We start from the raw sequence: 144,179 nt of genomic DNA on the forward strand, positions 1-144,179 counted from the left end.
CCTCTGATTGTGTCTCATGCAATGTTGAGAAGTCACTTTGAGTCTTCATGGTAAGGGTAAAAGAGGAAATGTTATAAGGCATGTTATTTTTGGAGATGACATTGCTATTGACCCTTAGAAGGTAACTATGGTTCTGCAAGCCGAGATCCTCGCCTCACCTTTTGTTGTGTTAAGGTTTCTTGGTTAGGTTCATTGGCATGGGAGGCATTTGCATCATTTGGCCCATGTGGCCATTTTGGTCATATCTTTTGGCCCATGTGGCCATATTCTTTGGGATAGGAAGAACTACCCATAACCAGGTCCACCAGATAGGGGTTAGTTACTATTATTTTCACTAGCACACAGGTGAGCATGACAGTTGAATCATTGTTGTTGATAGATAGCTAGTAGGGCTACATCATAGAGGAGCTTTAGCTTCAAGGGGATCTCCTTAGATAGAGCATTGGTACTCAGTTTAGCAAGACAGCCATTAAGCGCCACAAGATACAAACACAGAGGCACCACAATCACACAAAGCTGCATTTCCACCTAAGATACTTCATCAAGGACAATAGCCTTTTTATCTTTTTGTTCTTCTCTTTTTAAGTAGTATCATTTACATCTATGACACTGGCATATTCTTACATAGAACATTGCCTAACGTCTAGTTTCATAGGCATGTATTTTACCTTTTTGATGAGAGATACACTTCATTGTATGTATGGGTATGGTGTCATAGGTCACATTAGCCTTTCTGAGACATTAATATACTTTTTTTATTATTATTATTCTCCTTCTCCTCCTCCTCCTCCCTCTTCACACACACACACACACACACACACACACACACACACACACAAACACATCAAGTTTTGTAAGTGGTGATGTGCATCATGGATCCCTTTCCATTTTAACTTATTTACTAATGGAGCCTTTAAAGAAGTTTTGGAATATTTTTCTATGGTCATTATCTTGACTTATGTTCATGGCATGGTAACATGCACTAGAAATTTCAACAAACATTTAAAGTTGTGGTTAACATACTCCACAATGATATATCATCTCATCCAAAAGTATATTGATTTGCACTACCATCAATAACGACTTGAAACATATGTTAACCCTCAAACGAACGAGGTGGAAAATCCAGAAAAGCTAAAGCAGAAGACAAAGACAAAGGCCAAGGCAAAGAGAAACAGAAGACAAAGACGCATAAGGAGAAGAGTCCTAAATAAGGGAGAAAGGCACACAAGGAAAAGCGCAAGTCAAAACTTTTGTAAAAGAGCGCAAGCGCATCATGGTTTAATTCAAGGAGTGTCGGGCTCTCACCCGTGCAATTTGTAAATGTAGACGAGCAGTGGAAAGGAAGCTAGGAAGATAGAAGGACAATGGAAAAAAGGGGCCTAGGCTATGGCCAGCCATGTAAAAAAGAGAAAAAGGGGATGACCGCCCAAAAGGGATTTAGGGTTTTGTATATAAAGTTGAAAAGTGAATGAGAAGCTCATTCTTGTGTATGGCCAAAAGTAGCTCTCCTCTTCTTCTTATTGTTCTTGCTTGCTTGAGCTTGTGCTTGAGAGAGGGAGTGTGAGAGTGTGAGGGAGTGAGTGTGTGAGGGTGAGGGACCGAGGAGGAGAAGCTCTCCATCTTCTCCTCTCTTCTTCTCTTCTCTTCTCCTCTCTTGTCTTGCTCGCGGCAATGGAGCTTGGAGCGTGGAGCTTGAGGATGGAGCTTGCTTGGAGCTTGCACTTGGATCGTGGAACTACCAGAGTGCGCGAGAGAGGAGGTAACTCGAACAGCACGGAGGTAAGCTCACTACACCCGTAGATATGTATGGCGCGTCGACTATGTGAGAGGTAGCCATTAGTGCTCGGCTTGGAACGCTTGAAGCAATAAGTGGTCCGAGGGTCTTGGCGGTTGAGCGAAAGCTCCCACATTTTGGTTCCGTTGCCGGGACCAACGGATTCAAGCCTTGAGCGCTTGCGCGCTTCGAATCGAGCTTTGAAGTAGGGTTTTCCCCGAACCGGTGCTTGAGATAGGTAGGAAGTGAGGGGGTTGAAGATGGTATTCGATCCCCTTGGCAAGTAGGTTTCTTGCTTTTTGAGGTTTATGTTGTGAAATGGAGTAGTGTAGGTATTTACCTTGTGATTTGGATGCATTAGAGTAGGAGAAAACAAAGAAAAACAAAGAAAACAAGACCAGGGTTTACTGTTGCAAAACAGGGCAAAACAGGGTAAAAATCATGCAAAATTTGATAAAACGCTCGCTAGTGATGCCTAAGATTGGCATGTGAGTGATTGGGGGCACCAACACCATACCCGAGAAGGGGTATAAGGGCCAAGAGGCCAAGGGAGAGCTCATTTGTGACCATTTCAGTTTGAGAGAGAGAGAGAGAGAGAGAGAGAGGGAGCCATTGCACGATCTGCTCCGATCTAGCCATTGACGAGCCTACCGCGCTAATCAGGTACATAAATTCCTTCCCCTATCACCCTAGATAGGATCAAGAGGTTTATGCTTGGAATGGTTGGGTAAATCACAAGAATCGAGCAAGATCAACATCGTGCTGTTTTCGTCGCGCCGCGTTCGGCCCGTCCGAGCGGTCGCTTCTGGGCCAAGTCCCAGAATCGACCCTTGGCCCCTGACCATTCGGCCACTCGGCCCAAAACCCTAGTCGACCCTTGGACTGTCCGAGTCAAACCATCCGAGTCAACCCACTCGGACCGTCCGAGCCAAAACTTTTTGCCACGTCGCACATTCGGCCACGGCCCGTCCGAATGACCCGTTCGAGTCTCAAATTCGGCCCTCGGCCAAGTGCCATTCGGCCCGTCCAAATCACCTTGTCCGAGTTCGCCACTCGGCCCATCTGAATCGAAACCGTCCGAGTCTATCCCCGAAATTCAACCCTCGGCCCTGTGCCATTCGGCCTGTCCGAGTAACCTACTCGGACCCTGCAATTCGAACTAGCTGGGCCGAGTGTAGATTCTTATCAAACTTTTAGAAATTTGAATCGACCCGGTTAAAACGCAGCAACGCGAACTGTCAAAATCCTTCGGGTGCTCAGAACTTGATTCTGGCACACGTAATAGGAAAAAACCACAGCGACAACCGCTTAGCAGCCACAGGTAGGCAATTGCAAGACATAGAGACTTAGACACAAACAGCTGAGTTGTAAAACCTGATTGGCCAAAAACAAACGCTGCAACATATTAGGAAGCCGCTGAACCCGCCAAGACGACCAGAAAATTGACCAACAAGCCTATCAGGCCCAAAACAATGCAAGAGTACGTAAGACGCTTAGAAATTGGTTGCTGCACTCACCCTGAATTTTCGCACTTGAAGTACACTTAAGGAAACTGAAAGCCTGATTGAGCACAAGTACACAAGAAAAGATACACACATTGAGTGGCCATAAATTGAGGATTGTATTCAGTAAAGAAACTCACTCAGATAAACCACTCAAGGACCCCACCAGTAGGAGAGGATCCCCGCAGAGCGGGCTTTGCCCCCTCCGCACCTCCCCCAAGTAGGTTGGAGAGAAAACGCGCGCCGTGACAAGTCCTCCAAATTGGACCCTAGTATAGCAATGGCTCTACACGAGCATGGATTCTCCCTTGCAAAAGAGAAACCAAAAGCCCGTGCCTGAATAGAGACAAACGGAGACCCTAGAACCTCAATGGGCCCATCTAGCCAACAAGGGCAAAAAAGCCACACTGCAAAAACACATATGTGTTGCATTCGGACTGCATCTAGTCAAAGCGGAAAGCAACAATATCAAGCTACAATAGCGAGAATGACTAGATATGACAGTCCTGACGATAGATGCTCCTTGAATAGCACTACACTGATGATCTAAGGCACCAGTGGAGGATCCACATTTGGTCGTGCAGTTGGGGACCCAAGGGCATTTGTCAGAAGGCTTGAATTTACAAGCCAAGACCCAGATGATGAAGACATAGTACCACCTGCTTATCTTAGGGTCAAACTCACCGCAAAAAGGAGAGCATACTATTGATGCTCTGATTGATGAAGGAGCAGATTTTAATGTCTTGACCTATGAGGCCTGGACCCTACTAGGCCAACCAGAGCTGACACCGACTAATGCAACTCTTAGCCCTTATGGGGGACCTCCACAAGCACTCATAGGGAAGTGCAATATCCTTGCAACAATTGAAACAGAGAGCTTGCCTATCCTATTTCATATTTCGCCAAATGAGGCTAAATATGGTAAGGAAACCCTCCTGGGAAGACCCTTCAAAAGGGTGACCAAATGTGAGGCTGACTGCGTAGCTCAGAGGATTCACCTGACACTACCGAGTGTGAGGATAGTCACGACCTTTAGCAAGGGCGACCTCATCAAACCTCAAGGGCAAGGAAGGTGCTGACGTAATAGTCAAGCCTAGTAATGAGAGCAAGGACTTGTTGGAAAAACTGATACAAGCACAGGTCGAACAACGAGAACCAATGAGTGAGACCAAGCCTGAAAAAAGAAGGTCAAGAGACAATGCCAAGGACGGTCTTTGGACTTACAAATATCATAGAAGACCCCAAAAGAAGCCCAAGCCTTATAGAGGCAAGCATCGATGGAGAGTCAATGCAACGCCGCAATGGATATCCAAAGCGTTGCTACGTGCTCAAGGGTATTATGCAGGTAACCAATGGATTTGGGTGCCAAAACCCCCTGTTAAACCTCCTTTGTCGACTGAGGGCAGATCGTATCAAGAGCAAAGAAGCGTAAGAGGAGATCTAAACGAAAAACAAAGGCTCAAGTCAAAAACAGTGGAGTGACCGAGCCCCTCATGGTCGAAATCAAGAAACCCAACGGGACCAATTGGAGGGTAGATCCTCAGCCTAGCGTGCTTGACAAGTAGATATCAGGTGTAATCGTTGAGGATATGCAAAAGTCACTAGTGCCCAAGGAGCCTTTGATTCCCCAAGAGGATAACAGGCATCATAGGCACAACATTGCTCATGACAAGGGTAAATGCTCAACAGAGCAAATAGCAAAATCATCTAACAGCCACGAGCAAATCATTCAGCCAGTGCCAAGTCCACCCAAGAGTCCTAGATCTCCTACATCCTCTTTTTCCAAACGGACACAGGAAGCACAACAACGGTCGTCAATGGCGGCTGCTCACTCCCAATCTCTATCTCCATCGAGGCTTCCAAATATCCAAGAGGGGGGACATGACACTAGCCACAGCCCTCGGCCCAAGGATATACATGTGCAACCCAATGTGACCAGATCAACTCATGCTCGATCTATACAGATGAATGCTCAAAGGGCAACAAGAGATGCGACCACTTCTGATCGCCCTAGGGACTTGACACCGCAATCCACCAAGGGTAGCCAGCCTACTAAATTAGCTATTACTACTTCCAATCAGGGAACACAGCAGTCACAACCCTTGGCCATGACAATGCCCCTTACGGAACGTGTCCTTAGTAGTTTACCTGTGAAGGAGGTGTCGCAACCAACTTCATTAATAACTCTGGCACTTCCAAAGAGCCTAAAGCCTGGACTGGAAGAGTTAAACACATGGGAAACGGCCGAAGAGCTAGACTCCCCCAAAAGGGAGACAGTTGTACCTACGCAACCTAGCAAGGCTATTCCGCAGGCCACGACTAGGTCCCATGAGGACCCTCTAGAGAAGGGAAATACTAAGGCGCGACCAAGCACATCAACCATCGATATAGCCCAGGGTCGTGAGACGTTAGATGCACCTGCGCTGACCAAGAAAAAGAGGAGAAAACAACGAAAACAACAACAGTTGCAGGTGGTTGTGGACCCCAAGAACATTGGGACGAAGAGCGCTGGAGAGCTAATGAATAAAGCATCGAGTCCATCCACCAATGGACCCATTAATGCCTCTCTTAATAGCGGTGAAACCTCAGACACATCTGTATACTCTGAAAAAGCAAAGCAGTCGCTACCATCAGTGGCTGCTTGCAACACTCTATCCACTTACAATAGAACTCACATTGACCAATCAAGAGTGGATACAACGATGTCACAACAGGGTAACAAGGTCATACCAGTCACACCCAAGAAAAACCATGATGCAATAACGAAGCCTCAAGAGAAACAAGGAAACCCCAAGAGCATGAGCAATCCTAACGTTAACCAATCTTGCTCATACATGCCTAAACCCCCAGCTATGCTAGAGCCTAGGCAAACTCCTAGAACCTTGCATGAGATAGCAACCAAGCAAGCCCTCGTTGAACATAGAAGTGTCGCAGAATGCTTAACTGAGTTGGATGCTAAGCTCCAAGTGTTCTCACGTGTCTATGTCCTTACGGACATGGGCGCATTCCCTAAGGAGCAGCTCGAAGAATACTTGCCATTCCCCTTATCTTGGGAAGAGCAAGAACATCTTGACGAGCACTATAACAAGCTGTTACATGAACGTATGCGACTCATCTCTGACGAGTAGGCTGACGAACTGCGCTTAACTGTCACGTTCAATGAAGTGCTCTGCCGACCGAATCTCGTAGACATAGAGCAACTAAAGCGACTGTCAGCAGGCCAAAGTCAATTTTAGCAGCGTTGGTGTGAACGCCGCGTTGTAATGGCCGAACTAGGAGCCCAGATCATGACAGTCTCAGAGGAGCGATTGGCCAAATGGCCAAATGGCGGTCTCAAAGAGACCCAACCTATGTGGCACCAACTTCCCTTTGAGTGCTAACTGACATTCATGGTATGGACTTAGCTGGAACTAGCCTAGAGAGCCCTTTGATTGATAAGGTTCTCACTGAGGAGGAGCTACATGTTGCCAGTAGACTCGGACAAGGTCCATGCTGCTTGATGTGGCAAAATATCTATCGGTACTAAGTAAGCTACCACGAGTGTTGGATGCGTATGCCACACTCCAGTACAACCCCGAGTTCTACAATTGGTTCTTATCCTCATGAAGTGACATGGATTCACAAATATGTATATAAATAAACACTGAATTGTGTGTCACCGTGTATAAATAATATCAACACACACAAGCAATGATAGTCAAGCGCAGGGAGAAGAGTTGGGTCTGACAAGCTAAGCTCCTCAAGTCCTCCTCTCACATGGCCATTTCCACCTCCGGGCGAAGGGCATGCACCCCACATTGCCACCGTGGAAAGCCCTGACCAACATCTTTGATGATGTGAGCAGGGTGTAGTCCTTTTGTATACACCTTCTTCCCTTCACGATCTATCTTTCCAAGGCTGAGCCCTGCCTAAATTCACGACTGCCAACAGACGTAACTCAGCATGAGCCAAGATCTACTAATGGCAGGAGGCTAAGTATGCATCACGGGGGCCATCCCTCTACAACAAGCACTGCATGCCCTACCCCTCCCCTTCTCGTCCTATGCGCTTGATAACCCACACTATAATCCCTTACATATGAATGATCTTATCATGTAACAAATCCTAATCCTTGATTCGCATCTTACAAGTCCCCCTGCAAGGAAAGCATGGAGAACCAAGGGTAGCTAGCTTTCAAGGATGCTCTTCGTAGCCGACGAGAACATGCAGCACACGCCCCTCCGCCAGTGCGCTACGTGCCCACTCTTAAAAGGTACGCCAAGAAACGCAGCCCCAAGCGACACCGCCCCCGATGAAGGCCGAAGAATCCGTGGGCCAGGGGAGCGGATGCTCAAGGAGGCACACACAATGTGGCAACACCAGTGGCACAAACCCCCAACGTACACTCGGGCACCAGATGCTCAAGGGCAGAAAGGGCAGCTCGAGATAGGGAAGAATTCAATGAACTACTTAAAGGCATTTTGGAAACGGTAGCGGACCGGGACTACACCATTCATGTCCGGCTGACATGTTCCCTGCCCAACCCCACGGGAGCCCCGCACTAGCAGAGCCCCAGTCACCCGACCACCCAGACTCGCCCCACCTTGTACAAATGGAGTAGGCCCATGTTGAATAAAGGCTTATCAAATGCTACCTGGCCAGGACTTTTTGGCTTTAAATGGTTCAGTGTTGACATGTTCCCCAATTGTACGAACTTTTCATATCTGCGTTTAATTGTATTTCACATCTTTAGCAAAAGAAAAAGCTAATCAAGCGCAGGTGATAAATATCTAAGTCAACACCATAGAATTCAGATAAGTGGTGTCTCCTTGCGTTGCACTGGTTTATTATAGTTCCGGCATATACCATGCATGTACTCTCATGAAGTGACAAGTGGATGCAGGATGATACAGGTCTTTGTGCGAAAGTGTTCAATGCCCGATCACCGCAAGACCATCGACCCCACAAAGAGCCGCGGCAAAGCCACACTGCCGAAAGCAAAAATCACCCTTGCCGACCGCCCACATCGCATGGCCCAAAGCATATTCATGGGCTACACTCTCTTTCTGGGTCAAGCTCTATAGTTGGCTCACGGCAGTCGTTACCTCAATTGTACCAACATCGTGTGTGTCGCAAGGAGGTTTGCAATATCTCAAGTGTATCTCCCCATCTCAACAACTGCTTCTCTAACAACGAGGCTAGGGCACAATCGTCACTGTAATATCCATTTCTTGAGCCTTCGAAGCTTGCAATTTTCCAACCCACTGAAAGGCTGATAGCCTCAACATATTGCAATGGTTGTACTCAGGCAAGTCAAAAAAAAAAGAGAAAGAAAGAAAGTAAGCAAGAAAAAATCACAAGAAAAAGAAACAAAAAAGAAAACAAAAAAAGGGGAAAAAAGAGAAAAGAGAGAGAGAAAAAAAAGAAAAAACAAAGAAAAGAAATGAACGAAAAGAAGCACCCACAATCACAGCACAACACCTAGAGGTCCTCAAATTAGGTACGTCCAGTGACCTTGATCGACTGGCTCCGTCCCTAGTCCCCTAGCCCTTTAGCATCACCCACAATTGTTCAGGGTACATCAAGGGTAGGACATACCTAGGGAGCTTGTCTCACCTATGGTTAGACCTGTCACCGTGACCCACTTGCACAATTCCCTCTTGCACTCTGCCTTAATACCATTGCAATCAATTGTGGTAAGCACCGCAAGATTGGCCATGAAATGTACACCGTCCTCATCAAGCAAGTCCAATAGCTTCCAACTACCGAAAGTACCTTGTCCCTGTATTCAATTATGCTACGTCGTGCAGTCATAATGCAAAGGATGTCTCATATACCTTCATGTGTACTTCTTCTCAACATGGACAACTTTGCTTCATCAACACATTGTTACGAGAAACTAGCCCGCGGTCTTCTAACTACGTAATATCTAAGTATGCACGAGCACTCACATAATATCTGCACCGAAGTATATACACAGTTTGGGTCCTCAAATGCAGGACAATACTCTCAGCCGACCTGTCTCCCAAACTAATCAAAATATGTCTTGTGCACAATAAAAAGACTAGCACTACCCCTTAGGGAGAGACCACATGAGAGGTTTTCAATTGCAGGTATTGAAGACTCTAACGAAGGTGTCGTTTGCTCTTCATCAACACTCAACTCTGAATTCCTATCCTTATCACCCTGTAAGCCTGCCAAGAATCAGCATGTACAGAATCCCCAACAAACCGCCACTTGTACTCCATTAGTGCAACCCCCCCAAAGAACAGCCCTACCACCAACTCCCATTGCCCTACCACCTACCACTCAACCCACCAATGTGCCCCCAATGACCTTCCTCCCCACCACTACCAACACTCCGCCATGGCAACCACAGACGTCCTTGCCACCCACGTCTTTGGTGCATGCTAAACACTTGCTACCTACGACGATGAGTGCTATGGGACTGGCACTCGTCTAGGAGGGGGGTAATGTTAACCCTCAAACGAACGAAGGTGGAAAATCCAGAAAAGCTAAAGCTGAAGACAAAGACAAAGGTCAAGGCAAAGAGAAACGGAAGACAGAGACGCACAAGGAGAAGAGTCCTAAATAAGGGAGAAAGGCGCACAAGGAAAAGCGCAAGTCAAAACTTTTATAAAAGAGCGCAAGTGCATCATGGTTTAATTCAAGGAGCGCCGTGCAATTTGTAAATGTAGACGGGCGGTGGAAAGAAAGCTAGGAAGATAGAAGGACAATGGGAAAAAGGGGCCTAGGCTATGGCCAGCCATGTAAAAAAGAGGAAAAGGGGATGACCGCCCAAAAGGGATTTAGGGTTTTGTATATAAAGTTGAAAAGTGAATGAGAAGCTCATTCTTGTGTGTGGCCAAAAGTAGCTCTCCTCTTCTCCTTCTTCTTCTTCTTCTTCTTCTTGCTTGCTTGAGCTTGTGCTTGAGAGAGGGAGTGTGAGAGTGTGAGGGAGTGAGTGAGGGTGAGGGACCGAGGAGGAGAAGCTCTCCATCTTCTCCTCTCTTCTTCTCTTCTCTTCTCTTCTCTTGTCTTGCTCGCGGCAATGGAGCTTGGAGTGTGGAGCTTGAGGATGGAGCTTGCTTGGAGCTTGCACTTGGATCGTGGAGCTACGGAGTGCGCGGGAGAGGAGGTAACTCGAACGGCACAGAGGTAAGCTCATTACACCCGTAGATATGGATGGCGCGTCAGCTATGTGAGAGGTAGCCATTAGTGCTCGGCTTGGAACGCTTGAAACAATAAGTGGTCCGAGGGTATTGACGGTTGAGTGAAAGCTCCCACAACATAGGATGCATGATTATTCGCACATAACAAACTTTTTTTTCTTTTCTTTTTTTGGCAAACACCTTCCTTTAGATAGTTCCATGCATGAAGCATGACAAATAGAATATTAGTTTTAGAATCTTTCTCTCAAAGAAACCAATTGAATTTTTTTTAACTTATTGTGAAATAACATCCTTTGCTTTCAAAGGTATTAGGAGGGACTAGTGTCCCTTCAGCTACATTGCTAAGTCAAACAATCATGAGTATAACTAAATAAATCATATCAATTAAATGATTAATCCTTCTCAAAGTCCTAAGTACTTTTCCCCCTCCATTGGCACTTGAAAAGGCTCTATTTCGGGCATATGAACATGCTTTGATGCTTGGTTTTGATGGTTGATGTGTTGGCATAGTATTTGGACTTATTTAACATTGTTTTGGGATTGTCATAACAATCCACAGGCAGTTTATGATAGTGTTGCACTGACATTTGATGCTACAGCTTGTTTGGCATTGTCATTTGATGCCCGGTTGGTCCCGTTTGATGCTCGGATGTTAGGGGAATGTATGCCTATTATTTGGCAACCATTTGGAGCTGATTTTGGTGCTGAAATTCTCAGTTTTGAACAGTAAATCACTACTATACACAATTGGGCTGAAGTCATTTTACTCATGTATACTTATGCCTATGCTTTTCGGGCTATGTTTCAGGCATATATGGTGATGTATTAACACTTGAGGCTCGACATAGAGCTTGGTTTTGATTCGGGATCGTTGGTTGAGCTTGAGCTCGCTTTGCAAAGCATTTGGATGCTCTTTCTTGGATGTACTTATGGCATGTATATTTCTTATGTCTGACCGGTCTTGACATGCTTAGCCTATGCCATTACTACATGCTAGTTACATTGTTTGGAGCCTATTGCTACTGGAGCTCGGTCTTGGCTTGACCTTGGATTCTCGAAGCTTACTTGAGCTATTTATTGGCTTGCCAGAGTTGTATCTTGGGACGTACTTGATGTCATACATGCTTATGGATGCTACATACAGATGCTCTACCACCTACATGTTTGGGATGTACTATTGATGTATTGTCTTGGACTTATGTCATTGGCATTATGTCTTGCCTTGGCTTGAGCTCTTGAGCTTGTACATATGGCTTTTGTGCTAGTGGGAGCATTCTCAAATGCTTATCAGACATTGAGCAGGTGGTACTTTTATGCATTGAGCCATTACATGCTATTGAGCAGTTACAGACACTTGAGACTTTGGGACTTCTTACCTTTTGGGATGATACATCATATGTCTTGTTTTATTGTATGCTTATGAGCTAAGTATCAGTTTTGGATCCGTATCTTTGCGAACTGACACCTACTTGTGTCAAGTTTTGGTAGTGGCAGGAACACGTTGCCCCGTTGCCTAGGGGTGTGCCTACTCACTGGCAGATGTTTGTATGACATACTTGGGTGTTGGATTCATGCTTATCGACCGTCATATGCTTATGCTATACCCTCATGATGCCGGCTTTGGTTTTGGCAGTATCCGATTGCCTTGGGATCCGATTTTGGCACTGTTAACTCTCTTTTACTGAAATCTGAAATTTATTACAGCAAGCATATATGTATGGACTGACATGGATTTTTCATGCTGAAACACTCTAAAATAATGTACTTTCACTAGTACTTGGTGGACAACAGCTTTGGTTCCACTTTCTTAGCCATTTTTCCTCGATTTTGGTGATTTTTTGGTCATTTTCTACAGTAAACAGCAAGCAGTTTTGAACTGTCTACAGTCTTCCAGCCTGCATTATGGCGAGTTCGTCCACTGATCATGCTATTTTCAACATCACTAAACTTGATGGTACAAATTACTCTTATTGGAAGAGCCAGATTTGGTAGGTGTTGGTGCAGAAATCACAGATCAAACCTTTGAGGTTAAGCGAGCATTCGCCTGCAACTATGCCAGATGAGGAATGGCTTGAGCTTGATGAGTATGCAAGTCCACTATTCTATTGTCTCTCACAGAACAGGTTCACTATAATGTCTTTGAGGAAGAACAGAATGCATGGCAATTGTGGGAAAAGATCAAAAATTTCTATGACAAGAAAAGTCCAGCGAGTCAGATGTATTGGCTGAAGTAGCTTATGGATCTGCGCATGAAGAAGAATGTGACTATGTTTTCTCACTTGAGCCAGTTCCATGCTATACTCAAGAACTTGACTTCGCAGGACATCACTTTTGCAAAGGATGTCACTCCTCTTTTCTTGCTTGGTACTCTTAATGAGTCATGGGATGTATTCCGCACTACATTATGTACCTCTATTGCTACCTTGAAATTATCTGATGTTGACAGTGCTCTTCTGCACGAAGAGGTTAACCGTAAGAATTTGGATGCCTCTCCTGTGTCTCATGCTATGACAGTTAGAGGCAGGAATGATGGATATGGAAAGCATGCCAATGGTAGTGGCCATGGACAGGATTCTCAGAAATCTCGATCCAAGTCTCATGGAAAATCACATAGCAAATCCCGTGGCAGGAATGCAGATGTTACTTGTCACCATTTTGGGAAAAAGGACCATATCAGGCCACAATGCCATGAATTGTGCAATGAAAGGCGCAAAGATAAGGGGAAAGACAAAGTGTAGGATAAGGCTTCTGATCGCAGCATAGTACCTGCAAAATCCAGTGTTAAAATTGAAGAGATCAATGTTATGCAGCCTGAGAAAGTTGATAATGATGATTATATCCTAGCAGCTTCTTCTAGTGCTTCGTAGATGATAGAGATACACTCTATGTATGCACAGTGTTGGCTCTTGGACTCAGGTGTATCCTTTCATATGACACCTTGCCGAGAGTGGTTTCATTCATACCGTATTGTTTCAGGTTCTGTGCACTTGGGTGATGATAGTTCTCTTGATATTGTGGGCATTGGTGATGTTAGGCTACAGTTTCCTTCTGGCACCAATTTTGTTATGCAGGATGTACGTCATGTACCTGCTTTGACACGCAGTCTCCTGTCAGCTGGACAGCTTGATGATGCAGGTTATCATGTATGTTTTGGAGACTCTGCATGGAAGATCGCTCGTGGCAGACTTGTGATTGCGAGAGGTGCCAAGGCTGGCAGGCTCTATCCCTTGATTGTATCCGCTTCTTCCCTTGATCATGTTTTGTCTATGGATTCTATCCCACATGTATCTCTTTGGCATGCCCATTTGGGCCATATGTCTTTGAAGGGAATGAAAATGCTTTCTGGTTTGCAATACTTATCGCCCCTTGATTATGCATTGTTTTGATTCATGTGAGCATTGTCTTTATGGCAGGCAGACTAGGTCTACGCATAAGAAGTCTGGTAGGCCACGCATGAGTGAGCCCTTGGCATTGGTACATTCGGATGTCTGTGGGCCCATGCCTTGTCAGTCTATGGGTGGTGTAAAGTATTTTATTATGTTCATAGATGATTTTTCACGAAAAGTTTGGGCTTATCCCATTAAGCCGAAATCCGATATCTTGGCTGTGTTTCAGAGATGGCTTACAATGGTTGAGAACCAGTCTGGGTATAGGCTAAAATGCCTAAGGACAAATAATGGGGGTGAGTATGTCTCACATGCTTTTGAGCAGTTATGTGATGAGAGGGGTATTAAGCGTCAGTTGACCGACCCCTACACCCCCCCAAAATGGTTTGGCTGAGCGGATGAATAGAACCATCTAGGAGCGTGTACGCAGTATACTTAGCCATGCAGGCCTACCACAGAGCTATTGGGCTGAGGCAGTTAGTACACCTATGCATGTCATAAAGAGATCACCCTCTAGTGGTTTGGATTTCCAGGTTGCAGAGGAGGTATGGACTGGAAAACCTCCCTCTTATGCGCATCTCCATGTCTTTGGATGTGAGGAATTTTGCCATGTGCCCAGGGATAAGAAAAGTAAGCTGGATTCCAAGAGTGTCAAATGCATTTTCCTTGGTTATGGGGATACAAGTGAGATGAGTTACCATCTCTGGGATCCGCAGGCACGGAAAGTTATCCGTAGTCATGATGTAGTCTTCCATGAAGACAAAATACATAGGCAGCCTGAGAGAGTTATTGAGATCTGCAGGGTCATATTTCAGGAGGAGCCGAGAGCTCCCGCACAGCCAGTTGGACAGCCTACAGCTGCAGCAGATGCTCATGGTCAGGGTGTTGGACATGTAGCTGGGCAGGCAACAGAGCCTGCCATGAGACGGTCTACTAGAGACAAACGTCCACTTGATAGATTTCAGCCCTCGATGCATTATGTCTTGGTTACAGATGTAGGAGAGCCTTTCACCTATGATGAGGCTATGCGAGGGGTAACAGTCACTCTTGGGAGAGGGCTATACAGTCTGAGATTGACTCCCTGCATAAGAATGACATTTGGGATTTGGTTTCCTTACATATGGGCAAGAAGGCTTTGCCATGCAAGTGGGTGTACAAGCTAAAAAGTACCCCTGGACACCCCAAGCTGGCATACAAGGCTAGATTGGTAGCAAAGGGTTTTAAGCAGGAGCATGGTGTGGACTTTGATGAGGTCTTTTCTCTTGTGGTTAAGATGACCACCCTGCGCTTAGTGTTGGCTTTGGTTGCTCAGCTTGACTTGGATTTATACCAGATGGATATCAAGACGGCTTTCTTACATGGGGACTTGCATGATAGGATTTATATGGAGCAGCCTAAGAGCTTTGCAGAACATGGCAGGCAGCATCTAGTATGCAAATTGAAGAAAAGAATTTATGGCTTGAAATAGGCACCTAGGCAGTGGTATCATAAGTTTGATGCCTTTATGTAGTCACAGGCTACAGTCGGAGTGCTATGGATCCGTGTTTTTACACGAAGAAAGCCCGTGATAGTTCTTTATTGATTTTGGTACTCTATGTGGATGATATGTTGATAGTAGGGAAAGCTCATGATGAGCTAGATGCTCTTAAGGCTTAGCTCAAGAAGAGCTTTGAGATGAAAGATTTGGGATAGGCCGCTCACATACTTGGTATACGCATTAGATGCGACAGGCATCAGGGACTCCTCTACTTGTCACAGAGGGAGTGCATTCATAAAGTCCTTGAGCGCTTCCGCATGCAGGACGTAAAGCTTATTGGCTGTCCATTGCCTTCTTATGTGAAGGTATCACAGACTGATTGTCCGCAGACAGATGAGCAGAGGGCCGAGATGGCCAAGATTCCCTATGCATCCGCAGTGGGCAGTCTTATGTATGCCATGATAGCCACTCGTCCAGATAGTGCCTTTGCAGTTGGTGTTGTGGCACGCTATATGGCTATACCTGGCAAGAAGCATTGGGATGCCGTGAAGGGTATCATGAGGTACCTGAAGGGCACTGCAAATATGTGCATATGCTATGGCAGCCAGGATACAGGAGTCGTGGGGTACACTGACTCTGATTATGTAGGACATGCAAATAGTAGGAAGTCCACTTCTGGCTATGTATTCACCTATGCTGGAGGTGCTATTTCTTGGATGTCCAGGGTGCAGAAATGCACGGCCCTTTCTACTACAGAGGCCAAGTATGTTGCAGCCCCACTGAGGCTTGCAAGGAGGCCATTTGGTTGGGTCGTTTAGTTGCTGGCCTTGGCATTGATGCTATCCCTACACTGCATTTGGATTCTATGAGTTCTATTCAGTTAGCCAAGAATCTGGTCTTCCATGCAAAGACGAAACACATTGAGGTGAGGTATCACTTCATACGTGGGGTCGTTGAGGACAAGTCTGTTGATCTTGTCAAGATCTTGACTGACCAGAATCCTGCAGATCTGCTCACGAAAAGCCTCTCTATAGAGCGCTTTGCCTCACTCAAGAGGTTGATGGGCGTGGGATGAGATGACATCTTTCCTCATCCTGTTGTACATGTGTACATGTTGTACTGTCTTTTTTCTTTTTCTTTTCACTCCTCACTGGGGCAGATTCGCCTTTAAGTGGGAGGTTGTTGGGGGTAAAGGCGCCTCTGTCTAGCCGCCCGTGTATTACTACACTGACAGTCACCGCCACTGCACACTGCAGGTGGCAGGTGCCCGTCACCGTTAGTTTATTCTTTATTCTTTTAGTGACAGTTTGAATAAAGGAAGGCCCGGTCACACATTGTGACTGTTGGAGTTCCCATTTCTAGTCTCTCCCTTTCTTGCTCTTGCTCTCCTGCTATAGCTCTCGAGTCAACCTTCGATCGGTCGCTCCCTTTGTTGGAGGTAAAGGCGCCTCTGCCTAGTTGCCTGTGTATTACTACACTGACAATCACCGCCACTGCACACTGCAGGTGGCGGGCGCCCGTCATCGTCACTTTATTCTTTATTCTTTTAGTGACAGTTTGAATAAAGGAAGGCCCGGTCACACATTGTGACTGTTGGAGTTCCCATTTCTAGTCTCTCCCTTTCTTGCTCTTGCTCTCCCGCCATAGCTCTCGAGTCCAACCTTCGATCCGTCACTCCCTTTCAATATTAAAGATTGCACTTCAACAAATTATAAAGTACAAATTTTAATCAATAGAATAGGAAGTGTAGCTACAAAAAAGTTCTGATGCTTAGAAGGAAGTTTCACTCTCACAAGTCCAACATCTTCTTCAACTCCTATCAACAAGCTAAGAAGAACCATTTGTGATGGAGGGATCAAATTGCTACCTACAAACTAACCATAACAATGTGTTGGTAAGAACCAGTGCACCACTATGGGTTGTGGGCATCAAAGATTCAACACCAATTGTTATCCCATCATATCACAATGCATGTTTTCTTTCTGAATGAATTGGTAGTTGCAATAACAAGAAAAGATTGAAGAGAGTGGGTAGGATGCAAAGAGAAGATATATGTCCATTATATAGAAGCCCAAACTATATGACATTATTCAAATTAACTCTTTGTAGTAGTGATAATGTCCAATTGATACATCATTTATACTATCCTACTCCGTGAAGAGAGTTTTCTATGGCGCTCATGGTAGATCTGAATTCTTCAATGGTTATATACTTTAGATTGGGTTCCAAAGAATCATATTTCCATCCACCTATGCCATTAGGTATTCTTTTATTACTCCTACATAATATCATGTTGTCCTTAGGTCTAATTAGGTTATTCTAGTTAAGAAATTATTGATTATATATGACTTTGCAACTCTAATAGCAAAATCCATGGGGGTAGGGTGGATACAATCAGATTTATTCATCGAAAAGTCATTTCAATGGATATAGCTTATCACAGAGAATAACAAACACAATTTGAATGCCAATTTTTTTAAAATCGAAATTGCATCATCTACAAAAATTGGACATCTCATTTTAAGTACATTTTGTGTGTGTGTGTGTGTGTGTGTGTGTGTGTGTGTGTGTGTGTGTGTGTGTGTGTGAAGGCAAGTCAACATTTGCAGTAGAATTTATGGGGTTGCAGTCTGATTTATGAAAGGTAAGAAGGATCGAAGCTTGCACTCGAGAGCTATGGCGGGAGAGCAAGAGCAAGAAAGAGAGAGACAAGAAATGAAACTGCAACAGTCACAATATGTAACCGGGCCTTCCTTTATTCAAACTATCACTAAAAGAATAAAGAATAAAGTGACGGTGACGGGCACCCGCCACTTGCAGTGTGCAGTGGCGGTGACTGTCAGTGTAGTAATACACGGGCGGCTAGGCGGAGGCGCCTTTGCCCCCAACAACCTCCCACTTAAAGGCGAATCTGCCCTAGTGAGGAGTGAAAAGGGAAAAAAAAGGAAAAAAGACAATACAACATGTACAACAAGATGAGGAAAGACATCATCTCATCCCACGCCCATCAACTTCCTGAGGAAGGCAAAGCGCTTTGTAGAGAGGCTTTTCATGAGCAAATCTGCAAGATTTTGGTCAGTCAAGATCTTGACAAGCTCAACAGATTTGTCCTCAACGACCCCACGTATGAAGTGATACCTCACCTCAATGTGTTTCGTCTTCGCATGGAAGACCAGATTCTTGGCTAACTGAATAGAACTCATAGAATTCGAATGCACTGTAGGGATAGCATCAATACCAAGGTCAACAACCAAACGACCCAATCAAATGGCCTCCTTACAAGCCTCAGTGGCTACAACATACTTGGCCTCTATAGTAGAAAGGGCTGTGCATTTCTGCACCTTGGACATCCAAGAAACAGCACCTCCAGCATAGGTGAATACATACCCGGAAGTGGACTTCCTACTATGTGCATGTCCTACATAATCAGAGTCAGTGTACCCCACGACTCCTGTATCCTGGCTGCCATAGTATATGCATATATCTACAGTGCCCTTCAGGTACCTCATGATACCTCCCAATGCTTCTTGCCAGGTGTAACCATATAGCGTGCCACAACACCAACTGCAAAGGCAATATCTGGACGAGTGGCAATCATGGCATACATAAGATTGCCCACTACGGATACATAGGGAATCTTGGCCATCTCGGCCCTCTACTCATTTGTCTGCGGACAATCAGCCTATGATACCTTCACATAAGAAGGCAATGGACAGCCAATAGGCTTTACGTTCTGCATGCGAAAGCGCTCAAGGACTTTATGAATGTACTCCCTCTGTGACAAGTAGAGGAGTCCTTAATGCCTATCGCGTCTAATATGCATACCAAGTATGTGAGAGGCCTGTCCCAGATCTTTCATCTCAAAGCTCTTCTTGAGCTGAGCCTTAAGAGCATCTAGCTCATCATGACCTTTCCCTGCTATCAACATATCATCCACATAGAGTACCAAATCAATAAAGAACCATCATGGGCTTTCTTCATGTAAAGACACGGATCCATAGCACTCATGTTGTAGCCCAGTGACTGCATAAAGGCATCAAACTTATGATACCACTCCCTAGGTGCCTGCTTCAAGCCATAAAAACTTTTCTTCAATTTGCACACTAGGTACTCCTTGCCAGGTTCTGCAAAGCCCTTAGGCTGCTCCATATAAATCTCATTGAGCAACCAAAGCCAAGACTAAGCGCAGGGTGGTCATCTTAACCACAAGAGAAAAGACCTCATCAAAGTCCACACCATGCTCCTGCTTAAAACCCTTTGCTACCAGTCTAGCCTTGTATGCCCGCTCGGGGTGTCCAAGGGTACTTTTCAACTTGTATACCCACTTGCATAGCAAAGCCTTCTTGCCCTCAGACAAGGAAACCAAATCCCAAGTCTCATTCTTATGCAAGGAGTCTATCTCAGACTGCATAGCCCTCTCCCAGGAGTGATTGTCACCCGTGCGCATAGCCTCATCATAAGTGAAAGGCTCTCTTGCATCTGTAACCAAGACATAATGCATCGAGGGCTGAAATCTATCAGGTGGACGTTTGTCTCTAGGAGACTGTCTCACGGCAAGCTCTGCGGCCTGCCTAGCTACCTGTCCAACACCTTGACCATGAGCATCTGCTATAGCTGTAGGCTGTCCAACTGGCTATGCGGGAGCTCTCGGCTCCTCCTGAAATATGACCCTGCGGATCTCAACAACTCTCTCAGGCTGCCGATGTATCTTGTCTTCATGGAAGACTACATCATGACTGCGGATGACTTTCCACGCCTGTAGATGCCCGAGACGGTAACCCATTTCGCCTGCATTCCCATAACCAAGGAAAATGCATTTGACACTCTTAGGATCCAGCTTACTTCTCTTGTCCCTGGGCACATGGCAAAATGCCTCACATCCAAAGACACGGAGATGTGCATAAGAGGAAGGTTTTCTAGTCCATACCTCCTATGCAACTTGGAAATCCAAACCACTAGAAGGTGATCTGTTTATGACATGCATAGTTGTACTAACTGCCTCAGCCCAAAAGCTCTGTGGTAGGCCTACATGGCTAAGCATACTGCGTACACGCTTCTGGATGGTTCGATTCATCCGCTCAGCCAAACCATTTTTTGGGGGGGGGGGGGGGTGTAGGGTCGGTCAACTGATGCTTAATACCCCTCTCATCACATAACTACTCAAAAGCATGTGAGACATACTCACCCCCATTATCTGTCCTTAGGCATTTTAGCCGATACTCAGATGGGTTCTCAACCAATGCAAGCCATCTCTAAAACACAGCCAAGACATCGGATTTCAGCTTAATGGGATAAGCCCAAACTTTTCGTGAAAAATCATCTATGAAAGTAACAAAATACTTTGCACCACCCATAGACTGACAAGGCATGGGCCCACAGACATCTGAATGTACCAATGCCAAGGGCTCACTCATGCGTGGCCTACCGGACTTCTTATGTGTAGACCTAGTCTGCCTGCCATAAAGACAATGCTCACATGAATCAAAACATGCATAATCAAGGGGCGGTAAGTACTGCAAACGAGCAAGCATTTTCATTCCCTTCAAAGACATATGGCCCAAACGGGCATGCCAAAGAGATACATGTGGGATAGAACCCACAAACAAAACATGATCAAGGGAAGAAGCGGATACAATCAAGGGATAGAGGCTGCCAGCCTTGGCACCTCTCGCAATCACAAGTCTGCCACAAGTGATCTTCCTTGCATAGTCTCCAAAAGATACATGATAACCTGCGTCATCAAGCTATCCAGCTGACAGGAGACTGCGTGTCAAAGCAGGTACATGATGTACATCCTGCATAATAAAACTGCAGCCAAAAGGAAACTGCATCCTAACATCACCAATGCCCACAATATCAAGAGAGCTGTCATCACCTAAGCGCACAGAACCCAAAACAATATGGTATGAATGAAACCACTCTCGGCAAGGTGTCACATGAAAGGACGCACCTGAGTCCAAGAGCGAACACTGTGCATACATAGAGTGCATCTCTATCATCTACGAAGCACTAGAAGAAGCTACTAGGATATAATCATCATCATCAACATTCTCAGGCTACATAACATTGATCTATTCAATTTTAACACTAGACTTTGCAGGTACTATGCTGCGATCAGAAGACTTATCCTGCACTTTGTCTTTCCCCTTATCTTTGCGCCTTTCATTGCGCAATTCATGGCATTGTGGCCCTTTTTCCCACAATGGTGACAAGTAACATCTGCATTCCTGCCCACGGGATTTGCTACGTGACTTCCCACGAGACTTGGACCGAGATTTCAGAGAATCCCATCCACGGCCACTGCCACTGCCATGCTTTCCATATCCATCATTCGTGCCTCTAATTGTCATAGCATGAGACACACGAGAGGCATCCAAATTCTTACGGTTAACCTCTTCGTGCAGAAGAGCACTCTCAACATCAGATAATTTCAAGGTAGCAGTAGAGGTACATAATGCAGTGCGAAATACATCCCATGATTCATTAAGAGTACCAAGCAAGAAAAGAGGAGTGACATAATCTGCAAAAGTGATGTCCTGAGAAGTTAAGTTCTTGAGTATAGCATGGAACTAGCTCAAGTGAGCAGACATGGTCACATTCTCCTTCATGTGCAAATCCATAAGCTGCTTCAGCCAATACATTTGACTCACTGGACTTTTCTTGTCATAGAGATTCTTGATTTTATCCCACAACTGCCATGCACTCTATTCTTCCTTGCATAACTCATCAAGCTCAAACCATTCCTCATCTGGCATAGTTACAAGCGGCTGCCCGCTGAACCTCAATGGTTTGAAATGCGATTCTGCACCAACACCTGCCAAATCTGGCTCTTCCAATAATAGTAATTCATACCATCAAGCTTAGTGATGTTGAAAATAGCATGATCAGTGGACGAACTCACCATAATGCAGGCTGGAAGATTGCAGACAGTTCAAAACAGCTTGTTGTTTACTGTAGAAAATGACAAAAAAATCACCAAAATTGAGAGAAAATGGCGAGAAAAGTGTAACCAAAGCTGCTTGCTGCCCACCAAGTACTAGTGGAAGTACATCATTTTAGAATATTTCAGCATGAAAAATCCATGTTAGTACGGAGTTATATGCTTGATGTAATAAATGACAACAGGGTACTGTGAGAGTCAATTGCTAACCAAATCACTGCACCAAGTCAATAAATGACAACCAAGACATGACCAGCCATAAACGTGCATAAATCAGCACCAAATAGTCATCAAGACCCTAAGCAAACACCCAAACATGTCACCAAAGCATCCGTCAGTGATGAGTAGGCATACCCCCTGTGGACAATAGAGCAAAGTATACATAACACTAGCAAGACCTGACACCAGTAGGTGTATGCTCACAAGAGTGCAAAGCCTAAGCTCATGTCAGCAACTCCAAGATATCAGTGCATGAACCATGCAACATTTAAGTGTAAGAGATCCCAAAGTCTCAAGTATCTGCAAAATGCTCAAAATAGCATAAACCTCCTACTCAATGTCGGTCAAGCATACAAGATGCTCCCACTGGCTCAAAAGGTGGATAAACGAGCTCAACAGCTGAAGCAAACCAAGTCAAAGTACCAAAGACAGGTAACCAAGACAATGCCTTAATAGCATCCAAGGTCGTAATGGAAAAAGCCAAGTCGTAACGGAAAAATCCAAGTCAATGTCCAACTGCTCAAGGGAATACTCAAATGAATATCGAGACGAGCTCAAATAATTGCCATCCACAGCCAAAGCATAAAGCATTCACCAAGACATCATAACCCGTACCGGGTAGCCTAGGCATAAACCATGTCATAGATGAAATGCCAGCTGCAAAGAAGTGACAATCAAACCCAAATCAAGCTCTAATCTCAGCTTAAAAGCATTCCGGAGCATAAACAAGACATGTGGCATAGTCCAAATACATCATGACATCATACCGAGTAGCTGAGAGCACCCCCTGACCAATAGGCATAACCCAACTGTAGCATGAATAGCTTCAGCCCTGAAGTTTCCAGTAGCACATAACCTATGTAAACTGATCAAATCAGTGCTCAATCCAAGCTCAAATCCATAGGCAAACCATAGATATACATTCACGTACGTATAGGCACCAACCAAGCATAATCAGGCATCAAATGCCAAGAATTGTAAGCATAAAATTGAAGTAACAGGTGGCTTCCGTGTTTTGGATAGATCTCGGATTGTTCATAATAGTCAATGACTGAGCTAAATCAGCTCCAAATGTGTCTCACATAAGAGGCATAACATCCACAAGTGATTCGGTATCAATAGATATTAGTAGAAGCATCACATAATCCATAGGCATATAAATACATGTTGTCTCAGACCTGAAATCTGTTGCAAAATATTCTGTCATCAGAATTTGGCAAATCTGACATCACCATTACATCTGGAGCGTGCCAAAATCCCAACTTAGACTCTTACCTTGCCTGAATCGAGTTCCGAATGCCCAAGATATGACAAAAAGAGTGATTTTTGGGCCAGATTTTGAAACAGACGCAAATAAAACGTGAGTTGGCTGGGGGGTTCTGCTGTCCCACGTGTCAACAATGGGGCCCAAAGGGAGCACAAATAGGGACCAAAGAAGGCCTACACCAAGCCTCAGCAAGCCTTGATAGGCTGGAAGCAAGATCGAGGTGAAGGAAGCTCTAAGAGGTGTGAGCTATGGCTGCCACAACCTGTGAAAACCCTATTTACCTAGACCTATGGATTGAGGTAAATCTCTGAAATAATAAAGCAATACCTCAATGTCAATGCCCTGATGGTGCCTCAATAGGCCGGGAAGAAGCTCGGGAAGCCGAGGAGTGACGGGAGCTCAAGAGAATGAGCTATGGCTGCCGGGAAGGAGACCCAATGCAAGTGGGGAGTCGGTGGGAAGCTGAGAATGCCATGAGCCAAGCTCAAGAGTCGGAAGCCGTGCTTTGATACCAGTTGAAAGGTGAGAAGGATCGAAGCTGAGCAAGAAAGAGAGAGACAAGAAATGGAACTCCAACAGTCACAATGTGTGACCGGGCCTTCCTTTATTCAAATAGTCACTAAAAGAATAAAGAATAAAGTGATGGTGATGGGCGCTCGCCACCTGCAGTGTGCAGTGGTGGTGACTGTTAGTGTAGTAATACACGGGCGGCTAGGCGGAGGCGCCTTTACCCCCAACAATTTATTCACCAAAAAGTTTTGTCAATGGATATAACTTATTAGAAAGAATAACAAACACAATTTGAAAGCTACAATTTTGAATGAAATTGCATCATCTACAAAAACTAGACATCTCATTTTAAGTACGTTTGGAAAAAAACTTTACAACATTTCATGAATTGATAGATTGAATCCAAATATTTTCATAATGTTACTATATCTAAGTAGATTTACTTCTCATGTTCTTAATATCTTTGAGTATACAAGGTACGACATGTTGTATGCACTTAATTATACAAACCTTTACACACATTCATATGCAATCCTTGCTTATACAAATTGCTAGATGCAATTATGGATATATATAAGGTTAAGGTTGTGTTACTTGCCATGCTTTTGAGAAATTTCTTGATTTCATAAAATATCCACTCATTCACACATATCCACATTGCTCCCTTATCGATACTCACACATATCGGCCCTTTCAATTTTGTGGTATCCCATTCTATATAAACTTGTTCCAAAAAGGCCCACTTAGTAAGCTCCACGACAACACATTCTAGGGTAGCATATTGCCATGGTGTGATGGCTAGGTCATACTCTTAAGGGTTACCATGTTAGCTAAGGTGTGATACTAGGAATTGAGGTGGTCCATGGCTCTCTTATCTACTTATAGAAGAGGCAAAATGAGAATTGGGAAGTGCATTTTCCATCAAGAGGGACTCAACATTTAGAATTTAGATAGAGTCAGCATGGAGGAGGGGGGAGGGAGAGAGGAAGGGGCTAGGATTCCTACCACCAACAAAGAAGGAGGGAGAAAATGTATATTGGTGCTTCACCTTGCTACTTGTTGACACATAATGGTTAGACCAGTAGTCGAGACAAACACTTGAAGCTTTGCTTATTTGCTCACAACTTCTTCTCGAGATTGGATTTCTTCTACTTTGGATACCATAGCTTGATGCTAAAGGTTATGTTGAGAATTTAGGCAATCACACCTAGTGTAGCCTCTTTGTATGGAGCAATTAGGCTAAGGATATGCAGGTTTGATGAATCCCATAAGCACAATGGTGGAAAGTGCTACCTACCTAGAAGACGATAAAGCATTGTACTTGCCTATCATTTGAATGCAATGTCATAGTACTTTTGTCCTTTTAGTCAAGTGTTATTGTCCACTTACACAAGATTGTGTTTATGAGTCCAAGCTTTAATCTTGGAACCTAATTCACTTGTGTAACAATTAGTTGTCATATCTATGTCTTCATGAGTCTTGTCTTGATCTTCTATCCTCCATAGCCATGCTCCAGATCCATGCTTCTTAACAGGTTATGCGGCCACAAACACAAATCTCCCAAATATGAGATTGTGGTCAACATGTTTTGTTGTTGGCTATGTGGTTGGTTTTGATGATTAGATAGAGGCTTCAAATGACGACAAAGACTCCTTTACTTTAATGGTGGACAATATGTGGATGCATTTGTGCTTGATCATGTAGCTCTAAAGGCTTTGTTCAATCAACATAAATTACATTTCTGAGTAGCATGCTTAAAGTACTTGAGGAAACACATAAAATATATGTATAAGAGTGTGGCAATCACTAGCCCATGCAATGAGGGTGAGAATAGAATGTTATAAGGGAGAAATTTAATAGCTTTTGAAGCTCTTTTTGAGGAGTAAGATTGGAGAGAAGCTCAAACATGTACAATCTACCATCAAGAGCTTGAGAATTGCTTACCCAAATGAAATCGATAATGAGGTATCATATGAGTTAGCTTGCAATGATAGGGTTCAAATGGTCAATTATGTGGGAAAGGGTTTGCATTCTGTTGATAATGTTGTTCTCCACTAGATGAAGACCAAGACATGCAGCACCATTAGCATGCATGACAAGAGGTTCATGCTAAGTGATTAAAAGTTAACATGTGTTTAGACCATGCCAGTTAAATTCAGGTGGAAAATTACACCCGTTTAAACACTCGGTATAAGCAAGAGACACTCTGCTGGGAGTCTTCTCCTCGTCGTAACCAGCCATGGCTAGCACAGAAGAGAAAGGGTCACGTCGAGGTACTCGCTTGCTTCCAAAGCTGGCCTCTCTCGCAGTCCGCCACGCAAACTTGCTCGTGTAAGGTTTCTGCTGACAGACGTTTATCGTTAGTTACTAGCCCCACCGGTGGATCAGGCTCTCATTTCTGCTTTGCTGCATTTCTGTTTTGGTAGCAGTCTTACAAGCTGCATAGCTGGATTGATCGCGTTCCTCCTCCTTCCAGCCCTAGCGAAGAGTACTTATATCTCCGAAAATGCTCTCATCCCAGGTTCAATCTCAAAATACTCATTGGTAAAGGCTAAAACTAGACATTGTTAACGGATCAATTCTAGTGTCTTAAATCATTTATCGTTAGGCTCGACTTAACAGATGAGGATCTGTAGCATGTTGCGTACAACAGTAGCAAAGCACACCTTAGTTGTCTGCTGGCAGAGAATGGCTGCATCCCAAGTCCTACATTAGAAGTGTCTCTTCCTTAACAATATTGTGCAGTTCAAATGAGCACCATGCTAAGGGCACACTTATTACATTCCTAAACGATGTAAGTAATCCACGTTTATAACTTTGCATTAATTCAAGCCATGGGTCAAAATGGCTTAGCTGGACATATCTGGCCACTCAAGTTCTCTTGGGTGGTCTACTGGTTACTATGGCCTAGGATCATGCATGCTGTACTTTCCTTTAGGCAGGTGATTTCTCATTGTAACTTCTCTACAGTCTGAACTGCTTTTCATAACCCCATGTGTGACTAACAAAGTAGTGCATTAACAAAATTCAGTATTCTGGCATAGGTATTTGAGGAATCAACATGTATACTACCAAGTAGAAGGCTGAGAATCAAAATTCTGGCTTTTTGTATGTTGACATAGTATTCATACATATTCTATGTGCAGGACTGAATGATAAGTACAATTGTGGGGTGATTGTAATTTTGATGATAGCTTCTTCTATGCATTAGAGATTCCTCCTACTTGCTGGTCCAATGTTTGCTACCATGTCACCAATTGCATCTACTTGGCAAGCGATATAGAGTTGATGTTGTTACTCCATTAAGCTATGAAACATCAAATCAAAATCAACTCCTCAAATGTTGTCACAACTCTATAGAAACAGAATTTGTATCCTTTTTCATTAATTTGTCTATATAATGATTTATTAAATTTATTTCCTTTGCACTAATTAGATATAAAGAAAAGTGCATTGGAGTTGGCCACTGATGAGTGGTCACAGGTTATGGTGGACCCACGCGGTGGGTTAGAGAAAAGATAGTTCACACTTCCACCTATATGGCCCGATTGGGCGCCTGTGACTAGAACTCATGCACATCAGGGTTAGACTCGCACACAGAAAGGATTGATGCCTTGAAGTGTGGGCTAGATCCACCAGAACAAACAGTTACAATTAACAAGATGGCATGATCATGAAATGCTTGTATAATGTGTATGTGTGGGTTGAAAGCTTGAAATGCACATTTCCATATTGGGAGGGTCCCTAAATTTTAGGAGATCCCTAAATTTTAGGAGATCCCTAAATTTTAGGAGCCTCGAATTAGCCTAAAAATGCTAGTCCTAAAAAATAGGGATGTCATTCTAAAAATAGTAAGTTCTGTACTCTGATTGTGCTTACTAAATTTGGTTGTTTCTATTCTTGACAGTATTCAACCCAAAAAGGAAGGCCATAGAGAAGAGACAAGTGTCAAGACACTTGTCACACAAGTTTTCAAGTGTCCCACCACTTGTCACATCTCATGACATGTGGCTGGACACTTGTCTTGTGCTACTCCACTTTTCCCTTTTGCACTAGCTCTCCCCTCTCCTATAAATAAGAGCTCGTTTTTCTTCATTCAACATCATTTTTCTTTGCTGTAAACTCATGTACAACACCCACAGATAGCCAGAAACTGGCCCCATCCATCCCCATCATCATCCCCCACTTCTCCATTATCAAATTCCTCCATATTCCCTCTTCTATCACTGCTGTTTTACAGGACAGCAAGCCTGTAAATTCATTACAGCACCTCCTTCTCGAGCTATTTCTTCCATTTTAGCAACAAGAAGCAAGCCCTATCCATGTACTGCTGATCAACGATGGAGAAAGGCTGATTTCCCCTTTTTCTTCTCTCATACTGTAAAGAAATCAGTTCTTATCATCGCATAATAGATAATGCATGTGTGTTTGTACATCTTTGCATGATCTTGTGAGAGTGAGAATTACTTCTTCTCACTCTCAGGTTGATTGTAACTGAGCTCTTCCCTAAGGGACTTGGGTTGAGCAGAAATACATTCCTTCGGGGGGGGGGGGGGTTGCCCATCTTCAACCCTCAATCTTGTCTCCATTACTTTTACATTTTCATGGCTGTAATTTTGTGAGTAATTTTTATTTTCAGCTTTAAGTGTTCATTCTCTTTTATATTAAATCTCGAAAACAAGCGAATATCATAATTGTTAAGCATACTACGTTGTTCGGGGCGTTTACAGTGGTATCAGATCTTTGGCTCGGTTCTCACCCCCAACACTGGTAGTGCTTACAATTATAAGTTTGTTTGTTTTCAGCCCTTGCATTGAGTGCTTGAGCATATTTTTTTTTTCTTAAGAGTCTCAATGGATCAGTCGAGTGCTATCCTTCAAGCCATTCAAAGTCTTAGAGAGGAGAATCAGCAAATTCGTGAGCAACTTCTCAAACTAGAAAAAGTTGAGAATCCCAAAGAATTCAAGGAAAGAAGCCCATCTACTTCAAGGAGACAAAGCCATACTAATGAAATGAGCCGATCAAGAAGTCCAACTACTTCTAAGAGGCAGTCCCATTCTACTTCAAGACAAAGAAAGAGATCGCATCGAAGCTCATCCTCTTCTTCAAAGTCATTTGGCGCCTATTCTGATGGATCCTCTTCTAGTAACGAAGAGTCACACCCTTCTCGTGGAAGACCTCATCATCGTCAAAGGCGTCGACATTCTTCACCCTCGTCTCTATCTTCATTCCCATCAAGCACTTCATCATCTTCAACCTCAAGATCCGAGCATGGACGAAGGCATAAGAAGAAGAAGAAGACTAAGTCACTATCTCAACTTGAAAAGAAGATCAAGTTCAGTATGTATGATGGTTCTCGAAATCCTGATCTTCTTCTGAAGTTTATTCGTCAATTTCAAATTTTGTATGGTCGTGACAAGTATAAAGAAAAAGAAAAGATTAAGTTTGCAGCTTTACATTTAACCGACTTAGCCCATACTTGGTGGACGGGGTTGGAATATGATCATGCTGCCCCAAAATCATGGCGGTCCTTTGTTCGCATGATACAAAGCCAATTTCTTCCTGTTCATTTCAAAAGAGATGTAAAAATGGAATGGGATCTTTGGCAAAGGAAAAATGAGTCACTTGGTGACTATACCAAGAGATTTTGGGAGCTACTTTTGAAGGTCCAACATTTCAAGAAGATCAGTAGTTCGGAAAAGCTTAGGAAGTTTCAAGGAGGTTTGCATTTTAAACTTCGTACTGCTCTTAATCATTATCATTGTTCTAGTCTCAGGGAACTCATTGACCATGCTGAGACATGGGAAATGGAGCACAATGGCAACAAATCATTCCAAAAGAATGATAACAAGAGAGTAGCTAACGATGAGGAGTATTCAGTCCCAAATGAAGGACAAAAACAGCGGCAAAAGCAGCCATCAAATCAAAAGAAAATGAAGCCCTATGCACCTCCTAATGCTCCTCAATTTCACTCCAATCTATACCCAAGCAAAGCAACTTTCCGAAGAAGAAAAGCAACGCTTCATGAAAGAAGGGAAGTGCTTTAAATGTGGACAAACAGGCCACATAGCGAAGCAATGTCCAAACAAGGGACAAAGCAAGGTTTCTGACAAGCAGCCTAAGTCGCCAGTGAAAATCAATGCTATCAGTGATGTAGTTGCAAACACAACTCACACTCCAGAGACGCGCAAATTATTAAAAGCTTGGGGACAGTTGCAAGGTAAGCAAGCACTATTCTTGATAGATCTTGGGGCAAATGAAAATATCATTTCCTTGCAATTAGCTAAAGAGCTTGGATTAAAGAATGAAGAGATGGACACTTCGGCAGAAGTTCGCCAAGCTTTAAATGCTGATGAAGGTGACACAGTGAAGACTGTGATACCCTACATTGGCAAGCTTAAGTTTCAAATTCAAGGCTACAGTGACGAAGATACCTTCTGTATCGGAGACCTTGATGGTTGTGATGTGATTCTTGGTATGCCCTGGAATCATAGAGTAGATTCAACCATCTTCTCTCAGAAAAAGAAGGTAGAACTCACCAACAAAGGCAAGAAGTACGAGATCCAAGCTGGAGTTTCTGGAGACACCATACCTATGGTAAGCCATATGCAAGTCTCTAGAGCAATTAAGGATTGTATTCAATGTTGTCTGCTTTATGTCACTGATGTAAAAGATAATATGAATGCTGAAAACCAAGAGCAACTTCAGCTCTTGGAAAAGTATAAAGATTGTTTTTCGGAAGATCTTCCTTATCAGCTTCCCCCAGAAAGGCCAGAAGACCATCATATTGATATTATCCCGGGCAGTTCTCCTCCTAATATAGCACCATACCGTGTGAGCCGTCCTCAACAAGAAGAAATCAGAAAGCAAGTCGAAGACCTACTCAACCGTGGGCTAATTAGGCCAAGTAGCCTTACCATTTTGTCCACCGGTTCTTCTTGTTCAAAAGAAAGATGGCACATTCAGGACGTGCATTGATTATCGAGCCCTCAACAAAATCACTGTGAAGAATCGGTTTCCTATTCCCAGAATTGACGACATTTTGGATCGTCTAGGAGGCTCAAAGGTTTTCAGCCGCATTGATCTAAAGAGTGGTTATCATCAAATTAGGGTAATACCACAAGATGTTCACAAAACTGCTTTCCGCACTTCATACGGTCTTTATGAATTCTTGGTGGTTTCTTTCGGATTAACCAATGCACCAGCCACCTTTAATCGAATGATGGAGCGCATCTTTAGAGAGCATCGACAATATGTCGGTACTTTCTTTGATGATATTCTTGTCTTTAGCAAGAATGAAGAGGAGCATCATCAACACTTGGAAATTGTTCTACAATTACTACAACAAAATCAACTCTTGGTAAATGGTAAAAAGAGTAAATTTTTCATGCATAAAATAAATTACCTTGGGCATGTCATCTCTTCTGAAGGGATTCAGATGGATCCTGAAAAGATCAGGATAATCCAAGAATGGCCTCATCTTCATGATGTACATGAGGTGCGATCGTTTCTTGGCTTATGTTCTTATTACCGCCGCTTCATCAAGCATTTTGCACATATGGCTTCTTCACTTCATGACCTTACAAAGAAGAAGATCTCTTTCCAATGGAAGGAAAAAGAGAAGGCAACCTTCACAAGGCTGAAAACAGCTCTTACTTCTGGACCTGTTCTTATCATTCCAGCTCTGGTAAAACCATTTGTGGTGGAAGCAGATGCTTGCGGTGATTGTATTGGTGCAGTGCTAAATCAAGAAGGCCATGCCGTAGCCTTTGAAAGCCGCCGTCTAAATGATGTGGAGAAAAGGTATGACATTTATGAAAAGGAGCTCTTAGCAGTGGTTGATGCTTTAAAGATATGGAAACATTATCTTTTAGGCAATGAATTTCTTATTAAAACTGATCATCAAAGCTTGAAGTATTTCAAGACTCAAAAGCATTTGCAGGAGAAACATGCAAGATGGGAAAATTTCTTGTCTATGTTTCATTTTCAAATTATGTACACTCCAGGGAAACAAAATGTAGTTGCTGATGCACTTTCTAGAGTGCCTCGCATTGCAACTATTACAGTGGCTCATCATGAAGATTTTCAAACGATGAAGAATACTTATGATGAAGATACTGATTTTGCAGCAATTTGGTCAAATTTACAGCAAGGAGGTTCTCATCCAGATTATTCCATCAAAGACGGTTACCTTCTCATGAACAATCGCCTTTGTGTCACTCTTCCTGTTCGACAAAAGGTGCTTAAAGAAAGTCATGAACCCCCTTATGCAGGGCATAGAGGGAGGGCAGCCACTCTAAGTGCAATTGAGCGCTACTTTTATTGGCCAACATTACGAAGAGATACACATAGCTTCATTGAGGCTTGTCTGGTATGCCAAAAATCCAAATATGATAGGCAGAAGATTCCAGGATTGTTGCAACCTCTTCCAGTGCCCAAAGATCCATGGGAATCTATCACAATGGATTTCATCTCAGGTATTCCAAGAACACCTCAAGGTCATGATATGATTTGGGTCATAATTGATAGATTCAGCAAACAATCACATTTTATTCCATGTCATAAAACATTGAAATCCGCACAAGCTGCAAGACTTTTCATTCAACATATCTTCAGATTACATGGTATGCCTTTTGAGATCATTTCTCCAAATTCACAAGTAACTTTTGGCGTGCTTTATTTGAGAATTTGGGAACCACTTTAAAGTTCTCCTCAGCTTTTCATCCTCAAATTGACGGCCAAACAGAGATGATGAATCTCACTCTTTTGGATATGTTGAAAGCTTATGTTAGTGAACATAAGTCACAATGGGAGAAATATCTTCCATTATTGGAGTTTGCTTAGAACAATACAGTGCACTCATCCACAGGGAAAGCTCCAAATGAAATAGTACAGGGTAAAGTGATCCCTCCTCCAATTATTCGCACTAAAGATAAGATTTTTGCTGCTGATGAGTTTGCTTCAGATTTAAAAACCACAATGGATCAAGTTCGAGCCACTATCAAAGTTGCCCAAGACCGACAAAAGAAGCAAGCAGATAAACGAAGAAGACCTTTGGCTTTTGAAAAAGGTCAATATGTCTTGCTAAAGTTTGATAAAAGCAGGCTCAAACAAGGTTCTAGTCAAAATTCAAATTTTCCAAAGCTCTCCAGTAGATACTTTGGACCCTTCAAAGTGATTGAGAAAATAAATGAAGTTTCTTATCGACTTGAGCTTCCTGCTCATTGGAAAATACACAACGCTTTTCATGTAAGTTTGTTAAAACCTTACATAGGACCAGAACCAAAGGAATCCATTACCGAAGATCCCCCAGAAGTTGAAGAAACAGAGCAACTCTTGGAACCTGAAAAGATTTTGTTTCTCAAGGATCGAACCACAAGAAGTGGCCTTGTGATACGAAAATTCTTACTAAAATTCAAGAATCTACCCACAACAGATGCACAGTGGGTAGATGAAAAATTCATGAAGGATTACCCAAATATTCTACAGCAATATCAAGAAGCTTTTCAGCTAAGGACAGCTGAATAAAAGCCAGAGGGCTGTCACAACTCTATAGAAACAGAATTTGTATCATTTTTCATTAATTTGTCTATATAATGATTTATTAAATTTATTTCCTTTGCACTAATTAGATATAAAGAAAAGTGCATTGGAGTTGGCCACTGATGAGTGGTCACAGGTTATGGTGGACCCACGCGGTGGGTTAGAGAAAAGATAGTTCACACTTCCACCTATATGGTCCGATTGGGCGCCTGTGACTAGAACTTACGCATATCAGGGTTAGACTCGCACACAGAAAGGATTGATGCCTTGAAGTGTGGGCTAGATCCACCAGAACAAACAGTTACAATCAACAAGATGGCATGATCATGAAATGCTTGTATAATGTGCATGTGTGGGCTGAAAGCTTGAAATGCACATTTCTTTGCATAGAAAAGTCACACACCCATATTGGGGGGGTCCCTAAATTTTAGGAGATCCCTAAATTTTAGGAGGTCCCTAAATTTTAGGAGCCTCGAATTAGCCTAAAAATGCTAGTCCTAAAAAATAGGATGTCATTCTAAAAATAGTAAGTTCTGTACTCTGACTGTGCTTACTAAATTTGGTTGTTTCTATTCTTGACAGTATTCAACCCAAAAAGGAAGGCCATAGAGAAGAGACAAGTGTCAAGACACTTGTCACACAAGTTTCCAAGTGTCCCACCACTTGTCACATCTCATGACATGTGGCTGGACACTTGTCTTGTGCTACTAGCTCGTTTTTCTTCATTCAACATCATTTTTCTTTGCTGTAAACTCATGTACAGTACCCACAGATAGCCAGAAACTAGCCCCATCCATCCCCATCATCATCCCCCACTTCTCCATTATCAAATTCCTCCATATTCCCTCTTCTATCACTGCTGTTTTACAGGACAGCAAGCCTGTAAATTCATTACAGCACCTCCTTCTCGAGCTATTTCTTCCATTTTAGCAACAAGAAGCAAGCCCTATCCATGTACTGCTGATCAACGATGGAGAAAGGCTGATTTCCCCTTTTTCTTCTCTCATACTGTAAAGAAATCAGTTCTTATCATTGCATAATAGATAATGCATGTGTGTTTGTACATCTTTTCATGATCTTGTGAGAGTGAGAATTACTTCTTCTTACTCTCAGGTTGATTGTAACTGAGCTCTTCCCTAAGGGACTTGGGTTGAGCAGAAATACATTCCTTGGGGGGGGGGGGGGGTTGCCCATCTTCAACCCTCAATCTTGTCTCCATTACTTTTACATTTTCATGGCTGTAATTTTGTGAGTAATTTTTATTTTCAGCTTTAAGTGTTCATTCTCTTTTATATTAAATCTCGAAAACAAGCGAATATCATAATTGTTAAGCATACTACGTTGTTCGGGGCGTTTACAAATGTTGGCCAATTTATTTGGCTCTCATACATCCCCCAAAAGAAATTTTTGAATATTGAATTTAAAAATTGGAACTTGAGAAGTTTTGGTAGGACAAGTGGCTCAAAAAGCTCTATAAAAGGGACCCATGAGCTTGGTGATTCTGCATGACTCTTTTGCCAAACTTACATTGCCAAATTGCTCCAACTTCCATTGTTACCATCCTAGTGTCATCGGCCGTGAGATTTAAGGGAGGCAATGCCCTGTTGCCCTTGATGACCTGATTGCTGCCCTGGCGAATGCCTTAATGCTCCAACATTGCTGCTGCTCCTCCCTTCCCCAAACATAGTTTTCCAGCCCATCAATTGCTCACAACGGTCCTGTTAGAGCTGGACATTCTTTGGACAGGCAGGAGCAGCAGGTACAGCAGGTACAGCCAGGCGACAGGTGCAGCAGGAGTGCCACGTGGCAGCTGATGTGTCAGGCACCAGCAGTTTTCAGGTCGGACAGGCTGGTTGGCCAGATTACTGACCAGTCGGCTGTATTTAATGCAGTCGACTTGGTATTTTTTGGCATTTTCTGTTGGCCTATTTATTGGCCCTAGTTTTTGCAGTCTCTCAATTGTGCTCCCAGTTTTCAGCCTGCAGACCATGGAGACTGCCCTTGGGGCTGATGGAGACTGAGATCTTCGAGGTGGAGACATATGCAGACATTTTCTTTGTACCTGTGTATATTTCTGCATCCTTATACAGCATTCTTCATTGCAGATTTTCTGCGTCTCTGTCTCTTTCTCTCTCTCTCTCTCTCTCTCTCTCTCTCTTCTCTTTTTGTTCACTTTTTGTTTTGGTCATTCACTTCCACATTGCTTCTTTGACATGGTATGAGAGCATTGAAGGACTGACCTAGGGTGGACCCATCTGAAGAGGAGATTTCAGCGCTACACAAGGGTGCGTTTTCAGTGTTCAAGGATGAGTAGAAGGGCTGCACATTAGAACAAGGTTGAGGCAAGCGTGGAATTTGATGTGGATTCTTTTTGGATTCTTGGTCGTGGATCGAGATAGGTTCTTTCTTTAGGTTATGAGGAGAATGGAGTCTACAAGTTGTGGTTTTCTTTTGCCTTGACTTCTCTTCTTCTTAACTCACAAACTCAGTCCGAGCTTTGGCATGCTTTGGCCACCTCAATTATGATTACCTTCATAAGGCATCAAAGGGCCAACTTGTTCGAGGTTTGCCGGATATCGTGGTGAGCTAGTAGTAGCCTTGTGTATCTTGCATTCGTGGGAAGCAGACTCATGATGCTGTTCCTAGGAAGGCTTCGAGATGGTCATCCGTACCCTTGGAGCTTGTTTCTACCAATCTTTGTAGATTGATGAGGACAGAGTCCCTTAGAGGGAGCTTGTATTTTATGCTAATTGTGGATGATTACAACAGGATGACATGGGCTTGTTTTCTAAAGCTGAAGTCAACGGCTTTCTCCAACTTTAAGGATTTGTTGCTCTTTGAGAAGAACCAATCGGGCTGGAAGTTGAAGACCTTATGATCGGATAAGGGCGGAGAATTTGTTTCTAATGAGCTTGCTCGTTTTTGTACAGATTGTGGTATTCACCAGGAGTTTGTCAATACAAACACCCCTCAGGAGAATGGCTTATTGGAGCGGAAGAATTGTAGTGTGTGAGAGAGAGTGTAATTCGAAGCTCAGCTGAGAGTGCGGTAGACAGTATGGAGAGTGAAGTACGACACCAATGCAATAGACTGAAAGAGTGTAATCTGAAAGTACAAATTTACAACCCTTAAACCTTAGGGTTGTAGGGGGGTATTCACATCCGAACACAATAAGTGCTAGTAAGTGTGTGAAATAAGCGCATACGAAAGAAGATAATAAGTTTGGGGAAAAAACCTCTTGTACCGAGAGTAAAAAGTGCCCAAGTGTTCTTTTGATCACCGACACTCCTTTGTGAGTGTAGGCGTGAGTGAAAATCCAACAAACCTCCTTGGAGTGAAGAGTGATCAAAAGTACAAGGATCATTTGCCACCAAAGGAGATCAAATTTAAAGCATTGCGAAATGCTTCAAATTTGTCACAAGAAAGAGCTTTGGCGAAGATGTCTTGCAATGGCATTCTGATTGTCAGTGAACAAAGGAGTAGGCTCCGTAACAAATACATCTAGATCAGCTAGCAAGCGTCTAATCCATACGCATTCAACTGTGGTAGTGAAAGTTGCCTTATATTCAGCTTCACATGACGATGTGGCAACAATGGATTGTTTCTTACTAAGCCAAGATATACAAGATGAGCCAAGAAAGAAACAATTGCCATTAGTAGAGTGACGTGAATCGTAATCACCAGTCCAATCAGAATCACTGTAAGCATGTAACTGAAAACCCAACAAACCTCCTTGGAGTGAAGAGTGATCAAAAGTACAAGGATTATTTGCCACCAAAGGAGATCAAATTTAAAGCATTGCGAAATGCTTCAAATTTGTCACAAGGAAGAGCTTTGGCGAAGATGTCTTGCAATGGCACTCTGATTGTCAGTGAACAAAGGAGTAGGCTGCGTAACAAATACATCTAGATCAGCTAGCAAGCGTCTAATCCATACGCATTCAACTGTGGTAGTGAAAGTTGCCTTATATTCAGCTCCACATGACAATGTGGCAACAATGGATTGTTTCTTACTAAGCCAAGCTATACAAGATGAGCCAAGAAAGAAACAATTGCCATTAGTAGAGTGACGTGAATCATAATCACCAGTCCAATCAGAATCACTGTAAGCATGTAACTGTAGTGGTCCCCCCTTGGCATAAAGCAATCCAAGAGATCTAGTACCGTGCAAGTAACGAAAGACACGCTTAACAGCTTGCCAATGTGACATGCGTGGCTAATGCATATATGTGCTTAGGGCTGAAACTGCAAACTATATGTTTGGCCTAGTGTTGCATAGGTAAATAGGACATCCAATTGCTAGAGCATATGTGTGTATATCAAACAAATCACTGTCATCATGTAATGACAGCGTTAGTCTAGGTTCCATTGGTGTACAGACTGGCTTGCAATCCTGTAAGCCAAACTTCTCAAGAAGTTTACCAATGTATCTTGATTGTGATAAACCAATACCTCTAGCATCATGTATGAACTGAATGCCCAAGTAACAATGCAAAGATCTCAAGTTTGACATTTCAAAAGTTTGCTACAAATTTTGTTTGAATGCGGAAATCTGATCAGCATGTGTCCTTGTAAGCAAAAGATCATCAACATATAGACAAATGATCAGCATGAATCCCCCCTCTTTATATACATAAAGGGTAGACTTAGATGAGCTGTTTATAAACCCTTGGCTGAGCAAAAAGGCATCTATCTTTACATACCAAGCTCTAGGAGCTTGTTTCAAACCATGTAAAGCCTTTCTCATCTTGTAAACCAAGTGTTCGGATCCCTCAATTGCAAAACCAATGGGCTACTATACATATACTTCCTCATGAAGTTCCCCATGTAAAAATGCAGTTTTAATATCTAACTGATGCACATTCCATCCATAATGGGCAGCCAAAGCAACCATAGACCTAATGGTCATCATTCGGGAGGTAGGAGCAAATGTCTCCTCATAGTCAATGCCTTTCTTCCGTGCATAGCCTTTAGCTACAAGCCTTGCCTTATATTTGTCAATGGATCCATCTGTGAGAGTGCGCAACGGAAGAAGAACACGAACACGGAGGAGAGGAGAGAGAAAGCAGAGAATGAAGGAAGAAAATCTGCACTGACTGAAATGAATGCTGAATACACTGAAATGGACTGATCAGTCCCTGCACGCAGCCCAAAGCGTCAGTGAGGGCACCAGATCAGGCTGATGACGACGGCAGCACCGAAGACGGAGGAAGATGACGGAGTCGGAGTGTGCACCTGCCAAAGAAGGAGGGAAGTTGATAATACAACCGACTGGCAAGTGGGAAATGGCTATAAATAGCCAAAAAACCCACAAACTGGCCGACCTGAAATTTGAGGCCATAAATATGTCCGACCAGCATTTAATGCTGATCTGACCAGCATTTAATGCTGGTAAAAATGCCAGGAATGCTCAGAAAAATCCCGGAAAGGGTGGACAATGTCCGGCAGGTGAGGCAAGCTGATGAATGCAGAAACTGCCCCGGGAAATGCACATCTGAGTGCTCTAGAATGAGCTACCTCCTCCCTCAAAACAAGTGATAGACAAGTCAGAGCTCCTAATGTCCCCGTCTGACTCAGACTGAGGCTCACAGGCAGGAGATGACAAGGCATGACAAACATGACTGCTAACACCCCCTCTCAGATCCTGGATGTGGCTGAAGGCCGAAGAAGAAATGGATCCGGGGATGGCAAGAGGAATGCCAATGTTGATGAAGTCCGTCGAAGTAGACTGCCGCTGAAGGAGCTCCTCACGATCCTGGAAAGCCCCCTCTAAAACACTAGGGGCCAGGGAATCCACAGCCGCATCACTGAGATCGTCCCCCTCTAAAAGGGATGGGGGGTACGAGGGAACCACCAGAGGAGAAGGTGGGGGATGGGAAGAAACCTGTGGAATAGAAGGTGAACAAGCGGGAACGGGTGTAGCAATAGACTGCCTCGGAGGACCCTGCATCAAAGAAGGGGAATGGAGCCTGTAAAGCCCACTCTCCTGCCAACCTGTAGATAAGACAGCTCCTGTAAAAGAATCCTCAATAACAACGGCATGCTCGGTGAAGATCACTCGTGTGCCAAGCCTCGTAAGGCCATAAACTGAGAGGAGGGGAAGGCCCAAATCCGGAACATGTAGGGCCTGTGAAAAGGAGCGGACGGAGATCCTGTAACAAATCACCTCGGGGAGTCATATGACTCGAAGCACCACTGTCCACTAACCAAGGCTGCGCAGAAGACACTGCAGCCACGGAAGAAGGATCCTCCTCCAAAGCATGGATATGAAGGAACACTGACTCATGGGTAACAGCTGGTGGAGAGGTAGAAGAAGGCTCCGATGTAGATCCACCCTTCGCTCCCGGACGAAGGTGAGGGTACTGCTTCCAGCACTTCTCCTCGGGATGTGTCCCTTTTCCACAGTGTGGGCACTTCGGTCTCTCTGAATCTGAGTCAGAGCCTGAAGAACTGTCCTTCTTCTTAGCCTTTGACTGCTTCTTCTTCTTCTGTCCTCCCGAACCTGCAACAAAGGCTCTAGTGGAGTCGGATCCACTAGCACTGACCTCTCTGAGTTGCTCGTCATGCTCCAAGACAAGCGGGGATAGCTCCTCCCATAGAAGCTTCTCACGGGTCCTCGATGTAAGAAGGCTGGTGTAGAAGACATCAAACCGAGGCGATGGCAGTTGAGTCAAAAGAATCATAGCCATGTCTTCAGAAGATATCGTCCGACCGAGGGATGCAAGCTCATCCCTCATATCCTGTAATCTGTTGATGTGGTCCTTCATGGAAGGACTATCATCAATAGCGAGCATCCGCAACGTCTTTTCAAGAGATATCCGGTGGGCAAACGTCTTCTGTTGATAGAGAGACGCGAGCTTTCTCCACACGTCCGCTGCAGTCTTCAACCTGTGAACATGAACAAGGACAGAATCCTGCAAACTCAGAAAGAGGAAAGATCGGGCTCTAGAATTGAGCCGATCCCATAAGGCTGCACGATCCATAGATGTCCCATCTGCGGGATCCACCTGAGGCCGGGGAATAGGAACAGAAACAAGCTCCCAAAGATCGAAGGAGTCCAAGATACACTCCACCTTGCAGGACCATAGAGAAAAGTTGGAGCCATCCAACCGGTCCTCTTTGGGCAGCTGAGGAAGTACGGGTACCTGTACAGGGGGTACCAAAGGCTGCATCTTCGGTCCACTGGAAGGGGATCGCCGAGATACATGAATAGAAGGGGGACGGGAAAGAGGAATAGACTCCGGACGACGGTCCTCGTGATAGAAATCACGCCTCCGTTCAGATGAGTGCCGAGACAAAAGCTCGTCATCTGAGTCATCAAAGCCTGTAAACTGATGAGAAGACATCTTCGATATCTGCAAACACCAAAACACAACAAGGGAAGGTTGCCGGTGCCGAAACACAAACACCAGAAGCTCCTGAGCTGGCCGCCTTGCACAGAACACAAGGATGATGTCAAACGCAAATGCTGACGATGCAATCACCACAGAAAAACAGCCGCTTGCCTGAAAACGCAGCCTGGGAATAAGTCGCCAGCAGGAAAAGAGCCGCCGGACGATGGAACAACAGCCAAAACAGCAAGGCGCAGGCTGGAAGGGTGTCGCCCAGCTGGAGGAGGGCCGCCCAGGCTGAAAACGCAGGTAGCAGGAGCTGGTTGATGATGTGGCAGCCTCTGGAAGGGGCTGATGCAGCAAACGCAAATGTATAGACCACCTGGAGGGGCCGCCTGGCTGTTGGAGAGAAGGGGGGCAGCAACAGATGATAGGTGTGGTGTCTCTCCAGTCGATGAAGACCTCCGTGCTCTCAGTTTGGCGATGATACCATGTGAGAGTGCGCAACGGAAGAAGAACACGAACACGGAGGAGAGGAGAGAGAAAGCAGAGAATGAAGGAAGAAAATCTGCACTGACTGAAATGAATGCTGAATACACTGAAATGGACTGATCAGTCCCTGGACGCAGCCCAAAGCGTCAGTGAGGGCACCAGATCAAGCTGATGACGATGGCAGCACCGAAGACGGAGGAAGATGACGGAGTCGGAGTGTGCACCTGCCAAAGAAGGAGGGAAGTTGATAATACAACCGACTGGCAAGTGGGAAATGGCTATAAATAGCCAAAAAACCCACAAACTGGCCGACCTGAAATTTGAGGCCATAAATATGTCCGACCAGCATTTAATGCTGATCTGACCAGCATTTAATGCTGGTAAAAATGCCAGGAATGCTCAGAAAAATCCCGGAAAGGGTGGACAATGTCCGGCAGGTGAGGCAAGCTGATGAATGCAGAAACTGCCCCGAGAAATGCACATCTGAGTGCTCTAGAATGAGCTACCTCCTCCGTCAAAACAAGTGATAGACAAGTCAGAGCTCCTAATGTCCCCGTCTGACTCAGACTGAGGCTCACAGGCAGGAGATGACAAGGCATGACAAACATGACTGCTAACACCATCTGCATTCCGTTTCAGCTTGTAGACCCATTTTGTTCCAATGGCTTTCTTCCTAAAGGGCAAAGACACTAAATCCCATGTTTGATTCTTAGTGATAGAACCCAATTCAGCTTGCATTGCTGCCATCCAATGCACACTTTGTTATGCATCCTCAAAACACTCAGGCTCCTTATCATCAATTGTGCTTGTTGCCGTAACAAACTCCATGGTATGTGCAGTATCATGCATACGAGCTTGCCTTATAGTACGAGCAGGCATGGGTGCATTCAGATGACTATCTTTCATAGTTTGTAAATACCATCTAGGCATTTGCCTTGCCTCTTGACTGTGTATAAGCTCTTGCTGAATTTCAGTTCAACACTTTGCTGAATATTCAGATTAGCCAATGGCTGATTTTCTGCATTTCCTAATGGAGTAGTTGGCTGATCATTAAGTTCACTTGCTGAAACTGGAGCTGCATCACCAAATGAAATGGGCAGCAGCCCTTCAAATACATCACGGGCAGCCTAATATGTGTCTAAACTAGCAAGGGTTAATTTTGATTTCTCATCAAAGAGTACATCCCTGCTGACAAACACCTTTTTAGAGATTGGATCAGAGTCTGTAGCCTTTGCTCTCACTACTATATCCTACAAAAATGCATTTGACAGCCTTGTTATCCAACTTTTTTTTGAGTACCTAGGGAATGTGTGCACATACAAGACACCCAAAGGTATGAAAGTGTCCAACAGAAGGTTTCCGGTTGTTCCAAGCCTCAAAAGGTGTAATTTTCTTTAATGCTTTGGTGGGCCATCTATTTAAAACATGGCAAGCACACATTACGGCTTTCATCCAAAAAGTGTGTCAAGCTCTTTGCTTTCAACATACATTTGGCCATCTCCATGAGTGACCGATTCTTTCTCTTTGCAACCCCATTCTGTTGTGTAGTATAAGCAACAATGAATTGATGAACAATGCCCTTCTGCTTCAAAAAAGAATTCAGCATAGAGGACATATATTCCCTCCCTCGGTCAGAATGGAGAGTCTTTATTTTACAGCCAGATTGATTCTCAACAAGTGCTACAAAAGCCAAGAATGCATCATACATTTCTGACTTTTTCACCAAATAATAGACCTAGCAGAATCGAGTAAAGTCATCAATAAAAGTCACAAAATAGTAACATCCTCCCAATGACTTTGTTTGCATAGACCCACATACATCTGAATGCACTAGCTGTAACCTGGCTGTGGCTCTAAAAGCAACATCACGGGGAAACGAAAACCAATCATTTTTCCCAAAATACATCCTTAGCATAAGTGCTTAGGAGGTCTCTCCAGAAGAGGTAATCCATCTAGCATCTGTGCACGCTGTAATAGCATCAAACTACCAAAGTTCACATGCCCCATCCGAGCATGCCACAACTCTGCCTATATCATAGCAGGAGTAAGAGTGGATACCAAGTACACTGACTGATCAACTGAAAGAGCATCCAACTCATATAACCCATGACATAAAGTGCCACTCAAGACCAAAGTCATGTGTTCCATGTCTCTCACCATGCATCGGTCATCATCAAAGGTGGCTTGCAACAATCTTCCCAATACCTCTACAGGGTATAATGCATTGTTGGCACATTGTACAGACTTGCCAACTGGAGCTGCACCAACAGAAGCAAATAAATCTTTGCGAGATGTGATGTGCCTAGAAGCACCACTGTAAAAAAACCAAGTGCTTGCATCTTCAGTAGAGCTAAATGCTTGATCATCCCAAGAAGTGTCATAACTGCATGTGTAAAAGCAATAGTCCTTGTCTGCAACAAAGGATGCAGACTCAGTAGCAGTGGAAGGAGCATAAAAAACAGACATTCCTGTCTTCTTTTTCTTCTCTTTGGCGATGCACTTTCTACACTCAGTGATGTAGTGGCCCAACTTCTTGTAATAATGGCATTTTTCCTTTTTGGCTTGCATTGAAGAAAGGAAATAGGTTGTGGGGCAATCCTCATTGTGAGATTTAGGGTAGGATGAAAAGCAAAGTACGAAGGAGGTAATGAGTTGAATGTAGTAGATATCAACTGTGCATGTGAATAGTACTTGTTGACATTCATAAGTTGCTCATGCAAGTCCTGAACTTTATTCAAGTGATCCTGCCTAGAATCACCCTCATCCATCTTCAATGCCTCAAGCTCTTTCTTTAAGAAAGAGATGCGGGTCTCATTCTTACCAACAAACATTTGCTCCAAAGTTAGCCAAGCTTCTTGTGAAGAAGCTGTAGAACGAATGTGAGGGATGATGGACCATTGAACTGCCAATGCAATCAACGACAAAGCTTGTGCATCCCGTCTATCCCATGCTTTTTGAGCTGTTGATCTTTTGGAAAGTGGCTGAAGTGGAGCATGCTAAACAAGCTGAGGTGCCAATTGTCCATGTCCTCTTGGAGGAGTAGTAGAAGGCACAACTCTGGGCCTAATTTCTTCTCCATTGACGAAGTCCCAAAGATTTTTCGCAATAAGTATATTCTTCATCATGAAGGACCAAAGTGAGTAATTGTTACCATTTAATGTGTCCTCTTTGGATACACAGGTAAATACATCTCTTCCCTGATTTGCCATGATAATCAATGCCAAAAGAAGGCAAAAGTGCAATGTCCAAACTGGAATAACCCGGAAATCTCCAAAATTTTCAGATATTACAGTAAATAGCTTGCTGCAATTAGTACATTGAGGTACACTCTATCAAAACTGTCTGTAATGCACGCAATCCAAGGTGCATTCAATGTTCAACAATACTATATGAGAAAAAAAAACCCCAAAATTGTCCAAAGCAATCTATCTCTGATTGAGACTGCAGTAAATGTATCAGACACGCACTCAGAATTCTGTGCCAGTTCGGGCAGAAGCCTCCTTTTCCAAAGATGAATTTGGAATAAAAAAGTAATTTAAAAAAAACCTCAAAAACCAATCGAGCTGGTGGCAGTAAGTTCAGTGAAGACCACAAGGCGTGGCGTTGCAGGTACAGGCTTAGGCGGCGCTGCATAGGTGTAGGAAGCTACAGGGGCAGCGCTGGAGGTGAGTGTGGCATAGGGTAGCAAGTGGCAGGGGCAGCGATGGCGAGTGTTGCCACAGGCGGGCGGCAGAGTCCAAGCGGGTGAGCGCAGACAGGGCTGGGGCGTTGGTGGTGTAGAACGACCTTCTGTTGCGCGGTGGCGACTGCTACAGGAAGTGGACGTAGGCAGCGTGGGCAGGTGGAGCTGGCGTTGGTGGAGCTGGCGCACTGTGGCAGACCTGCTGGGCAGTGGCGGCAGGGGGAATTGTTGATGAGCTACTGCAGGAGACGGGCAGCACTGGCGGTCTTCCACTAGACAGAGCTGGACTGAGCGGGAACTCCTGGATGCTGAGCAGAGTTGAACTGAGCAGAGTCTCAACTCTGATACCAAATGTGTGAGAGAGTGAATCAAAGCTCAGCTGAGAGCGCAGTAGACAATGTGGAGAGTGAAGCACGACACCCAATGCAATAGACTGAAAGAGTGTAATCTGAAAGTACAAAGTACAATCCTTAAACCTTAGGGTTGTAGGGGTTGTTTACACCCAAACACGGTAAGTGTTCGTAAGTGTGTGAAATAAGCACATACGAAAGAAGACGATAAGTCTTGTGTAAAAACCTCTCGTACCGAGAGTAAAAAGTGCCCCAGTGTCCTATTGATCACCGACACTCCTCTATGAGCGTAGGCGTGAGTGAAAACCCAACAGTGTGATCAAGATGGCCCATACCATGATGGAGCATCATTAAACACCTCAGTGTCTATGGGTTGAGATTGTGGCTACTGCAGTTCACATGCTTAATTGTTTCCCTACTTCCGCTATTGTTGGTATGACTCCGTATAAGGCATACTTTGGGTCTAAGCCAGATGTTTCATATTTCAGGGTTTTTGGGTGTGATGCCTATGTTCACATCTCAAAGACATAGTGTGACGAATTTGAAGTGGCTTTCAAAAGATAGGTGTTTGTGGGCTATAGCTCGTAATCTTAAGGCTACCGATTGTATGATCCTGTTAAGTGGGATGTCTACACAAGCCATGATGTTTGGTTCGTGGAAGTTTTAGCCTCAGAGCGGGGTGAGGAACATCTTGTTCTTGGAGATCCTGGTGATAGCTGGGCACCTGCGACTGTTCCTCTGGAGCCTGTGCCTCTTGAGGGCTCTTCTTTGGACAGGGAGCTTAGCTCTTAGTCACCACTAGATTCACTGATTCCTCCTGAGCCATTGGTGGACCTCCCAGAAACTTCAGTAGATGGAGAGCAACGAGGCGAGACCTAGGTGTTAGCCAGTCATTTCCTGGATAGTATGGACGTCAGTGCCATATTAGCAGGTGCCACGTCAGCACTTGCAGTCCGACAATATTTACTGGAGTCGGCTGCATTTAATGCAGCCGATCTGCTGCAATTATTTCCTATTTTTCAGCTATTTATAAGTGGTTTTTTGGCACACTTCTGTATTCATTATTTAGATTCTAATCTTGAAGATCTGTTGGCTGAGAAAGACTGTGCTCGGGCTGACAGAGATCGAGGTCATCAAGTCGGAGACATACGCAGATATTTCCTTTGCCCCCTTGTGTATTTCTGCACTCTTATACAGCATATTACACGGCAGATTTTCTGCGTTTACACTCTTTTCTCTCTCTCTCTCTCTCTTCTCTTTGTGTTCACTCTCTCTCAATCTTTGTCCTACACTTCCGCATTGCTGCACTTTGACATGGTATCAGAGCGGTGAATATGGATTGATTGAGGGTTGAACCTATCTAAAGAGGAGATTTCATCACGACAAAAGGCTGCGTGAATAAGTCTTCTTCGCTTCGGGAACACATCAACAAGCTTCAGCAGCTTCAGACGCAGGTTCAAAATGCGGGGAAGCCTATTTCCTCCGAAGACATGGCGATCACTTTACTATTCCAGTTGCCGCCACGATTCGGTACTTTTTATTCTGCTCTTATTGCTTCAGGGTAGGAGTCGACTCTTCGGTGGGAAGAGTTGGTTCCTATGGTCTTGGACTAGGAGGAACAATTGGAGGGACAGAATGCTTCCAAATCGGAGGCATTGGTTGGTTAAGCCTCTCAGAAGAAGGGGAAGGACCAAAAGAAAAAGAAGGAGGACAACAAATCCAAGGACAAGGAGAAGAAATCAACTTGCCATATTTGTGGCAAGACCAGTCATTGGAGAAGGATTGGCCCGACAAAGACAAGAAGGATACCAAGAAGGACACAAAGGACTTTGAAGCGGTGGCTGCATCCTTATCAGCTACTTTTCTACACTTAGCAATCATTGAGAACTCTACACCGACAACTTCTGATGCTGTGATGATAGCTCCCTAGGGACAAGAGTGGATTGTGGACAGCGGTGCCTCACGGCACGACTCCTTCTTCCGTTGGTGTTGCCCATTTGCGACCTTTGCGTGGGCAGATTCTCATTGGAGACAGCTCTTTTGTGTCTATTGCCGCGCGGGGTGAGATGCAGCTTATTCCAGATGGACGTGGTGGTACCCACATCTCTGAGGTGTTGCATGTGCCAGGATTGGGGTATCATTTACTTTCGGTTCATAAGATTTGTGCTCTTGGCCTCTTGGTGGAGTTTGACAGTGATACTGTTTGAGTCCTTGAGCGTGGATCGAGGAAGGTTCTCTCTGCAGGGTATGAGGAGAATGGAGTCTACAAATTGAAGTCTTCTTCAGCTCTTACTTCTCTTATTCTCACTTCTCAGATACAGTCCGAGCATGGCATGCTCGGTTTGGTCACCTGAACTACGAGTATCTTCAGAAGGCGTCGCGAGGGTCCTTTGTCTAAGGCTTGCCGAACATAGTGGTGAGCCATCGGCCATGTGTCTCCTGCATTCGTGGGAAACTGCATCGAGATGCGATTCCCAACAAAGCTTCTAGGCGGTCTACTTCACCCATGGAGCTTGTATCTACGGATCTTTGTGGCCCGATGAGGACCGAGTCCTTGAAGGGGAGCTTGTACTTCATGTTGATCGTAGATGACTATAGGAGAATGACTTGGGCCTATTTTTTGACTTTGAAGTCGGAGGCTTTCTCTCATTTCAAGGATTGGCTTTTTTTTGAGGAGAACCGTTTTGATCGGCGACTGAAGACCTTGGAGATCCAGGGGAGAGTTGGGCTCTTGAGATAGTTTCTTTGGAGCCAGAGCCTCTTGATGGAGATTCTTCTTCGGATTTAGAGTCTTCTCTTCCACCGGCCACCCCCAAGGAGCTTCCGCCGATGGATATTCCTGAGTCTTCAGGAGATGGAGAGCGACGGGGAGAGGTTCGTCCTCCTCCTTGTTGGGCTCGTGACACCCTCCGAGATTCAGGGATCGAGGGGGTACCTGAGGAGTGGGAACCGTAAGATGGACCGTGGAGGTCACAGAGGAACTAGGCACATTCTTCGGAGCTTGTTTGCTCCAACTATTGTTTGCTGACGTGTGTTATGTAGGATCGAGAGCCCACTTCAATGAAGGAGGCTTTGTTGTCTGATCATTGGCGGAAGGCCATGGAAGCCGAGTTGGAGGCTATTGAGAGGAATGACACTTGGTCTCTTGTGCCTCGTCCCTCTCACAAGAAGGTGATTGGTGTCAAGTGGGTCTTCAAGACCAAGTACCTTAGCGATGGTTCTTTGGACAAGCACAAGGCTCGCCTTGTTGCTAAAAGTTTTGCTCAGCGCCCAGGCATTGATTTCCATGATACTTTTGCCCTCATTGCTCGTATGGCGACTATTCGAGCTGTTCTTGCCTTGGTTGGCCATACGAAATGGCCTGTTTATTAGTTGGATGTGAAGTCGGCCTTCCTAAATGGTGACTTGCAGGAGGAGATCTATGTTGAGCAGCCTCCTGGCTTTGGATCCTCGGATGGGAAAGTTTACAGGTTGAAGAAGGCCTTGTATGGCCTCAAGCAAGCTTTGCGTGCATGGGACGAGAAGATTGACTCGTTTCTTTAGTTGAAGTTGGGATATCGGTGCTCTAAGGCCGATCCGCAGCTTTATGTGCACACTTTCGAGGTTGGTCGTGTGTTGTTTGTGTTGTATGTTGATGATTTGATTTTGACAGGGGATCATGCACAGAAGGTCTGAGAGACCAAGACAGCTTTACATTAGGCATTCGAGATGACGGATTTGGGGCTTCATTTCTTCTTGGGTCACGAGATTTATCAGTCTCAGCGGGGGATTTTCATCTCTCAGCAGAGGTACATTCAGGAGCTCTTGGTGACTTTCGAGATGGAGACTTGTCGGCCCATTACTACTCCTATGGATCTGAATTGGAAGGCCACTTCACACTCAGATTCTCCCTGATGGATGCTTCTCGCTACCGTCAGTTGATTGGATTCTTGATTTGGCTTCTCAACACTCGTATTGATCTTTGTTTTGCTGTGGGTCTTTTGGCAGGGTTCATGACGGAAGCCAAACAGGTGCATTGGCAGGCTGCCTTGCGGATTCTTCGGTATTTGAGGGGGATCTTTGACTTAGGGATTTTTTATCCCTTAGGTACAAATGCTACAGATCTGGTTCTTATAGGTTGGAGTGACTCGGATTGGGTTGGTGATGTGGACCACTGACGGTCTACTACAGGCTACTGTTTTATCTTGGGTACGGGTGTTATCTCTTGAAGTAGCAAGAAGCAGCCCACAGTAGTCCTTTCTTCTACTGAGGCAGAGTATCGGGCTGCGTCTTCCACCACATGTGAGGTTGTGTGGCTTCGGAGATTGTTGGAGGAGCTTGGCTGCCCCCAGACTCGTCCTACTCTTCTGCGGTGCGACAATGAGAGTTGCATTGCCTTGGTACGGAATCCAGTATTCCATGCCCGGACGAAGCACATTGAGATCCAGTATCACTTTATTCGGAAGAAGCTTCTGGATGGGACCATTGATGTGGAGTACTGCAAGACCGAGGATAATCTTGCAGATTTGTTCACGAAGGCGCTTCCCCAGGCTCTTCTTCGGCAGCATTCTAGATTTCTCAGTCTTTTGACCCGTCCAGGATCTGAGAGAGGGTGTTAGCCAGTCATTTCTTGGACAGTATGGACGTCAGTGCCACGTCAGCAGGTGCCATATCGACACCTGCAGTCGGACAGGTTGCTGTAGTTGGACAATATTTACTGCTGTCGGCTGCATTTAATGCAGCCAACCTGCTGCAATTATTTCCTATTTTTCGGCTATTTATAGCCGGTTTTTTGGCACACTTCTATATTCATTATTCAGATTCTGATCTTGAAGATCTGTTGGCTGAGACAGACTGTGCTCGGGCTAACGGAGATCGAGGTCATCAAGTCGGAGAGATACGCAGATATTTCCTCTGCCCCCTTGTGTATTTCTGCACTCTTATACAGCATATTACACCGCAGATTTTCTGCGTTTACATTGTCTCTTTTCTCTCTCTCTCTCTTCTCTCTGTGTTCACTCTTAGTCTTTGTCCTACGCTTCCGCATCGCTGCACTCTGACACTAGCCTCCTCCTTGTTGGGCTCGTGATACTCGTGATGCAGGGATTGAGGGGGTCCTTGAGGAGTGGTTACTGCATGATGGCTCGTGGCATTCTCGGCGGAACCAAGCACACCACACTGAGCTTGTTTACACTAATTACTGTTTGATGACTCGTAAGAAGATCATTGGAGTCAAATGGGTCTTCAAGACCAAGTACCGCAGTGATGGCACGTTGGACAAGCGCAAGGCTTGCCTTGTTGCTAAAGGTTTTGCACTACGCCCAGGCATTGATTTCCATGATTCTTTTGCCCCTACAGCTCGGTTGGCTACTATGCGCGTAGTTCTTGCCTTGGCTAACCATAGGAGATGGCCGGTCTATCAGTTGGATCTGAAGTTTGCCTTCTTGAATGGGGAGTTGAAGGAGGAGATCTATGTTGTGCAGCCTCCAGGCTTCGGTTCTTCTGATGGTAGGGTGTACATGTTGAGGAAGGCTCTCTATGGCCTTACGCAGGCTCCTCGTGCTTGGAATGAGAAGTTGACTTGTTCCTCTAGGAGAAATTGGGGTATCGGTGTTCCAAAGCCGACCCCTAGCTTTATGTTCACACCTCAGGTGGAGGTCATGTGTTGTTTGTCCTTTATGTGGATGACTTGATTGTGACATGTGAACATACTCGGATGGTCGAGCAGACGAAGGCAACACTTCATGCAAAGTTTGAGATGACAAATATGGACTTCTTTACTTCTTTCTAGGTCATGAGATCTATCAGACTCCGAGGGGGATCTTTATTTCCCAGCAGCTGCCAATGAGCAGCAGATCTACGTGGTCTTGTTGCCCAGAAAATTTGGCAAAAGGCAAGGCCATGTGTGATGACAGGTGTGCGGCATGGGGTGTCTAGGGACAGGCAACATGTGTGTTGAATGTTGTTTCAGACTTGGCTAGGACAAGCTAAGGGACAGGGCATGGACAGAGGTGATGGGACAGGCTGCTTGTAAATGGGATAGGTTGGACGTGTGGCCAAATAACAGGCTTTGGACTTGTCGCCGAGTCAAGACTCAATGGTGGCTGTGGAAATGACAGCTCACAAGTTGAGTGTTAGCGGAGAAGGTAGCTTGGATACCACTGTTAAGTCATGCTCAGTCAGCTGCACACATACGTGCACGTACACACTCTCTTTGAGTGAAGAGTGAACAACAAAAGAAGAGAGAGTGCTGGACTGTTACATCCACTAATGTGAAAATGATAATGAAAGTACAATCCTTAAGGTACTACAACACTACCCTTAAGGTGGGTGTTCACATGGGGAAAAACCCTTCTCTTGCTAGAAGGTAAGAAGTGCTTGTGGATAAGGGTGCTCACACCAAAACGACAAAGAACATGATAAGTGTAACATTGTGAGAGCTCTATATGTCCCCGTTATACAATGCTCATAATCAAGAGATGACATACAATGTCTAAATAAAATCACGACTGCTAACATTGTCTTAGTTTCCAGGATTAGACTGCTTGATTTTCAGGGACGACCTTCCTATAGCTATTGTATCTATGGCTTGCATCATAGGTTCTAAGATCCAAAGGGGAAATGCTATCTACGTATGCTTCTGTGTATGTGAATAAACTTTCAGTGAGTGTTAGGACTGCAGTTGTGTGAAAATGTTCTGATATCAAAGTCCTAAAATGCAGTTCTTGACCCAATTTAAGGCATAAAGTGAATTGATTGTATCGTGGTTTTTAGAGGACCTTAAACTGAATTTGTGCTGTTACTGAAGAATTTGCTCTTAACTCTTTGCGTTTAATGTTACTTGTTCATCTCAAAACTGGATCTCCAAATATGTTTATTCCAATCTCTTTTAGTTTTGTAGCAGCACAAATAGTCATGTGTTTGCATTGCTATGTAAACCACTCTCCTGTGTCACCTAAAGAAAATTATAAGATCAAACTTTTACCATTCTCATTTACATTCTAGTGGTGATTAACATGATAATAAGATTTAACAATTGTATGAATTTAGGTTTTTTGATGATCTTTTTTATCATACAAATTAACATATCATGCTTTGGTTAATCCATCAAAGTATGTTTCTGCAGGTTCTGCCAGCCCCAAGTTTGTTCTTCAAGATGCTGTGTATGCAACACAAATTGCACAGGAGCTGCGAATGTTGAGCCGCAACACAACGAATGGGCTTTTGTGAGTACCTTACATGGAATATCTAATACATGAGGGTGTAAGTCATGCGACTGTTAAAGAATTGGGATTGTTTTCCTTTCTGTTGATCATCTATGTGCTTTACCGCACGTATATCCTTGTACTGTCAGACATCAGAATAGCTGGAAATTTCAACATGAGACATACACATATATGTTCTTGCATGCTTTAACCGAAAGAAAACTGAACATGACAAACTGTCTATCACTCCGTCACTCGCTGTCAACTCACAATGATGAGGCAAGCATTCACATCTGAATTGAAGGGGAGAATGGCACACTACTATGCCGAGATGAATACACACAATTGCGGGAGCCAAAGTTCATTGAAGAGGAGTCCTTTCCAGGCTGCCTTTTGCTGGGCGACCATCTCAGTCAACTAGTCAACCATTTCCAGCAGTTGTTCAAAGTTGAAGGAGTGCTGCAGAGCTGTGCTTTCATCAGCGTGGCTTGTTTCTCAAATGTCTGGATCAGGTTTAGCCTGTTTTCAACCTGCGTTTTTGTCCCAGACATAAGCCAACCCGTGTTTTGCAGGTTTTCGCCCTCAGTCATCTGTGTTTCTACTTTTGAGCCTTGGATACTTGCTGATTGATGTGCTAGACATCAAATTTCTACTATACAGCAGCTAGGTGGGCCCCAAATAGGCTGATATAATCAGTTTGCAGTCTTGTTCATCAGTAGCAACCCTTTTCTTTGTGTTTTGCAGGTTTTCTTGAATGCCATAGATGGCAGATTATTACGAGTAGCAGGATCACGTGGATTTGGACTACGAGGACTGGCAAAGTGATGGCCGAGGCCAAGATCGAGAAGACCAGTGTTCTGACTGTTGTGACTGTGAGGATTGCCGAAAAGATCGCCAAGATCAAGATAGAGATCGTGATGTAAATTGACAAGTGGGCCATGACTGGGTTTCCTCTCAATCACCTTCCACTCTCGTTCTCTCTCTCTTTTCCACATCATCCCCCCCGTTTCCCCTTCCGTGGCTTTGAGTTCACGATTGGCAATTATGGCACTGCCTATTCAAGTGCTCGTCCTACCCTCTCCTACCACTTCTAAAACGCTAGATGTATGAAGAAACTACTAGGGTTTGCATTGAGGAAACACAAAGTGTATGACCATGACAGAAACACAAAGACATAGACAATGACGTGCAAAACTCACCCTAAAATGCAAAACTCAAAACTCAAAACACAAAAACACAAACACAAATAGAGAGAGAAAGAGAACTCTAAAGTGAATGAATCAATGCAGCAAATGAATGTAAGAGTGTATAGAATGCTCAAGGGTAGAGTTGTGAGTGTCGGAGAGTGATGTCCATTAGAGATGGACCCCAAAAGTGACGCCCATCGGAGATGGACCCCGGGTTCGCACTGAGAAAACACAAAGTGTATGTTAAATAATGACTGATAAGATGAAGAGAACGGAAGAGTACACAGTCCGATCTCAAAGGGCACGCGATTCTCTTTTTCCTCCCAGCCTTGCCTAGTTATTGCTAGCAACTCTCATCGTGATCCGATTGCCAGCCGTCATTTGTTGGTGAGTCCTACTATTCCTGGACTCTCTTTAATTCTAGGCTCCCCTTAACCCCGTTCGGGTGCCCAAGGTCCCGGACGGTCATCCCTTGTGCATGTTTCCCATAATTTACCTTATTAATATAACATTTCCTTCCCCTTAAGAATCGGTTTTGTCCTCGAAAACGATACTTGGAAGGTCTAACTGTAAATTGGGAAACCTTTTCCTTAGGGTACTTACTCGCTCCCATGTTGAGCTTTCTTCTGAACAATCTTTCCACTTTGATGCCTAGACGGGTTGCCATGTCAGTAGAGATGAAGTTGGCTTGTGCACCATTATCAAAGAAGATCAATGCATGCTGATCCCTAATTTTGCCCCATGCTCTACACAACTCAGTAGCATCATCATTGGGCTGATCATAACAACATTGGGCACCAATCCCACTGATGTTTTGGGCCTTTTACCCTTAGGATCTCCCTGATTTTCTGATTTTGCAGCTTGTGGCCTATTGGGACAGTTCTTTGCAATATGACTCTCCTGTTCACAAATAAAGCATTTATTTGTAGCCATCAATTCCCTATGTTGTGCCAATGTTTTCGAGCCCTTTCTTTGCTGTTTTGGCCTCTTTTCAGGCTGGTTTTCAGATATGCCCCTTTTCTCAGCCTTAAACAACTTTTTATTCGACTTCTCCCCGCTCTCTTGGAAGCCCGAATCCTTTCCACGCAGCAAAGCATCGGCTGTAGCAGCAGTCTCTATGAGCTGAGACATGCTAGACACGGTGGATTTTATGCAAAAATCCCTGATTGGCAGCCCACATATATATTTTTCCACTTGTTCATGAAGGGGTACGGTACGATAAGAAGTGACGGGCAGCAATGCATCCCAAAACTTCTTATTGTATTGCTCTAAATTCTTGCATTCCTTTGCATCAAGCTTGTTCCAAGCTGTTTTGATGTCCACCTCAAAGGTACTAGTCAACCAATTCGATGCAAACATTTGCTTGAATTGTACCCATGTTGACGGTGCTCTACCTTGTATCAAGAGTGTGGACCACCATTGCAATGCATTCCCCTTCAAGAAAGTGGCTGCCTTTCTAATCTTAGAGGATTCGGTGAAGTTTTCCCTTGAATAGGCTGCATCAAACTGCTAAATGATGGTCAAAGCTTTCAGCCTATCTTGTGCACCACTGAAGGACTCAAACTTCACTGCTTTTCCACCCTCATCATAGTCTTTTGCTTCCCCTTTGGAAGTCAAGTTGTCATACACTGGCTGCTGCAAAAAGGGTGCATTTGCTGTATTCACATCATGACCAAGACCAAATGAAGCATTTGGATGACCAACAGACATTCCTTGAGCCCCATAAGCATTCAGGGGTGCAGATGCATTGCCAAACATTCCACTTTGTGCCCCAGGCATGAAGCCAATGCTACCATACATAGGGTTTTGCACATTTCCAGCCATACCCGAAAACAATGGGCCTTGCATACCATGCATTGGCTGCTGCATACCATAGGGATTTGTGCCATGCATTCCCGTATGTGGCCCTTGGCCAACCATTGCATGAAAAATTGTGCTACCACCAAAGTATCCTGGCTGCCCCATCATAGCATGCATGCGCGGCTGTCCAAAATCCATTGGATTGGCACTTCCATAATGGCCTTGCATTTGCATTCCTTGCCCCATAGGTACCAACTGTTTAGCTTCATTGGCCTCTTTAGGAGCTTCAAGTGAAGGATTTGGCACTACCTTCGGTGTACCTTGCTGTCCCGAAGGTGTAGAAGTTGACTTCTTCTTCTTGCCCTTGCTGTCCTTCTTCGGAGCATTCAAAAATCGGGTGGATCCTTTGCCGATTCAGCAAAGAGATTTGCTGTTGTCCTCATCCGATTCTTGAACTGGTCATCAAATTCCTCTTCACTTTGCTGGTCATCTACCTCATGACGGCTTGAAGGTCCTACATCTGGCCCAACAGCAACATTTTCAGCTTGTTGTCCATCATGAACGCCTTGTCCAAGATTAGGCATTGCACTTCCTTCATTTCCATGAGAAAGTCCATACTGATTGCAATCAGGTGCCTCAAGCCCACCAAATCAAGAGATTTGATGTATCCCAGCAATGGAACCATGAAACCAGCCTTCCTTCTTGGAATGGGTGGCGATAACCTGATTTAAGAGTTAATTACAGCAATAAATAAATGCACATAAAATGAAATACACACTTTACCATAACATTCTTGGACAATAAACACCCTGTTGGCCCCAAAATTGGCGCCCCTTGTGGTATTTCTTTAGCTTTCATTCAATTGGAAGGAGTATAACTTGACATTCTTCAATCTCCTCCTGCTAACCAATTGCTCTTGCTGTCATAAATGTCCAGCAAGCCTTTTGGGTCATTTGCCCCTTCACCCAGGACTTCTTCCCCAATTTGACCCTTGGCTGGCCAAATGCTGCCCCAAATCAATTCGGGATGGGCTAGCTCTTGAAATCCCTTGATTATCAGCTGCTGATTTGAGTCCCTTGAGCCTTCAATCTCTGGCACGGATCCCAAGGTGGCTGCTAAACCCTAATTTCTGCTGTGAATTAGGGTTTACTGCAGAAATTACAGATCAGCCCACCAAAAATGGCTGAGATCTCCTCCGAATGGCTGAGAATTGCTGAGCATAGGCTGAAGGAGATGAGAGAATGCTGTAGAGAGAGAATTTTGAGATTTGTTGCGAAGAACTGATCAAAATCAGTTGCTGCCCTGCTGTACTAGCCCCAAACGGATGCACCAACAACAATAGGAGCATCAGAGAATGTGATCTTCAGGAGAAAGTGCATCAGTAGCAATTGTCAGCTTCCCAAGGTCAAGAATATGCAATCTCCATCACCAAAATGGTCTCCAATGGCTGGGAATTGGCCCCAAAAGTTGGCAGCAACAGTCCAACATCTCTTTCCAACAGCTCCAAAAATGAAAAAACGAGATTTCCCTCTCCCTTCAGCCCTATTTAGCCTTTCCCCCACTTGCATGGGAAAGTTTTGCCAAGTGGCAGCTTTCTTAATTTATTTTCAGCAATTTCCAGCCATTTAATTACTTTTCAGAATTAATTAATTCTGAAAATTAATTCAGCCCTTAATCCATGCCCAGAAAATTGACCTTGCCCATCCAAAAATTAATTGGCTAGGCCATTTGCAACCCAAAGTGGTCCCATGCATTAATTGACCCTTGGACAAACATTAATCCATTAATTAATGCCTAGTCCCTAGTGTCACCACTGACACTTAATGGCCAATTAATGGTCCTAGGGGCAAACTGACACCAAAACTCACCTAGAATCTAACAAGTGTAACTTACAACTTTTGCCTTTGACACCCATCTTTTTCACAGGGTCCTTTGGTCTTCAACTGTGGGAAAGTAGCTTGCACCTCACATGTGCAATACATGTGCATCTTTTAATTACACATTTGATTAATCCTTTAATCAAATGTCAATTAAACATAAGAAAAGCATCAAATTTTCACGTCCTCGTGACAGGTGCACTTAATGGAAGCGGAAAGGAAGGTGCAACGGAAGATGAGGGAGGGATGGATGGGAGGCTAAATGGATTTGTGATGGATGTTGTTGTGGAAAACATGGTTGGTTGCTTTTGTCTATTAAAAGCATTAGATGAAGATGCACCTACTCCATATTGACCATGAGAAATAAAACCATTCGAGGAAAAAGGAAGAGACGGAATACTTACAAGTTCTTCTTTTAGCTTCTTGCCTAGTTTTGAGTTCATAAAGAAATAAACTTCTTCCTCATTACTCACAAACCAAAGTATATTTTGAGAAGTCCCTTCTTGTGACGAGCATCTTTTGATCCAACAGAAAATACAAAATCAGTTGGCATAGAATCTGAAATAATAGGGTTCGTACCTTGTATTGGAGAAAAGATACCGTGGAAGTGATTTGTAATCCGAGCGAGGTTCCACTTGCGGATGGCCAGTTTGTAGTGGAGATTTTGAAGGTATTGCAAGATTATTAGTTTTGTGTATTGAATCTAAAGGATAAAACTCAGGCTTACCTTCATCCTCCTGTTGATTCCTATGCATAAGGAAGAGATCATACTTAGCGGAAGAAATTTGATATGGTCTGTGAACTCCATGGTAGTGTAATGGTTCTCCGCCCATGTCGAATCGGGCAATAGCAAGTGAGAGGCCCATTCCTGATCGTTTTTGTCCATGTTTGGCTATGGAGACTGGAGCGGTGTTGTGAATGTGTTCAAAGTCATTTAGTGCTTGTATTGTTCCTGCTTTTGCGAATGAGCTTTCCGATCAAAGGTCAAGGTTTCTCAAAGATACCTAGCTCTGACACCATGTGAAGAAATGCTCTAAATGCTGAAAACAAAAAACCAATTGTACGACAAAGCACAAAATGATAAACACAGAACATAGTCAGGGTTAGAGTTAAAGTAACTCAGAGACAGTGAACACAATGAATAATAAAGTAAATGAATAATGACTATACAGTGCTCATGCAGCAAACACACTATGCAGTGAATACTGAACCTTGAACTCTTGTATCTTTGGGATCAAGGTAGAGATTATGAGATGTAGAGTGTGTTGTACTCCGAACAGATCTTGAATCATAGCAAAAGTAGTCTTCGAGTGTCGAACACTAGCAACATAGCCAAGGAAGGCTTGATTTGATGCAAATGGTAGTGTAGGAGAGAGAAAGACTAAAAATGCAGATATTTGAGGAGAGGAAAACTGGGCGACAGCTGTTAGGTACAAACGCAACTTGTGGAGAAGAGAGAAGATCGGGGTGACAGCTTTAGACTAATGGTTGCAACAACACCAGATACTGACATCAGCATTAAATGCAGCAATCTGATTGTAGGTGACAACTGCGGAGCAAAGGAGAAAGTTGGAATCAGGCGCCACATGGTAGGAGATTGCTGGGGGAAGCTCTAATCGGGATGTCCTTCGCAAACGAGGTGTGGGCAGCAAAGGTATGGCTCGCGAAACTTGCAGGAATCAGATTGAGGGAGAGTGGTGGGCTACATGCCTATTTATAGAAAGTTTGGGACACCCAAATTAGGGTTTTGCATGTGGGATAGAGGAACTCTCTAGGATTGCGTTTCTTATTAAAATAAGAAGGTTTTTTCATTAATTAAGGGTGCTTGGGATTATTTAAGTCAAGCTAATGCATTTTTAGCTCAACTAAACAACATATCCCGATTTTTCCGCCCTGCCCCTCCCCGCCCGCTCCCCTCCCCCCCCTTTCCCAAAAAAAAAAAAAAAAAAACCAAAAAACACCAAGAGGTTGCTAAACATAGATCTTCTCCTTCAAATCACCATTAGGAAAGATAGACTTCACATCAAGCTGATAAATGGGCCATCTCCTATTATTGGCCAAGGCAATAACGGTCCTAATGATAGCCATGCGAGTTGTAGGTGAAAGGTATCATGGAAATCCACTCCTGGCTGTTGTGCAAATTCTTTAGTAACGAGGTGCGCCTTGTGCTTATCGAGAGTACCATCACTATGGTACTTGGTCTTAAAGATCCACTTGACGCTAATCACCTTCCTATGAACGGGCCATGGCACAAGATCCCAAGTGCCATTCCGCTCAATAGCATCATGAAGACAAGTGTACACAAGGATCTAGACAAAGTTGCGCTAAGGTATGCGCACAGAGAGAGAGAGAGAGAGAGAGAGAGAGAGAGAGAGAGAGAGAGAGAGAGAGAGTGTGTGCGTGTGCGTGCAGAGTTGAGAGTGAGGAAGAAAATATGACACTCAATGTCTGGGTACAATGATGAAGTGTACCACTTTAGGTTTTGGATAATATATATAAAGTACAAGGGTCCATGCACACTCGAATATCGTAAAAGGCAACGTGCTTAAAGGTAGAGGAAAGACTTAGCTAAGTCTATGTATGTACAAAGCTGAAATACACATATACTATCCAACCCCCATCATCTAGCGGCAATGAGCAAACCACTCTGTTGGAAGACCCTTTGTGAGAAGGTCTGTAGGGTTATCATTTGTATGTACCTTGACAAGCTCAATGCTCTTGTTGTCAAGTGCATCCCTGATAAAATGATACTTCACTTGTATGTGCTTTGTCTTTGCATGAAAGACAGGATTCCGTGCTAGCATGATAGCACATTGACTATCACAGTGGAGAATAGGAACCTTTGTAATGCCAAGCTCTCTCATCAAATGTGAAAGCCATAAAGCCTCCTTGCATGCCTCAGTAGCAGCCATATACTTTGCCTTTGTAGCAAACAATGCAATACACTTTTGCAATTGGATATCAAAGAGACTGCTCCCCTTGTGAATGTGGACACATATCTTGAAGTATAGACTTCTTGCAATCAAGATGACCAACATAGTTTGCATCTATGAAGCCAACAACAGATGACTTCTGCTTCCCAAAGCAGATACACAAATTCTTTGTGCCCTTAAGTTATCTCATGATACCCTTCACTGCTTCCCAATGCTTTTGGCCCTGGAATCCTTGAGATTGCATAAATGTATCAAATTTATGATACCATTCTCATGGTGCTTGTTTCAGCCCATACATAGTCTTGTTGAGTTTACATACCATGTGCTCTTTCCCCTTTGTAACAAAACCCTTTAGGCTGCTGCATATAGCTCTACTTATTGGGAATAAAGGGCCTCGTGCCTTTTAAATGTGGTCGGGTGTGAACACACCCTTAGCACTCGTACTTTCATAGATATATCTATCTAAAAACCTAAAGTGGTACACTCGTCATTGTACCCAAAAATCGTGTTCACTCTCCTGGCTACTCTGCATTCTCTCTCTCTCTTTTTTTTTTCCGTAAAAGGTAATTGTATTAATTATGAAAAAAAGATACAAGTTTACATGATTACAAGATACACGAGGGCTCTAAGCCAATCGTGTGTAAAATCCCAGTACTAAGCCACGAAAAAGTTACACAAGTCATGGCAAAGGCCCAGAGGAAATTGCCATATGCCAGGGAAGTAAGTCCTCCCGATTGAGCAAGTCGGAGTGCCGAATGAGATCTATCTGCCAATGCAAGAGACCTTTAAGCATGGCAATGTGTCTTGGTACATTAGAGGCCGAATCAAAAAGAAAGGCATTCCGAGTGGTCCAATTGTGCCAGCATCCCTAGTGTCTAAAAAAGTGGAATAAGATCTTCATATGCAACTGCGGCGGTGTGGGGTATTTTGGGCGCACAAAAACCCAATTGAAAGGGTTTAGTGAGGACCCCACCACTGCGCGTCAAACCTGTGACAATAGCGACCAGATATTCTTGGCGAGCGGGCAAGAAATAAATCGATGTCAGGCCGATTCCACAGTAGTGGTGCAAAAGAAACAATTGCTGTTCGAGATTCGATGCTTGGAAAGGGCCGAGGCAAGAGGAAGTCCACCAATCATCACCCGCCAAAGAAAGACCTTACATTTGAAAGGTGTCTTATTCAACCAGCCCTCCATCACAGTTGCCTTCCACTATGACTGAGATTTCCGCAATCCCCATACAGTATTAGCTTTAACACCCATCCATTGATGATCTTTAATGAGAAGATGATACACCTGATTAGCAGAGGTCTTTTTCAGACTCAATCGGCTTGCAAGGTCCCAGTCCTACCAAGGACGATCCACAGCAAGGGCAGGAAAGGGTTGCCTGCCCTGAAGCACTAACAAAAGCTGTTCCCATAAATCACGGTATCCACGTGGGATTCTATCTCTCTCTCTCTCTCTATTGCTAGTAAGCATTGCATGTCTCGATCTTCGTGCCCTCTGAGCTCTACAAACTGGTATTAGAGCTTCAGCTAAGGTGTTCGCGCTCCTCGGAGTCTGTGCGAGACATCTCTAGTGTTTTGCTCACACGAAATCATTAGGTCTCCATTGATCTCATGCACGTGTGTGTGCTGAACTGTCAGTCGACAGTCCAGAAACACCGACAAGTCGTTTTTTGACTTGGCAAGTAGGCAACAGGTCATTTTTAACCAGGCGACAGCACGTGTGAACTGGGCGACAATTTCTCACGCAAGCGACAGGTCGCGACAGTAGGCGTGAACTAGGCGACCAGTTGGCGGACAATGACCAGGCGCAAGCGTGGATAGTCGACCCGACGAGACTACAACTGACGAAATGGCAGGACCAGCAGGCGACTTCACAGGCGACCAGGCGGTGACCTGCACGGCAGGTCAACAGAAAGTCCCCCCCGGTCACTTTCCTTTCTTTTCAAAAAAACAAAAAGGGAAAATCAGCTTCTACCCCTCTTACTTGACAGGGTTTCGTGCGTGCAAGCAGTAAAGGTCAGATTTGTGCAATCTTGGCCCAGAAATTTGGGGCTTTTCCAGATTGAGTGCTGTTCATGCAAAATTGAGGCATCTGTGTTAGAAATTGCAGACATTGTGCGCATTTGAATTGGGGATTTTCACCAAAATTATTGAAATTTTACTCATCTGAGTGAAATTTTACAACATTGGACCCATAAAATTTGCGGCTTTTATTATATTGGTGAAATTTTGTTCACCTGAGTCAGATTGGCTGACATTGGTGCACATTTGGACCCGATAAATTTGGGGCTTTTGCAAAACCTTGTGAAATTTTGCTAATTTTGCCCATTTTATGCTTTCGGGAACATGTATTAATGCAATTTGGATACCCAGCACTTGGAAAAATTTGGGGGTTTTGTGAAATTGCTCTATTTTGGCAAAATTGGCCTATTCTATGCATATTAGAGACAATGCAGATGTATGGTTGATGCTTTGAGCACAAAATTTTGGGTTTCTTTGACCGTGCATGTCAAATTTTATGCCTGTGGCTACATGTACAACAAAAATTGCACCTAAAATTTGGGACTTCTCATGTAATGTGATGTATTTGCCCTTGGAACAGCTGTAATCAGTTGTGGAATGCTGTAGCACATGGTTTGGTGCTTTTGAAAATTTACTAACAGATCTGAAATTTCCGCTTCTACGTGGTCATTTATTGCAGGTTGGTACTTGTTTGTACCTTGGTCACTTGTGTGACAGTTTGGGCTTGCATTTGCTGAATTTTTTGGTCACATTTGGGCTGAAAATCATGGTTGGCAGCAGTGACAACAGTAATCTCATGCACATAAAGAAGCTTGAAAGAGCACATAACTTTGCAGTCTGGCAAAAACAGTGCTACAATATCTTGTTGCAAAAGAAGCAGGCAAAGCTGATTAAGACAAAAGGGGCAAAACCGGCAGATATGGAACACGACGATTAGGATCAGTTAAATGAGCTTGCACACTCAACTATCGAGCTATCGATTTCTGATGCCTTGTTGTTTAACATTAAAGGTTTGGATTTTGCATATGCTATTTAGACTCGACTGGAAGAACTGTATGCACAAAAGAGTGCAGCAAGCAAAGTGTATTGGTTGAAAAAGCTTATGGATTTGCGTATGAAAGAGGGTACAGCAATGTCTACTCACTTGAATGGTCTTAACTCCATTTTCAGCCAGCTGGTTGCCTTGAAGTTCTTGATTGATGAAGAATTTAAGACTACATTCTTGCTTTGCACTCTGCCAGAGAGTTGGGATACATTCAGGACTACTATGAGCAATTCTAATGCGATTCTTTTGTATGTTGATGTAGAGAGTGCTCTACTCATGGAAGAAATGAATCGGCAAAACAATGCATCTAGTAAGTCTTCCAGTGCTTTGCATATTAGGGGCAAATCACAACAGAAAGGCAAATTTGATAGCAAGGGACGCAATAAATCATGTGGCAAAGACGTTGAATGCCATCATTGTGACAAGAAGGGTCACTTTAAAGGTGACTGCTACAACTGGAAGAAAGAGAAAGAAAAGGGAAAGAAGATAGATGATTGCAAGGAAGAGAAGAAAGAGAGTCAACCTAAGAAGAGCAGTGTCAAAATTGAAGAGATGAATGTAGTCACTCATGATGGTGACAGTGGGAATGACATGCTCTTTGTCTCTTCACACTTTGGTGCACTCGATTTGGTGCTTCCTTTCATGTCACCCCTCATCGTTAGTGGTTCTCTACCTATACAGGGGGTCGACATGGTATTGTCCATCTTGGGGACAACTGTGCATGTGACATTTCAAATATTGGCAGTGTGCAGTTGCAGTTTCAGCAGGGTTGTGTCTTCCCACTTCAGCATGTATGGCATATACCTCAACTCAAAAAGAGCTTGATTAGCATAGGGGAACTAGATAATGATGGATTTCATACCACCTTTGGTGATGGGAAATGGTAGATTTGTAAGGGATCTAGAATGATTGCCAGAGGTTGTAAAAGTGATACCTTGTATCCTCTCCATGTATCTAGTGTGAGTAATCATGTTGTTGGCGTGACCGAGCAGCCAAGTGTTTCTTTGTGGCATGGCCGGTTGGTGGTGTAATTGGGGTTCCATTGCCTCCATATGTGAAACTTAGTGTAGAGGACAACCCTACATCTGATGATGAGACGGCTAAAAAGGCCAAGATACCATATGCTTCAGCTATTGGCAGCTTGATGTATGATCTGGTTGCTACACGTCCTGACATTGCCTTTGCAGTGGGAGTGGTTAGCAGATACATGGCAAATGCTGGTAAAAAGCATTGGTTGAAAATCAGATTGATAAGACACTCAAGTGTCTTCGCTCTGACAATGGTGGAGAATGTGTTCAAGGCCTTTCACGCATTTTGTGATATTAAAGGAGGGAGCTCACTGCCCCTCATAATCCACCCCAAAATGGCGTTGTAGAGCGTATGAATCAGACCATACAGGATAAGGTCCGTACAATGCTGTCTCATACTGCATTGCCCCATGGTTTTTGGGCAGAGGGTGTTATGACAGCTGTACAGTTGATTAATCGGTCACCAAATAGGTCTTTTGGGGGGGGGGGGTGGAGTTCCCAAGAAGTGTGTAGAGCGTATGAATCAGACCATATAGGATAAGGTCCGTACAATGCTGTCTCATGTTGCATTGCCCCATGGTTTTGGGCAGAGGGTGTTATGACAGCTGTACAGTTGATTAATCGGTCACCAAATAGGTCTTTTGGGGGGGGGGGGAGTTCCCAAGAAGCGTGGTTGGGCAAGCCACCTTCATATGCTCACCTAAATGTGTTTGGCTGCGAGGCTTTTGTGTACATTCGTAAAGAAAAATGCAACAAACTTGAGCCAAAGTCCTATAAATGCATTTTCCTAGAATATGGTGATGAGGGTGAAATGGGGTATAGATTATGGGATCCCGAGAAAAGGAAAGGAGTACGCAGCAATGATGTTATCTTCTGGGAAGATCGCATGCGTAAATAGCCTGAAAAGACTGAGGGGGTCCGTAGGGTTGTATTCCGGGAAGAAATACCTTTTGGATAGCAAAATGTGCCCGTTGTGTACAGCAACAAATACGTACTCTACGTGCTCTAAATGAACCTGTAAATGCAAAAAATAATGTTGGAAATGATCAGCTAGCTATTGCCTATGATAATGAACCACTACATGTGCAGGAACAACCAAGAGAACAAGCTGTTAATGTTGATTTGCATGCTAAAATGTCAGGACAGCAAGCTGAAAATGCTCAACAGCCAGAAAACAATGATCATTGGGTTAGGAGATCGTCTAGGGCTACTAGACAACCTGATAGATTCATTCCTGGTGCAAACAATGTGGCTGATTATGTCATGTTGACAGACTGTGGTGAAAGGTCTTGCTTCAAGGAAGCAATGAACAAACAAGACAACAAAAAATGGTATAAAGCCATGTTGTAAGAAATAGAATCTCTTGAGAAAAATGGCACTTGGGAGTGGGTGTAGTTGCCTAAAGGGCAGAAAATACTTCCATGCAAATGGGTTTACAAGATGAAGGTCACATTTGTTTCCTCACCAAAGTACAAAGCAAGATTAGTTGTGAAGGAGTACAAGCAGGAACAGGAAATTGACTTTGATGAGATCTTCTCTCCTGTAGTCAAGATGATTACATTGAGAACCATTGAGATCTTTAGTCTATTTGAAGAAAAAGTTGACTTACAATGGGATTCTCCCAATCCCTTTCGGTATTTCAACTTCCCTTGCTGTCCAAAGTGACCAGCAAGTCTTCAATGTATTTTGCTCCTTGATTCGAGCACTCAATTGGCCTTCATCCACTTTATAGACGATGGAAATGCCCCAAATTCAATGGCTGGCTAGTCCTCCACCTGAATTCAGCTGAAATTCACCTTCAGCCTTGTTGAATCCAAGTCTTGGAGCTTCCAATTTCTAGCACCTTCCCAAGGCTGCTAAACCCTAATTTCTGCTGTAAATTAGGGTTTACAGCAGAGAAATTTGCAATTTCTCTGCCTCCAAGGGTCTAAATGCTGAGATCTTCAGAGCAAGGCTGTGAAATGACTGGGAGATGAGAGGGAAAGCCGTAGAGAGAGAAAATTCAGAGTTTTGTCGCGAAGAATGACTGAAAATCAGTCAAATGCAGCTGCTGCCCTACCACAACAGCTTGTAGATGCAAAGAACTGAAGAAAATCAATCATTTGCAGTTGTTACCCTGTCTCAACAGCCTGTAGATGCTGCCTTTGCTGTTGATTGGTCTTCTCCTGCCCTTGGAGGCCTCAGAAGGTCCTCCAATGGTTGCAAATCAGACCTGCAACCTCCCTCCCTCTCTCTTGCAGGTTGAATTTATAAAAATGTCTCTCCAACCTTTGAAGACGTTTTTCAGTCTTGCATGGGCATTTTTGATAAGTGACAGCCTTCCCAAATGGTTTTTCCAACATTTTTTATAATTAAATATTAATTTTCAGCCTTTAAAATATTGAAAATTAATCTAATAATTATTTCGGTGCCGTGAAAAATAATATGACTGGCCAATAATTAAATTGGCTAGGCAACTTCCATTTCCGAGTGTCTCTGCGTCATCTTTGACCATCAGATTGGTATTAGGTACCATTAAACGTCACTTCTCTAGTGTCACTTATGGCTAAATGGATGACCTAGGCTAACAATTGGCACCATATACCACCAAGTACCTGTGCGGCATAACTTATAGCAACTTTTGCCTTTGACATTCCGTGATTTCCTGGAGTCCCGGGCTTGTAAATTTACTCTAACCCCAATTATACCTCATGTGTGCAACGTTTACTTAACCATGTGATTAAAAATTAATCCACATGTTAAGTGAGATTTCAAAAATACATGTCCTCATGACAATAGACACACTTAGGAAGGGTCTTCCAACAGAGCGGTTTGCTCATTGCCGACAGATGATGGGATTTGGATAGATATATGTATTTCAGCTTTGTACATACCTAGACTTAGCTGATTCTTTTCTCCTCTTAAGGCATATTGTCTTTAGGTGGGAGGTTGTTGGGAATAAAGGCCCTCGTGCCTTTTAAATGTGCTCGGATGTGAACACACCCTTAGCACTTATACTTTCGTATATATATCTATCTAAAAATCTAAAGGGATACACTTGTCATTGTACCCAAAAATCGTGTCCACTCTCCTGACTACTCTGCATTTTATCTCTCTCACTCTCTCTGCTGCTAGTAAGCACTGTGTGTCGATCTTCGCGCCCTCTGAGCTCGACATTACTCATGTAGATCACCATGTACGAAGCCCGTCTTGACATCTATTTGTATGAGTTTCATATCTTCAGATGCAATCAAGCCCAAAATGGTTTGCAAAGTAGTCATTTTGAGTACAGGAGAAAAGATTTCATTAAAATCAATTCCGTATTCTGGCTTGTAACCTTTAGCAACCAGTCATGTCTTGTACTTTGGCAAAGAACCGGAAGTGACTTTCATTTTGTAAACCCATTTGCACGGTAGCACTTTTTGCTCTTTAGGAAAATGCACCAAATCCCAAGTGCCATTTTTCATGAGAGATTCCATCTCTAACAGCATAGCCTTATGCAAATTCTTCTTGTTTTTTCTATCCATTGCTTCCTGGAAGCATGACAGCTCACCACAATCTGTCAACATGACATAATCAGCCATATAATTGTCACCAGGAACATACCTATTTGGCTGTCTTTGCACTCTAGTTGACCTACGAACCCACTCATCAAGATTTGCTGGTTGTTCAGCTTGCAAATGTGCATTAACATCTTTTTGTTCTGTAGGTTTAGCATGCTATACAGCTGGTTCTGGTTGTTCCAAAGACATCCCTTCTTATTGAATGTGTGGTACATTATGGGCAATATCTTGCTGATAATTTTCAGCATTATTCTCTACATTTTCAAGGACATTTACAATAGGTATTCGCTATTGTCTAGCGAGTATTCTTTGCTGTCCTATTAGTACATCCTCCCAGAATATAACCCTTTTGATCTCCTCTGTATTTTCGGGCTATTTGTGTATATGATCGTTCCGGAAGATAACATCATTGTTGTGTACGACTGTCTTTATCTTGGGATTCCATAGTCGATACTCCATTTCACCCTCGTTACCATATCCTAGGAAAATACATTTACAGGACTTTGGCTCAAGTTTGCTACGTTCTTCCTTGCGAATGTGCACAAATGCTTCGCAGCCAAACACTCTCAAGTGAGCATACGAAGGTGGCTTGCTCGACCATACTCTAGCAAATGTCTGAAATCTTCACCCTTAGAGTGATAACTATGCATGTAAAATTGTAGGCATTGGCAATGTGAAATTGAATTACTTCTTCCCTCTAGAGATAATGCTGGCATCTGACATACATTTGAGTGTACCAACTCTTCTAAGGGTGAAGACTTTAGAGTGTGATTTTTTATGTGACTTTTGAGCACGCTTACCATAAATACAATGATCACATTGTTTAAAATCAGCATACCTCAAAGACAACAAATAACCCAAATGAGAAGCACTTTCATTCCAATTTGACTCGTGTGTCCCAACCGGCTATGCCACAAAGAAACACTTAGCTATTCAGTTATGGCAACTACATGGTCACGCACTTTAGATATATGCAAAGAATACAAAGTATCACTTTTGGAGCCCTTGGCAACAATGCGAGGGCCCTTACAATTTCCATTTGCTATCCCCAAAGGTAGTGTGACATCTTGGCTTTTCCCATGAAACTGACCTTCTCTCGGCAAAGACCTGTTTGGTGACTGATTAATCAAGTGTACAATTGTTATAACAACCTCTACCCAAAATCCATGAGATAAAGCAGCATGTGATAGCGTGGTACAAACCCTGTCTTGAATGGTCTTATTCATACGCTTTGCAACGCCATTTTGGGGTGGATTGTGATGGGCAGTGAGCTCCCTTTTAATCCCTTTGCTATCACAAAAGTCCTGAAAGGCTTTGGACATATATTCCCTACCATTGTTAGAGCAAAGACACTTTAATGTCTTGCTAGTTTGATTTTTAGCAAGTGTCTGAAATTTTCACCCTTAAGAGTGATAACTATGCATGTAAAATTGTAGGCATTGGCAATGTGAAATTGAATTACTTCTTCCCTCTAGAGATAATGCTGGTATCTGACATACATCTGAGTGTACCAACTCTAAGGGTGAAGACTTTAGAGTGTGATTTTTTATGTGACTTTTGAGCATGCTTACCATAAATACAATGATCACATTGTTTAAAATCAGCATACCTCAAAGACAACAAATAATCCAAATAAGAAGCACTTTCATTCCAATTTGACTTGTGTGTCCTAACCGGCTATGCCACAAAGAAACACTTAGCTACTCAGTTATGGCAACTACATGGTCACGCACTTTAGATATATGCAAAGGATACAAAGTATCACTTTTGGAGCCCTTGGCAACAATACGAGAGCCCTTACAAAATTTCCATTTGCTATCCCCAAAGGTAGTGTGACATCTTGGCTTTTTCCATGAAACTGACCTTCTCTCGGCAAAGACCTGTTTGGTGACTGATTAATCAAGTGTACAATTGTTATAACAACCTCTACCCAAAATCCATGAGATAAAGCAGCATGTGATAGCGTGGTACAAACCCTGTCTTGAATGGTTTTATTCATACGCTTTGCAACGCCATTTTGGGGTGGATTGTGATGGGCAGTGAGCTCCCTTTTAATCCCTTTGCTATCACAAAAGTCCTGAAAGGCTTTGGACACATATTCCCCACCATTGTTAGAGCAAAGATACTTTAATGTCTTGCTAGTTTGATTTTTAGCAAGTGTCTGAAATTTTCACCCTTAGAGTGATAACTATGCATGTAAAATTGTAGGCATTGGTAATGTGAAATTGAATTACTTCTTCCCTCTAGAGATAATGCTGGTATCTGACATACATCTGAGTGTACCAACTCTAAGGGTGAAGACTTTAGAGTGATTTTTTATGTGACTTTTGAGCATGCTTACCATAAATACAATGATCACATTGTTTAAAATCAGCATACCTCAAAGACAACAAATAACCCAAATAAGAAGCACTTTCATTCCAATTTGACTTGTGTGTCCTAACCGGCTATACTACAAAGAAACACTTAGCTACTCAGTTATAGCAACTACATGGTTACGCACTTTAGATATATGCAAAGGATACAAAGTATCACTTTTGGAGCCCTTGGCAACAATGCGAGAGCCCTTACAAAATTTCCATTTGCTATCCCCAAAGATAGTGTGACATCTTGGCTTTTCCCATGAAATTGACATTCTCTCGGCAAAGACCTGTTTGGTGACTGATTAATCAAGTGTACACTTGTTATAACAACCTCTACCCAAAATCCATGAGGTAAAGCAGCATGTGATAGCGTGGTACAAACCCTGTCTTGAATGGTCTTATTTATACGCTTTGCAACGCCATTTTGGGGTGGATTGTGATGAGCAGTGAGCTCCCTTTTAATCCCTTTGCTATCACAAAAGTCCTGAAAGGCTTTGGACACATATTCCCCACCATTGTTAGAGCAAAGACACTTTAATGTCTTGCTAGTTTGATTTTTAGCAAGTGTCTGAAATTTTCACCCTTAGAGTGATAACTATGCATGTAAAATTGTAGGCATTGGCAATGTGAAATTGAATTACTTCTTCCCTCTAGAGATAATGCTGGCATTTGACATACATCTGAGTGTACCAACTCTAAGGGTGAAGACTTTAGAGTGTGATTTTTTATGTAACTTTTGAGCATGCTTACCATAAATACAATGATCACATTGTTTAAAATCAGCATACCTCAAAGACAACAAATAAGCCAAATGAGAAGCACTTTTATTCCAATTTGACTCGTGTGTCCCAACCGGCTATTCCACAAAGAAACACTTAGCTACTCAGTTATGGCAATTACATGGTCACGCACTTTAGATATATGCAAAGGATACAAAGTATCACTTTTGGAGCCCTTGGCAACAATACGAGAGCCCTTACAAAATTTCCATTTGCTATCCCCAAAGGTAGTGTGACATCTTGGCTTTTCCCATGAAACTGACCTTCTCTCGGCAAAGACCTGTTTGGTGACTGATTAATCAAGTGTACAATTGTTATAACAACCTCTACCCAAAATCCATGAGATAAAGCAGCATGTGATTGCGTGGTACAAACCCTGTCTTGAATGGTCTTATTCATACGCTTTGCAACGCCATTTTGGGGTGGATTGTGATGGGCAGTGAGCTCCCTTTTAATCCCTTTGCTATCACAAAAGTCCTGAAAGGCTTTGGACACATATTCCCCACCATTGTTAGAGCAAAGACACTTTAATGTCTTGCTAGTTTGATTTTTAGCAAGTGTCTGAAATTTTCACCCTTAGAGTGATAACTATGCATGTAAAATTGTAGGCATTGGCAATGTGAAATTGAATTACTTTTTCCCTCTAGAGATAATGCTGACATCTGACATACATCTGAGTGTACTAACTCTAAGGGTGAAGACTTTAGAGTGCGATTTTTTATGTGACTTTTGAGCATGCTTACCATAAATACAATGATCACATTGTTTAAAATCAACATACCTCAAAGACAACAAATAACCCAAATGAGAAGCACTTTCATTCCAATTTGACTCGTGTGTTCCAACCGGCTATGCCACAAAGAAACACTTAGCTACTCAGTTATGGCAACTACATGGTCACACACTTAGATATATGCAAAGGATACAAAGTATCACTTTTGGAGCCCTTGGCAACAATGCGAGAGCCCTTACAAAATTTCCATTTGCTATCCCCAAAGGTAGTGTGATAGCCTTCGTCATCTAGCTCCCCTATGCTTATCAAGCTCTTTTTGAGTTGAGATAACATGCCTCACATTTTGCAAAACAAACACGGAACCATGCTGAAATTCCAATTTCACATTGCCAATGCCTACAATTTTACATGCATAGTTATCCTCCAAGTGAACAACACCATGTGTACCACTATTGTAGTTAGAAAACCACTCATAATGTGGTGTAATATGAAAAGATACACTTGAATCAAGTATCCAAGTGTGTATGTGTGACATTAATGTGACATTAAAGTGATATTTAATGTGACATTAAGGTCACAAACATTGAATGTGACATTAAAGTGACATTTAATGTGACATTAAGGTAAATCAAGGGGAACAGGCACGAGGATGACCATCCGGGCTCTTGGGCGCCCGAACGGGGTTAAGGAGAGTCTAGAAATAAAGAGAGTCCAAGAATAGTAGGACTCACTAAGGTTTGACGGCTGGCAATCGGATCACGATGGTCTGGCCAGCAATATACTAGGCAAGGCTGGGAGGAAAAAAGGATCACTCGTGCTCACCCATTCGGACTGTTTCTTCTGGCTTCATAGTCTTCTTCTTCTGAGTCATCGGACATTGATATCAGAGCTGACAGGTTTAGTCATGTGGATTTGTGGAGTCCTTCAACGAAAAGGCAGTTGACGGATTTTCAGTCGTCCCGCTATCCATTCAGTCGACGGGTCAGTCGACAGGTTTCATACGTCACGCTAATCATTTCAGTCGACGGGTTTTGCCTCGTCGACCCGTGACAGATCCGTGAAGCCGCTGGTCAAACGCTTGGTGACACGTCACGTAAAACTTGACGTGACAATTATTTATGTAACGTATTAAAAGGCGGGGAATATATCTTTTATTAAAACGCCGTATGCTGGATCGTGCGCTGTGGAATCTTGGTCCACACCCGTCTGTAAACGCACCAACGGATCACACATTCTTTTCCCTTTTCGCAGGCTGAAGCTGAAGTTATTTTTTGATGTGTGTCTGATTAGTCGACTGCGCGTTTGGAATTTTTTCTATCAGCCTCGACTGCACTTGCATCACAAGTACAAGCTCAGCAGAGAGCAAGTTCAGGAAAGGGGCATTGATGGCCTGCGTGACTATTAAAGAAGGGGGCTGAATACTAGTCGTTTCTGCAAAGAAGCTCCATTTCTTGCGTGACCGACTTTGTTCGGGCGATAAATTTGTTTCTTACTCTTCGGGTTTATTTCCAAACCAGAAACAACTGTCTGCCATTAAAATCAGGGAAGTACTTTACTTTGTATGCAAATTTCTTATCTTTGCTTTCCAATTCCAGTGTATTAATGGCAGAAAAAGGGAAAGAGAGAGTAATGGAAGGTTCTACTTTTGGGGACCACCCTCTGGTAGATCCCCATGAATCAGAAATGCAAGAAGAACAGTGGGAAGAATTTTTTGCTACACGAGAGCAATTTGATGATCTTATTGCTCGTGTGCAAGCTCAGGGGGTTCAAATGGAATTTTTAACCCAAACACTCACTGAAATAAAATCTCAATTAACTTTATTATTAGAAAGAGATAAAAATAAGATAGAAATCTCGGATGTCCCATCTTCATCGAAAGATTTAGATTTGACTATGCGAGATGCTAAGGAACCCCACCATAAATTGAGGGATAATCCAGTTCTAAAGGATATGAAACCCCCTCAGTTTCACGGGGAGGAAAAAGACAGAAATAAAGATACAATCTTTAATTTCCTTCAAAAATGGGAAGATTTACATAAACTTAAGAATACCCCACCACATCTCCAAGCACTGGAGGCTAGTTTAACTTTGGGCCCCAAAGCATATAAGTGGTGGCGAACTTTAAAGGAGGCAAATAAAATACCTGAAACTTGGGCTCAATTTGAATTCGTCTTTTTGAAAGAATTCATTCCTGAAAATGAAATGGAAAGAAATTGGGAAGATTGGGATTATGTCAGACAAAAGGGAAGACCCCTGCTGACATATCTGGAGGAATATCGTGAGATAATCCTCAAATTGGAAGGAATAGATGAATTTCAAAAGACAAGAGGATTCATTAGGGGGACTAGATAAAGCCTGTAAAAAGGAAGTTAAAAGGAGTTCACCTAAGACGCTGGAAGAGGCAATTAAATTTGCATTAATTCATGAAGATAGTTTGTGTCCAGGTACACTCACTAGTCTCACTGATACGGAGCCCAAGTCTAAGGAATTCGAAACCTTAAAATTTGTGGGCAAATTTAAAAGGAAAATGCCATTCTTTAAGGGTAAAAAACAACCTTTTGAAAAGAAACCATATGTAAGGCCAAAGTTAAGTCCTGATGACTTTGATAAGGCCAAAAAAGAAAAGTTGTGTTTCAATTGCCTATCCCCTAACCATGCTACTTGGAATTGCCCTCAAAAGAAAAAGGGGGAAGACAAAGGAAATGATAAGGACAAGGGTAAGGGAAAAGAAAAACAAATCCATGTAGTGCAGACCTTAGGATTAAAGGGGCATGAAAAGTACAAATCTTTAGAGGTCTTGCACATGGATGTACAACACAAGTGTTGTATGTTAACTTCTATGTGGCAGTCTACTTTTGGGCCACATGATTTACTTAGAGTACATGGATTGATAGCTGGAAAGAGGGTTAGAGTCATGATTGATGACTCTGCCACACATAATTTTATAAATTATGCACTTGTCAAAAAATTGAAACTTCCCCAACAAAAGAGTGGGCATCAATATGTTGTTCGTATGATGCAAGGCCAAGACAATAAAAATGGGATACAATGGTATCCAATTTGGAAATTGAGATTCAAGGATATAAAGATAAACTTGATTTCCAAATTATGAACATGGAAAGAGCTGATATTGCTCTAGGGAGGGAGTGGCTATGGGGATTGGAACCATCCTTAAAACGTAGTTATCACCATAATACACTGGAATTTGAAAGGGATGGTAAGACTTTTGTCATTCAAGGTGAACATGAAGTATCTGATAATCCTTTGCTGTGTTCTACTGAAGTTCAGAAGCTGATAAAGAAGGAAGTTTGTGAGGTATATATGTTATGGTCTCTTCCTGTACAGAACACTTTTACTTTCTGTAATATAAAGCAACAATTTTCTTATGTTTGTGAGTTGAATGTTAATAATGAATTAAGTAGTTTGTTAGATGATTTTAAAGATGTGTTTTCTTCGGATTTACCAAGTGGCCTTCCACTTGATAGGGGTGATATAAATCACCCAATTGACATAAATAGGGATACACACCCTATTTCTAAACCACCGTATAGGTTAAGTGAAACACATCATCAAGAAGTTGAAAGACAAATTAAAGATTACCTTGATAAAGGATTTATACAACCCGGTAATTCACCTTGGGCTTCACCAATTTTATTGGTAAAGAAAAAAGATGGTTCTATGCGACTCTGTGTTGACTATAGAGCACTTAATAAAATAACAGTGAAGAATAAATTTCCTATGCCCAGAATGGAAGATCTTTTTGATCAATTGCAAGGGGCAAAATTCTTCACAAAAATAGATTTAAGATCAGGTTATCACCAAGTAAGAATAAAGGCACAAGATGTTTCCAAGACAGCATTTCGTACTAGATATGGGCATTATGATTTTTTGGTGATGCCTTTTGGCCTCACTAATGCACCAACTACCTTTATGAAGCTGATGAATAGTGTTTTACAGCCCTATCTAGGACATTTTGTAGTAGTCTTCTTGGATGATATCTTGATCTTTAGTAAGTCAAGAGAAGAACATTTGGAACACTTACAATTAGTATTCCAACTGTTAAGAACACATTCCCTTTATGCGAAGAAAACTAAATGTGAATTCTTTGCACAAGAGGTCAAATATCTGGGGCATATAATTTCGAAAGAGGGAATCAACATGGATCCAGAAAAAGTAAGGGCAATTATTGAATGGCCACCTCCAAGGAACCTGAAAGAGCTGCAGATCTTCCTAGGTTTATTTGGATTTTATCGTAGATTCATTCGAGATTATGCCAAAATAGCTGTTCCAATGACTGACCAACTTAAAGGGAAAGGAAAAAGTTTTAATTGGGGAACAGACCAAAATGAAAGTTTTCAAAAACTTAAGGTAGCTATTGCTACAGCTCCAGTACTATTAATAGTGGATCCCAATAAACCATTTGTGGTTGAAGCTGATGCCAGTGATAAGGCGATAGGCGCAGTCTTATTACAAGAAGGTCGACCAGTTGCTTTTGAAAGCAAGAAATTAGACCGTGCAAAACAGAATTATTCTGTTTATGAGAGGTAGTTGTATGCAATAGTACATGCAATGAAGAAATGGAGGCACTATTTGTACAGTGCCAAACTTTTGATTTTATCGGATCATGAAAGCATTAAGTGGCTTAATGATCAACCGGATTTACACGGGCGTAAAGCGAGATGGGCCGAACTCCTTCAAGAGTTCGACTATGAGATAAGATATAGAAAAGAAAAGTATAATATAGTAGCTGATGCACTCAGCAGAATGCCCATCATTAATGAATTGAGTTTTACTCAGTTCATTTCCAACTTGCTTGAATCCTTAAAAGGGAAATGCCAGGTTGATCCGGCATATTCCAACATATGGGAAGCAATAAAAAATGGGGATCCAAATGAAAGTGCTTCTACTGAGGAAGGAATATCTGAGGATGTTCAACACGGGAATGGAGCATCAGGGGTTGCTCAAACTCGATTCAAGTGGAAGAATTTTACCATTGATAATGGTTATTTACTCTACAAGGGTAGGGTATGTGTCCCGAAAGATACAGAAATAAGGCGCCAGATACTCTTTGAGTGTCATGATACCCCTAGCGCGGGACATCCAGGAGTTAATAAGACTTATAGTCTTATTAAAAGGCAGTTCTATTGGCTTGGAATGAATAAGGACGTCCTTGACTATGTGGTCAAATGTAATAAATGCCAGGTTAATAAAGCTGAAGGATTGAAAATGGGAGGACTTCTCCATCCACTAGAGATTCCTTCGGGAAAATGGGAGAGTATCTCCATGGACTTTATTGTTGCTTTACCCAAAACACAGAGGGGACACGACTCTGTGTGGGTGATTGTGGATAGGTTAACCAAAATGGCTAGGTTTATTCCAACTTCAACTGATGTTAAAACACCAGAATTGGCTAGATTGTTCATAGAGAACATATACCGATTGTATGGCCTTCCGGCAAATATAGTTTCTGATCGGGATAGAAAATTTGATAGCCAATTTTGGCGTGCGGTATTTAGGAAATTGGATACTAAACTTAGCATGAGTACGGCGGATCATCCGCAAACAGATGGGCAAACTGAAAGAGTTAACCAAATTCTTGAAGATATGCTTAGGGCATATGTAAGTAAAAGGCAAACTAATTGGGAAGAGTATCTACCGATAGCAGAGTTTGCATATAACAGTGCCAAGCACTCTTCCACTGGATATAGTCCTTTTATGTTAATGTATGGGTTTCAGCCTAGAGCTCCTTTTGCAGTAGGACTGCATAAGGGAGGCAGCTAAGGACTTTTTGGAGGATATGAATAGTATGTTAAAATTTGCTCAAGAAAATATTAAAAAGGCTCAAAATCGAGCTAGAGCATATGCAGATCCTCACCGAAGAGACATCTCCTTTGAAGAAGGAGAATTGGTCTATCTTAAGGTGCCTGAACAAACTAAAACTATGAAAAAGGGACAATGTCCAAAGCTTTCACCAAGGTATTGTGGTCCTTTCATAATACTTAAAAAGGTGGGAGAATTGGCTTACAAGCTCCAATTACCTGCTGGTAGTAAAATACACCCAATTTTTCATGTAAGTAAATTAAGGAAGAAGCTGGGTGATTTGGATAATCTAATCTTAAATGATGACATTGAGGAGCTATTCAATGACCAATCTAATCCACATGAACCAGAAAGAATATTAAATGTTCGTAATAGACGAACGGAATACTATTTATCAAGAATGTTTGGTGAAGTGGAAAGATTGTTCAGAAGAAAGCTCAACATGGGAGCGAGTAAGTACTTTAAAGAAAAGGTTTCCCGATTTACAGTTAGACCTTCCAAGTATCGTTTTCGAGGACGAAACCGATTCTTAAGGGGAAGGAAATGTGACATTAATGTGACATTAAAGTGATATTTAATGTGACATTAAGGTCACAAACATTGAATGTGACATTAAAGTGACATTAAGATAAATCAAGGGGAACAAGGATGACCGTCCAGGCTCTTGGGCGCCCGAACGGGGTTAAGGGGAGCCTAGAAATAAAGAGAGTCCAAGAATAGTAGGACTCACCAAGGTTTGACGGCTGGCAATCGGATCACGATGGTCTGGCCAGCAATATACTAGGCAAGGCTGGGAGGAAAAAAGGATCACTCGTGCTCACCCATTCGGACTGTTTCTTCTGGCTTCATAGTCTTCTTCTTCTGAGTCATCGGACAGTATGTCATCTTCAGAATTTGCAATTAGTGCATGTGCATTCAAAGAAGAAGCAAGAAGTACATCAACGTCACTGCCATTCTCATGAGTGACAACATTTACCTCCGCTATCTTCACACTACTCTTCTTTGCAAGGTAGCTGCCCTTTTTCTCAGCCTTGTTGTCTTCAATGTTTTTGTTCTTGCCTTTCTCTTTCTTCAATTGAAAACTGTCCCGTTTGTAGTGCCCTTTCTTGCCACAATGATGACACTCCACATTTTTGCCAAAAGACTTGCTGCGTGCTCTATTTTCAGAACTGCCCTTTACTGAAATCTGCCCTAGTGTGCAATGCATTAGAAGACTTGTTTGCTAAATTATTTTGCTTGTTGAGTTCTTCCATCAGCAAAGAACCTCTCTACACCAGAATATAACAACTGAGCATTTGAGTTACTCAAAGCTGTCCCGAAAGTATCCCAACTTCCATGCAAAGTACATAGCAAGAAAGTAGCCTTGAACTCATAATTGATATGGAAATCCAAAGCAATCAGTTGATTGAAAATTGATTGAACTTGTTCAAATGTACAGACATGGCTGTACCTTCCTTCATGCGAAAGTCTATTAACTTTTTCAGTCAATAAACCTTGTTGGCTGCACTTTTTTGAGCATACAATTGTTCAAGTCTTTGCCACATTGCATATGTTGAATTCAGCTTCTCAATGTTAAAGAGCAAGTTGTTTGACACTGAGAGCTCAATGATAGAGCGTGCAAGCTCATCCAAATCGTCCCACTCTTCTTGTTCCATACCCGTTGGTTTTATTCCCTTTGCTTTGATGGGCTTCACCTGTTTCTTCTGCACCAAGACATTGTAGCACAGTTTTTGCCATATTGCAAAATTGTGTGCACCTTCAAGCTTCTTGATGTGCAAAACGTTGCCTGCTGTCATTGTTTCCAGCCATGATTTGCAGCACTAAATTGACTCAAAAAGTCAACAAATGCAAGCTCAAATGTCACACAAATGACCACGGTACAGTGCAAGTACCAACCAGCAATGTAAATCAAGAAATTGTAGAAATTTCAGATCAACAAATTGATTTTCAGAATTAGAGGGTGTTTGTTACTGCAGTCCACAAGCAATTACAGCCACATTTAGAGGCCAAGGCACCAATTACACGTGAAATCCCCAAAATTTGAATGCAATTTTTTCTCCAAAATTATTCTCGAGCGCAATTTGACAATTTTTGTCGAAAGTCCCAAAATTTCAAAAGGAAATTTGGCCAGATTGCATCAATACATGTACCCAAGTGCATATACTAGGCAATTCTTGCACAAATTGATGAAATTCTGCAAAAGTGCCAATTTTCTTGAGCCTTGTGTGCACAAATTTCAGTGAAATTGAAAATTTTTCACTAAAATGTAAAAAACCTCAAATTTCTTGGGCAAACGTGCACCAAATTCGCAATTTTTGAGTCAGATTGTCTTTTCATGCATCAAAATCCCCAAAATTGGGAAAAGCCCTAAATTTTCAGGTCAGAATTGCACACTGTGCTTGGGCATGTGAATGCTTTGCAGTGGGAGAGGAACAAATTTAAGAAATTGAAAAAAAAAGACAAAGAATTGGTTGCAGAGTCGTGACCCGTGGCTTGTCTGGTCACGGCTGACCTGTTGCGCCAATCACAGCCCCTTGCAACCTGTCGCTTGCGTTGACTAGTCGGAGCTTGTCGCACCCTTGTCGCCCTGCACTGGCTTGACATCGCCTGCTTGTCTACTTGGTCATGTTGCCAGCTTGGTCCTGCGTTGACCTGCCTCGTCGCTTGCAACTTGAATCATTGCGTGTTGCCCATTGCTCCTACACCGCCTATCGCCCACTCACTGGCGTGTCAATTGCTCCACTAGTTGTCCGTTGGCCCGTGGCACTTGTAGTAGCTGACCAACTATCAAGCTACCTCTTGCCCGCTTTGATACCAATTTGAAGACAAGTGTGCACGAGGATCGAGACAGAGTACAGCTGAGGTATGTGCAGTGAGAGAGTGTGTGTGAGTAGAGTAGAGAGTGAGAAAGAGAGCACGACACTCAATGTGTGGGTACAATGACAAAGTATACTACTTAAGGTTTTTGATAATATACATAAAGTACAAGTGTAAGGGTGCATGCATACCCGAACACCGTAAAAGGCATGGTGAGCCTTTATTCTCAACTCATCGAACTCCTACTCCATAGCCTTCGTCCAATGTTGTGGCTGCAAAGCCTCCTTTATGTTTGTGGGCTCTCTATCTTATATTGCACGAGACATTAAACAATAGTTAGTACAAACAAGCTCGATGGAGTGTGGATGGTTCCCCCGAGATCAATGCGGACATCTTTGGGTGCTACTCATGAATTTCGTTAATCCCTACATCATGGGATATATCATGTGCCCAACGAGGAGGTGGCGGTACTCTCCTTGTCCTTCTGTCTCTAATAAAGTCTCTAGTACATCCATTGGTGCCAACTCAATAGGTGAATCTAGTAGTGAAGGAATCTCATCTGCCATTGATGGAGGAGCCTCGAGAGGCATAGGCTCCAAAGGCATTGGCTTAGGTGTCCAACTATCACCTGGATCTCCAAGGATGGGATGGTCAACACCTTTCATGAACTAAACATCTTGACTTGTGTATACCTTCTGTGAAATGGGATTATGAAGCCTGTATCCCTGGGATGTGAGTTATGACCCATGAACACCTATCTTTTAGAAGTCGGCTCAAACTTCTCTCTATTTCTTCAAAAAGTAAACATAGGCATTAAACCTCAACGTTGTAAAATAAGACACATCTTGCTTTTGGCAAAAGTAAGTCTCAAAAAGTGTCATAGCAACCACGGCCGATGTAGGTGATCAATTAAGGATGTGAATAGTGATAGCCACTGCTTCAACCCATAGACACTGGGGTGCCTGCTCAGTGCTGATACTCCATCATGGTCAATGCCATCTTCATCACACTACGATTCTTACGCTCTAGTATGCTATTCTTTTGAGGTGTGTTCGTGCTGGCAAACTCTTGGTGAATGCCATGATCTACACAAAACCTGGCTAGCTTGTTGGAGAAAACTCTCTCCTTTGTCATAATGTAGGGTCTTTTCCCTACCAGATCTGTTCTCCTCGAAGATCAACCAATCCTTAAAATGTGAGAATGCATTAGACTTCAATTCCAAGCAGTATATCAATGTCATCTTGCTAAAATCATCAACAATTAGCATAAAGTATAGACTCTTTTTAAGGATATTTGTTCGCATTGGTCCATATACGTCCGTCAAAAAGCTCCAAGGGCTCCTTTGCCCTACACGAAGCCTTTTTGGGAATCACATCTCTATGCTACTTGCCTCAATCTTTGGCAATCCATGCACCTCAATCTTTGGCAATCCATGCAGAAGAGCTGACCATGAGCTGCCTTCCTAAGGTACTCGTAGTTGAGGTGGCTGAATGGAGCATGCCATAACTCGGTTCGAGTTTGTGAAGAAGGAAGTAAAGAAGTAAGGATCGATGAAGTTTACATCTTGTAGACTTCATTATCCTTATGACTTGCAAAAAGAACCTGTCAAGAATCTCCATCAAGGACTTGGAAAGAGTCCTTATCAATCTCAACCATAAGGCCAAGAACACAAATCTTGCTCACTAAAAGAAGATGATAACCTAAACTTGGCACATAGAGAACTGCTTTTTGAGCATCATCGTGTTGCCCATCTAGAATCAACTGCATATCATCTTTGCCTTTGATGGGGATGGAAGAGTCTCACCAATGAGTCCCATGCATCGAACACATGTGGACAACACCATTTGTAGAATGAGTCATGTGGCGGGAATTGCCATTGTCCACAATCCACTCACGAGGTTGTGGGGCCATCATCGCTACATCAAAGGCCATTGAAGGAGCATCCTCAATCACCCCTAAATGGAGAAAGACAGCCGATGAAGAAGTAGCCACTACTCCCGAGTCCTTCATAGTTTTCTCCTTCTTGGTGTCCTTGTCCTTGTAGGGGAATTCCTTCTTCCAATGACTTGTCTTGCCACAAATGTGACAAGCAAACTCCTTGGCTTTGTCTTGCTTGGTCTTCTCATCCTTCTTCTTCTTGTTCTTCTTCCCCTTTTGTTGAGAAGATTGACCTATCAATGCCTTCGAGTTGGGGGTGTTCTGTCCTTTGAGTTGTCCCTCTTGATCCAAGAAAATTGGAACTGACTCCTCCGAGTTAAGGGTATCTTTTTGCCTTGAAGCAATCAAGGCAGTGTCAAATGCACTAAATTGGGGCGGTAACTTTGAAAGAAGCATTATCGCCATGTTCTTTGAGGTAATTGCCTTCCCTACATTTTGGACCTGCATTTGCATTTGCCGAAGCTTATTGACATGCTCCTGAATGGAAGCTGACTTGGATGAGTTTGACGTCCACATTTGTACCTTGAGAGAGACATGTTTTATCACAGTCATCCAATTACACAATTGATCCAATTCTAGCCATATCTCCCGAGCAATAGTCAAATGCTCAATGAGAGTTACCATGGCTGAGTACAAGAGAGAAATAGAAACGATCAAATATAGGCATTCAATTTGTCCCAATGTGCATACACCTTCACCAACTCAGCTTTCTCATTAGTAGAAAGCTTGGAGATCAAGGGGCTATAGAATAGTCTATGGCCTTTGTCGCGAACTGTGCCAAATCATAGGACTCTAAGATGGTAAGCAATCATTACCCACCAAATGTAGTGATTCTCCCCATCGAGCTTTTGATTGGAAGAAATAACTTGTAACATGAGAATCTTACGGTCCATAGTATCCAAAAATTCCACGTCAAGCTCGGAAGACATTGTCATCTAAGTAACTTGCATAAAAATAAGCAGTCCCCCTCTGTTTTTGAAAATGAGGGCACAAATAATCTGACTATCACATGGCATCCTATGCAGCTTGTTTGGGTTGCCCCACTACCCGAAACTCTTGGAGATGACTTAGGGACTGCATGGAATTGTTTGACCTGATTGAGGAAATGTGTAAACATGCCTGAGAGTACCTACTGTACAACAATACATTGCCTGTGCTCGTCTAGGGGATGATTGAATCTCCAACATAAACGAAGGGGCGAATTGGTTTGAAGGCTTGCTGGTCATTTATGACACCACTTGGGGAGCAAAGGAGATTGAAGATTCCTAGTGTACTCCACCCATTTGCAATAAAAAATAAAGAAATACCACAAGGGGTGCTAGTTTTTTGGACCAACAAACAGTCCATTGTCCAAGATTAAGTGGTAACATTTGCATTTTCAGTTTACGTGAATTCAATGCTTGCAAGGTCAAATGGCTAACTAATTAATTTTCAGAAATTAAAATTTGAAAGTTAATTAATTAAAGCTGAAAATTATTTTTGAAAAGCTGCCAAATGGCAAAACAGGCTGCCACTTGTGAAAACTTCCAATGCAAACTGGAGGAGGGCTATTTGGGGACTGGTTGGGGTCGTTCCAGCATTCAGAGGCCGAGGGAGGAAGGAGGAGCCGTCGGATGAGCTCTGATCGAGATGAAAGCTGATCACGCAGCGCAACAAGATTGACACAGCAGGTTTCCTTCTCCTGGTTAGTGAGAGGGGGCGGCGGAAGAGGAGGGCTCATCAGAGTTGCTAGGGTTTTAGACCCCTTTTGAAGCTTTGCCATTAGAGCTTTGATCGAAAGATACTCCTTTCAGCTGATTTTCACGCGTCTACCAATGATGCCTCAGTAGTTCTCAGCCAATGGCAGCTTGGGATGAAGAGCAATTGCAAAAATTTCTGCTGAAACCCTAAATTACAACAAAAACAAGGGTTCCACAACCACCTTGGGAACCGTGCCCAATTAATGAAGACGTAGAATTTCGAGTAGCAGCTCAAGGCAAGATATTTGCAGTTGAACCAAGGGGGAGCCCATTCTTAAATTATTGTGGCCCGTATGCAAGAGGTGGTGACCCAATCTATGCCCGGATTGTTATACTATCAAGGGAAAATTATGCCCAAGTAGTGCTGGTCATTTGAGATAATCCATGGTGTTGAATTTGAAGAGGGACCAGTCTATATTTGTCTGTATTTCAAATTTGAGCAATACAATTAAAGAAATACTGCAAAGGGCGCTATTTGTTGGGGCCAATCAGGTGTCAGACGTCCAAGATTAAGTGGTAAAGTATATATTTCTAAATTTGTATATTTAATATTTGTTCTGATTTGAGTTAAATCAGGTTTTGTACCACTCTTGCCAAGAAGGAAGGCTGGCTTCAGTTGCCAATTGCACGACCACCTTGCTGTCCTGCCCAAGCATAGATGATAAAACACATGCTTGATCTTGGCCAAGAATGCCCTTTTCTTGCTGAGCACAAGGTGTCGAAAGATCATTTTTTTTTTTCTCTTTATCTTGGTCATCTCTCTTTGTAGATATTCCACGGTTGCTAGTAATCTTTGAAGAGTGTTGGTGCAATCGCTAGGGGGTGCTTCCTCCAAGGTTCTTGCTTTCCCTTGCTAGAACCTTCTCCCTACCTAGCTTTGGCCCATCTTTCTTCCATATATTTTGCCAATAACTCTTTTTAATTCCTCATGTCTTCCTTAAAAGAAAATTTCATGGACATGAGATATCCTTACGTTCCTTGGCATGGGCTGCCTCCTTAACTTCAAATTCTTTCTTGGACTTCTCTAGCGTATCTTTGAACTTGGCTTCTTCTTGTTAGTGGCTCCTAGAGGTTGACTTTTTATCAGTCTTCTTCTTTCTCTCCTCTACAAGTTTGGTTGCCTCCTCTCTTCTTCTTTTCCTAGTGACGTTGCTGTAGTTGGTTCTGATGATGGCGCTCTAGTGGGAGTAGGCAATGGTGGCGAATCAAATGCACGTGGGATGAGGATGTGATGCAGGTGATGGGCTGGATTTTGACGTATATATGTGATGGATTTGACTACCAGATAACAAACACCACATTCTTCTTCTTCTCTTAAAGTTAACTAGCGGTGCTGGCTGAAGTGAAGGGGTGCAGCTAGGCGTTGACTGCAATGAACATTGTGGGCGGTTGCACAATAGCATTGTAGAGACAACACCAACAACTCTACTTGAGAGAGATCAGATCAGATTTTCTGCTTTGATACCACCTTTGGTATGGAGCTCCGTAGGTGAGACCAACAGGCGCATGAGGGTTTTCTATCCATCTGTGAAGTTTGAATATGTGCTTGACTTGCTACAAGGCCTATTGTAAATACTTCAATTCATTAATTCAACTTCTTCACGCAGAGAGAGAGAGAGAGAGAGAGAGAGAGAGAGAGAGAGAGAGGGAGGGAGGGAGGAGATGTCGTCCCGTCTGGCCGTCGCCCGCAGGCCTGTCGTCTGCGGCTGCATCTGACCGTCGCCCGCAGGCCCGTCGTCTGCGTCAGGCTCTGAAGCCCTGTCGGTTGCGGCTGCCTCTGACGCCCCGTCGCCTGCTTCTGACGCCCTTCGCTTGCCTCTGAGAGAGAGAGAGAGAGAGAGAGAGAGAGAGAGAGAGAGAGAGAGAGAGAGAGAGAGAGGTGTCGGCTCTACCTGTCGGTCCTGGTCGCCTCGGGCCTCTGCCTGCCCCGCCGTTTCTGCGCCTTGACTTGCTCGTCTCGGCTCTGACCGTCGGTCCTGGTCGTCGCGGCTCTGCCCGTCTGGCCCCTGCCGTCGCCTAGACCTGCGCGACCTGTCAGTCCGCCCCGTCGACGCCTGATGATTGCCCGCCTGGTCCGCCTGTGTTCGTGTGTGCCCGCCTGATCCGCCTGTGCTCGCCTGACAACTGCCCGCCTGATCCGCCTGTGGCCGCTTGCTCTGCGTCAGCGTGTAGCGCCTGGGTCAACTGCCCCATCGACGCCTGAAGACTGAATGCCTGACGAGCGCGCCTGACGAGTGCTTGCTTCGCGATGGCCTGACGATTGCCCGCGCGCCTGAAGACCCCCCTCGCCTGTATTCGTCTGTGGCCGCCTGCTCCGCCTGTGCCTGTCTGCTCGCCTGATGCCTGCCGTCTGAAGCCTGTGGTCACAGAGTACAGGCTTAGCCGCAGCCTGCTCCTACTTGCTTCCTCAGAGAGAAGACAACAGTATGGCTGGCCTGGATATGGATTTTCTAGACCGGACGGTGGCAGCCCTTGGCCCTGATTCCGATACAGAGGAGCCGGAGGATATGGTGCCGTGCACGGAGGAGATGCCTCCGGGTTCTGAACTGCCGCCTGCAGGCAAACGCTCCAAGCATACTTCTGACGAGCCAATGGGTCCTCAGGAACGTTCCTATGCGCAGGTTGCCTCTGATCCTGTGGATTCGCAGGAGATTGACTGGGAGCATTTGTTGGACTTTGCCAATACTCTGCTTGGCGATTATGTCCAGCATAATAATGAAACCTTTTCTGACGCGGGAACTGATGATGTGCTGGAAGCCACGGTGGACCCGAAATCAGTCTTGCGGTCCTTCTCGGTGTTTTATGACCGTGCCGTTATACTTTTCTTCACTGGCAGGATCCCAGTGCTTTCACATATTCGCCAGTGGATGCACCATTTATTGCAAGGCGAGTGTGTTGAGGAGATATTCCTTGGACATCGCGGCTTTTATGAGGTGTTGTTGAAATCGGAAACACATCGAGTTGAGCTCTTGTCCAAGTTGCCCTTATTCTTTGATCGCCGCTTGGTCCATGTTGTACCATGGCGCCCTATGGGCGACTTCTAGCGTCTGCTTCAACGAGAATGCCCGGTGTGGGTGGAAGTGGAAAATTGTCCGGCGGTCTATTGGCCATTGTTGAAGGATGCGATGGCAGTTGTGGGAACAGTGCTGGTTCCCCCAAGCCTCAGGGCTATGAATCGAAACCGTTTATACATGTTATGGGACACGGCCAGGAAAAGGCCTGCGTGGCTTTGCCTCAATTGTTCTGGCATGCATCCTTTGCATTTTCGCTTGAAATGGGGCAACTTTGCAGGACACTGCTTTTCATGTGGTAAATTGGGGCATTTTATGGCCGAATGCCCTGAAAGGCAACCGGCTTCCGAGGATGCGCAGGTTGTGCTGCCTAAGGATGACATGGTGCTTGATGCCCCGACACAGGAGGCCCTTCAGCCACCTAATGTCGTGGATAAAGGCAAACAACAGGCCCTGGGTTTGGATTCCCGTAGCACTGATTGGATTGAGGCACGTCAAAAAAAAGGTAAAAAGTTGGATACAGGCCTGGCGGATCCTGGGCCTAATGCTTCACAGGATTCCGTGCGCACGTATATGCGCAGGAAAGAAATGTTCACTTCACAACAAGCTGCGCGTACTATGGCCCCATCTGCCTCCCGTAATCAGTCTACAAGGAAAGTCTATACAGACGGTCCCAAGGGCCCACCTGCTAAGCTGGCGTTTGATACAAAAGGTAATGTGATCACACCCTGGGATCGGCGTTATCCCCACCCCACTCCCAAGGCAGTGGATTTTCCTTCTACCTCTAAAGCAGGTCGCCAGAATTCGTTTGCAGTATTGGCTGATTTTCTGGATGAGAGTGTCCTGGATGCTCTCGCGGAAAAGGTGAAATCGAGGCAACAGGTGCCTCGTTCCTGACTTCCTTTTTTTGAAGATATATAAAGATAGCCACGTGGAATGTGCGAGGCATTTGCTCTCGCCATAAGCAACATGCCATGTGGACTGTCTTGCATGAGAACCAGTGGGATGTATTGTGTGCAGTTGAGCACAAAAGTCACGGTGAAGCAAGAAAAGTTATGAATTGTCATGGATTCCGTCTGTTTTATGCAGGGACACATGCTACGCACTATTCGGGCGTGCTGATGATTGTCCATGAGAAATACCAGCCTGTTCTTGTTAAAAATGATGTGCAGGGCCGCTTTCTGGTAATCGAAGTCTTATTTGAAGGAGACATTTTATGGTTACTGGGCCTCTATGCTCCGAATGATCCTGCATCCCGACGGGATCTTTGGTTGACTTTGCAGGGCTCCATGTCACTTGGCCGAAGGGGGTTTTTGATGGAGATTTCAATATGTGTGTTGACTCTTCTCAGTCCACTTCCGGGCATTCGGTAATGGATACATCGGAAAGCCGGGTGTGGAATTCCTTTGCTTTGCGCGTACTTAAGCAAGATCTTTGGTCGTGGCTTCACCCTTCTTTTTCAGGGTTTACTTTTCATTCCGCACAATATGCAACTACTTGGTCGCGGTTGGACCGAATGTATATCATGCAGGGGGATGATTTTCTTCCCGAGATGCTGGAAATGAAGGTCTTGCAACAATATGCGTTGTCGGACCATTTCCCCCTCCAGCTTGAGATGCGGGCACAACCTATTGCACCTTTTATGCAGTTGCTGGATAGGCTCCCTTTACGTTTCAACTCCTCTTATTTGAAGCATCCAATTTTCCAGGGCTATATGCAGCAATTGATTGAGAGGTTCTTATTGGACTTCACCTCTGAGGGCTTGGCTTCATTTGCACGGCTGCTCTCTAATGTGCAGCGGGTTGCTCGGCAGTATGGGATTCATCATGCCTCTCTTTGTCGGCGACATCGACATGCAGCAGAGGACTTACTGGCTTTGGCCCATTCCTTGCTCGTGGATTCCCCCGATGATGATTTTCTGCTGTCACTGGAGAGGCGTTTGGCCCATCTTGTTCAAGTGTTTCGGTTGAAATCTTATCAGCAGGCCAAGCTGCATAACTTGACTGACACATTGCAAGATAGTGCCTGCCAGTCTCATAAGTTCTTTCGCGCCTTGCATGCTTCTCCGGCTCGCGAAAATATGACTAGACTCCAGGATTCGCAAGGTCGCATGGTCACTGATCTGCAGACCATTGTCAATATATGCAGAAATTATTTTATGGAACTTCTTGGTTCTTCTCCCTCGCCTTCTAGCCAGGTTACGCATGCCTGCTCGGTCTTCTATCATCTGGTCCGCCAGCAGGTTCCACTTGATATGCAAGGCACTTTGGAGGCGGATATTTGCGAGGAGGAGGTTATGGATGTTTTGTTGCACCTGCCTAAGGATAAAAGTCCTGGTTGGGATGGTCTCACTAATGAATTCTTTGAGAACTCGGCCACGCAGTTGGTGAAGCCATTGGCGGTCATGTTTCAGCAGGTTTGGAAAACAAGGGTCATGCCTTCCTCATGGAAAGAAGGCCTTATCAAACTGATTCCAAAGGTCCCTTCGCCGTCAATGTTGCAACACTGGAGACCAATTTCTTTGATGGGCTCGATGTATAAAATCTTCTCCAAAGTGCTGGCGAATCGGCTTCACAAGCACCTTCCAGCTATTGTGCATCCTCTCCAATATGGTTTCATTAAGGGCCCCAACATTCTGCATAATATCTTAAATGTGCAAATGGCTATTGACTATGCGCGGCACTCCAGTCAGGAAGTGGTATTGATTCAATTGGACTTGGAAAAGGCGTTTGACTCTGTGGACTGGTCTTTCATTGCAGATCTCATGTCTGCTATGGGCTTTGGTACTCGGATGTCCCGATTGATCTACATCATTAGTGCTGCGGCTTCTTCAAGAGTTATGCTCAATGGTGGGGTTACAGAGCCATTTGTCCTTGCACGCTCGGTCAGACAGGGTTGCCCTTTGAGTCCTCTCTTCTTTGCCCTGGCGACTCACCCGGTCCTTTCAATGTTATCCTCAATGGCGGCTTCTGCTCAGCTAGCAGGATTGTCTCTTCCTTTGGGGCAGCACTTCATTAGTCAATCTTTGGCTGATGACACCTTTATGATTTTGCGGGCTGACAGAGACAACATTCGAAAGGCATTAGATGTTTGGACGCTCTTTGGTCAGGCCTCTGGTCTTCGCATCAATGCCTTTAAGTCAGCCATTCTCAGTTGCACGGAGCCTGATTTACAGTCATTAGGCTGGCAGGGCCAGGTGGTTTCTCGTGGCTCCATTGTCAGGCATCTTGGATACCCATTGGGGGTGGATGTACGGCCAAAGGACCTACTGGAGTGGATTTCACAAAAAGTGGCGGCGAAGTTTATGTATTGGAAGTCGCAAGCGTGGCCATTCCATGTCCGCCTCAAAGTGGCTCAGACAATTATGCTACCAATGCTAACGTATTTCCTGCCATTGCTGCCGTGGACGCCTACTACTTTGAAGGCTCTCACTCATCCCATTCGTTTCATGCTATGGAAGAAGGATTCACTGCAGGCAGGCATTTCGTGGATTTCATGGATTTCATGGTCACATACATGTACCCCTAAACGCATGGGTGGTGGAGCTATTTTGGATGCAGAAACTCATATGCTGGCTCTTCGTTGGTCTCCTTTTCGTGCCATGTGTGTGGATCATCACCCGTGGACCATCATAGCCCGTTATTTTCTTGAGGACAGCGGGCTACGCCATGGTAACACACGACTTCGGGCCTCCTGGTGGCATCTCCTTAATGTTGACTCTCGATTTTCCAGTCCCTCTTCCTCTTTGTTACTGCACTTGGTCGGCTCTTGGAAAGTGGTGCTCCAAAAGGCCCGTTGGCATCCAGTGGGGAACCGCTTGCAGACTAACTCCTTTCAGCTGGAATTGTTGGCAGTATCGAGATTACTTTCATGGAAAGACAAACATCAGCTCAGACCGAGATTTAACCGCATGGCCCGTCTAGGTGTGACTTCGATTGCGGATGCTACCCTTGCCACTCGCAATGTCCTCGCATCGTTTCGGACTGCTAGGAGACTTTTCAGGATCCCACGCGGATACCGTGGTTTATGGGGAAAGCTTTTGTCGGAGCTTCAGGGTAGGCAACCCTTTCCTGCCCTGGCTGTGGATCGTCCTTGGCAGGACTGGGACCTTGCAGGCCGGTTGAGTCTGGAAAAGGCCTCTACTAATCAGGTGTATCATCTTCTCATTCAAGATCACCAATGGCTGGGTGTGAAAGCTAATACTGTTTGGGGACTGCGGAAATCGCAGTCATGGTGGCAGGCAACGCTGATGGAGGGTTGGCTGAATAAGACACCTTTCAAATGCAAGGTCTTTCTTTGGCGGGTAATGATTGGTGGTCTTGCTCTCGCCTCGGCCCTTTCCAAGCGTCGAATCTCGAATGGCAATTGTTTCTTCTGTACCACTATTGCGGAATCGGCCCGACATCGTTTTCTTTCTTGCCCGCTCGCCAAGAATATCTGGTCACTCTTGTCGCAAATCTGGCGCGCAGTGGTGGGGTCCTCACTAACTCCTTTGGATTGGGTTTTTGTGCGCCCAAAGTACCCCACACCGCCACAGTTACATATGAAGATCGTATTTCACTTTTTCAAATACTGGGGATGCTGGCACATTTGGACCACGCGCAATGCTTTTCTCTTTGATTCGGCCTCTAATGTACCGAGACATATTGCCAGGCTTAAAGGGCTCTTGCATTGGCAGCTAGATCTCATCCGGCACTCCGACTTGCTCCCTCGGGAGGATTTGCATCCCTGGCATATGGCAATTGCCTCTGGGTCGTTGCCTTGATTGGTGTAACCTTTTTAGTGCATTAGTACGGGGATTTCCCACACGTTGGCCTAGGGCCCTCGTGTCTCTTGTAATCATGTAATCATGTAATCTTGTACCTTTTTTCCGTAATTAATACAATTACCTTTTACGAAAAAAGAGAGAGAGAGAGAGAGAGTAGAGTAGTTTATTATCGTCCACAGAAGGCCAAATTATGACCCATGGGACCTTTTCAGATATACAATGATTCTCCTCCCCTATAGTAGGAAAGGGTAGCTACGGTGAAAGAACGATCTATGCAGCGTGGTTCTCCCTAAAGCATAACATGCGGGTGATGAGAGCCCCCAACTTCGATATAGTAGTGGTCAGAAACTGGTGAAGTGGCCCCTGTAAAGGGATATCAAAGTCAGCCCATATGTGTGCATATGTTGCGCATGTCATAATCATGTGCTTCTCTAATTCTACACTCTGTAGTCCACACAGTCTGCATAACCTCGTCTCTCTTGCATGTCCACTCCATGCACCTATCTCGATCAATGAAGTGTGTGATCGTTTTCGAAGTCGTGCAATACTCTGTCTAAATACCACTGAGAGCAGGTTGGCTATGTATGGTTGCGTGTGTGCCTCTGCCTGCATGTAGGATTCCCAACATGAAGGATAGATATGCATACTGTAATAAGCAAGTTTGCCATTTGCTCCCTTGCTTTGATGTTTTGCTTGATACGCTCGTAAGAGGTCTGATTGAAATGTATCCATGCATATATCTTCGGATGCCATATCTAGATATCTATCCACTCCCCATTCTTTAAACCATTTACGCATATCTAGCATCCATCCTATTGAAAGCACTTTACTTTTCCACATTTTTTGTAGGCGTGTGCTAGCATTCCATGCCCCTTTGGGGATCCTACTGTCATCCATTTGACGTACTCAAGTAGCATATCTTAGTACTCCGATCATAGTATGTACTTGAATTGGCCAACGGCAAGTTTCCAAAAGCATAAGTACATATGGTGTGGTACTTTTGATGCCCAAATGTCTACGAATAAAAGCTTTTTGTAGCTTCTCAATGTCGTTCCATGCAGATGAGGAGATGCTCCTCTCCGCTACACTTCCACTCCATATAATACCATTTGTAGAACATATGCATCAAAAATCATATAGCATATTTTCTAGCATTTAGTATCTGTATAGTTGTAGTCGTTTTCAAAGTGATAATACTTGCTTTTCCTTGCCGCTAATCGTCGCTCCACACATGTATGTCATCTGTGGTTTGCAGGTATCTCAATCCCCAAGTATTTGAAAGTAGATACTTTCTCTATAGACAGTCCCGTATAATGTACTTTTGGCGGGGTCTTTGATTGCTTGGTGCACATAGCCATTAGCTTTGTTTTTGATACATTCACCGTGAAACCACTATCTTGACAAAACCGTTCAAGAATCCCCATGAACTGTTGCATACGTTTCCCAGTATATGTAAAAAAGACCACATCATCTGCATAAAGCAGGAGCAAGATGGCAAACATACCAATATGCGGGCTTTTGGCTTCCTCTTCATTCATAGCCGTGAGAAGTATTTCCTCTAGCTTATCAATGTATAAACCAAATAATGTAACACCACTCGTTGATATATCCTGTAAATTTCCATGCATAGATCATTTGGGATCCCTAATTCTTGCATTCATTGCCATAAGCCAACCCTTGGTATGGTGTCAAAAGCCTTCTTAAAATCTACAAAACAGCAATACAAGGTTGCTCCCTCAAGCCGACTCTCATCCATAAGCACACGTAAAGTAACCAAATGGTCTATGGTGTTATGACCAGGGCGAAAACCTACTTGTCCATAAGCTCGTTTATAATTACTTTTTGTCCATTTACTCAATTGCATGTTTAGGATAGTGTTGAATAGCTTTGCCATGGTTGTAAACTGACCATAATCGTGCGGTAGTTTGTGAGCAAATTGCGATCTCCTGTCTTATACAACGGTTGTATCCAATTCTCTTGCCATTATTGGGGAAAACCATTTGCAAAAGCATGATGTATCACATGCAACATAAACAATCTCGTCTTCTTTGTTGTCCATTTTAACATCTCCACTTTCAACTACAAAGTATCGCATGCTTTTCCATTAGCCATCTTGTTGAGGGCTGCCTCCAATGTTTCTAAAGTGAACAGAGCACTAAATGGTTGCGTATGTACATCACATTTGATGGATTGTACCCCTTTATGCATGTAAAGTTTTATAACATACGATAGCATGTTAGCAGTAAAGTTCTGTAACATATGATAGCATGTCAGCATCTGTAAAATCCCCCATAACATTTGACCGTTTGGTTTGCAATTTTCTCCATGCTTGCCTTGGACATTTCTCAAACTCCCTAGCATTTTTACTTTCTTTGGCCACTACATATTGTCATCGCTTTTTACGCGTGAGAGCATTATATCGTTTTTCTGCCTCACTTCGTGCTTGTCCCTTAGGGAGGATTTTCAGCTTTCTACTTGCAGCCTTGCATTCATCATCAAACCATTTCTTGCATGGGAATCCTTTGACATTTTTGTGACTGCTCTTTGGTTTCCCAAAAACCTTTATAGCCGTATTTAACATTCCATCTCTTAGATCAGTCCATGTGCTCCTAGTAAGATTGCTCATAAGACTATCCTAGTGACCAACATATGCTTGTTTGTTGTCTACATCAATACGGAATGTACCAGTACCTACTGTGTCCCCTACATGTTCTACATGGTGGCAAATATCAAGTGTCAAGCCCAAAGCTATATGATCCGATTCTGGATGTTTTTCACCTAATGAGAACTCTTTGACCATGCATAAATCATTCATGTGTACCATTGCATAGTCTACCACATTGGAACCTCCACTAGCTGAGTAGCACGTGTATCCTTCGGTATTGAGGAAACAATTCATACCATTCAATATCAGCATGTGCAGACCATTAACCATATCCATCAAAGTACGTCCGTGAGTGTTAATATCAGTATCCTCAGACTGTCTACACCAACGTGCATCTACTTCCACAACCTCTTCCTCGTCTAGCTCATCACGGGCTATGAGCTGAAATTGCGTACGTCCAATACGTGCATTTAAGTCACCTAAGACCATCACATGTCCTTGTTGCATATATATACATGCATCCATACTCAAATCTTCAAAAGGTTATTGCGAATCCACTTCATGTCGTGCATGGAAGAGGGACTCTTTACGTAGAATGTAACATTCCGCAATATACATCGGTGTAATGTGCTTGAGCATAATCCATATGTACCGCTTATGTTGGTCTACTTTACATACATCAATCATTCCTTTCAAATGACATTTGTATATGCATGCAACTTCTCCTTGCCCTCTTTTTCCTACATGTGGTTGATATGCGCTATGAATTATGTACCTTGGGATATCCGGAATTCTACATGTCTCCCGCTCCTATGTCTCAGCGAGGAACACAATGTCAACATCACCAACCATAGTATTAATGCTTTCACCTTTATGCCATGGAAACCCTCTGCAATTCCAAAACAACACCTTCACAAGGACACAACTCCATGGGTCGCGCATCCCTATGCATCCTTTGAAGTGTTATCACTAGAGAGAGAGAGAGAGAGAGAGAGAGAGAGAGAGAGAGAGCTTGTAGGCCATCTCGCACGCCCTGGCCGGCTACCATTGCCATTGAGCACCACACCCTGGCCGGCTACCGCCCAAAAGCCATTGCCATCGTGCCAGCTTTTGTCGCCCTAACGAGTGGTGGGCGACAGTTGGACGCCACCATTTCAACCTTTGGCGCCACTACTTGGTCTTATCTTCAACACTTCACCACATTGGTCCGGTACCTCGCCAATCTAATCGTTGCCTTGGACCTGCAACCCTCGTATCATTACGACATCTTTCTTAGATTGCCTCATCGTCATTTGCAGCCACCTACACCTTCAAACATGTAGTGCTTGATTTGCCACCTGTCCCCCCAATCAGTTCTCCGTGGGCTACGTGCTTGCTGACCAAGACCACCACGTAGTCGATTGTCTCCCGAGTGCGTCGCCTGCTTTCTGTTGATTAGCCGCTGACCGGCTCCCATGTTGCCGCCAAAGCTTTCGCCATGCTGAGTACTCGACGCTTGCCATCCGCCACATCGCCCCTTGGTTGTGGCCCCAATCGCTGATAGTCCACATGCCAATTCTGCCAACGCATCCCACTACCACATTAGCAACCTTTCTACCGCCTTGACCAGACAACCGCTTTTCCAACACACGCTGTGTGAGACGAGAACCAACATTGGACAACTGTAACCTACCGTGTCCTTGTTGACCATTCACCTGTCTTTCGTGCCACATCAATGCGCCAAATTGGCTACCTGGTCTTCTTTTAAAATACAACTTTTTTTTTTCCTTTTTCAAAAGCTCTATTCATCAAAAGCTTATTAGCTTTTAATCCTAATATGCCAGCAAAGCCCTTGTTCACACACATTGCCCCTCCTAAGCAAAAGTTTGGGACTTTTCTAAAAAATCACTCAATTTGTGCCCAATATGTACAAAAATTTGGGGCTTTCTATCAAATTTCCCAAAAATTTCACTAGATTGAAGAAATTTGTAATCCATCATCAACAAAGTTGGGGCTTTTCACTAAATTCCCAAATTTCACCAAAATTTTTAAGGGCTTTTAAAATTTTGGCATTCTTCATTGGCATTGAGGCGCAATTTATCACCGGGCATAACATTGGGCATCTTTCAGGTAAAACTTTCACAAAAATTGTCAGATTTCTCTAAAATTTTCCTGACAAAATTTGGGGCTTTTTGACATTTGAGCTCAATTTCACCCCAATTTCTTTGGAAGATTTGGGACTTTTTTTGAAATTCATGAAATTTTATTGAAATCGAGGCTCAATTCACCTTAAGGCACGGCATTCTATAGTAATTGGGTAATAATTTTATCCAATTTCTTTAGTTTCTCTTCAAATTTCAGTTAATTTTTGGGGCTTTTGTCTAATTTCTCTTCTATGGCATACGAACTGCTCCTCTCGGCATTGTCTTTGCAGTTTTTCATCATTGGGCTGCCAAAATTTGGGGCTTTTGCTTCAAACCATCCTCTTTGGCTACCGCATATTGAAGACATCCTTTATGGGATGGTTTGTGCCCATCTCCATCAAGATTGAAGACAAATTATCTTATTTTTGTGCAGTTATAGAGTGAATCTATTCAAGTTAATTATGTTGGCTGCATTATCAGAGCATCTCTGCCACTAATTTCTGATTTCAGTATATTGCTGATCACCGCCTCAATTAGGCAACATTTTATTTCTGAAAATAATTACTTTCAGCATTTTTCTCTCTCCTCAGCAAGAAAAAATTATTATTCCTCATATTATTCGACTTCATTGAGGTGGACAACATCTCTTCTATCAACATCTTATTATTATTTAGGCATCTATTTTCTCTCTTTTCACTTGGAAAATATTATTTTATTATTTATTTCCACTCATGGCCAACAATAAATTATAATGATTTGTTGGGCATGCTTGGCACTGACGATAAGCTTTACGGCACCAATTACTCAATGTGAGCTTACATGATGTGACATTTTTTTGTCACAAAGAACCTATGGCATATTGTGAACGTCACCAAGCAAAGGCCGGTTTCTTCTACACCATTAGCACCTCTCGCCTTTGCATTGCGAGGTGGCTCTAATGATGCCGAATCATCTTTCTCTTCCACAACGCCTGCTACTCAAGATCAAATTCGATGGGATGGTTGTGACACCCAAGTGCATGCCTTAATTGCTTTATTGGTGAAGAGAAATATCATTTCACACATCAAATCATGCAAGACAGCCAAGGATACATGGCAAAAGCTTGCATCATTATATCAAGTGTGCAATGAATTATGAAGCGCACTTTGCGTATCTACATAAGCAACTAGAAGATGTTCCCCTAGAAGGAGGAGGTAATATGGATGCCTATCTCATTGGCATCAAGGATCTAATCGAACAATTATTGAATATTGATGAAGTCCCAAATAATCAACTTGTTTCCATCACTCTTAATGGTCTACTGGAGTCATATCAAGGTTTTGCTACCACCTTGCAGTTGGTAACTATGGGCAACCAAATCACCTATAGTTTCGACTTGCTTATATCTCTTTTATTGTAGGAAAAACAAAGTTGTCTCAATTGCAATGCTACCATGGTGACCAAACAAGCCTTTTCTACCCACCATTGTGGAAAAGGTCAAAATCATGTGAAGTACAAGCACGCTGGTTAAAAACCAGCAAATAACCATGCCGCTCATTCATCTTCTTCATCAATTAATTCCTCCAATACATCTTCCCATGCTGTTGGTCCATTCTCTTTCCATCCCTCCAAAGGTACGTCTAACAAACCAAAGAAGTGCAATTACTATCAAAAGATGGGGCATAAGCACATTGTCGGAGAAGAAAAAGGAGTCCGGTCTCGTTGTCACAAATGAGATGGCCAACCTCGCCAAGCACAAGGAATATACTTTCTTCAGTGAATGTCAATATAATACTTCCATACATGATACTTGTTCTCTTATCATTGATGCAGTTTCTACTTGGTATTTTGACAGTGGTGCTTCTAAGCACATCATTTCTTGTTGAGAATTATTCTCATCCATTTTTCATATACCTAAGGGGGGCATAGTCATGTGTGCAAACAATGCCTCTTATACAATTGAAAGCATTGGTATTGTTCAAGTTAATGCTTTTTTTGGTAGTTCTATGACGTTACCGAATGTCCTCTATGTGCCAGGCATTAAGAATCTTCTTTCCATCTCAGCCATTGCTACTTTGGGCTTTCGTGTCCTCTTTGATGGCCCTCCATGTGTGGTTTATGATGATCGGGTCGTTAGCAGTCATGTTTGTCACGTCTTGTCGTCTCTTGCTTATGAGCCTCAGTCTGAGTAGATGAGGACTTTTGGAGCTCTGACTTGTTTGTCCTGTGTTTTGATGGGGGAGGCTACTCATTCTAGAGTACCATTTCATGGAGGGGAGTTTGTAGGCCATCTCGTATGCTACACATTCATGCCCTTTGATCTATGATCTGGGCTCCCTAGGCATGTTAAGTGTCATTAAATGCAATTGTTGACCCTAGTATCATAGGCACTAAGTGACACTAGGTTTAGGGTTTATTTTTGGGTTTCCTATGGCAATTAAGCCATTAGGGTTTCATTTTATTATAAATGGACACTTTGTGCCTCATTAGCACATAAGTGTGGCATTATTCAGTGTGATCGCCTTGAGTGTTGTACTCTCTCTCTCACTCATCAATACACTACTACTCATTCGTGATCGAGTATCATTGTGCATTGATTAATTCTTTCGTTGTCATTCATTTTCCATTAAATTAATCGCACAATTGCTCCACACCTAGGCCAACAAAGCTTTTATATACATGCAAACTGAATGGAGAGATTGATTGATAAGTGAGATGAAAGTACAACTCATAGGGCTTGAATATATAGGCTAAGGTGTATGACTAATTCTTATTTAATGCTTAGTGGTGTAAAAGGTGTTCACACCTAAACATGCACTTTTACACACAATAATGTGTGTTTACACACAAAGGTAGATAATAACCAAGTGTAATATGGTCAGTGTGACATGGATTATCAAGAATGTGTCTGATCCTTGTAGTAAGAATCACAAAGAAAGCATTTAAATTCACTAGAATATTTTGAAGGAGGATTCTAATAACTTTTACATATCTTGTAAGTGCTGGATTGTGTATTTTGGTGCTGTTTCAGGATATACACAGCTCTTGAATTGTGTGTGCATGGAGGATTATAGATTCTGGTCAGAACCACACCTTTTAGCATGGATGCTGCATAAATGTGAATTGCATATTAGTGCTTCTTTCAGGTTTCTAAATAGTGAGTGTCCCATTTTAAAATGTGATGGATAATCAGTATTCCAAGTCAATATAGGGTTTGTTTTGACAACCCTAAAAGCTTGTGGAAAGAAAACTTGTGAAAGAAGTTACCTTAATTCTGCATGTATAGTTTCACAAGCCATATTATTTTCCATGTAGCGTGCAATGTAATAAGTTTTATGAGGCTGTTTGCAGCAGCAGTGCCCAGCCAAGTTTGTTCCTTCAACTGAAGTTAAATAAAGAGTTGCAAATTCTTCCATGAGTGTTACCTACTCCATTTTGGGTTAAGCATAAAACTAAGAAAAGTATTTGAACATTTGCTCAGATGCCATGGCAAATTCAATAGCCTGCTTAATGGATTTATTTTTCCATTAGATCACATATACCTTGCTTTGTTTTGACAGTGCTGTACGGAGTTCTCTTCAGAAGTATCTAATTGCCATGGATGCTGACATTTACCTGCACCCTTTCCTACCACCAAGGCCTCCTTTTTCATCTGTGCACTTTTTCACCTCTCAACAGTTAGAATCGATGAGATTGAAAGAAAGTCATGGGGCAGACAGATCTGACAGATTGGGCATGAGTATAGCTGGCATACTTCGTGCACCTCGTGGAGAAGGGAATGAAGCAATTGTTTTGGTGACGCCCTTTGATGCTGAGAATCTAACAGATGCTGATACTTTAGCCCTTGGACTTGGTTTATCATTGTTCCATCTTCTCAGCAAAGCAGCATGGTTGGCAAAGGATATTATTTGGCTTGCAGCAGATTCGCATTATGGTCCTCATTTTGGCGTTGCAGCATGGTTAAAGGAATACCATGAACCTGTGTTGTATAAGACTAAGAAGCTTCATGATTTCTTTGAAAACGATTATGCATCTTTGCTTTCTGATGATCTAAACATTGGTGATTTTAAGCGAGCCGGTGTTATTGCAGCAGGCATAGTGTTCAGTTTACAGCAGACACAGGGTAGAGTGCTGAGTGATTCTCTAACTGTATATACGGAGGGACCAAATGGTCAAATGCCAAATTTAGACCTCATTAATGTAGTGAACAATCTTGCAGTCTATAGAGAAGGGTTGCACGTGCAGCTAGACACTGCTGCTATAATGCTGGACTGGGCATGGCTCCATTCTGTTGGTCATTTTTTTGAGAAGTTGGGACAAATTGCTGGCTTCCTAAATTCGGGATGGAAGTTTGGTCTACCTGCCTTTGAATACGTTCAAGGATCTGCAACACTAGCACGTTCTCTTTTTCTTCAGGTTAATGGCATGCTGTCTGCCCCAGAAAGACTTCAACATTTTCTGAAATTTTGTATTTACTATTACATCAATTTTGGTGTGTGCGTAAATCCTTGGGCTTCTGTAATGCAGGCACAAGGAGTCCCAACAGGTGCTCATGGTGCATTTCGAGACTACCAAATAGACGCAGTGACAATAATGATGTCTATTGCTTCTCAGCCCCAAGGTGGGCATACCGGATCATTAAGAAAATTTGGCAGGTATGCAATAATGTATAGGCGGAAGGATAGTAAGCATCCAGTTTCCGAAGCATTGATTCTAAATGTATAACTGTGTTACTTCAAATTTCAGGCTTCTTGAAGGGACTGTTCGCTCAGTAAACAATCTTCTAGAGAAATTCCATCAGTCCTTTTTTCTTTACTTCCTAACTGGTCCAAACAGATTTGTATCGGTGGGCATATACATAGTCCCTCTATTGCTTCTGCTTATCACTCTCCCACTGAAAGCTGCAGCCCTGTGCTCTGAAGCAAGTGATTCGAACTTGAAAAGCTTGTCCAAGGGCTTGGATGACAAGGAAAAGGTTGAAAAATGCACAGCAGATCTGGTGGACGTAACTTGGTTCCCTTTGGGTAGTAGTTTGAGCTTTGCCAGATGGACTTTTGCAGTATTAACTGTATGCCTTGTTGAGTTGTGGGCTTTCCTGGTAGCAATCTGCCCTCCACTTCTATATCACATTGCAGCAACCTCGGATAGTAAATTTCTTCTATGGGTTGCCTTCTCTGCTATCAGTTTATCACTCTTGATTCTTTCTTTGCCCTGTATAGGGAAATCTATGGGTCTACTCCAAGATTTTACTCCTTGCTTTAAAGTTAGAGGCCAATGGGCAGCTATCAAAGCTGCCACACTTGGTGCAGCAACCATAGGTATTGGAATCATGTCATCAATCAATTTCGCTGCAGCTCTCACAGGTGCTGTGTTACTGGTTCCAATGTCCGTGAGTGTATACCCTGTAAAACGTTTGAGCAAGGAAAGGAGCATGCAAAGTTGGCTTGCTGCTGTGGTTGGCCTTGCTTTTACTTTTGTAAGTTCTCTTCCGATTCTATTTGTGCTTTCAAGAGGTATTTTTGACAAGAAACCAGAATTGAGCACTGCTATGCTATGGAACTGGGTGGAATCCATGTGGCACTGGGGTAGTGCAACGTATTTGTATCTATTTTTGGTGCATTTGCCATGTTCTGTATTATGCCACTTTCTCTTGTTAAGTGGTTGTGAGTGAGAAGAATTGGGAAATTGGCTGAGCTCTTCCATCAGGTCAGCATTCGCAGCTACAAAATTAGCAAATTGTGCCAAAGTTTATCCATCCAGTGTATTAAGAACCCAAAAGGATGCCATGACCTGGGAATACCCCTGTGCCACAGCAAATATTTTGTTTTATTCTTTCACACGAGTTTGTCTTGTAAGGAGGGACGGGATCAATTGATGTTAGAGAGGGGAAGCATCTGCTGTACAAGAGAGCATGGCAATCCATGTAAGATGTTTACTGGTTGTTGACATGCATACATCTAGGCTCTTGTAGATGTTTGAAGGAAAGTCTATTTTTACAAGCACGGCTACTATACGTTCAACATGTTTGTCTTGATGAATAGTTTTTGCAAGGTTGGATTCTTCAGGCATAAAAATGTCTAATTGTTGCAAGCAAGGTGTAAACGAGTCAGCAAAGCAATGAGCTGAGAGGGGATTTCTATTTCTGCATCCTGTTTCATTTCTGACTAACTAAAGATAAGTCTAGTCAGACTAACTAAAGCAGTACAAAGAACATCACATCACCACCAAAGTCGGGGCTAGCCACTTTGACAAGATCAAGGTTGTACAAATTCTACTTTTCATTGGTGCATAAGTTGCATGAAGGGAGAATCTACTTTTGCTCCATTTCTTCTTTAAAAGTGTCATATATTTGATAGACTGGTTCTGACTTCCATTCCAACATCTCTTAGATATGTTGTGCTTGTGATCCTTCTGGCTTGTGTAAGTGTATTGGAATTAGGAGTTTTGCTTGCTCGTGATGATATTGTTGGACTTAATTATGCAAAGTCAAATATTTGAGGGTATGTATTTATGATACTTTTTTTTAAATTTTCAAAGCAAAGCGAATCAAGTTAGTTAAAGCAATGCTAGATTCTTAATAGCATCATAGATCCCAAGTAATTGGGAAATATTGTGTTGGTAGCATGGAAGAAAGATATGTAGGGTGGCTTCATATAGTGTAGGAGTTGTATGCGATTGTGTTGAAGACGACCCAAACCCAACAACCACACACCCACCCCCCACCCCAATGCGCCCCTCTTGGCAAGGCTCAAATTCAAGCAATTCACTTAAACCATGCAATAACATTGCACTAAATCTCTCTTCAAAGGTCTTATGTGCCATACTTAGCTAAATGGATAGTAGATTGGATTATGTGTTTTACATGCACTAAGTTTGGAGTCTTTGTATCCATAAGTTATACACACTTTTTAGTAGGGCCCTTGGATGAATTCACTGACCAGAAGAGTTATTATATGCTTTGGTAGTAGGTGGTGGGTAATTACTAGGGGATATATCCTTGCCTATTGGTCTAACATCAAAAGGTCGTTCACTACCCTTGTATAAAGTCTTTTGGCCAAGTTAGCCATTCACCACCCAAATGTGTTAATAACACTTAACTACCCATAGAGGTGTGCAATTAGGATCAATGTTTGGATTGGAAAATGGAATTTATTCCTTGTTAGAATATGTTTTGGTAGTAGGTAGTGTGTATTTACCAGGGGATGTACATTTGGCTATTGGTCTATCCACCACCCAAATGTGTCAATAAAATAGCACCCACTTGAGTGCCCATAGTGGTGTGTAATTAGGATAATTGTTTGGATTGGAAAATGGAAGCTATTCCTTTTTGGAATATGATTGTGGTAGTAGTTGGTGTGTAATTACTAGTGGATATACACTTGGCTATTGTTCTAATATCAAAAGGTTGCTCACTATCCTTGTGTATAAAGGCTATTGGCCATGATGGCCATCCACCACTCGAATGTGTCAATAAAACATCCACTTTAAGTACTCTATAGTGGTGTGTAACTAGGATCAATGTTTGGATTGGAAAATGGAAGTTATTCTTGGGGGATGCGTCTCTAGAGAATGATGTTATCAAGTGGTAAATAATGCTATCCTCTTGTAGCAAGTCAAATGGATCTTGGACAAGGTTAAAAGTCATGGAGCTATTTTGCATGGAAGTAGTTAATCCTAGTCAAGGAATGTTTTCTTTTCTTTGCCTTCCCAAATAGGCTTTCCATCTTATTTTGGTGTATTAGAAGCCTATTCATCTTAAGCTTGGTTTCTCTAATCTTGTTTGGAGCACTAAGGAATCTATCCCATTTTTGGAGCAAAGGGTGCATAAGTAAGGAGTGAAAAGGTTTATGTATCATCAGTGTTGGCTAGCATTTGTTAGTTGAGATTTTTTAAATGATTTTTTCCACTAGCTAATTGGAGTTAAAACGGATCTTCCATTTTCTTATTTAAAGGGACTAAGTTTTACCTTGAGGTTTGGAAGTAGTTGGTTATGGTCTTATTAGTCTCTACAAATTAAATGCCCTAGAATTTAATGGAAAGTATTTTTAGGGCTCCCTACATGAGGATTTAGACTTGCTTTGAATCCATAGGTCAGGAGAATAATATTTCCTAATCCACCAAGAAAGTTAATGAGAAATCTTGCCAAGGATTGTGAAAACTCTTGTTGATGAAAGCTTTCTTTATATTGATCATGATTTTGATGGATAAATATTGGCTCAAAGTGTATATATATCTAATTGGGCCTTCAAGCTAGTGTGAGTTGTGGTGCCTTATTGGAATTTGTCTCTAGGATTGCTCATCCCTCATAATTGTTCTTTAGTAGATTATAAGGTAGGTATACAATGAAGCATAAATTGGACCTCATGAAAGTTCTTGTATTACAAGCCTATCCAGCTATACAAGATAATCTCATAAAAGTTCTATAACTTAAGCATACTATAGCATCTACTATGGTGGTATTGACATGCATAATACAAGGGTTAAAGATGCTTCATGACAATGGTTTAGTATAATTGACATGCCTAATACAAGGGTAAAAAATGCTTCATGACAAGTATTGGCACTATTGATGTGTGAAAATGCTTAGGATTGCTTGGCTTTTTCCCTCCATATGAAGGTTTTTTCCTTGTGCACGCATACACTATTTCCATTTAGTTCTAGGTTGTGTGTGTGCATGCAAGCATGCAACACTTTTTGGCTTTGACAATATAGTAGAGGACGAGGCAAGTCCTAAGTAGTTGTGAAGCTATAGTTGCAAACATGCCTATTGTATTGTACACTCAAGAAAGAATCTAAATGGGATCAAAAGAATGCACATGGGCATTTATTACTAGTCTATCTACAAAAAGAGCAATCGTATCTCACATCCACTCATGTCAAACTACGAGAAGGCTTGGGTTGCACTTTCTAGTATTCATTAGGTATGTTATGAGACATAAGTAGCTTACTTGCATAAACAAGTTGAATCTTAGCATGTGAATGGGAGTGACTCAATACATTTATGTATTAAAATTAAAGATACCAAATAGTGATTTGTTGTTGTGGAAATTGCTTCAAATGACACCTTAGCTTTACCGTACTCTTATTAATTTTTTTGCACGATTCGATGTTCACCACAAGTAGGATGGTTCAATACATAGCTTATGTATGGCACAGTTTTGGTTTGGATGTTTGTTATGTTAAAGTTGGTGCTAGTAAGTATATTCTATCTAGCAGGGAGTTGTGTTTCTATTTGGAAATGCCTTTGTAAAAAAGTTTTATTTAGTGTGCTAGAAGCACTTCATATCCTATTTGAGATGTATGCAAGTGTAACTTATGTTAGCAAATGGTGGTATACCCACTCTCTCATTATCTCTTTGTCTATCAACCATAAAGAAGTGTTTTTAATCAAATTTTGCAACTCCAAACCTCAGCTTTGTAGCTCTGTTTGTGTTCCTAACACAGTAGTGGCATTATCATTTCCTTAGGGATCTTATGTCTTGGACTTTACAAGATAAATGCAAGAGAGATGCACATGATGAACATGTTGTTACTAGAAGTTTTTCGACGGAGATGATGCTAAGTTATGGTAACCATGTGTTGGACATCTAAGATAGGGTTTCTTTATGTGTTTGATTAGTACACATGATATAACATCTAATTTTCCACATTTGTAGGTTTTTGAAAATATGTGTGTGAGGGGCACCTACTTGGAAAAATCTAATGGGTTGCATTTTCTAAAGTGTAGTTTAGTGAGGGAAACCAAGTAGTATACATTGTATGTAAATGTTTGTGGCCTTGTGAGGATGGCCTTGATTAGTGGATATTTGTATTTTGTGACGTTCATCAATGAATCCAACAGGTGGTTGACCCTATGAAACCAATGTTAAAGGCATTGCAATGTTTTGAGGAAGTTTGTACTTTATTGCAAAGAATGAGACATGATGTATTCTTGGTAATTCTAAAAAGACTAGGGGAGACAATATGCATGAGGAGTTTCCTATATTTACAATTGAAAAAGGCGTTGAGCACCAATGTACAATACTTGCAAAGTAAAACCTCGCATCCATTGAGTTAACTTTTATCTATTGAGCAACGACCCTTCTACAGGCTAAACCTATACTGACAAATAACTAGCCAATACATGTAAATGCACATCGTGGTTTTTTTGCCTATCGTCGATAACAACATGCATTGCATGCTTGGTGCGTTTGAAGTAGTAGTGAATATCATTATCACATCAACCAAATCTTATTTATTTTTGTTTGTTTTGAAAAAATGACTTTGAAACAAAAAGAATAGACTAATAGCTTACGAGATATTTTGTTGGACAAAAGAATATTGGTTTGGAAGATGTGTTAAACTCTAGACAAGCTTAAAGTTTTGTCCCACACTTGAGGAACAAAAACAATGTATAGGTTATGGTGTAAATACTTTGTGTATGTGCATGGTTAGATAGGCTATTATTTAGTTGGAAGAGTAAATCATCAATTTTTATGTTGTTGATGATGGCTAATGAAACAAGGGATCCTAGGGTGATGAAGATGGAAAGAATTGTGGTAATGTGCGAAAAGGCTATTTTTGTATAAGGACATGGAGAACACCTAAAGATGGGATGGACAAAAGCAAGAGTCCAATCCCAGTAGATCTTGAAGAAAATGGTTCTCTATACTGAATCAATCAATTGTGCTAGTTGATGGAATTGCTATCCTCTTCGATTAACGTAGCTTTTCTATCTAGATTCAAAGTTGATTTGCTAGCATTGAAATGAATGAAGCAAAAAGGGAAAATGTGATAGTGACTCAAGAAGACAAGTCTACTTGAGGTGAGATGAGACTCCCTAGGTATATCCTAACCTTGAGGTGAGCTGAGACTCCCTAGGTATATCCGGACCTTGATGTGCCCTCAAAAAATGTGAGGAAAAATGGGAAAAAGGCTAGGGTATTAGAGACAAAGGTTGTTGACCAAGATCACCAAATGCATCTAACTTAAGGACCCCCACATGTGATGTAGTATTTGTGAGTGCTTATTTCTTTTTCTCATGTTTTTCTCTCATTTTTAATTATTCTTTTTTGTTTTTCCTTCTCTCTTTTCACTCTTCCTATAACAATAATATCATAGAACTTGTATTGTAGTCATACAAAGTTGAAATGGAAGTAGGAGAGATTTGAAGACAGATTGCAAATAATAAACATGGCTCGCATGGAGTTGTGCACAATGAAGATTGCATAGTGAGCCTGGATATTAAAAGTGCAATGCCTTACTATTGGTGAAGTGGTTGTTGAAGAAGGATCTTTAATTAATGAAGATTTAGATTATCGATGAAGAACATTTGCGACTCCTCCATAGGGAGTGGATGACCATTGAACGTTGTAGTCAACGATATCATGGTTGAAGAAATTGAGACCTCATTGTGGATGGTTCTCTGATGTCTTTGTCAAGCTCTCAAGACTCGAGGATGATCCTATGATCTTGTTGTTTCCCTAGTGTAAATCTTCACAAAAAGCTTCCCTTGTTGATGTCACGTTGTGGTCTTGAGTTTGGCATTGCTCTTCTTTTTCATCTATTGCCACCTATTATTTTGCATTTTTCATGGTGAAACTTGGAGAGTACCATGGAGTCAATGTGAAAAGATACAGAGAGTTTATGATAACTTTGTTGTGATTTGTCATCATAGCTAGAACAAAAAGTTAGAGCTCTTAGCTTGTATTGTACCCTTGCGTAAGATCTAGCATTGTTCCAAAAATTGAGGGGTTTCAAGTTAACTTGTACATGCTCATACAAGCTTTGAGCTAATTAATACATAAAACAATGATGCACACAAGTGAGTTAGGTTATACAAGAGTCAATTGGATGATGATACATTTTCCCTCTACTTTGGAATGAACCATTCATAGGAATTTGGAGCATATTGCAACAAAGCATAGGTATCGAGAATGTCTTGCACCTTGACAAGATAGAACACATATGCAACAACATTAGGTATCGTAATCTCGATATTTGTACCATGGTAGCATATGCCTTCTTTTGCTCTTGATCCTCTTCTTTTATTGTCTACTCTTTTGATTCACCTACATTGAGCTTTGGTGGTTTTGGTAGATTAGTAGGGGAAGTCATGACTGTTGGTGGCTGTATAGCAATGGGAGATGTTGGATGAGGTGTTTTTGATTGCAAAAGACAAGATGCATTTAGTTCATGATTCTCATAATCTTTATTTCTCATATGACGGATCAAGTCTACCTTGGTCTATTCTAGGGACATTAGATTGAATTCTTGGGCCTACTCCATGCTTTCCAAGGTGTCATATATCAATCCTAGTTGAGCCTTGAGCTCATCAACAAGGAGCTCAATTTGTGGGGTGAAGGCCAACATTGTAGCTTCTTGAAAAGGTTTTTGTTGCTTAGCCATGACATACTTGTAGACTTCTAGTAAGGCCTTATGCTAACTTTCTATGTATAGTGTGTCTTGTAGGTCATTGGATAGCGTCAATAGTATCATTTCATATAGTCTATGGATTTCACCTTTCAGTAGGCTTATGGACCCTATTAGGCTAGTAGGTATTGTTTCTTGTAGACCTATGTATGCAGCCTTTCGTTGGCCATGTACTATGTGATTCTCCCTGCTTTCTCTCTCATGCAAGGTTATTTTTTCCTTCTCATGGGCTAGCTAGAGGGTGACCTCAGTCTATTGATGATTTTTCTATGACAATTTTTTGCACAACTTGTCCGCCTCTTTCTCTCTAGCTTTCAATATTGAATATTTTCTTCTAAGTGCAAAGGCATTTTCTTGAAGTTTTTGAGTCTCTCTTGTAGTTGTGTTTAGAGTTCCTATACTTGGTCATCAAACTCCATTAGGAACTTATTGGAGGCTTATGGGGTTTTATCCAATGTCTCTTAGAGTTCATATTTAGCCTTTGTTGCTTCTACTTTATCCCTCTTGAGCTCTACAAATAGTTGCCCTAGAGCTCCTATTCTACTTATCGTGTCCTGCCTTATAGGAAGTTCGTGTGTACTCTTGGATGATTCATCATTGTGTTGTCTATTTTGTTGATTCATAGTCATGGTTTCTTTTGCCTTGGTGAGTTCATCGATCTATGCCTTCATGCTCCTATCTATGTCATTAGCTCACAAAGGGTTGTTGATTTAGAAGATTGTGATACCTTGTTCTTCCCTTTAGAGGATTCTCCCTTCTTTATTAGAATCTCAACTACTTGTTGCTGTGAGATAGACTGATTCGTTTTGCACATTTCCTTGTCAATGGAAGCCCGTAGTGCTCACTCATGCTCTTCCCATTTTTGCTTCATCCTAAGCCTTCCGGCATTTTCCATTATTTCGTTAACCTCTTTTTTGTAGTGCAAATAATCATTTACTACTCTCTTGTTTCTCCTTCATCAAAGTCTCTTGATGATGAGCTCAACTCTGTTTCTTCTCTTTTTTTCTTTTTTCTCTTGTCCAGCTCATCAGTAGGGTTAGGGTTCTCAGTCTCTTCCCTCTGCCTAGTTTTCTTGTCTTCAGTATACTTAGCAAGGCTGTCTAGTCTATAGGTTGAACTATAAGTACACAAAGGTGAAACGTAAAGTCATTAAGCAAGTCTTTAGTTGAGGTCTTATTCGGAAGTGGGTGATGAAGTAACTCTTTTAGTGCGTTTAGTTTGCAAGTTTCAATGATAGACAATAAGAAAGTAAACTTGTGGTATTCAGGGTCACATCCTAGCAAATTGATTGTGTGACGTTGTTTGGCCAAGGTGATGAGCCAGCTACATTTAGTATCCATGTCATAGTGCAATCAATACCAGCTACATGCAAAGAAATTGGAGAAGGTCCATTGCTACTTGAGTGCTTCAACCTTGGATAGATTTGTAAGTCTCATAGTGAATGCATAGGTAGGAAGCAACATTTTTGCAATTGTTTCTCAAAGATTTTGCATGAAAGTTTCTATTAGATAGAAATGCTTTTATGATACAAATGCTCATTCTTTCCATGTGGGGTACCATTGGGATGCAAGTGTAATTGATCATGGCAAGGAGTTTTGTGAATGTGCAAAAGGTTGAGTCTAGTTCTAAAAAGCATTCTATTAGAAATCATTTGGTTTGCTAGGCCAATTATTTTGCCATTTCATAAATCGATCAGCAATGTCATTTTTTTAAAATGGCCAAGAGATTGTGGCTTGTAGTTCTCTCTAATCTTAAAGAGAGACACACTAATGCCATACTCTTTAGGTAGAGTACTGAAGGCCTAAGGTGTAGTGTGAGTGTTTTTTTGAAGCATTGACCAGTCAAAGGTGGTGATGATGTGAGTATTGGTTGGCAATGCTAGTTGGTCTTCTAAGCATGCATATTTTAGTGGTGAGAACCTTAGGACAAACTAAATGATTCTTGATGCGATGTTTGGGTCAATAAACCATCATGGATTTTGACTTCTTATTAGGGTCAACAATTGTGAAAGACTTTCACATCATCTAGTGGGATGCTCTCTAAGGCTTGGGCTTCGCATGGTCTTCTTGTGATTTTTCTTTAGATAAAGTAGTAATGCATGGTTCATGCTGCTATGTTTCCCATTTTGAGTATTCATGTTGACCAATGTAGGATAAGGCAATGGCTCCTAGTAGTACGATTGTAGGGGTGTGGTTTGCTTAGGGAATAAAGATATTTATGGCTTTGATAGCACCTTATGCACATAAAGGACCTTGGTTATCTATTGAGGTATCGTACACAACATGCAATGGTTGTGTCTATGTTTATGGCCTTTTTGTCAAGAAGAGGCAGTGGTCTACATAGATCTCGATTCCCTGTGGGGTCTAGATTTTGGCCTCCATTACAATTGACGTGATGGGATATTGACACTCATATGCTCGCTCATAGGTTGTTGATTCTAAGCTTGAGTGATCAGAACTTGTGTAATAAGAGTGCTTTCAATTGTGGAAAATGGATTGTAGAGGTGGCGAGGTGGGGCTAGCAATCTACGTGGGCCCTACAGTTAGATCCCCATGAGTGACTACATGCTAAGATAACCCATGCACCAGTGAACTTTAGGTGGATGTACTCATCTACACAGTGGAGGTTGCAGTCCATGAGGTATTTGAATGGGTGTCCTAGTAGTATGTCTCTATTCGATAGAACATAGAAGAAGATTAAAATGGTTTTAGTCTCCACCATCAATTTTAGTATGCATCTTCCAATGAATATGGTTGGCCTACATAGGCATGCAACTTGGCATTAATAGGTTGTAGTAGCAGTTGACCCAATTCTCTCCAATAGCGATAAGGAAGAGTATTAAAATAAGCAACTTCATCAATGAGTGCAACATCTATCACAACCTTGGTCATGGTCAACCAAATGAGGAGGTAAAGGGGCGGAACTATGAGATCATCCTTCGATCCTAGGCTACTAGAAATCACTACCCTAATATTAAAGTGAGAAGGTTGGTTGAAGATTGATTGTCATATTGCATGCATTGCTCCATTTGTTCATAAAATGTTTGTTTGGTTACCATGATGGAACAAATAGGGACTTTGAGATCTTTCATGGGTGATTCATATAAGTATTATACTATAGGGTAGTATTGTTTGATATGACTGCCATTGAAGAGTTCACCATCTAAGGTTTCTAACATTATGTTACATATTTTGTTGATGATACGAACACGGTATGATTTGATGCCCAAAGTTTTTGCTTTTTTTTGTGGCCTTTGATCAAACAAAACAACACTAGGTCACCTTTGTCAAAGGATCATTGCTTAACATGCTTATCAAACCATGCCTTTCATTGGGTTTTTTTAGCAAGTAGGACATAGGTTGTAAGTAGTCAAGGTTCAATAAGGCATTCTAGTCTAGTAGAGTATTCGACCCAAGTTTTAGTACCCTCCCAACATTCGTGCACTATAATGAGAAGATTAGGATAAGGAACTCAACTGGCATAACCACATCGATCCCATAAGCCAGCCTAAAATGTGTTTTCCCCCTTGCCACCTTGTAAGTTGTACGATAAGCCTAGAGTGTTGCGATGAGCTTATGATCCTAGTCCAATGAAGAAGTTGAGACAATATTGGTTAGGACACTAATGAGGATTTTATTTGTTACCTCTACTTGGTCAGTATAGGAAGGGACTAGACTTGCAATGTAAGACCAAGAACATGGAAAGGAAATGTTCAATTACTTCATATAGAAAATCAATTCATTGGTCGTCTTGCTGACAATCTCAATGAGGTAGCCAAATCTTAAGATGACTTGCTTTCATAGGAATTTTATTATGGTCTTGGCATCATTCTTTTGTGTGGCCCTATCCTTTATCCACTTAGTTGTTATGTAATTAGCTAGCCACTATTATGTAGTATACTTGAGAATATTGGGAAATTGGACTAATGGATCCCATGAAGTGTGTACCATGCTTTTCAAAAGATTGGTAGGCAATAACAAGGGAAAGTTTCATCATATTCTTCTTTATCGGATGTTTGGTTTACTATCACTCATCACAATGTTTAATGAAACGAGTCACATCCTTGAAAAGAGTTGGCCACCACAACTAGGAGACTTTCCCAGATATGTAATGTTTGCATCAAAATATTCTATTGCACTCCCTTCATGTACTTTGTGTAGCACACCATCAATTTCATGCTCATATATGCATCTTTGAAGAAGACCGTCTTGCCCTAGTTGATATAATTAACTAGCAACCATTTGATAGGATTGGCTCTTGATCAAGAGACAAATGAGCTATGCATTATCAATAGGTAACTTTGGCAGGACATTTTTTGGAATGTGAACAATATCATCTATCCAATGGTCCTTTAAATAGTTGGGTTTCTTGTGGAATGTGGAACAAATGGGCATCAGGGGGAGATGATTATCAATCCCAATTGCTTCCTCACCACCACTAGTGATGCATGACATGTGATTTGCAATAAAATGTTGCTTCTTCCTATGTATGAACACCAAAAATTTGAATTCTAACAAAAGTAGAAGCCATCGAGAGAGCAATGTGGCCTATAGCATAGGTTTTATTTGCCAAATATAGGAGTGGAAGCAAGAGAAAAGCAAGACCTATGGAGGTTCAAGCAAGAGAGAGTAAGATGGTGTGTGGAAACTCCAACAATCACAATGTCTAACCTACCTTCTCTTATTCTATGATTATAGGAAGAATAAAGAATAAAGTGACTGTGAAGGGTGGCCACCACTTGCAATGTACAAGTGTGCGAGAAGTGCATACAAAGTAAATGTAGGCAACCACAGGCACATGCAGCCTTTAACCCCCAACAACCTCCCACTTGAAGATGAGTGTGTGGGAGTGTGGAGAAACAAAAAAAAGTGATAAAGTACAAAGTGTACATAGAAGTACAATAAGATGAGTAATAGACATCATTTCATCCTCTGTCCATCAACTTTCTAAGAAAGGCATAACATTCCATTGGGAGACTGTTAATGAGTAGATATGTAGGACTCATTAATTGAGATATTGACAAGTTCTATATGCTTGCTGAGAGCGGAATTTTGTGCCGAGAAGTGCTTAAAAATAGCTAAAAATTACGAATATCAAGGGAAAAATATTCAACGTCGAAGGCGGCGGCTCGATCTAGGACGATTTTAAGCGCCAAAGTGCTTTAAAGGTGCCCGAGCGACACTTGTTGATTTTTCATAATTTTTCAGACTATCATGCGGGTTGACAAGAGTTATCGGCCAATGTGGGATGCCGAGACGGATGCCCAGGATTTTTCAGAGCTCAATTCGGAGTCCGGACAGGAAAATGGCCAACAAATGGGCAAGATTTGAAGAGGTGGACTTGTTTTGGCCAAGAGTGGGTAGTGACCTTTGGGGCCAAGAAGCATTTTATGCCACATGACAAATCATGGAGAGAGAGAGAAGGGAAAAAGGTGAGCAGAATGCGCCCGAAAATTGTGCCATCATGGGAGATGCTCAACCTCCAGCCTGCAAACAACCCACACCACTGATCATTGCCCTTGCTTCCCTCCTGGATGCCGATCATTTCGCCGTGCTTCGCTCCTCCAATGGCGGTCTCTATGAAGAATTCTGATTTCAGTCTCTCTCTCTCCTCCCTCTCTCTCCCCTAAGGGCAGATTCATGTGGTGAAGAAGAAGAAGAAGAATGGATGACAGATGCTTGTCCAATGAAGACCGGATTGCTCCCTGGTGCAAGAGGAAGGAAGATTGCTGATTGTGGACTATCATGAGCATTAATGGTGGCTGGAAATCAGTCTCGAGATATGGCAAATAAAAACCCGCAACCCGCAAAGAACGGTAATCTCATTTTTACAAAGGAAATTGATGTTTTATGCAATTTGCTTCATGACTATTTGTTCCCATGGGATGATTATGCATTATAATGTTATTTGCAATGTCTTCCAACTGTTTGAAATTAGAAAATCAGAAAATCATAAGTGTTGTGGATGAAATTAATGGTGTAAAACCCGTAAAACATGCAAAATATGGGAAAATTGGGTGTTTTTAATATATAAATGGAAAATATAATAAGACACACCAACTAAATTTGTGATTTTGCTGCAAATGAACCTAAGGGCAACAGCCCACAGCTCATTTTTAATTTTCAATCATTTAATATTGCAAAAAATACAAGAAAAATAGGAAAAATGGAGAAAAATTAAAAAAAATAAATTTTGAGTGTCAAAAATTAAGGAAAAATAAGAACCATGTTTATGGATGTATGGGGGGTCTGAAGTATGAGGTTTAGCCTCAGTTCAGCCCTACCTTTATGTTCTAGTGAGTTTTTATGGCTTTTTATACAATAAAAACATGGAAAATGAACCCTAAATCGATCAATAATGCACAACCTAAACGGGTGAGGGGGTAGAGTGTATAAAAGGTGTTTAAATGCTGAATGAAATGATGGAAAGCCTTTTGGTTTTTTATGCATACCATTTAGGTTGGTCGATAATTAAAAATTAAGAATCTAGTAGCACGAGGGTTTCTCGGTGCTAGGTTCATGCAACGCCGCATACGAGCAATAGTCAAAATCATTGAAAGAAATGTTTTCCACATGTGCACAATGCTGATTTTTCTTTGTTTGAGCACATGGACATTCACAATTTGCATGAAGCATGAATGACAAAAGGTATCAGACAATACCTCCTGGATGCATGGCAATTGTTTTCTAGAGGAATATGACCAACGTTGAGTGAGTAAGGTTGTCCGAACTGTAGGCTAGGCGTTGGGTCTAAGGGGAAAGAAAGTGAGGTAAGGTACATTCCTGGATACGATCAATTGGTACCTTGAGTGAAAATGTGTGCGATATTGTGTTATGTATGTTTAGCGACGCATCGAGGGGCCAATCCCCAAGGTGTAGGAGAGTCGCAGTGAGGTAGCGGTAGTCAGCCATGGGAGGACCTCCTATGTTTGTACTTCGTGCTATTTGGCAATGTGCTGGGACTCCCTCTGAGGAGTGTTAATTGGGTTAGAGTTGGATTACAAGACGTGATACAAACGCAAGATGTTTAGGAAGATGATGTATGTGTCATCCACGCTCCTGGCTGCGAGGCCGTGGGATTGTTGAGCGCATGATAGAGGTCTGGCTAGTGCTATAGCCAGTGCCGGCCCGTTTTAGGTCCCATCAGTGGTGCGTCTGTCGGGAGCCGCTTAGAAGTGGCGGTCCTCGAATCCTGGTTGTCTAGGGACCAGTTAGCAGTTTATGCCAAAGGATACTGAGTTTGACCCGTTATTCATCGATAAGCATCATCTAGCAGAAATCCAAAAGCAAGAGAGAGACGAAAGAGCTAGGCGACGTGCTGAAATTCTTAGGAGGTATTCCCCTCAGCATAGCGGTGCTGAACCCTTATGAGGGAGTGGATCTAGTGGTCTTGGTACCACAAGCAGTAAGTTAGGAGAAGGTGGAAGCTCTAGTGCTCCGCTTCCTTCCATAAGGCAGTCTACATCAAGTGCAGGAGGTGTAACCGCACCGTCCCCTATTTCTAGTGCAAATCCAATTTCCGTCATGGCGCAGCCCATTGCAATTCCTGCAGGAATGATGGATTTTCCGGCTCTAGGTTACCCGCTACCCATTTTTAATGGGCTAGTTGAGGAAGATGCGGAACTCCACATCAGGGAGTTTCAAAAGCTGATGTTTAACTGTCGCATCCAAGAAGAAGGACATTTAATGATATTCTTCAACATGACTCTCAAAGGAAGAGCTACCATATGGTATTATGGCTTAGAAGCCGGAACCATATTGAATATTGATTCATTTTATGGAGCTTTTCGAAGGGAGTTTGCCCCTGAAAGGGGTGGGCAATATTGGTTGCATGTACTCAACGTGACCCGCCAAGAACCACACGAGGATATTCGTGCTTATGTAAAGAAACTAAAAGAGGTTTTCCGTAAGTTGGACACCTCTATTCCTATCCCCGCGGCTGCCCAATTGCAATATTTTCTGCATGGTTCGGACTTTAATATCTAGTTGCAGTTGAGTAGTGTCCCTTTGGGGGATATAGATACTGCCATTACACGAGCACAAGAAGTGGAACCCCGACTATAAGCAGCCTATGCCTCTCGAGGCAATCCGAATATAGGTCTAGCATTGGGAAATAATATGGCGATGGCCAATGGCAGTGGTAGCCAAGGGATAGCGATGGCTAATCCTAATGGGAGAGGGAACATGATGCAGAATGTGCCTTTATTACCAGCTCCCCCTAGCATGTCGATGCCTACGGGCAGTCAAATGGCTCCAAATGGTGGAGGCCAGGCAGTTAATCCTAATACCATGCCTGTGGTTCAACAACCAGTGCCTAATCAGGTCGTTAGGCCGATGGAACGACAAGGTAATGATCAAGGCTACGAGTCGAGTGCTTCCAATGTTCTTGGCGAGGTTAAGAACATGATGAAGCATTATACCGACATGATTACGGAGCAGTATCGACAAATAGCCATTGATGTCAAATTTCTTAAAAAACAATAAAATTTGATAGGAAGTAGATACCCAGATGAGGGTGCACCTTCGAGGTTTAGCTGCAAATGGTGTGGTGGGCAACATTATCCACGAAATTGCCCAAATGTCAAGTGCGACATTTGTGGAAAATCCGACCATTTAGCAGCCACTTGCTGGAGTAAGATTAGTTCCCTCCAGTGAGGTAGTCGGCAACCAGGGCCTGTTAATCATTGTGCGCAAGGAAATGATTCCTAGCGAGAAGACGGACCTAAACAAATACTTCAACGATCAAAGACTACAGTGGAGGAGCTGCCTAGTGGTAGTGGGGTTAGTTTGATTGAGGCTGTGCGCATTAATGACGCTGAAACCTCTAATCTGCGAGCTATTCTTACAAGAGGTCAAAAGGGTAGAGAGGCCGACAAGGATAAGCCTGTCGACGAAAATCCTAAACAGGGCGACAAAGGAACGCAAGTTCTGGATCCTGCCTTGGAAGAAGGACCTCTGAAGCCTGTGGAGAGTAAAGCCAATGCTAAGAAGGATAAGGAACCACCGAGGAAGAAGGTGAAAGTTAAAAAAGAGGCAATAAAGCCGGTTCAACGACCTAAAGAGTGGATGGTTTGGCATGAAAAGTGAACTCTATCAAACTATCATGAATTCGATTTGGCAAGCTCTCTTTGTGAAGTCAAGCCGGATGTGAACCTTTTACAGCTTATTAAGCTTTCCCCAGGAGTACGCAAGGAATTTAGAAATATCCTGCATACCGGGTATATCGTAGAACCTTTGGGTATTGTGCGAGTTGGTGATGACTGGTTCGAGCATGCTGAGAAGCATTGCCCAAGGGTTGCAGCCTATGTCGATGGGATATTAGTAGATTATGCCATTGTCGACACGGGATCATCTGTTAACATTATGAGTTCTGAACTGATGGAAAGGTTGGGTCTTGCAATCCAGAAAGATACCTCCACAATTCTTAGAATGGCGGATGATAGTTTGAGACAGCCGGAAGGCTGCATTACTAAGGTCCATGTCACTGTTGCAAATGTAGAATGCCTGTTGGACTTTAGGGTGATTCGTTTTGCAGGGCGTCCAAGTTACCAAGTATTACTTGGACGACCTTGGATCTTGCAAGCGGACTGTCAAGTGGATATACCCGCCGGTCGGTTGATATTCGACAGAGGTGCTCAGCGCGTGGTGATTGATGCCTATCCTGAGTCCCCGCAGAGTGAGAGAGCTCCTCTATCTTCCACAAAATTGGAGACATTAGAGGATTTATCTGCCAGTGAGACATCATCGAGTGATGAGTCCAAAGAGGGATCCACCACGGAAGACGTCTATCAGATCACTTTGAACGAGCCGATAGAGGCCCAAGATTGTATAAGAGATGCAGATGTTATCGAGCTAGACCTTGGCACGCCAAATGATTCGTGGCCAATTAAATTAGATTCTATGCTCAGCTCAGCAGAAAGGGAGGACTATGTGTCCTTGATTTAAGAATTCTGCGACATCTTTGGTTGGAGTTATGATGAGCTGAGAGGCATTCCTCCCAGCCTGGCTGTTCATACTATTCCTGTAAAAGAAGGCAGTCGTCCTGTGCATCAGAAGGTAAGGCGTATGCCTTTTGAATTGAGGGACGGGCTGTTTGAAGAGTTACAAAAGCTTCGGAGAGCGGGTTTGATTTTTCCTGTGCAACACACGGAATGGTGTTCACCAGTTGTGATCAGAAAGAAGAAAAATAATCAAATCCGATTGTGTGTGGATTTTAGAGAGCTGAATAAGTAGATAGTTAAGGATTACTACCCGTTGCTATTCATTGACCAGATTTTGGATCAAATAGCGGGTAGGGAGATATATTCGTTTATGGATTGCTTTGCAGGATATAACTAGATGGCAATTGCAGAAGAGGACAAGTTGAAAACAACTTTTATTACTGTATTTGGTACTTTTGCGTACCATATGATGGCCTTTGGTTTATGCAATGCGCCTAGTTCGTGGTAACGAACAGCAAATAAGACATTCGGTGACATATCCCCTGAAGAGTTGAAGGTGTTTATTGATGATTTAGGGGCAGCCACCATGAGAGAAAGGCAGTTGATTATTTTGCGAAGATGTTTTGAGCGGTGTAGGCAATTTTGTATCGCTCTAAACCCACGGAAGTGTGTTTTTGGTGTACCTTATGGGCTATTGCTAGGCCATGTGGTTAGTTCGGTAGGAATTGTAACAAATCCCGAGAAGGTCAAAGTCATAGTTGCCATGGGTCCACCACGCACTCCGAAAGAAGTTCATAGCTTTCTGTCTTCAGTTGGTTATTACCATAGATTCATAAACACCTTGGCAGAAAGAACGTTGCCGCTTACAAATCTATTATCCTTTAGCTGTTCATTTGAATGGAGCGACCCTTGTAAGGTAGCTTTCGAGGATGTGAAACAGGAGCTAGTAAAAGCTCTCGTTTTAAAAGCACCTAAAAGAGGTGAGGTATTCTATATATTTTCAGCAGCCACCATGCGTAGTATCAGCTCTGCTGTTTAGCCCAAATCTGGGGGAAAAAGCGGTATCATCCGATAGCCTTTGCTAGTCGAAAATTGGGCATTTCAAAGATCAATTATATCTACATGGAGAAGTTGTGTCTTGCGATGGTCTTTGGGACCAAGAAATTCAGGCACTATATCCTCTATGAGAAAGTTGTGCTTTATACGAAGGCGGAGGGGCTTCGATTATTGATGAATAAGCTGTAGCCGCCTGATCGTCTAGCGAAGTGGTTAATCACTTTGCAGGAGTTTGATTATGAGATCAGGAGTAAGCCACCAAGGTTACAAGGTATTGTGGAATGTCTTGTGGACTTTGGGGAGCCGAAACAATCTGTGGCTGAAGGTAGTGACATGGAGTCATTATTTAAGATAGATACGACGTCTATTCCCTCCTGGTATGCTGCAATAACGCATTATTTATCGACAGGAGAGGCTAGATCCGAACTATCTAAAGCTGAGAGAAGGAAAATTAAGCAGAAAGCATTAAAGTTTGCCTTGATCACAGGTACACTATATCGGCAAGGGGTTGATGACATCTATCGCCGATGTGTGATGCCTGACGAGGTGCCATTCATTTTGGAAGAGTGCCATGATTTCGCTTGCGGAGGTCATTTTGTTGGACGGCTTACAGCACAAAAGGCTTTAAGAGCAGGTTATTGGTGGCCTGCCATCTTCCAGGATGCGTTCGCATATGTTAAGAGATGCGATATTTGTCAACGACATGATAGTCGAGAGAATAGGAAAAGACCACTCACCCCTATTTTGGCGATACTTCCATTTGAGAAGTGGGGAATAGACTTTGTGGGTCCTATTACTCCGTCGTCGATTGCGCAAAAGAGGTATACCGGCCAACGCTGGGATGCCGAGCCGGACGCCCAAGATTTTTCAGAGCTCAATTTGGAGTCCGGACAGGAAAATGGCCAACAAATGGGCAAGATTTGAAGAGGTGGACTTGTTTTGGCCAAGAGTGGGTAGTGACCTTTGGGGCCAAGAAGCATTTTATGTCACATGACAAATCGTGGAGAGAGAGAGAAGGAAAAAACATGAGTAGAATGCGCCCGAAAATTGCGCCATCATGGGAGATGCTCAACCTCCAGCCTGCAAACAACCCACACCACTGATCATTGCCCTTGCTTCCCTCCTGGATGCCGATCATTTCGATGTGCTTCGCTCCTCCAATGGCAGTCTCTATAAAGAATTTTGATTTCAGTCTTTCTCTCTCCTCCCTCTCTCTCCCCTAATGGCAGATTCATGTGGTGAAGAAGAAGAAGAATGGATGACAGATGCTTGTCCAATGAAGACAGGATTGCTCCATGGTGCAAGAGGAAGGATGATTGCTGACTGTGGAGTGTCATGAGCATTAATGGTGGCTGGAAATCAGTCTCGAGATATGGCAAATAAAAACCCGCAACCCGCAAAGAACGGTAATCTCATTTTTACAAAGGAAATTGATGTTTTATGCAATTTGCTTCATGACTATTTGTTCCCATGGGATGATTATGCATTATAATGTTGTTTGCAATGTCTTCCAACTATTTGAAATTAGAAAATAATGGTGTAAAACCCGGATATATAAATTAAAAATATAATAAGACACACTAACTAAATTTGTGCTTTTGCTACAAATGAACCTAAGGGCCACAACCCACAACTCATTTTGAATTTTCAGTCATTTAATATTGCAAAAAATACAAGAAAAATAGAAAAAATGGAAAAAAATAAGGAAAAAATAAATTTTGAGTGTCGAAAATTAAGGAAAAATAAGAACCATGTTTGTGGATGTATGGGGGGTCTTAAGTATGAGGTTTAGCCTCAGTTCAGCCCTACCTTTATGTTCTAGTGAGTTTTTATGGCTTTTTATACAATAAAAACATGGGAAATGAACCCTAAACCGATCAATAATGCACAACCTAAACGGGTGAGGGGGTAGAGTGTATAAAAGGTGTTTAAATGCTGAATGAAATGATGGAAAGCCTGTTGGTTTTTTATGCATACCATTTAGGTTGGTCGATAATTAAAAATTAAGAATCTAGTAGCATGAGTGTTTCTCGGTGCTAGGTTCATGCAACGCCGCATACGAGCAATAGTCAAAATCATTGAAAGAAATGTTTTCCACATGTGCACAATGCTGATTTTTCTTTGTTTGAGCATGTGGACATTCACAACTTGCATGAAGCATGAATGACAAAAGGTATCAGACAATACCTCCTGGATGCATGGCAATTGTTTTCTAGAGGAATATGACCAACATTGAGTGAGTAAGGTTGTCCGAATTGTAGGCTAGGCGTTGGGTCTAAGGGGAAAAGTGAGGTAATGTATATTCCTGGATACGATCAATTGGTCCCTTGAGTGGAAATGTGTGCAATATTGTGTTATGTATGTTTAGCGACGCATCGAGGGGCCAATCCCCAAGGTGTAGGAGAGTCGCAGTGAGGTAGCAGCAGTCAGCCGTGGGAGGACCTCCTATATTTGTACTTTGTGCTATTTGGCAATGTGCTGGGACTCCCTCTGAGGAGTGTTAATTGGGTTAGAGTTGGACTACGAGACGTAATACAAACGCAAGATGTTTAGGAAGATGATGCATGTGTCATCCACGCTCCTGGCCGCGAGGCCGTGGGGTTGTTGAGCGCATGATAGAGGTCCGGCTAGTGCTATAGCCAGTGCCGGCCCGTTTTAGGTCCCATCACTTGCCCTCAACCACATCTCTGATAAAGTGTTAACAAACATCAATATGCTTGGTCTTCACGTGAAAGACCAAATTACATGCCAATTGAATAGCCCTCGTAGAGTCTAAATGAATGTAGGAGTCATAGTCATACCAAGGTCTACAATGAGACGGCCTTGGTAGTAGACAAGGCCATGCATTTCTGCACCCTAGACATCCAAGAAATAACACCCCTAGAAAAGGTGAAGACATAACCAGAGGTGGACTACCTATTGTCTACATGTTCTATATAATCGGAGTCTATGCAACCCATGACTCAATGTCCTAGCCACCATACCAAATGTACATATTTGCAGTGCCCTTAAGATATCTCATGATACTCTTTACAACATCCCAAGGTCGCCTGCCAAGTGTTGCCATATAGCAAGCCATAGCTCCTACTACAAATGCTATGTCAAGTCTAGTGGCTATTACATGGCATAAATCAAACAACTTATTGTAGATGTATACAAGATCTTGGTCATCTCGGCCTTCTCATGATTGGGAATAATCTACCTGATTGATCTTCACATGAGAAGGTAACGAACAACCAATAGGCTTATCACCTTGCATATGAAACCACTCAATGACTTTATGAATGCACTCCTTCTATGACAAGTATAAGAGTCCCTTAGAGTGATCGAACATAATATGCACACACCATGTCCTTAATCTCCAAGCTCTTCTTGAGCTAAGTCTTCAAAGCATCCAACTCATCATGACCACTCCTAGTAATTAGCATATCATCAATATATAGCATTAAAATGATAATGCTACCATCACATGCCTTTTTTGTGTAAAGACATAGATCCATATTACTATGAGAATAACCCTATAAATGCATAAAGGTACCAAGCTTGTGATGCCCATTCCTAGGTGCCTACTTAAGTTCATAAAGACTCATCCTCAACTTGCACACTAGGTGTTCCTTTTCCTTTTCCTCAAAGCCCTTAGTTGAAGCATATAGATATCCTCATGTAGATCCCCATGTAAGAAAGCCATTTTAACCTTCATATAGTGTAAGTCTAAATCCATCTACTGAAGTAAGGCCTATTGAAGTAAATCCATCTAAATCCTCATGTAGATCCCCATGTAAGAAAGCCATTTTAACCTTCATATAGTGTAAGTCTAAATCCATCTACTGAAGTAAGGCCTACTGAGTGGACAAAGAAAGAATGGTCCGGAGGAACATACTCCTGGAAGTGCTCAAATGTGGACCATAACAAATCCATCCTGGATTGCAATCTTTCCACTTTATCTTGGAACAAAGGACACAATGTGGCCTGTCTCTAAAAAATTGCCAAGTCCTGCTTAGAGATAGAAGGAATCAGAGGAACATTGGGGCTTGGAGGAACAGACCGTGACTATGCCAGTTGGTCTTGAACTGCTTGATTTGGGAAGCTTGTGATGCCACTGTGTCATGAGCAGTCTGTAAGGCTGAGAGTTTTGCATCTAAAAGAGTCTGAAACTCTTGAGCTTCTTTGGACATTCTCTCCTTCTCCTCTGAGACTTTAGTGACCTCTGATTGAGCTTCTATTAACTGAATCTTCAAAGAAGATATCTCTTCTCTCTGAGCCTCAATCATTTGGGTTTGCTACTCCATCTGCTTAAATAGATCTGCAAGTGTGTCTTTACCAGAGGCTAACTCTCATGTTGCCTTATGCAACTGATCTTTGGACTGCATCAGTTCTTCATAAAAAGAAGCATACAGCTGTTGAACACAGGCTGTCACTAAAAGTTCAATCGAACTCTGGATGTCTTTACAAAGGAATGGAATGGCATCTCCCGACACTAAACTGTTCAGTGAAGGGACTGATATATCCAAGGAACCCTCTCTATGTACTTGAGAGCAGAATTTAGGTGACGGGAAGTGCTTAAAAATAGCTAAAAAGTATGAATATCAAGGGAAAAATATTCACCGTCAAAGGCGGCGGCTCGATCAAGGACGATTTTAAGTGCCAAAGTGCTTTAAAGGCGCCCGAGCGACACTTGTTGATTTTTCATAATTTTTCAGACAGTCGTGCGGGTTGACACAAGCTACTGGCCAATGCGGGATGCTAAGCCGGACGCCCAGGATTTTTCAGAGCTCGATTCCGAGTCCGGACGGGGAAATGGCCAAGAAACCGATCAAGATACGAAGGGGTGGACAAAAGTTGGGCCAAATGGGTAAGTGACCTTTGGGGCCCCAAACTTAAAATGCCACACGAAATGTTTGAAGCAAGTCGTGGTGAGAGAAAGAGGAGGAGAGGCCACGCCATGCAGCGCCGAAAAATGCGCTTGAAGATGATGGAGGCTCCCTCCTGGCTGTGAACAACCCATGCAGATCATCATTGGCCCTCATTCCCCTCTGAATCCTGACTCTATCGCCGCCCTTCGCTCGCGCAATGATGCCCTCTTTGAAGATCTCTGATTTCAGTCTTTCTCTCTCCTCCCTCTCTCTCTTCTAAAGGCAAGTTCATGTGGGGAGAAGAAGGAAGAAGAAAGAATGATGGAGGCTTGTCCGGCATGGATCGGATTGCTCCACGGGCTGGAAATGGTGATTGGTGATTGTGCTGGACATGAAGTGCTGCTGATTTCCAAATCTACAGCCATGGACATGAAACCCGAAACACGCAAATAAGCGGTAATTTAAAATTTTCAAAGGAAATTTGAGCTTTTATGGCTTTTGATTGATGAATTGCCGTTCATGTGGGATAAAAATTGTTCATGTTGCTGTTTTCCATGAGTTCTTGCTGGTCATAATCAAAAAATTAGAAAAATATGTATCTTGTGGTTCAAAATAATACATTAAAACACGTAAAACATGAAAAAACAAGGGAAAATGATGGTTTTTGGCATAAAAATGGAAAAGTAAATAGGAACATCAACTAAACTTTCATTTTTCTGCAAGAAGGAACTAAGGGCCACAGCCCATAACCTGTTTTGAATTTTTAATAATTAAATAATGCAAGAAAATAAGGGAAAATACAAGAAAAGGGTGGAAAAATCCTAAAAAATAGGGGAAAAATACATTTTGGGTTTCGAAAAATAAGGATAAATAAGAGCAATGTTTGTGGGGACTGAAGCATGAGGATTTGCCTCAGTTCAACCCCACCTTCTTATTCTAATGTGTCTTTTTCCGGTTTTTCACATAAAATGATGTCAAAATACCCTGTAAATCTATCCAACGATGCAATATTTAAACGGGGAAGGGTAGAGGAGTTGAAATATGTCTACATGCCGTGTGAAATGATGGGAAAGTTGCTGATTTCTATGCATAGCATTTAGGACGGATGGTAATTAAAATTAAGAGCTTAGTAGCACAAGGATCACCTCGGTGCTAGGCCCATGCAACGAAGCACGAACGGTAGTTGGAAACCATTAAAAGAATGTTTTCGCACTTGTGCACGATACTGTTTTGCTAAATGTTTGAGCACTAGGCATCCACCAAATGCATGGAGCATGAAAAAGAATTTAAAAGTATCAGTGACCAGCTCCTGGACATGCATTGCAATTGGTTTATTAGGACATGACCTACGATGAGAGGCAGTGGGGTACCCATGCTGTAGGCTAGTTGTGGGGGTCAAGGGGAAAGAGAAGTAAGGACAATGGTACATTCCTGGACACGCTTATTTGGTACCTTGAGCGACTCTTGTGCGATGTGTCTATTTGTTGAGCAACGCACTGAGGGGCCAATCCCCAAGGTGTAGGAGAGTCGCAGAGGGTCGACGGCATTTAGCCGTAGGAGGAACCCCATGTGTATGTGATTCGAGCCTTTTGGCTATGTGAAAGGGACTCCCTCTGAGGAGTAATATTGGGTTAGGATCAGTTGGACTACAACGTAATACGAACGCAATGTTTAGGAAGGCAGAGATTTTGATAGACGCTCCTGGCCGCGAGGCCGAGGGGTTGTCTTGTGCGTAGTGACGAGGCCCGGCTAGTGCATGAGCCAGTGCCGGCCCGTTTTTTGGTCCATCAGTGGTGCGTCTGCCGGGAGCCACTTACAAGTGGCGGTTCTCGAAGCCTGGTTGTTTAGGGACCAACTAGCAGTTTATGCCAAAGGATACTGAGATTGATCCGTTATTTATTGATAAGCATCGTCTAGCAGAAATCCAAAAGCAAGAAAGAGACGAAAGAGCTAGGCGACGTGCTGAAATTTTTAGGAGATATTCGCCTAAGTATAGCGGTGCTGAACCCTTACGAGGGAGTGGATCTAGTGGTCTTAGTACCACAAGCAGTAAGTTAGGGGAAGGCGGAAGCTCTAGTGCTTCCCTTCCTTCTATAAGCCAGTCCACGTCAAGTACGGGAGGTGTAACCCCACCGTCCCCTATTCCTAGTGCAAATCCAATCCTTGTCATGGCGTAGCCTATTGCAATTCCAGCAGGAACGACGGATTTGCCGGCTCTAGGTTACCCGCTACCCATTTTTTAATGGGCTAGTTGAGAAAGATGCAGAACTCCACATTAGGGAGTTTCAAAAGCTGATGTTTAACTGTCGCATTCAAGAAGAAGGATATTTAATGATGTTCTTCAATATGACTCTCAAAGGAAGAGCCGCTATATGGTATCATGGTTTAGAAGCCGGAACCATATTGAACATTGATGCATTTTATGGAGCTTTTCGAAGGGAGTTTGCCCCTGAAAGGGGTGGGCAATATTGGTTGCGTGTACTCAACATGACCCGCCAAGAACCACACGAGGATATTCGTGCTTATGCGAAGAAGATAAAAGAGGTTTTCCGTAAGTTGGACACCTCTATTCCCATCCCCGCAGCTGCCCAATTCCAATATTTCCTACATGGTTTGGACTTTAACATCCAATTGCAGTTGAGTAGTGTTCCCTTAGGGGATATAGATACTGCCATTACACGAGCACAAGAGGTGGAATCCCGACTACAAGCAGCCTACGCTTCTCGAGGCAATTCGAACATGGGTTTAGTATTGGGAAATAATATGGCAATGGCCAATGGCAGTAGTGGCCAAGGGATAGCAATGGCTAACCCTAATGGGAGAGGGAACATGATACAGAATGTCCCTTTATTACCAGCTCCCCTAGCATGTCGATGCCTACGGGCAGTCAAATGGCTCCAAATGGTGGAGGCCAGGCGGTTAATTCTAATACCATGCCTGTGGTTCAACAACCAGTGCCTAATCGAATTGTTAGGCCGATGGAACGACAGGGTAATGACCAAGGCTATGAGTCGAGTTCTTCCAATGTTCTTGGCGAGGTTAAGGACATGATGAAGCATTATACCGACATGATTACAGAGCAGTATCGGCAAATAGCCGTTGATGTCAACTTCCTTAAAAAACAACAAAATTTGATAGGAAGTAGATACCCAGAGGAGGGTGCACCGTCGAGGTTTAGTTGCAAATGGTGTGGTGGGCAGCACTATCCAAGAAATTGCCCAAATGTTAAGTGCGACATCTGTGGAAAATCCGGCCATTTAGCAGCTACTTGCTGGAGTAAGATCAGTTCCCTCCAGCGAGGAAGTCGGCAACCAGGGCCTGTTAATCATCGTGCCCAAGGAAATGATCCCCAGCGAGAGGACGGGCCTAAACAAATACTTCAACGACCAAAGACTACAGTGGAGGAGCTACCTAGTGGTAGTGGGGTTAGTTTGATTGAGGCTGTACGCGTTAACAATGCTGAAACCTCTAATTTGCGAGCTGTACTTACAAGAGGTCAAAAGGGTAGAGAAGCCGACAAGGATAAGCCTGTCGACGGAAACGCTAAACAAGGCGACAAAGGAACGCAAGTTTTGGATCCTTCCATGGAAGGGGGACCTTTGAAGCCCGTAGAGAGTAAAGCTAATAAGGAACCACCAAAGAAGAAGGTGAAAGTTAAGAAAGAGGCAATAAAGCCGGTTCAGCAACCTAAAGAGCGGATGGTTTGGCGTGAAAAGCGAGCTCTATCGAACTATCATGAATTCGATTTGGCGAGCTCTCTTGCGAAGTCAAGCCGGATGTGAATCTTTTACAGCTTATTAAGCTTTCCCCAGGAGTACGTAAGGAATTTAGAAGGATTCTATGTACCGGGTATATTGTAGAACCTTTGGGTATTGCGCGAGTTGGTGATGACTGGTTTGAGCATGCTGAGAAGCATTGCCCAAGGGTTGCAGCCTATGTCGATGGGATATTAGTAGATTATGCCATTGTCGACACGGGATCATCTATTAACATTATGGTCTGAACTGATGGAAAGGTTGGGTCTTGCAATCCAGAAAGATACCTCCACAATTCTCAGAATGGCAGATGATAGTTTGAGACAGCCAGAAGGCTGCATTACTAAGGTCCATGTCACTGTTGCAAATGTAGAATGCTTGTTGGACTTTAGGGTGATTCGTTTTGCAGGGCGTCCAAGTTTCATTCTCGGACGACCTTGGATCTTGCAAGCGGATTGCCAAGTAGATATACTTGCCGGTCGACTGATATTCGGCAGAGGTGCCCAGCGTGTGGTGGTTGATGCTTATCCTGAGTCTCCGCAGAGTGAGAGAGCTCCTCTATCTTCTACAGAATTGGAGACATTAGGAGATTTATCTGCCAGTGAGACATCATCGAGTGATGAGTCCAAAGAGGGATCCACCACGGAGGACATCTATCAGATTACTTTGAATGAGCCGATAGAGGGCCAAGATCGTATAAGAGATGCAGATGTTATCGAGCTAGACCTTGGTACGCCTGATGATTCGCGGCCAATCAAATTAGGTTCTATGCTCAGCTCAGCAAAAAGGGAGGACTATGTGGCCTTGATCCAGGAATTCCGTGATATCTTTGCCTGGAGTTATGATGAGTTGAGAGGCATCCCTCCTAGTCTTGCTGTTCATACAATTCCGTTGAAGGAGGGCAGTCGTCCTGTACGGCAGAAAGTAAGGCGTATGCCTTTTGAACTGAGGGACGGGCTGTTTGAAGAGCTACAGAAGCTTCGAAAAGCGGGTTTGATTTTTCCTATGCAACACACGGAATGGTGTTCGCCAGTTGTGATTAGAAAGAAGAAGAATAATCAAATCCGTTTATGTGTAGACTTTAGGGAGCTGAATAAGCAGACAGTTAAGGACTACTACCCGTTGCCATTTATTGACCAGATTTTGGATCAATTAGCGGGTAGGGAGATATATTCGTTTATGGATTGCTTTGCAGGATACAACCAAATGGCAATTTCAGAAGAGGACAAGTTGAAAACAACTTTCATCACTGTATTTGGTACTTTTGCGTACCATGTGATGGCCTTTGGTTTATGCAATGCGCCTGGTTCGTGGCAACGAACAGCAGATAAGACATTCGGTGATATATCCCCTGAAGAGTTGAAGGTGTTTATTGATGACTTAGGGCCGCCACCAGTGAGAGGAAGGCAGTTGCTCATTTTAAGAAAATGCTTTGAGCGCTGTAGACAATTTTGCATCGCCCTAAACCCACGGAAGTATGTTTTTGGAGTACCTTATGGGCTGTTGCTGGGTCATGTAGTCAGTTCGGTGGGAATTGCGACAGACCCCGAGAAGGTCAAAGTTATAGTTGCCATGGGTCCACCACGCACTCCGAAAGAAGTTCATAGCTTTCTGTCTTCGGTTGGTTATTACCATAGATTCATAAACGCCTTGGCAGAAAGAACGTTGCCGCTTACAAATTTATTGTCCTTTAGCTGTTCGTTTGTATGGGGTGACCCTTGTAAGGTAGCATTGGAGGATGTGAAACAAGAGCTAGCAAGAGTACCCGTTTTAAAAGCACCTAAAAGAGGTGAAGTGTTTTATATATTCTTAGCAGCCACCCTGTATAGTATCAGCTGCTGTTTAGCCCAAATTTGGGAAGAGAAGTGGTACCACCCGATTGCTTTTGCTAGTCGGAAGCTAGGGGTATCCGAAATCAATTATACTTACATGGAGAAATTGTGTCTAGCGATGGTCTTTGGGACCAAGAAATTCAGGCATTACATTCTCTATGAGAAAGTCGTGCTTTATACGAAGGCGGAGGGGCTTCGATTATTGATGAATAAGCTACAGCCGCCTGATCGTTTAGCAAAGTGGTTGATCACTTTGCAGGAATTTGATTATGAAATTAAGAGTAAGCCACCAAGGTTGCAAGGCATCGTGGAATGTCTAGTGGACTTTGGAGAGCCGAAAGAATCTGTGGCTAAAGGTAGTGACATGGAGATGTTATTTAAAATAGATACGGCATCTATTCCCTCCTGGTATGCTGCAATAACGCATTATTTATCGACGGGAGAGGTGGGATCCGAATTATCTAAGGCTGAGAAAAGAAAAATTAAGCAGCAAGCGTTAAAGTTTGATTTGATCGCAGGTACATTATATCGGCAAGGGGTTGATGATATCTATCGCCGATGTGTGATGCCTGACGAGGTGCCATTTATTTTGGAAGAGTGCCATGATTCTGCTTGCGGTGGCTATTTTGCTGGACGGCTTACAGCACAAAAGGCTTTAAGAGCAGGTTATTGGTGGCCTAGCATCTTCCAGGATGCGTTTGCGTATGTTAAGCGATGCGATATTTGCCAATGACATGATAGTCGAGAGAATAGGAAACGACCACTCACCCCTATTATGGCGATACTTCCATTTGAGAAATGGGGAATAGAATTTGTGGGTCCTATTACTCCGTCGTCGACTACGTAAAAGAGGTACATCATTGTCGCAACTGACTACTTCACAAAGTGGTCAGAAGCGCATGCAACAAGGAAAGATGATGCTAAAGAAACTGCTAGTTTCCTTTTAGAGCAGATAATATGCCGCTTTGGTCCACCGAAAGAATAAGTGTCGGACCGCGGAACCCATTTCCTGAATAAGGTGATTAAAGGTTTGACAGAGATGTGGCAAATCAAGCATAACAAGACAACCCCATATAATCCGCAAGCCAATGGGCAAGTTGAAAGCACCAACAAGCAGCTTGTGGGCATCCTGTCCAAAATTGTGTCGGAAAAGAAACGAGATTGGGATAAAAAGTTATACGTGGCAGTGTGGGCTTATAATACGACCTTCAAACGAGCCACTGGCCATACCCCGTTCAAGTTAGTATATGGGGAGGAGTGTGTCTTACCTTTAGAGATTGAGCTGCCGACTATTCGGTTTGCCATCAATCATTCTTTGAGCGATGAAGATGCACTTTTTGAGCGCTTGACGACACTGGCACATTTAGATGAGCTTAAACTACAAAGCTTATTGCACTAAGAAGTGGCAAAGCGCCGAATGAAGCAGTTACACGACATCAAAGCCAAGAAATACACCTTCAAGAAAGGACAGCTTGTTCTGTATTATGACGCACGACGTGAATTATTTCTAGGCAAGCTAGAGCCCAAATGGGATGGGCCCTATAGGATCGTCAGAATAGGCAAGAATAAATCCACGATTTTGTTAGCTGACCTTGAGGGGATAGAATTTAAAAATAAGGTTAATCTTAATAAGATTAAACCTTATTATTTCTGATTGCACTAATGCTATGACTGCCTTGCAGGTCTAGGCGAGATCGATCACACATCTGCAAGGGAATTGTGATAGAGGTTGATGGGTCGTCTGATCCCTTATTTAGAACACCCATATTTAGAACAGAGGTATCATCAAGGAAAGCTCATTGGGTGGAGCAAAGGATACAAGGTGGTTGAGCAAGAAGGTGGGTTATTTGGGAGATCAAGGTCTTCTGCCATCACTGCCTACAAATTTTGACGAGCATCCCTGTTGAATTCAATGATGATGGAGGGATGGAGCCTACAGTCCACCCGTTGAATATGCTGAATTTCGATTACCATAATTACGAGTAGAGTCCACGATGGCGGGATATGTAAACCCTTTATGGACGTACACCTTGTACTTTGATGGGGCATCCAGGGGTGCATGCAAAAAAGGAAGTGTAGGAGTTGTCATCCGAGACCCCCGACGACGCATTGTCATGAAGTTAGCTGCTTATCTCGGGGTGAATTTTACCAATAATATGGCCGAATACAAAGCCCTGATTATGGGTTTGAATATTGCAAAGAAGGGTGGTATCCGTCAGTTATTGGTGAAAGGGGACTCTCAGTTGGTTTTAAATCAACTCAATGGGACGTACATGGTACGAAACCCCATCCTTTGTATGTACCATCATACTGCCATAGCCTTGCTAGACGAATTCGATAGAGTGTCTTTTCAGCTGATTCCACGGAATTGGAATCAGTTTGCCGATTCATTGGCTAATTTCGCGTATGAAGAAGACCTCTTCTTTAATTGTGGCCCTTGTCCCGATACATCTATTGACGATGAGACAGGACCCGGTCGTTTGTGGGGTATGCTTTCTGAACATGCCCTCTTTGGCAGACGATGGTTGATTTGGGTGATGCAGAGGGTAAGCGAGACTCATCTGCCTTTATTATCTTGGACCCATCGACTGATTCGACGACATGTGATGCGAACACCTCTTGCGATATATGCAGGAGGGATAGGTCATAATTTAATGCACTTAGTATAGGGCTACAAGCCCTGTTCCCCTGGGAATGGTATGCTTTGATGTCTATCATGGTTGTTTCCAGGAGGATGTTATGCGTAGTATTATTTGATTTCGTTAGGCCAAGAGGGCCGATTCAGTTTTGTAGCATAGTCATGTTTCATTTCATTAGGCCAAGAGGGCCATTTCCCTGTCTAGTGCGGGTGCGTTTAATCGAATTTTTGGTTTAAGTGTTGTGCTGGACAGGTTTCGTGTTTGGTGGACTTTGGTGGAGCCTGGAGGAGCCTTTGCTGCGATGGAAGCTTCTTGTGGCCAATCCAGGTGATACCTCTCCTTTACGAGTATCTTTCTTTCCTGTTATATTTGTATTTGTACTTGTCGAGGGGATACATTTTTGTTGGGGACCGGCAACCAAGGCATGAAGTCCCAGGTTTAGGTTGAGTATGTTTGAGGGAGGTCGGAGTAGTCATTGCCTCCTGCAACGACATTGTTAGACATTGAAAGACCTGTTTTAGAAGGACGCCCTAGTGGCCCTGTTCTGCTAGCCTGCTAGGCAGCCGTTCTAGGAGTTCTTGTTAGTAGTGAGGCAGTTAGAGAAGCCTACTAGAAGATAATAAAGATGATGCCCAGAAACTCTGTACATCCTAAAAGATGAATATAAATACGAAGGTGTGTAAAAAGGGGTTCTCACCCCTCTCCCAAGAAAAAGAAAAGAAATGAAAATATATAAGCAGTTGATCATTGCCTCGCGATGGCCTGGTAGGTTCCTGGGGACGAATCAGACCCGGGGCCGATACCTTGTCTTCCTAGGGGTGGCTTCTTGCTGGAAAAATAATGACAAAACAAGGATGGTTGGAGCGAAAATAAAAGTGAGCGTTAAAAAAGGATTAAGTGTCGCCTTGCGAGGGCTTGGCAGGTTCTTGGGTGCCGAGACAGGTCCTGAGGCCGATGTCCTGTTCTCCTTGGGTCACTACGCTCAGCTCCCTCCTTTTTACATGCCTAAGTATATTGATCACATAAACATCCTCACAGAAGAACTGTACTGAAGGAAAATACTCTTTGATCATGCTATAGGAGACCTCGCCTTGTAGGAGCTCCTAGTTGTGTTGTCTTTAGTTGGTAAGTAGTGCAGACTACCATCTAGGGCAACCGCTTGGATAGGTTTTTTAGTTTGGCTGTGTTGCAGCAGCTGGTTCGTGACTCACTTCGGATCTTCTATTAGATAATGCTAGGCCTACTCCTTGTGGATGTCATGCCTTGGTTCTGTCCAGGGGTAGGGGGAGCATTGTGCTGAGTTTTATTATATATTTGTTTTGTATCAGTTTGATGCTTCTTTGGTTGTTTATGTGCAGATATGTTCGTGGATTCGACGGGCTGAGTCACCCTATCCCGTGGTCGCCAATGAGAGCAGAATTTAGGTGACGGGAAGTGCTTAAAAATAGCTAAAAAGTATGAATATCAAGGGAAAAATATTCACCGTCAAAGGCGGCGGCTCGATCAAGGACGATTTTAAGCGCCAAAGTGCTTTAAAGGCGCCCGAGAGACACTTGTTGATTTTTCATAATTTTTCAGACAGTCCTGCGGGTTGACACGAGCTACTGGCCAATGCGGGATGCTAAGCCGGACGCCCAGGATTTTTCAGAGCTCGATTCCGAGTCCGGACGGGGAAATGGCCAAGAAACCGGTCAAGATACGAAGGGGTGGACAAAAGTTGGGCCAAATGGGTAAGTGACCTTTGGGGCCCCAAACTTAAAATGCCACATGAAATGTTTGAAGCAAGTCGTGGTGAGAGAAAGAGGAGGAGAGGCCACGCCATGCAGCGCCGAAAAATGCGCTTGAAGATGATGGAGGCTCCCTCCTGGCTGTGAACAACCCATGTAGATCATCATTGGCCCTCATTCCCCTCTGAATCCTGACTCTATCGCCGCCCTTCGCTCGCGCAATGATGCCCTCTTTGAAGATCTCTGATTTCAGTCTTTCTCTCTCCTCCCTCTCTCTCTTCTAAAGGCAAGTTCATGTGGGGAGAAGAAGGAAGAAGAAAGAATGATGGAGGCTTGTCCGGCATGGATTGGATTGCTCCACGGGCTGGAAATGGTGATTGGTGATTGTGCTGGACATGAAGTGCTGCTGATTTCCAAATCTACAGCCATGGACATGAAACCCGAAACACGCAAATAAGCGGTAATTTAAAATTTTCAAAGGAAATTTGAGCTTTTATGGCTTTTGATTGATGAAATGCCGTTCATGTGGGATAAAAATTGTTCATGTTGCTGTTTTCCATGAGTTCTTGCTGGTCATAATCAAAAAATTAGAAAAATATGTATCTTGTGGTTCAAAATAATACATTAAAACACGTAAAACATGAAAAAACAAGGGAAAATGATGGTTTTTGGCATAAAAATGGAAAAGTAAATAGGAACATCAACTAAACTTTCATTTTTCTGCAAGAAGGAACTAAGGGCCACAGCCCATAACCTGTTTTGAATTTTTAATAATTAAATAATGCAAGAAAATAAGGGAAAATACAAGAAAAGGGTGGAAAAATCCTAAAAAATAGGGGAAAAATACATTTTGGATTTCGAAAAATAAGGATAAATAAGAGCAATGTTTGTGGGGACTGAAGCATGAGGATTTGCCTCAGTTCAACCCCACCTTCTTGTTCTAATGTGTCTTTTTCCGATTTTTCACATAAAATGATGTCAAAATACCCTGTAAATCTATCCAACGATGCAATATTTAAACGGGGAAGGGTAGAGGAGTTGAAATATGTCTACATGCCGTGTGAAATGATGGGAAAGTTGCTGATTTCTATGCATAGCATTTAGGACGGATGGTAATTAAAATTAAGAGCTTAGTAGCACGAGGATCACCTCGGTGCTAGGCCCATGCAACGAAGCACGAACGGTAGTTGGAAACCATTAAAAGAATGTTTTCGCACTTGTGCACGATACTGTTTTGCTAAATATTTGAGCACTAGGCATCCACCAAATGCATGGAGCATGAAAAAGAATTTAAAAGTATCAGTGACCAGCTCCTGGACATGCATTGCAATTGGTTTATTAGGACATGACCTACGATGAGAGGCAGTGGGGTACCCATGCTGTAGGCTAGTCGTGGGGGTCAAGGGGAAAGAGAAGTAAGGACAATGGTACATTCCTGGACACACTTATTTGGTACCTTGAGCGACTCTTGTGCGATGTGTCTATTTGTTGAGCGACGCACTGAGGGGCCAATCCCCAAGGTGTAGGAGAGTCGCAGAGGGTCGACGGCATTTAGCCGTAGGAGGAACCCCATGTGTATGTAATTCGAGCCTTTTGGCTATGTGAAAGGGACTCCCTCTGAGGAGTAATATTGGGTTAGGATCAGTTGGACTACAACGTAATACGAACGCAATGTTTAGGAAGGCAGAGATTTTGATAGACGCTCCTGGCCGTGAGGCCGAGGGGTTGTCTTGTGAGTAGTGACGAGGCTCGGCTAGTGCATGACCCAGTGCTGGCCCGTTTTTTGGTCCATCAGTACTCTGAACAAATTGTTACATGTGAGGTAAGCAGGGAGGTTACTGCCAGAGGTAGTAGGAATTGTGGCTGAAGGAAGAGTTGAAGGAGTTTTATCTGCCATACGCTTCAAGCATTTTCACTGAATGACTAGTGGAGGAGGAGAATTAAGATCCTCTATATCAATAGGTTCTGACTCTTCTGAAGGTGGTGGAGGAGGTACTGGATCAGATGGAGGAGGTGGAAGCACACCCTTCTTTAGGCTTGAGTACGTCAAGAAAGCATACAGGTAGGAACCATAGGTAACATTTGTGACATTTCCTCTGGTTACTTTGACAAAATGTTGATCCATCTTTGTAAGCAAGTAAGTACTCGAATCAATAGCCACTGTAAAGAGCTCTTTGGACAAGTAATGGGATGGTGTTTTGGCAGGTATAAACTTGTCTTGGAGAAACTAGCAAACTAACTTCCAAAGAGGATCAGTGATCATGGAAAAAGATACTCCTGAAGTGTTGATTGCTTTCTTGACATCCAAAATTTCCTTGGTCTGCTTCTTAATAGCTTGAAAATCTCATCATTGGAGAATAATTGTCTAACTGTAACAAAGGGCTCTCCTTTGTAGGGAAGAGACAAAGCCTCTCCTAACCCTCGGGGTGTCAATATCATGGAAGCACCATGAACCAGTCCCGACTTCTTGCTGTATGATGCAAGGAACTCATCACACAAGGATGGATCATCTGGAATCAAGGGGAATGAGGCAGCCACGAAAGTTGCAAGTCCTGCTTTCGCTATAGGCTCAAAAGCCAGTAGGGAAGAATAATCCCTATTGACCAGCGGGACATACTGGATAGGAGGAGGAGTGTGAGGCACCATTCAAATGGAAAACACACACAGCACAACACAAACAATCACAAAGAATGCCTGCAAAATAACCAAAGGGCTATCAAAAAAGAATCAATCCAAATAAGGATGCACATACATAAATGTAGCTAACGCATTTACCACCCCAAACAATACACATCCTAGAAAAAATTTGGCATGATCTCTACACATATGCGACCGAAAACTTCATGCGATGCAATAAATAGGGACCCAAAACCCCGTATTAGGCAAGAAAGAAAGAAAAAACTACAAACCGTACCCGTAAGCGTAACACATAAATAAACTATAATACCATAAAAATGTAAATCGCGACCTAACCATAACCTTGACCATCAATTTCAACTAAAAGGACTTTACGCGCCCATCCCACGAAGTGCGTTTATTAAAAAGGGAGAAAAAAGTACAGTGAGGGAAAATTGTTTTAATGAAGGGTTCATTTTAAGAAATTATTAATAATGGGTGACATTTTATTAGGTTATAAACCTTAATAAGAAAATGGCGGTTCCTTCTTAAAATCTTAATTACAATTTATTAGGGTGAAACTGTGCTTTATCGAAACCTGGACTACGATTCCTAGATTGGGTCTCTAAATGCAAATTCATTGATTAAAAATTAATGGTGATGTGGAGCGCTTTTTTGCTAGTGCGTACTTTTTGTGACGGATGGTTCATTTTTATTAACAATTAAGGTGCTTCTTAAACGCATGTAGCATATGCAAAGTGAACGATTAGTTGATTTTAAATTATTAAATTGTGTGTTTAGCGCAAATGCGCGTGAAAAAGTGGGTGAATAAAGTTTATTTTAGCAATTAATTGTGGTTAAGGGGGTAAAGAAAATAAATGAAGCTCAAAAAATAAATACATGGTAGGGGTGTGTATGCAATGGATTTAAGGCGCACGGAGTAGTCCCCCAAATGCAATGAATCCAGTCAAACAAAAACAAAGACCACTGACTGAAAAAAATAAAGCACCTTAGTGTGTTTGTTTTATTTTTTATCTCATTTTTATTTTTTTATTTAATTTTTTTAAATATGGTTTTTTTTTCATTTGTATTTTAGGTGTGTTTGTATTTTGTGTATTATTTGGTTTGGTTTATTTGTTTTGTTATTTTTGTTATTTTTTAAAAATAATAATTAAATCAGGATATATAATACATAAATATTTTATGAAGTGTAAGAGTGAATTTTCAGCCATCTTACAAGTGTCCAAAATATATTGTAATTCATCCATGATTTTTTGACTGATTTTTAGAATTTAAAATGAATTTTTATAAATTGAAGTATTAAAATTAGGATTTTTTGGCTTCAAAGAATATTTTTGTCTTTTATGGAAATATTTTTAATTGAGAAATTAGTGAAAAAAGGGCAGGGGATTTGTGAAATTTTTTGGAATTTTTTTAAATTTTATTAATTTTCAATGAAATTTACTCATTTTTTATATAATTTTGAATGAATTTTCAAATTCTTTTGATTTTTAAATAAATTTTTGGAAATTTTATGTGTTCTCTATTTATTTTTATGTATTTTTATATATTTGCGGGTTGGAAAATAAAAAGCGGTACTCGGGCTGCATGCGAACACCGAAGGATGACTGCGTGTGAATGGCGGACTGCAATACTCCACCGCACGGACAAGTCGGAAGCGCGTCCTCGCGCGTGAACGCCCACTAGCACACTCGTACTCAGCGGGAAAAGAACGGAAGAGAAAAGGCAGGAACGGGGGCTAACTGAGTAGATTAAGTGAATTAGATTTGCTTAGTCTGAGAAAGTTGATTAAGTTAATTTAGTTGAGGAAAGCAATTAAGTTAGGTAGGTTAGCCTGGTTAAGTCTGGTTAAGTCAGGTCAGGCTAGTTAACTAGGTTAAGTGTGGGTAAGTCTCGTTAGGTTCAGTAAGTCTAGTTAAGTCAGGTTAGTCCAGCTAGGTCTGGTTAGTCTAGTTAGGTCAGTCTAACTAGGGTAACTAGGTTAGGGTGGGGACTAACCAGAGTTAGTTGAGGGGGGTTATTTAGGTTAACTAAGGTTAGTGGAGCTAGGTTAATGGAACTAACTAGGGTTAGTTGAGGGGGGTTAGTTAGGACTAACTAGGGTTAGTGGATCTAGGAAACTAACTAGTGTTAGGTTAACTAGTAACTAGTGTTAGGTGAATTAGTAACTAGTGGAGGTGGAGGTGGAGGAGGAGGAGGAGGAGGAGGAGGAGGAGGAGGATGCAGTGGCTGGTGGTGGAGGAGAAGGAGGATGCAGTGGCTGGTGGAGAAGGAGGAGGAGGACGAGGACGAGGACGAGGACGAGGACGAGGTGTTGGTGGCGACGTAGGGCGAGGAGGCCGGGGCGGGTAGACGGCGTCGGGTGGCAGAGGTTGGAAGCGCTAGGGCGGCTGGAGCCGCTAGCAGGGGCGAAGGGAGGCCGAGGGCTGGAGTCGAGGGAGGAGGCGATTGCTGCAGAGGACGGCGGGAGGGGAGAAGAGAAGAAGGAGGAGGAGAAAGAAGAAAGCAGGGAGAGGAGGAAATAAGAGGAAGGAGAAGGGGAGGAGGAAGAAGGAGGGAGGAAGGGGAGGACGCGGGCGTGCAATGGGAAAACATGTAAGTTTTGTTTTTTTTCTCTTTTTTTTCTTTTTTTTGTCTTTTTCTTTGTTTCTTTCTTTGTTTCTTCTCCTTTTTTTCTCTCTTTCTTTTTTTTTTTTTCTTTTTAGTGTGGTCTTGCTGGGTTTTCTTTCTCTTCTTTTGTGGTTTTTTTTGTTTTAAATAAAAATTATATATATATATATATATATATATATATATATATATATATATATATATATATATATATATATTAGTATTTAAGTATTATTAGGAGTATGTATTAGGTTGTGTTTTGTTGTTTTTTCTTTTTTCTTCTTTTGCAAGGTGGATTTTTTTTTGTTTGTCTTCTTTTTCTCTCTTTTTTCTTTTGTTGTGGTTGTTTGCTTGTTTTTTTTAATGGAAAATAAATAAATAATAGAAAAATGGAGAATGGAGGGGCTAGAAACACACCCCCGGCTCGTGCGCATGCGCGGGCAGGGGTAAAAAAATTTGCAATGACAAGGTCAAACGGGCAAGGATGGTGACGCGTGAGCCACAGACGCCACGGGGGCGTCTCGAGGTGCGTAAAACAAAAAACAGGCGCGTTCACGCGCGACACGAGAAACACGGTCACACGGAAAAAAGGAAGAAAATTTAATAAAATCCAAACCGTTCGTCGGATCAAAAATCTGTAAAAATGAAAAATGTGCTGAGAGACGAGGAGAAAATGATGGAAACATGCAATCGGGGAAAAATCAGGGTGTTCACATGGGAAAAATACAAAAAAAAAACCTGAAGACATATACGGGTATTAATATTGGAAAATCCGCACATCGGAATGAAGTACAGAAAGAAGGAAAATGGTGCAGAATAAGGTTTCCAACAACCCTATCACAATAAAACACAGTTTCGATTGAGATAGGACGCGTTCACAGGGGAAAAACCCCAAAAATGGGCTTGAAAATGGACTCGAAAATTAATACAGGAAGAACCGTGCGCCGAAATAGAGGACAGTAAAAAGGAAAAATGCCCAAAAGAAAGGGATACACAGGATTGGTGCATCAAAACTCAGTTGGAAGGGAATTAGGAGGGGTTCATATAGAAAAAAACACGAATAATGCATCTGAAAACACTCAAAAAATTTAATAAATAAAAATGCGGCAGTCAGAAGAGGGGAAGGAAAAAGGAAAAAGGGGGGGAAAGGCTGGCAAGACACGACTATCAAATTAAATTGGAATTCTGGGAAAAATAGGGTAGGTTCACATGGAAAAATGTGAAAAATAGGCACGAAAAAGGACCGAAAACCCGCAAAAATTAATAACAGATAAATCGTGCATCGGAAGGACACAGAATAAAAAGAAAAAGTGTCAAGGGAAATGGGTAGGACAGGGCTCGCACATCAAACTAGGGTTCCGAAGCAATAAAGATGCGTTCACATGGAAAACTATCTAATTTACGGGAATCGCTTCAAAAATTAATAACTTGAGAATCGTCTATCAGAACAGGGGTTGGTGAAAATGAAAAATAGGCAGTTCAAAGGGACCAACAAGGCTGTAAGGTTGGATTGGGATTTCGATGAACATAAGGTCCGTTTGTGTGAAAGAAGTGCAAAACCAAGAATAAGGGCAAACGGTCAAGAAACAACCTCGGGGACAGGATAAAATAGAACAGAGGAGTGGGGAAGGGACCCATCAGGGTAAAATGAAGTCACGGTATAGATGCATGATCAGAACGGGGTATATGCATGGGGGTACACATCATCGACGCGTAGGGACGCGTCCCCATACTTAAGACCTTAGCAGAAAGGGTAACCCAAACATCAAGGACCTGGTTCCTCACATCAGACCAACCACGAATGTCCCCACACTTAAAACATGACCGTCACTGAGAAACAGAAGGTGTAGGGTTAGAAAAATTTGGCCCATATTACCGAGGAGGAATGTCGACTATCGACGTTGCATCTTGTGTCATTGTCGGCTACAAGAGGTAACAAGGTATCTTCACAGCACACGTCCTTCATCCTTCATGGCAGGGACCATGCAGCAGCACCCAGGGAGGTAGCTGGTTGAAGGAATCGCAGGAAATTCGGCGATGGCGAGAGATATGACACTCAACTCACGGGCACTCAAATGGACTGAAAGAGCAGTCACTCGCCCCATGACTAACATCACTCGAGGAAATAATGATGAAAACCTAGAGCTTACACCTGGTTTAGAAATTGACAAAGGAATGGTGCAGAGAGAGTATGCCAAGGTGCACAATTGATGGTGTATTAGTGTGTCCAACCCCGTCTGGCATAAGTGCAAGTAGAAAGGCCAGGGAGCCTTGTAGTGTAGTGTATAGAACAGAGTGACGTGTCCTGTGCTAATGGCAGAAACCCAGCCTGTGGGTGCATAGGGAAACGGAAACGTACTTGACTCCAATGGTAAAAACGTCCCTCAATCCTCACCTCTGGATAATTGATTAAAGAAACACCAGTCACATTCAGCCCACCCTCTGTCTTGCGCTCCGTTGAAAGATATAGAGGGCAACCCATTCCTGAATCCCATTGATGTAATCCTCATTGTCACTTGTGCAGAGGTTGTATGCCTTGTGCGCAAATAAATAATAAAAATGAGATAAAAATCAAACAAACACACTAAGGAGCTTTATTTTTCTTAGTCATTGGTCTTTGTTTTTGTTTGACTAGATTCATTGCATTTGGGAAACTACTCCGTACGCCTTCAGTCCATTGTATACACACCCCTACCATGTATTTATTTTTTTAGATTCATTTACTTTCATTACCCCCTTAACCATAATTAATTGCTAAAATGAACTTTATTCACCAACTTTTCCACGCGCATTCACGTGAAACACACAATTTAATAATTTAAAATCAACCAGCCGTTCAGTTTGCATGCGCTACGTGCGCTTATTAAGAGACACCTTAATTGTTATAAAAATGAACTAGCCGTCACAAAAAGCACGCGCTGGCAAAAAAGCGCTCCACATCACCATTAATTTTTAATCAATGAATTTGTATTTAGAGACCCAATCTGGGAATCGTAGTCCGGGTTTCGATAAAGCGCCATTTCACCCTAATAAATTGTAATTAAGATTTTAAGAAGGAACCGCCGTTTTCTTATTACAGTTTATAACCTAATAAAATATCACCCATTGTTAATAATTTCTTAAAATGAACCCTTCATTAAAATAATTTTCCCTCACTGCACTTTTTTCCCCTTTTTTAATAAACACGCTTCGTGAGATGGATGCATAAAGTCCTTTTAGTTGAAATTGATGGTCAAGGTTATGGTTAGGTCCTGATTTACATTTTTATGGTATTATGGTTTATTTATGTGTTATGCTTACGAGTACGGTTTATAGTTTTTTCTTTCTTTCTTGCCTGATACGGGGTTTTGGGTCCCTGTTTATTGCATCGCATGAAGTTTTCGGTCGCAAATGTGTAGAGGTCATGCCAAATTTTTTCTAGGATGTGTATTGTTTGGGGTGGTAAATGGGCTAGCTACGTTTATGTATGTGCGTCCTTATTTGGATTGATTCTTTTTTTATAGCCCTTTGGTTTTTTTGCAGGCATTCTTTGTGATTGTCTGTGTTGTGTTGTGTGTGTTTTCTATCTAAATGGCGCCTCATGCTCCTCCTCCTATCCAGTATGTCCTGCTGGTCAGTAGAGATTATTCTTCCCTACTGGCTTTTGAGCCTATAGCGAAAGCAGGACTTGCGACTTTCATGGCCGCCTCATTCCCCTTAATTCTAGATGATCCATCCTTGTGTGATGAGTTCCTTGCATCATACAGCAAGAAGTCGGGACTGGTTCATGGTGCTTCCATGATATTGACACCCCG

General features: G+C 42.8%; 1 protein-coding gene across 2 annotated transcripts; it reads left to right on the top strand.

Moving 5' to 3' along the window:
- Positions 1 to 26,421: 26,421 nt before the first annotated feature.
- LOC148008367 (uncharacterized) lies at positions 26,422 to 102,760 on the top strand. Of its 2 annotated transcripts, XM_087674277.1 has the most exons (7): positions 26,422 to 26,560; positions 26,659 to 26,750; positions 52,732 to 52,831; positions 100,486 to 101,341; positions 101,453 to 101,580; positions 101,672 to 102,023; positions 102,145 to 102,386. In XM_087674277.1, exons 1-7 carry the CDS (start codon positions 26,469 to 26,471, stop codon positions 102,241 to 102,243), a joined length of 1,719 nt encoding a protein of 572 aa, XP_087530403.1. In that variant the 5' UTR covers positions 26,422 to 26,468; the 3' UTR covers positions 102,244 to 102,386. The 2 variants fall into 2 exon arrangements, with proteins under 2 accessions (XP_087530403.1, XP_087530401.1); XM_087674275.1 differs by having other exon boundaries at positions 101,672 to 102,760.
- Positions 102,761 to 144,179: the final 41,419 nt, after the last annotated feature.

The sequence above is a fragment of the Lygodium microphyllum genome, unplaced genomic scaffold (genome assembly GCF_053477565.2).
Source record: "Lygodium microphyllum isolate KBCC unplaced genomic scaffold, Lygodium_microphyllum_v1.1.10 scaffold_160, whole genome shotgun sequence".
Taxonomy (NCBI): domain Eukaryota; kingdom Viridiplantae; phylum Streptophyta; class Polypodiopsida; order Schizaeales; family Lygodiaceae; genus Lygodium; species Lygodium microphyllum.

Bases quoted from the DNA above. Each gene is read 5' to 3' on its own strand.
- LOC148008367 (XM_087674275.1), top strand. From the start codon at position 26,469: ATGGCTAGCACAGAAGAGAAAGGGTCACGTCGAGGTACTCGCTTGCTT. The intron at 52,832-100,485 runs GTGAGTACCTTA...TTGTTTTGACAG, and splicing joins AACACAACGAATGGGCTTTT to TGCTGTACGGAGTTCTCTTC. The intron at 101,342-101,452 runs GTTAATGGCATG...TCTGTAATGCAG, and splicing joins CACGTTCTCTTTTTCTTCAG to GCACAAGGAGTCCCAACAGG.